Source organism: Orcinus orca, chromosome 9, assembly GCF_937001465.1.
Source record: "Orcinus orca chromosome 9, mOrcOrc1.1, whole genome shotgun sequence".
Lineage (NCBI taxonomy): Eukaryota > Metazoa > Chordata > Mammalia > Artiodactyla > Delphinidae > Orcinus > Orcinus orca.
This window is the reverse complement of record NC_064567.1, coordinates 82,488,593-82,632,771: the sequence shown is the minus strand read 5'-3', so window position 1 is coordinate 82,632,771 and position 144,179 is coordinate 82,488,593. Positions and strand designations below refer to the sequence as shown.

Sequence of the window (144,179 nt, the reverse complement as noted above, 5' to 3'; positions counted from 1 at the left end):
GCAACCTAGCAGGAACTTTGTGTACATTATATCATTTAATTAATATTATTTTACAGCTGAAGAAAAAAAAGAGGCTTTAATAGATTATGTACTTTACCCAGTGTCACATAGCTGGTAAAGCTAGGCTTCAAACACAGGCCTAACTCTAGATCTCATGATCTTTCCAAACACCACCTACCTCATTCCCAGGATCCCACAAATAAAAGTGTTTGAATCCACTGTATAGACTGATATCTCATGCGTTTATGGATCCTAAAAAGAATTGAGACCAAGATGGCTCGAAAGAAGCAATAACAAAGTAGATTGCCTTCCCAGAGTGTCCTTTTCTACTCTTGTATAAGTTTACTTCAGAAGACATTCCCCAAATCTACAAGTGAGGATGGGGTACGAGGAGGTCTATATACAGATAGTAAATATCAGCCAGAAAAATGCTGAAAGAGCACTGCCCTGAAGGAAAAACCTCTTTTTTCTTTTTTTTTTTTTTGCGGTATGTGGGCCTCTCACTGTTGTGGCCTCTCCCATTGCGGAGCACAGGCTCTGGACGCGCAGGCTCAGCGGCCATGGCTCACGGGGCTAGCTGCTCCGCGGCATGGGGGATCTTCCCGGACCGGGGCACGAACCCGTGTCCCCTGCATCGGCAGGCGGACTCTCAACCACTGCGCCACCAGGGAAGCCCTGGGGTTACATTTTTGAAGGCACTGTTTGCCTTTGAGGGATTCTCAGTAAAGAAGAGAAAGGGAAAAGGGAGATCTGGCCTTAATTTAATCATCTGAAGATTTTTTTTTTCCCCTTAAATATCCACATGAGATAGTTTCCTTGGAGTGTATCAGAGAAGGTGTGGGGTTCAGGGTGGCGAGTGGAAGAGAATTTAAAATGTTAGCGACCCCTTTCCCTGTCTCCCCTGTTTTTCAGGGAAATTTCAAACATAATAGTAGTATTGAACTTTCTTGGCATGTTCTTAGTCAAACTACATAGCCTCAGATTTTCTCAGGAAGCGTTAACTTCATTATCAACAGTGTGAAAATATCTGTCATTTTAAAGCCTTTCCCCCAAAAAACACAGGTATATGAGGAATGACAGACATATAAGGAAAGCCTCTGGAGCATTTAGATCTACTTGAGTTTCCAAGGCTCAGGTATAGACTTAGCAAAATCCTGAGAGCAAGGGTGCATTTTATTTGAGTAATACTCCTTCAGATTTGTTCTACTTTGAAGAAGCACATCGTGAGTTAAAACATACTACGAGCTATTTAAGAGGGTAGCATAATCACTCTCTTCCTTTTAAGACTTACTTCCCCATAGCCTAATTTATTTTATAGTTTGTCAGCCGTTCATAAAGCTCTTCTCATTTGATAACCTCTTACTATGTATTCAGCCGTAAGCTCTCTTTGTATTATTCATATTGAATCAAATGGCTGCTTTCCATGTTATGAAAAATTCTTCATTGTGGATTTGGGTATGGTCTGTTTGTCTAGAGGCTTCCAATTGGCTCATGGGTACTGCACATTTATTTGTTCTTCTTAAGAGTAATCCCCTACTCCTCTCTTAGGTTTTCAATTAGAGCTGTTAAAAAAGCTTTGCTTTTTCTTTACCCTTTAATTTCTTTTGCTTTGTTCCAGTAGACAAACCATATGCTTATTTCTCAAGCTGTTAGAATGGTGCATATTCAGTGAATCCCACGTCTCTATACATGACCCTGGCCAGGGTCACTTTGCTTCAAACTGATTTGTCACATTTGCATGCATCCTACATGTCCAGTTTCTGCATTTTTCTTTTCTCCGGTTTTGTAATTGCTCTCATCCTCTCTTGCACAGGAAGACCCCGTCATATTAATTGAAAGCAATCTTCTACTAGTATCAGCTATGCCAGTGTGTATAGGGAAAGTCTCCTAGATAAAAACGGGATCAGAATCTTCATCCAAAGTTAGAGAAGGTGGATGATTCGTAAAGCCTTGGTCGGCCTGCACCTGTCACAAACTGAAAGGCATGTTAGTAACTGTGAAATTTTTACTCAAAGTAAAGGGACGATAGACAGCTTCACAAAATTTCCAATTGTTAGGAATATAATTACATCCTGCATTCTTTTTAATATGGTAAACATTTTTAATCTGATTGAGACTGTTTACTTCTGTTCAAACATACCCTCCCACAAAAATTGTAATTTAGAGTTCAAAACATAATCATTAAGTTTTTAAATATCTGTAATCAAATCAAATGTACTTCAGATTAAAGAATTTAAATATGTTTCACATACAGTTTGTCTTAAACTGAGTTTCTCAGAGAGCAGACCCTCAAAGAAAGGATTCATTGTAGGTGATGAATTCGGGAAGTGGTCCTGGGGAGCAGGAATGAGAGATAGGAGAAGTGAGAACTCTTCTTTTTTTTTGGTGTATATATTCTCAGTCTTTTTATTGTTTTCTATAAATATATTTGTACACTTAGGGATTACAGAAATAGAATTGTAGTGTACTTGCTATTGCATATTCCTGCTTTTTTCACGTAATGAAGTATCGTGTAGTATTCCATCATATTGATGTCCCATAGTTTAATCAATTCTTTGCAATTAGATTTAGACAGTTTGCTTTTCCCTGTTACAAACAGATTTTTGAGGAGCTCTCTCTCCAGAGAGGACAAATGCAGAAAGCATTATCAATAAGCTGCTGATGTCCTTTGATGGTACTTGGCCCTGTGGGTGTGTTAAGTACCCTGACTTCCTGGTTGCACTTGTCTGAATGCCCATTGGGCTCCTGAGGGTGTCCCCACGCCACAGGATCGGAGGAGGCCCTGGTCGGGGAAAGCATGCTGCATGGCCCAGACTAGGCACTGTAGGGAATCACTGGAGTAACGCTGTTGAAACACGGGCTGAAGTAAGAGAGAAGGCCAAGAGATGTGGGGAGGGGTGATGCCTAGCCATTCATGTAAATGTCAGTATTAGTGTTAGCAGATAATAGAGTTTAATAGTTATTTGCCTAAAATGTAAATGCTAGAAGGTAGAATTGCTAGTGATTACAATATAAGCTAGTTTGTAGGAACTCCATAAATTCAGTTAGTCGAATGCCAGCAAACTCAAGGCCACCAGGTTCAGTCTCTGCCATTCTCCTGCTTTTTCTCAAAATGTGAGTCAAATGTCAGGTGGTTCAAAAAATACTGATTCCTTAACATTTAATTTATTATACAAGTAATATTGTAATGACGTTAGTGAGATTTCAGCTGGTGCAGAAATTGAACCACCTTACCAGATCTCCTAAATTGTTAGATATAGCCTTCTAGTCTTTATACTAGCACATTTTACCATACTTGTATTAGTGTTAGTAGTTATTTTTAAATGGTTGTTGAATTAACAGCTGATACTAATTCTTGATATATTATACCTTGTTGCTTTACATTTCACACCTTTGAATATTACTGAAAAAATTTTGACTTTCCTCATTGTATTAGCTCCTTATTCCTGAAGATAACAACAAAATTAGTGACTTGAAACAGTACAATTTTATTATCTTAAAATTTCTCTGGATCAGGAGTCCAAGTATTGGTGAGATGGCTTTTCTACTCAGTGTCTCACCAGGTTGAAATCAAGGTACTGGCCAGGATTCCAATCTCATCTAAGGCTTGGGGTGTTCTCTTGCAAACTCAGATAGTTTTGGGCAGAATTCAGTCCCTAATGGCTGTGTGACTGAGGTCCTTGATTTCTTGCTGGCTGTCAGCTCCTAGAGACCATAGATCCCTGACCCACCCATAGGTCCCCTCACAATGCTGTAATTCACTTCATCTTTGGGGCCCACAGGAGAGCTCACCTGATGAGGACAGGCCCACCCAGTATACTATCCTTTCTGATTAACTCAAAATCTAATCACAGGAGTGCTAGCCCATCATATTCACAGTCTTTCTCACACTTGAAGGGAGGAGATTTTACAAGATGTGTACACCAGTGGGCAGGAATCTTGGGGCCATCTTAGATTTCCACTTACTACACTGAGCTAACTTTGGGGCATAAAATAATGTATTGACTAGGCACAATATCTAGGTCAGTAGATTAATGTTTCACGTAAGGTGGAAGACAAACAGAATTATATTAAAAATAAGCAAAGAAACATTCCAACCTGTTACAGGAATGTTAAGGATAATTGCCTTATGTTTCACATAAACTTGAAATGTCTTACAATGTTGAATAAAAGTTGCCAAAGAACTACCCATTTTCATTCACTGAAAACCATATTCATGTTAGATATGCTTGTCCAGATAATTACTTTAAAGTACAACTTAAAGTGTAAGAGCAATAGCAACATTGTAAAAACTTTAGAAAAATGAGAAAAGAAAAAGAATTCCTCCTAACGTCAACCCGAGGCCTCTCCGCCTTGTCTTCCTGACCTCCCTGACTTGCCTGGGTGACTTGCTCAGGATGTTCATCCTCACCTACTATCCCCATTGCTCCCCCGCCACTGTCCTCTGCCAGCACATTCATTCACTTTTTCTCTAATAGCATCCCTTTGACTCCAGCCTATTATCCATATCAATTCCTGCCACTTCTCATTATGCTGCATGTATATGGAGTCCCTTCTGTCTTCCACCTGTTACCTTGTGTCATTTCAGAGACTTTTCAATGTGTGTTTTTTTTCGATACGCGGGGCTCTCATTGCTGTGGCCTCTCCCGTTGCGGAACACAGGCTCCGGACGCACAGGCTCAGCAGCCATGGCTCACGGGCCCAGCCGCTCCGCAGCATGTGGGATCTTCCCAGACCGGGGCACGAACCCGTGTCCCCTGCATCGACAGGCGGACTCTCAACCACTGTGCCACCAGGGAAGCCCTTCAATGTGGTTTTTATGTATGAATCCTCTAGGTCATGCCCATTGTGATTTTATATTGATATAAGTGAAAAAATCTTATATTACTTTTTCCTTGTGAATTAACTGAAGTAGATATAGGTCTTGGTGGCTTCTGATACAACTTGGATACTTTCTTTTGATTAACAAAGTCATCACTTCTGTGTTTCTTAGAAGGCTACAATCAGAATAGTAACAACCAGCATTTATCTGTTTAATATTCCCTGGGCACTGTGCTATGTGCCTTATATACATTACTTACTTCTTACATCAACTCATTGAATTAGGAAATCATTATCATCACCACCTTTATAGACTAAATGCTTGTGTCTGCCGAAAATCCACATGTTGAAATCCGATCCCCCAATGTGATGGTAGTAGGAGGTGAGGTGGTTGGTAGGTGATTAGGTCATGATCCTCCTCTTGGAGCACTCAAGACTGGTATTAGCGCTGCTTCCTGCTGACGTGTGAGGACTCAGTGAGAAGACAAGCTTCTAGGAACTAGGAAATTTGCTCTCATGGGACACCAGGTTTGCTGGCACCTTGATCCTGGATGTCCCAGCCTCCAGGACTATGAGAATAAATTCTGTTCCTTCTAAGCCACCCCATTTGTGGTATTCTTTTATAGAAGCATGACAGGACTAACACCTTAAGGACAGAATCTGAAGCTCAGAGTTGAAGTCACATAGCAAATAGCAGCACTGGAGTTTGTACTCAGATTCTGAGTCTTTCATTTGAACTTGAGCTCTTACAGTCCTAAGCTGAGTTGGCTACAGTCACTTGGCATGTTGCCTTCAAAAGCTGCGGTCTGGGAGTGTGAGGGAGGGAGTAGGTAACAGGGTTTCTCTCACTCCCAGACCGCAGGTGTCTATGGTTCCCTCTCAGCGTTCCAGTGAATGTAGGTGCCTCTCCTGCAGAAAGTTGTGATTTATTCACTGGAAGCACAATCTCATTAAAGTTTTTCTCCTTTTCTTATTTATGTCATGTTCTATTAATCAATAGTATATTAAAATCCTGTGCCTTTATAGTGCTGCTGTCAATTTTTTTCTTCTGGAATCATTGCTTCCACCTTAGAAACGTTCTAATTTTATATCAGAAAATAAATGAGAGTGTGTAGAGACATTCCTTTTGCTCCTCCGTACTTTGTTAGATCACCTGCTTCTAGTTTAGGTTTGTTTGAGATCTCAAAGATGTATTACTCACACAAAGGAAAGCAAATACATGCATGTTAAATCCATGATTTTCCATCATCCTTTGGTAAATTGGCTCTAAGATGTTTTTCTCCCTTGCCATTCTTCTCCTCCTCCAAATATGTATGCTTATTTTTCCTTTTTGATTTACAAACTCAAGGGTGTGAGTGGAAATTATATCTCCACTCCCACTTGTGGAATGTGTTTGCCCATCCCTCCTATTAAAATGGGAAGTCATGAAAGTAAATTATAAATGTATAGTTTTTTCACATGTATAAATTTATAAGGAGTTATTTAACTTAACTCCTTAAGTTAAAAAGATTATAAGGTACAGTATGAGAAAAATTATTTAAAAACCAACCTTTTACTCTCTCAGTAAATAATGATAGGCATGTGGTTGTACATTACTTGAACTAACCTACCTTCAGTTTGTAGGTTTTTATAAATGCTTGGAATGAAGTAGCACATTAAGTATCTATTTTAAAGTAATGTGATGATAATGATTATGAAGTTTAGAGGAATATGTCTTCATGATTCAACCTAATCTGAATTGCCATTTAAATGTTGATTTTCTCAACAATATTTTGTAAGATTCCTGTTCATTTTTACATGTAGTTTCTGAGTGAAAACTGGTGTTAAAAACAAAATTCAACTGAGTAAATTTTAAAGATCTTATTGGCTTTATTCAGTGATTCATGACTCAGGCAGCATTCAATCTAGCACAGAAAAAGTTGTACAAAATGAAAGACTTTCACAGGCAGAAAGTAGGAGGAACAAGGAAGTTATAGTAGACAAAAAAGCAGGTTGCTTATTGCAAGGTTACTTTCCCTTAGGGTATGGTTGGGTGTACCAGGCAGATGACTTCACTAGTGCTGGCCAGGTGATTTCTGATTGACTAGTTTAAGGTTCCATTTCTGGGGAAGCTGAAACTGTAACTAAGTTAAGTCCCAGTTTGGTGAAATGGGGCTTAACATAAGTGACTCCGTTTTGAGCCTATAGTCTTCTTTTTAACACTGGATAAAAGACATCATGAACATGAGTCAAATTCAGCTGATAATCATTGAGATCTACAGTGATCAGGAAATGTAATAAGCAATTTGGACTCACTATCTCATTCCACTTTCATTGACACCTTGACATAAAGATGCGTCTTCCCTTTCAGTTGAGCAAACTAAGTTTTAAAAAGTTATATTATTTACTGAAGTTTAGATTAGCTAAATAATAGAACTAGGGTGGATCTTCTCCTGAAATTAAGTCACATGCTCATCTGGGCAGAGGGGAAAGAGGTTCAGAGTACTAGAGACCGTTTCAACCTGCTGAAGGATGAGATGGGATCACTGAAGTCTTGGTAGAGGGTGTGTGTTAGAACAATAGTACTAGCTTTGGTGATAGAGAGGTGCATGGTTTATTTAATAGAAAAGAAATGTGAAAGGAAATTAAAAGAGTGAGTAAGAAAGTAAACATGATGTTTTTATTGGGCAATATTGTATTTGAAATCAGCATTGCCTTATCTTTCCTCTTTATGATCAAACATCTAAAAAAAAAAAAAAAGACTCATTACTTACTGTCACCATCTATCCGTGCATTCCCTAACCCATAACTATCTGACTTTGCCAAATGTCACTTTGCCAAAATGTCATCAGTCACACCAGCGTCCCTAAGTGCAATGGATACTTACAACTATTGATTGTTTTTTTCCATTTTTGAAAAATTCTCCCACGTTGTCTTATTCCTGCACACTCCCTGGTCTGAATCCTACTTCTTTTATTTTCCTTTCCTTTTCATTGTCCTTCACAATCTCCTCCTCTTTGCCAAAAAGCTTCTGCAGTTCTTGAAGGCTATATCCCAAGCTCTTTTTTCTGCCTACTCCATATTCTTAATCTCATTCGTACTCACAGTTTCTATTACTGTCTTTTCCTTGATGATTCACAAATGACTATCTCTAGTCCATAGTTCTCCTCTATCCTCTGGATCAGAATTTCTAATTACCTACTCTACAGGGATATCTTCAGGGCCCCTCAAATTCATCATGTTCAAAATCATTTTCATCTATTCCCTCTTCCTTCCTCAAACCTGCTGGTCTTCTACTGTTCCCTACCTCAGTAAGTCACCACCATCCCTGAAATTTCCTCCCCTTTCCTACCCACTAGCCCCTACCATATCTGACGGTGATGAATTAATCACCAAGGTCTGTTGGCTTGGCCTCCAGAATACGTGATAACTCTGTCTGTCCTTTTATTCTCCATCTCTGTTGTCCGAGTTTAGGTTGTTATTATCTCCTTCTGGAACATTTTGAATAGCTGGCCACTCATCTGTACAAATCTAGTCTTCCTTCCTCTAGTCATTTTTCCAGAGCACAGCCAAGGTGATCTTTTCAGATTGCAAATCTTATCATGCCGTTCTATTTCTGAACACTTGTATTTAAAATAAAGACAAAAATCCTTGACATATCTTATCATCCTGTGTAGTCTGATCTTTTTAGCCTTTTCCCCCCTTCCTCTTAGACCTCCAGCCACCACAGTCTTTTACATGCACATGATTTCTCTTACCCCAGGGCCTTTCCAGTGGCCTGGAAGAGTTTTCTTCCTCCCTTCGTCTCATTACTGCTTCCTTATCCTCAGGTCAAGTTTATTTAGTAAGCAAAAACTTCCCGGCCCCTCTGACTAGATCACTGTTTGCGTGCTATGTGCCAATGAGGTCTTATTCACTGCTTTCATAACATATGCTGCATTTTATACTTACAGTGTTATTAGTTTGTGTAGTGGCATTCTCCCTCCTAAACTAGAAGTTCCATGAAGGCAGGACTCGTGCTTGTTTTTGCTCACTATTGTAGCTCCCTAATTTGACACACTGCCTATTCTTTAATAGGTGGATAATATATATTTACTATGAGTAACTGAATGAGTTAATAAATGCAAGATTGGAGATCCTACCTTTGTTATCTGATTCTTCTTGAGATACATAACTTATCTCCCTTACTAGAATAGTCTATTTGAAAGTGGACACTAATCTTATCCACTCACACTTCCCTCATATGTCTAAGTTGGAATATAGTAAGTGCTTCATTACCATTTAAATTGAAAAAATACAAGTGACAATAAAACTAAATTCAAATCAGTGTTGTGTTTTTGATGTTTTAAGCCATGTTTCCCCTACTGCCTATTCATAACTATCACAAATGCTTGGGTGTTTTTCAAAGCAACAGAATCAGAATATGAATCCGTGAATCTATATTTTTAAAGGATCAAGTTTGGTGTTAGCAAGAAAAGTTTGTGAAACATCAATTTATTATATTTATAATAGACAAAGTGTTAAGGAAAAACCAATGACATCATGCAGACATGTCTTAAGGAAAAACTATATTCTTCCTACTTCCCTTTCTTTCTTCCATCTATATGTTAATATTGATGTAGTCCAAAATCAGAGTCAAGTTTATTTACAGGAGACTTAAAAATCTTTCCTTTTTTCTTTTCCTGCCTCATAAGGACACTTTGGATTTCTGACCGGTTTTTTGCTAAGGGCAGGAACATCTTTGTCCTGTGTGATAAAGAAATTGTTACTTGTGTCTTGACGTCAGAGATAGGCTAGTTAAAGTTAGATGCTGAACATGTGGTTGTACCTAATTGTAATTTATCCTAATTTACAATGATGTCTCATACATTTTACTATGTATTGGGAAGTCTCAACCTAACTGTTAACATTTTTCTAGGTTCAACTGTGTGGGCTAAATCATCTGGAAAATAGCTAGGTTGAGAAAGCCATGTTAAGATTATTTCAACGGTGTTTTAGTGAAAAATTAGTGTCAAGGAAGAGTTATATTCAGATGAATGACCTCATATTGATTTTATGCAAAGGAACAAGTGGTTTCCTAGGGAAGAGAGAGAGGATCTTCTCTTTGATTCATCATTTTACAATGATAACAAATAAGATTAATGACATTCTAATGGTTCCAATTTTGGAACAATTAAGATTTCTGCCAGGGTAGGATTTGTGTTTCAGCATTACAATTTCATAACTTAAAAGACGGTGCTCAATTCACTTTGGAGAGTCAGGATGAAAGTCAAGTCCCTGGAGAACTCCCAGGGCTTCTCCTTATCCAGGGCTTTTTGTTTTTTAAAGAAAATTGCTGCACCAAATAGTACCTGAGCTCCATTCAGAAAAAAGCAGTGCTGGCTCCTAGCCTAAAACCATTATCCACAAGATGACCTCACCAGGCACAGGACATTGCTCCCTCTCCTGCAACCTGGACTTTGTCAGTCATCAAAACTGCCTTTTACTGTGCTGAATTCCGTTTTCCATGTGCATGATCTAAAGGCATACAAATAGCACCCTTGTTTCATTGAAACTGAATGTGTACCCTCATCACCGTATGCTGAACAGAACTGAAAACCAGGAAGTAAGGAGAAAAGGCTTTTGTCCCAAAAACCTATCACAAAGTCTGTGCAGTAATGCTATCGCTGTAAATTTATAACCCAATATTTCCCAAAACGCTAGCTGCAGAAATAAGGGTTCCAAAAAGGAGTTCTTATACTGTGTCTCCATCTCAAAGATACACAGCGTTAAAGAAATGGTTAACTTAATTTAACTTTTGTCGACTGAAAGGAAAACACACAATGTCAGAGCTGTGTTTTGAGTGTCAGTTTCATTCAGGGAGCTTACTGAGGACTATAGCTGGGGAAACAAGTCTCTCGGATAGCTCTGATGAACTGCTCAGAAGAGATAAGAGAGGAGCCAATATCTGATTAAATTTTGGGCTAGGAAATACATGCAGTCAAGCATACATCTTGGTTAAATAAATGACTGCCAATAACAAAGAACAGATAGCTCAGCTTAATAATTTTAGTGCTTTTCTGTGATGTATGGGAAGATGGAAGAATCCAGGGTCATTGAAATGCTTCTGGAGATACGCATCTTAACTATCTAGGGGGCCCGTTTATCCAAAGCACACGGTGCTTCCTCCTGTTTTCTTCATCCTGAAGTCTGCAGTGGGTTGCAGCTTAACCCTTGTGTAGCTGGATGATGAGTGACACTCTACGTGCTTTTTGTTTATACCTTGTATGTCAAAAATGTGTTTGACAAAGCTAATCCCTCACTTTTGCTGAAGTTGTCCAATGTGGGAAATTCTGTTCTGTTAATTTGAAGGTATCTTGGTGACAGAGGCCTCATATTGAACTTTAAGGATTCTGCAGTAACTTTCAAATTTCCTATGCATGGTAGCTGTTTGTTGAAAAATTGAATAAATAAATGAATAGGTTAGTGTAGGGATGGACATATAGATGGAAGGATGAACAAGTAAATAAATTAATAAAAATAATTCTTAGGCCTAACACAATGAATGCAATTATTAAAAATAGTTGTTTTTTTTTTTGCGGTACACGGGCCTCTCACTGTTGTGGCCTCTCCCGTTGCAGAGCACAGGCTCCGGACGCGCAGGCTCAGCGGCCATGGCTCATGGGCCCAGCCGCTCCGCAGCGTGTGGGATCTTCCCGGACCGGGGCACAAACCCGTGTCCTCCGCATCGGCAGGTGGACTCTCAACCACTGTGCCACCAGGGAAACCCCCGTGAATACTCTTTATATTTCTCTATACAACTTCACAACTGCGTGTTAACTTTCCTGCTCCCTCTGCTAATAACCAGTCATCTCTAACATCTATCAGGCACTCTTGTGAGCACTCCACACATATTATCTCGTTTATTCCTGGGATCTGGCCTGTAGCTGTTGTTATTTTCCTCACTGTACGGATGTGGATACTGAGGAGTTAACGACCTTACTCCAGCTGTGCAGCTAATCAGTGGCAGAACCAAGATATCAGCCCAGATGACTAAGGATCCTTAGGCAGCGTTGTTCTTCTCTGTTTATATTCTGTCCACACTAGAGAGCAGGCTTCTCTTGCATGTTTTTCTTTAAAGGCAAGCACTCTTTATCCTGGTGACTCATATCATCTTCTCACATATATGAGTCCCTACGATAATGAATAACATGAAACCCACATACCTACATTGTAATTCAGAGTATCATTGCATTACAATATAGTAATTACTGTTCATCATAATGGTTATGGGACATTAAGGAAAGGGTAAAATATGTTGAATATAGTCTACCTCAGAAGACAAATAGTTTATAATACAGTTGAACTATTCATTATGGTTTAAAATACCAGGGTTTGAAAGGAGCAAATCCTTTACTAGTTGGAAAGCATCCTGTTTAGTAAGAAGGCTCCCATGTAGACAGATGATCAAAAATAAATGCCCTTTGAGTTCTAGACTGCAGTTTTATCATATACTGCTTACACAACTTAGATAACAGAACACTTTCCTTCAGAATTCATGCTCAGCTATACTATTCTTCTTGCCACTCCTTGTTGGTATAGTAATAAGATATGACACCACGTGGGTTACTGGATGAAGTGATTGAGAACTGCAACATGTTTTTAATACAGCTCTAACATCCTTAGCTGATGGCTGGAGATTAATGTCACAATTAGTATGTGGATGCTTGATATGCCAACCTCCTGGGTTTAGAATACTTGTAAAATGCTGTGGGCTCAGCTGGGCATTTTGTTGTCAGAGCTCACAAAGGTAATGTAAACAGACATCTGACGGGCCTCTGCTGAGATGGGGTTTGAAGGTAGGCGTCCCATGGAGTAAGACGTGGTTTAATTTAGAAAAGAAAAAAGACTTTCAAAGTGAAAATATTATTTTCAGAACGTACGTATCACAACACATTTTGTACACTGTTACATGATCATCAGAAAGTCAAATTGTGTGTATTCACCATTCACATGGTGTGAGTTTAATAGATTGCAAGCTGGTTGTAATTTCGTCTGGTCATTATGCATGAGGGAAAATTTGCCTCTTCAGATCTTTTTAAAAATTGACACTGTCGCTAGCTATATTTTTAGAATTGAAACACAACTGAGAGATAGCACAGACTAGTCCATGGACGGTAGAAATTCGTTGAATCTTTAAGCTTTTTCAATGTTGTCATCGAAGTGTCATGAATTGTGTAGGAAAAATGTACAGTCCCCATCTGGTGGACTTAAATTTCTGAGTTCAAGAAGGACTGGTAGGTTTCATTAGTTAAAAAAACACTTTAAAACCTGTATTTAGGGCTTCCCTGGTAGAGCAGTGGTTAAGAATATGCCTGCCAACGCAGGGGACACGGGTTCAAGCCCTGGCCCGGGAAGATCCCACATGCCGCGGAGCAACTAAGCCCATGCGCCTAGAGCCCACACTCCACAACAAGAGAAGCCACCACAATGAGAAGCCCACACACTGCAATGAAGAGTAGCCCCCGCTCGCCGCAACTAGACAAAGCCCACGCACAGCAACAAAGACCAATGCAGCCAAAAATAAATAAATTTATAAAAAGAAACAAAAACTATATTTAGCAAATGTATGTTAGGTCTTCATGAAGCATGAGGTGTTGAGGGCAATTGTATTCAGCAACTTGGCTCCATAATTTACAGCCAAAAAAAAAAAAGATTTGAGACTTGCTAGATTTGCTGGGTTTATAAATTTAAGGAAGGTTATTAGAAGAAATCTAAAAACTTTATGATTTTCCCTGTTATACATACACACATATACACCCATGTGATTAATGGAAATTACCTAATACCTAAATCTGTATCAAAGATCACAATTACCTCATCAAGATTGTGTTTATTGCCTTCCCACTGAAATCTATCACCAATATTCTTATACATCTCAGTGAAGGTAGTATTTTTTATATAAACATATTTTAAAATGTGAGAAATTTTAAAGAAAACAATATATTCAGATTATGGAAAACATACAAATAAGAGTTCCACTATTATCTACTTATATTTATAGACATTAAAGGGTCATTAATTTATTGACTAATTCTCCAAGTTACATTGCACGTTTTGAAGTGTAAGCATTTTGAAGAGCTGTAATAGAACTTTGATCAAGTATGTTTTGTAATCTTCTGGAGTGTTCCAGGTAGGGGTTATTTGCAGTACAGAGGGAACTGGCTCTAAAAGGTACTGATACTTTGATGAAAATATGATTTGTTGGTGAAGTGGTAGCGTACAGAGAAAGTTCAGAGTCTGTCCTGTTAAGGGGATAAAATTGCTTTTGAAAGACTTGAAGAGACTTAACAACAAAAAAGAATATCAAAATATCAGCAGTAAATTTAAACCTTCTAATTATTGTAAAAAAATCATAAAAAGTTATGAAGCAAAATGTTTAAAGATTCTGAACCTTAATCCTTTTATTGTTGGGTGTTGCTCTTCTAAGGGTAGTGCTTTGTAGGATGTAATTCTACCTTTACAAACAATTAGATACAAGAAATGCTCACATTTTAAGGCTTATTTTTTTTATACAAATGGACTAATTACTACAGGCCTTTGTGATGTGCTGCTGTTCATTATCCAAAACCTCAAAAAAATCCATATGACTTGTATGTCTGCCCTGGATCAAAAATCTCATTTCAAACCTCTGGGACATTTAAATGTGTCTCTGTTTACAGAGGCATCAGGCTGGCAGCAAAGCCAAGACTGGTGTTGCTTTCTTTCAGACGTCTTTAGGGTTGGACTAGCTATAACTTCTTCGAATAGTGGTGGGTTTGAGTTCTTCTCGAGAAGCTTGTTTATTCCTATTGATACTAATAGGATGTGGTAAATGGCTTTGGGGAAACAGATTGCTGACATACTTATGTAGCCTTATTTGGAATATAATATTAGTGTATAAGATTTACCAATTGGAAATTTTGCCAAATGCATTCAAGATTTTTTGCAAGTCTGAATTGAGTAGAAACAAATGATGTCCTTTTATTCATGTTACATCATTTTCTTTAGACATTTTTATTATTTCTTTCTATCCTACTAGGAACATTTAGAGTTGGAAACTTTAAAACACACACACACACACACACACACAGAGTAATAGAGCATACACACAACTATCCCTATCCTAAAGTAGATTGTCTGCTTTTTGTAGTCTTCCCAGGGGCTGAAATGAATTTACTTGACTTCCTTATCATGATAAGGTTTACAAAGAAGGAGGTGCAGGGTGGTCAATAGGACAGACAGGTAACCAAGACGTGGCAGGTGAGGAGAGAATTTCTGAAAATAATCAAAGTCTAAAGGTTGATTGAATCAGTCAATGAATCAGAAGGAAGAATGTTCTAAGAGGGAGCACATTTGCAAGTGGATTGAGATAGAAGAATGGCAAAAGATGGGCCAGAGAGGTAAAAAGGTACCAGATCATGGAGAACATGTAAACAGGCAGGTGGACTTCATGACACTGGAGAGCCATGGCAGCCTTTGAAGTCATGTAATGTAATCGTTCTGCATTTCAGAAAGGTCATCCTGTCAGTTGGATGGAAAACAGATGGGAAGTGGCAAGAATGGATGGTGGGCAGACAGTTTAAGGAGCTGTGCCAGGAATCTCTGCAAGAGAGAGACTTGAAGTAGACAAGGGGTAGTGATGATGGAAAAAAAGCAAATAGTTAAAGAAATATTTAGGATGCAGCCCCATAGGCCTTGTTGAATAATTTGAGATGGGTAACAGGTGAAAGAAAAGAAGGGTAAAACCTGAGGTCTGGACTAAACAACTGAGAGATCACAGGAGGAGGGATAGATTTTTTGAGATTAATTAAACTTATTAAATCATGAGTTTAATTTTTTAATGTTATTTTATTAGTCTGTATATATCCCCAAAGGCAGTTAAAATGTACATCCAGGGATCAGGAGACTGAAGCTGCCTAAAGAAAAATAAAGATGTGTAAGTACTTTGGATTTCTAATAGAGGATATGTGGAGTGAGAAGACAAGATGGTCTAGATAAGTATCTTCAGTAAAAGTAACATTTACAGGAAAATCAGAGGAGTTTGAGAAGAAGCAAGAGAGAAAGGAGAAGGATCAGGGAAATATGGCATTCTGGAAGCTGAAAGAAAAGCAACTTTCTAGGAGAACCCGGTGAACAATCATTGGTGTATTGGTTTAATTCACAAATATTCTTTAAGTTCCCACTTGGCATCAAACACAACTATGGAAAACCCACGTATGGGCTCCACCCTCAGGGAACTAACGGTAAAGTGCAGAAATAAATACACATTAAACAAGCACACACATAAATATTTCATTGTAAATGTCAGTAAGTTATAAAGAGTAAATTTATTATAAACAGCTATAAAAGGATGTAGCCTGTGATCTTGTGTCTGTAAGGTCTGGGAACCCCTGTCTCAAGACGTGAACACAGACTTAAAATTTGAAGAATAGGGCTTCCCTGGTGGCACAGTGGTTGAGAGTCCGCCTGCCGACGCAGGGGACATGGGTTCGTGCCTCGGTCCGGGAAGATCCCACACGCCACGGAGTGGCTGCGCCCGTGAGCCATGGCCACTGAGCCTGCGCGTCTGGAGCCTGTGCTCCGCAACAGGAGAGGCCACAACAGTGAGAGGCCTGCGTACCACAAAAAAAAAAAAAAAAAAAAAAAAAAAAAAATTTGAAGAATACGTAGGAGCCAGTAGGGCCTGGAGTGGGAGAGGGGCAGTCCTGACAATAAAACAGCAAGAGCAAAGGACGTACTGAGTGAGGGACCAGGGCCATGTGCCCTGAGCACTAGGACTTATCCTGAAACTATATTTTAGCATGAGAATGATCTAAGCTTTTAGGAATTTTAAAAAAGTAAAACGAATTTATTACTCTTAGGCAACCAACCATGCAGGGAGGGCAGACCTAGCTAGACAGCAGTATTGGAGTTTAGAACTTGTCTGTTTCAGGCAGAGAGGTCATTGTGGGGAATGTGACCTTATTGCTTATTAATTTATTAAATACTTATTAATTTCATTACATGTGTGAGATACTATTGGGAAGGATGGGTGCCATATTATTTTTAAAAATTATCATTATTATTGTTTTGATTTGAGGTATAATTTATATGTTCGTCCATTTCAAGTATGTAATTCAATGTGTGGTAACTTTATAAGTTGTTACATTAGTCTTTAATAATTTTTTTACGTTAATCAGTGCAGTTTTCCTCCCTTGGATGGCAAGGGATGATCTACCTGACTGCACTAGGAAATGTTCTTGTGAATCCTTAACTAGGGGCCGTGCTAGGTGCTAGATTCTTCTTCCCAGGAATAAATAACACTTCTGGCCCTCAACTGAACACTGAAAAGAGAAAGAAGTCACAGGTTTTACTAAGTCACATTTTAAGTGTTAATTAAAAATCCTTTACACATCATTCCTCTTCCTGTTTTCATTTTCTTTTAATTCTCAGTTAAGACAGGCTTACTCTGGTATCAGGATTCAAAGATGTGGCTGACTCGGAAGCTCAGGCCGGATTGGCTCGTGGGAATTGTTTACTCTGTTCATCTATAGATAAGAAAAGTAGCCACCTGGAAAAGATTAAGTGTTCGATGTCGCACACAGGGACAATTGGTGATAGAACTGAGATTTAAATGCAAGTTCTCAAGCACAGCCCAGGGTTTCCTACAGTGACCATGTCACCTTTCTTGGGGGAAAATGTAGTTCAGGGGGACTCGTGCCACAGATTCACAGTGAAATACCTGACGAGTAAGTTGCTGTTGGAATCTCTGAGTTTAATGAAGAGAGGCCACAACAGTGAGAGGCCCGTGTACCACAAAAAAACCCCAAAAAAACCCCCCAAAAAACAAACAAAAAACAATTGTACTATTACTAACGAAAAACGTGTTGGCAGTGGCAGTGCTGATAATAGCAAAATGTCACAGAGCACTCCTGTTCCTCTTGATGTGGTGGAGTGGCGGTTACAGAAAAAGGTGCAATAAACAGAATAATGGAATGGCTAATATTATAGCAGAATGGAATTTTACTCTGATTTACTGAAAAGATACACATTAATAGGCATCTAATTGATAACTATTCACAGAACATAAATGTTAGGCATCAAATTATTCTTTCACTGTAAGCTAATCAAGATTTTAGACACAATGCAGATGAATGGAAAACACACACTTTACAAAATTAATGGTTACTTAGATTTCAATAACAGTTTGAAAATGGCAGAAAATAAAAGCACGCAGAGACTAAATATCTGTATAATATCAAACAAATTTGGAGCTGTTTTAGTAGTGGTTTCTCACAAATTTGACTAAGATAGTGCAATTATAATTATCATGTTGTACTGAGCTGGAAGCACAAAATGAGCTATGATTCTTAATAGGATTTTATTATCTGTTTCATTAATGTTATCGATCATCCAAATTCATTATGTTTGCAACATTTGTGTAGGAAAAAACACATGATGTAAGTGTGCCCCCAATGGCTATAGACTAGTTTGTAAAAATATAGAAAAGATCCAAATGTTTCAAATAAGGGCCTTAGCTGGTTATATTCTCCAGTGAATCCTGGCTCTATCTCAGGCAGAGGGTTCTCGCTCCTATTTTTAAAGTTATTCCAAATTAGAGGATTTACAATTTCTCCTATAGTTTTTACAAAGAATTTATTTTTAGCAGATACACGTTAACCAACGCTTATACCTCTGATTCTGATGTAACAGTGAAAACACGTAAATCAACACAAAAGATTTATTTTTTCCTCATATACATGGTGTTTGATTATGTTAAGCCTGACTAATTCTCTGCAAGTACTTGAAAATACGTTTTGTGTTTAAAATAGGATATTGGATGAAGCAAGAAAATGTGTATTAGGACAGGCTCATAGCCTGAAAAAGTAGTTTGCCCGTTTGTGTGATACACATGAAAACTATTTGTTTATAAATGTTGTTAATCAGTAGGATATTAGATATCTATAAGGTATGTTGTAGATTCCTCAGAATTTGAAACCCCCTTTCCATAGAGCATCTTCATAGAGTTGCCAACTTTTTGTATTTTGACACAAAGACATTGCCCAGTTAATACTCTTCTTCATTTAACTCTAGCCACTAGTCCAAAGATGCAAACACTTAACTTGATCAGTTCATGCTTCTGGAAAAACTCTGCAAGAACTAGTTGTTAGTGACCCCATTAGATGTAAGTCTGCACCAGATCTCTGAGGTAGTGCAGTGTGTCTACAATTGGGCAAATCTTAGAAAATAATGAGTTAGGATTAAAAATCTAAGGCAAGCAGGATTGTGAAACATTCTCAGTCAGGAAGAGAAGCTTCAAATAAGAGAAAAGGAAAATATCAGTATCATCACATTTGACCTTTGAATGACAGACTATTTCCTTGAGATACTATGAAAGAACACCACTAACTGTATAGTAAAAAGGTTGAATTTTCAATTGAAACAGATATATATATATATATATATATATATTTTTTTTTTTTTTTGCGGTACTCGGGCCTCTCACTGTTGTGGCCTCTCCCGTTGCAGAGCACAGGCTCCGGACGCGCAGGCTCAGCGGCCATGGCTCACGGGCCCAGCCGCTCCGCGGCATGTGGGATCTTCCCGGACCGGGGCACGAACCCATGTCCCCTGCATAAGCAGACGGACTCTCAACCACTGCACCACCAGGGAAGCCCTGAAACAGATTTTTTTTTTTAACATCTTTATTGGAGTATAATTGCTTTACTACACTTTTGTGTTACTTTCTGGTGTATAACGAAGTGAATCAGTTATACATATACATATATCCCCATATCCCCTCCCTCTTGCGTCTCCCTCCCACCCTCCCTATCCCACTCCTCAAGGTGGTCGCAAAGCACTGAGCTGATCTCCCTGTGCTGTGCGGCTGCTTCCCACTAGGTATTTTACATTTGGTAGTGTAGATATGTCCATGCCATTCTCTCACTTCATCCCAGCTTACCCATCCCCCTCCCCGTGTCCTCAAGTCCATTCACTACGTCTGTGTCTTTATTCCTGTCCTGCCCTGAGGTTCATTAGAACCTTTTTTGTTTTTTTTTAGATTCCATATATATGTGTTAGCATACGGTATTTGTTTCTCTCTTTCTGACTTACTTCACTCTGTAGGACAGGCTCTAGATCCCTCCACCTCACTACAAATAACTCAATTTCGTTTCTTTTTATGGCTAAGTATATTCCATTGTATATATATGCCACATCTTCTTTATCCATTCATCTATGGATGGACGTGTAGGTTGGTTCCATGATCTGGCTATTGTAAATAGTGCTGCAATGAACACTGTGGTACGTAATTCTTTTTGAATTATGGTTTTCTCAGGGTGTATGACCAGTACGGGGATTGCTGGGTCATATGGTAATTCTATTTTTAGTTTCTTAAGGAACCTCCATACTGTTCTGCATAGTGGCTATATCAATTTACATTCCCACCAACAGGGCAAGAGGGTTCCCTTTTCTCCACACGCTCTCCAGCATTTATTGTTTTTGGATTTTTTGATGATGGCCATTCTGACCGATGTGAGGTGCTACCTCATTGTAGTTTTGATTTGCATTTCTCTAATGATTAGTGATGTTGAGTGTCCTTCCTGTGTTTGTTGGCAATCTGTATATCTGCTTTGGAGAAATGTCTATTTAGGTCTTCTGCCCATTTTTGGATTGGGTTGTTTGTTTTTTTGTTATTGAGCTGGATGAGCTGCTTGTATATTTTGGAGATTAATACTTTGTCAGTTGCTTCGTTGGCAAATATTTTCTCCCATTCTGAGCGTTGTCTTTTCATCTTTTTTATGGTCTCCTTTGCTGTGCAAAAGCTATTAAGTTTCATTAGGTCCCATTTGTTTATTTTTGTTTTTATTTCCATTTCTCTAGGAGGTGGGTCAAAAAGGATCTTGCTGTGATTTATGTCACAGAGTGTTCTACCTATGTTTTCCTCTAAGAGTTTTATAGTGTCTGGCCTAACATTTAGGTCTTTAATCCATTTTTGTGTATGGTGTTAGGTAGTGTTTTAATTTCATTCTTTTACACGTAGCTGTCCAGTTGTCCCAGCACCACTTATTGAAGAGGCTGTTTTTTCTCCATTGTATACTCTTGCCTCCTTTGTCAAAGATAAATTGACCATAGGTGCGTGGGTTTATCTCTGGGCTTTCTATCCTGTTCCATTGATCTATATTTCTGGTTTTGTGCCAGTACCATACTGTCTGGATTACTGTAGTTTTGTAGTATAGTCTGAAGTCTAGGAGCCTGATTCCTCCAGCTCCATTTTTTTTTCCCAAGATTGCTTTGGCTATTTGGGGTCTTTTGTTTTTCCATACAAATTGTGAAATTTTTTGTTCTAATTCTGTGAAAAATGTCATTAGTAATTTGATAGGGACTGCATTGAATCTGTAGATTGCTTTGTGTGCTATAGTCATTTTCACAGTGTTGATTCTTCCAATCCAAGAACATGGTATATCTCTCCATCTGCTTGTATCATGTTTAATTTCTTTCATCAGTGTCTTATAATTTTCTGCATACAGGTCTTTTGTCTCCTTGGGTAGGATTATTCCTAGGTATTTTATTATTTTAGTTGCAGTGGTAAATGGGAGTGTTTCCTTAATTTCTCTTTCAGGTTTTCATCATTAGTGGATAGGAATGCAAGAGATTTCTGTGCATTTTGTATCCTGCTGTCTACCAAATTTGTTTTATCTAGTAGTTTTCTAGTGGCATCTTTAGTATTCTCTATGTATAGTATTATGTCATCTGCAAACAGTGAAAGTTTTAATTCTTTTCTGATTTGGATTCATTTCTTTTTCTTTTGTGATTGCTGTGGCTAAAACTTCCAAAACTATGTTGAATAAAAGGGGTGAGAGTGGGCAACCATGTCTTTTTCCTGATCTTAGAGGAAATGGTTTCAGTTTTTCACCATTGAGAACGATGTTGGCTGTGGTTTTGTCATATATGGACTTTATTACGTTGAGGTAGATTCCCTCTATGCCTATTTTATGGAGAGTTTTTATCATAAATGCATGTTGAATTTGGTCAAAAGCTTTTTCTGCATCTATTGAGATTATCATATGGTTTTTCTCCTTCAGTTTGTTAATATGGTTTATCACATTTACTGATTTACGTATATTGAAGAATTCTTGCATTCCTGGGATAAACCCCACTTGATCACAGTGTATGATCCTTTTAATGTGCTGTTGGATTCTGTTTGCTAGTATTTTGTTGAGGATTTTTGCATCTGTATTCATCAGTGATACTGGTCTCTAATTTTCTTTTTTAGTAGTATAGTTGTTTGGTTTTGGTATCAGGGTGAAGGTGACCTCGTAGAATGAGTTTGGGAGTGTTCTTTCCTCTGAAATTTCTTGGAAGAGTTTGAGAGGGATGGGTGTTAGCTCTTCTCTAAATGTTTGACGGAATTCACCTGTGAAGCCATCTGGTCCTGGACTTTTGTTTTTTGGAAAGATTTTTAATCACACTTTCAATTTCATTATTTGTGATTGGTCTGTTCATATTTTCTATTTCTTCCTGGTTCAATCTTGGAAGGTTATATCTTTCTAAGAATTTGTCCATTTCTTCCAGGTTGTCCATTTTATTGGCATATAGTTGCTTGTAATAATCTCTCATGATGCTTTGTATTTCTGCAGTGTCAGTTACTTCTCCTTTTTCATTTCTAATTCTGTTGTTTTGAGTCTTCTCCCTTTTTTTCTTGATGAGTCTGACTAATGGTTTATCAATTTGGTTTGTCTTCTCAAAGAACCAGTTTTTAGTTTTATATTGATCTTTGCTACTGTTTCTTTCATTTCTTTTTCATTTATTTCTTATCTGATCTTTATGGTTTATTTCCTTCTGCAAACTTTGGGGTTATTTTGTTCTTTCTCTAATTGCTTTAGGTGTAAGGTTAGCTTGTTTATTTGAGATGTTTCTTGTTTCTTGAGGTAGGATTGTATTGCTATAAACTTCCCTTTTAGAACTGCTCTTGCTGCATCCCATAGGTTTTGGGTCGTCATGTTTTCATTGTCATTGGTTTCTAGGTTATTTTTGATTTCCTCTTTGATTTATTCAGTGATCTCTTGGTTATTAAGTAATGTATTGTTTAGCCTCCATGTGTTTGTATTTTGTACAGTTTTTTTCCTGTAATTGATACCTAGTCTCACAGTGTTGTGGTCGGAGAAGATACTTGATATGATTTAAATTTTGTTAAACTTACCAAGGCTTGATTTGTGACCAAAGATATGGTCAATCCTGTAGAATGTTCCATGAGCACTTGAGAGGAAAGTGTATTCTGTCCTATAAATATCAATTAAGTCCATCTTGTTTAATGTGTCATTTAAAGCTTGTGTTTTCTTATTTGTTTTCATTTTGGATGATCTGTCCATTGGTGAAAGTGGGGTGTTAAAGTTCCCTACTATGATTGTGTTACTGTCGATTCCCCCTTTTGTCGCTGTTAGCATTTGCCTTATGTATTGAGGTGCTCCTTTGTTGGGTGCATATTTACAATTGTCCTGTCTTCTTCTTGGATTGATCCCTTCGTCATTATATAGTGTCCTTCTTTGTCTCTTGTAATAGTCTCTATTTTAAAGTCTATTTTGTCTGATATGAGAATTGCTACTCCAGCTTTCTTTTGATTTCCATTTTCATGGAATATCTTTTTCCATCCCCTCGCTTTCAGTCTGTATGTGTCCCTAGGTCTGAAGTGGTTCTCTTGTAGACAGCATATGTATGGGTCTTGTTTTTGTAGGCATTCAGCCAGTCTGTGTCTTTTGGTTGGAGCATTTAATCCATTTACATTTAAGGTAGTTATTGATATGTATGTTCCTATTACCATTTTCTTAATTGTTTTGGTTTTGTTATTGTAGGTCATTTCCTTCCCTTGTGTTTCCTGCCTAGAGAAGTTCCTTTAGCGTTTGTTGTAAAGCTGGTTTGGTGGTGCTGAATTCTCTTAGCTTTTGCTTGTCTGTAAAGGTTTTAATTTCTCTGTTGAATCTGAATAAGATCCTTGCTGGGTAGAGTAATCTTGGTTTTAAGTTTTTCCCTTTCATCACTTTAAATATGTCCTGCCACTACCTTCTAGCTTGCAGAGTTTCTGCTGAAAAATCAGCTGTTAACCTTATGGGGATTCCCTTGTATGTTATTTGTTGCTTTTCTCTTGCTGCTTTTAATATTTTTTCTTTGTATTTAATTTTTGACAGTTTGACTAATATGTGGCTCGGCGTGTTTCTCTTTGGGTTTATCCTGTATGGTACTCTCTGTCCTTCCTGGACTTGATTGACTATTTCCTTTCCCATGTTAGGGAAGTTCAACTATAATCTCTTCAAATATTTTCTCAGAGCCTTTCTTTTTCTCTCCTTCTTCTTGGACCCCTATAATTTGAATATCTTGGTGCATTTAGTGTTGTCCCAGAGGTCTCTGAGACTGTCTTTAATTCTTTTCATTCTTTTTTCTTTATTCTGCTCCCTGGCAGTTATTTCCACCATTTTATCTTCCAGGTCACTTATCTGTTCTTCTGCCTCAGTTATTCTGTTATTGATTCCTTCCAGAGTATTTTTAATTTCAGTAATTGTGTTGTTCATCACTGTTTGTTTGCTCTTTAGTTCTTGTAGATCCTTGTTAAATGTTTCTTGTATTTTCTGCATTCTCTTTCTAAGATTTTGGATCATCTTTACTGTCATTACTCTGAATTCTTTTTCAGGTAGGTTGCCTATTTCATCTTCATTTATTTGGTCTTGTAGGTTTTTACCTTGCTCCTTCATCTGTAACAAATTTTTTTTCGTTTTATTTATTTATTTTGATGTGTGGTGCTGTATTTCTGTCTTACTGGTTGTTTGGCCTGAGATATGCAGCACTGGAGTTTGCAGGCAGTTGGATAGAGCTGGGTCCTTGGTGCTGCAATGAGGACCTCTGGGAGGCCTCACTCTGATTGATATTCCCTGGGGTCTGAGTTTTTGTTAGTCCAGTGGTTTGGACTCAGAGTTCCCACCACAGGAGCTTGGGCCTGACCTACAGCCTGGGAACCAAGATCCTTCAAACTTTGTGGCACAGTAAAAAACAAAACAAAACAAAAAAACGAAAAGCAGTACAGTATCAAAGAATAAAAAACAAAAAATAAAATTAGAAAGATAAAGAATATATTAGGAAAAATAAAACTATAATTGAAACAACTGCAACAAGGTCTGCAACTACGACAGAAAAAAGAAAAGAAAAAAAGGGTGGGAAGAGAGCAAGCCAAAGGGAGAGATCACTAACAAAGTATAAAGAATAAAATAAAATTAGAAAAATATTTGTTAGGAAAAATAAAAATATAAAAGAATCAGCAACAATGAATCAGCAAAGTAAAACAGACTGCCAATCTAAAAGAGGAAAAAAGAAAAAAAAAAGCCTTGGCTGTGGGGGGGGGCAGTGTAACTTAGGCAGGAGTGGGGTTTGATGTGGTGTGGGACCTAGGTGAGTTGGGGGGGTGATGTTTGAGCATAGTGCGGGGCCTAGGCGGGGCCACGTGCAAGCATGGGGTGGGGCCTCTGCTTAGGACCTGCGCAGAAGGGGAAAGGAGGGCCTCTGGAGTGTGGGGTTCCAGAGTTTGGAGGTAGGGCCCTGAGTGAGGGTGTGTCGGCGGGGTTTAGGCCCGCTTGTTGGAGGGGGTCTCAGAGGGGGTCTCTGAGTGTAGAGGTAGGGCTCTGGGTGGGGGTGTAGTGGCGGGGCTTGGGGTCTGCGCAGCAGGAGGGAGGCTCCAGGGCAGAGGATTAGGCCTGGGAGCCCAAGAGGCTCCCTGATGCCTATGTGGACAGGGAAAGCGCTGGCCCCGTTCCCTTCCATTCCTTCATGCATCTCCCCCAGGGTCTCCCCTGTCACTGCTGCCACTGGACTCCTAACCGTGGATTGGTCCCGCTGGGTGTAGAAACTCCTTCCCTTCCCCAGCCACCCCTCAGCGGTGCTGGTCCCAGAGGTCCGGCCTTTACTTTTGCTCCCCCTTCCCTCCCTCCCACTCCCTCTGGACCTGCCAGCTGGAGGGGGCCTAGGTGGGCAGAGGCTCAGGCCTGGGATCTCAACAAGTTCCTGGGGGTCCAAGTGGGCAGGGGAAGCCTGGCCATGCTCCCGTTTGAGCCTCTGCCCTCCCAATGGTCCCCCCACCATCCCCCTTTGGGGGTGGGATCCCTTCCCCTCCCCCTCCCCCAGCTGCCCCTCAGGGGCGCCAGTCCCGTCCCACCTCCACTTCTCCTCCCCCTCACTCCCCATGCCCCACATCCTATCTGGTCACTGGGGGTTCCTCCCATCCCCTTAGGTGCCCTAGTTGTGAGGAGACGCACATTTTGCGTCTTCCTAGTACGCCATCTTGACTCCACCCCCAGAAACAGATGCTTTGATTCTAACCAAATTTAACGTTTCTGGTCTCAGGGTGAGTTTCTTCCAGCTGAAGTGTGTCTTCCCATATTTCCCATTTTGCTGCTTTCTTTAATTAACCCAAAATGCTGTGTATCCACTCCAACCCCTTTTTTATTAAAACATTTAAAAAGTAAAATCAGAAATAGACTCAATTTTTAAGGAGTGCAACCATTAAAGAAATAATGGAAACATTTATTTTATATTTGCCAACTAAAAATTTCTCTTAAAGTTGTTGTTTAGCATAGCAACTATTTTTGATTGTGAAGAAAAGTTTTTTAAAGTTCAATTTTAGGATTGGAAGGAATTGAACAGGTTTTTTTAAAATAAATAATCCAAACTGATCTCTAAATTTAGTTTGGTAATTTAACATTGTCTAAAGTTCTCAGAGAACAATATTCATAAATACATACTGATGCCTGTTAATTTTTGCAAAGATTGAAATGAGTTATATTTTTTTAAAAGCCCATTTCTGACCTCACCCTTTCTACCTATGTTATCTAAAAGAGGAACCCTAAAGGTAAGTCAGAGTCAAAATCTAAGTTATAATAGTAGTATTTCAAAAAATATTCTTTTCTGGAACATTCTTTTCACACTGTTAGAGAAAACAGATTAAAGTAAAGCAGGAGAACAAAAACAAAGCAATGGATGAAAGGACAGAATTTCTAATTTTAATTTAAGGTCTCAAAGCATTGACTAGCTCCTAGCAAAATGTTGGGTTGTTGTCCTATAGATAATGGATCTTAGCCAGAAAAATTTACTGAATACCTGAACTAAATATTTTCTCGTACACTTTTTGTCTTTGGTATCTTAGGCTCCTTAATAACTTATATTTTGCAAAGAAATTTCAAATTAATTGTTCTTACTATAGTAACGTTTTTATTTGACTGTATTTGTTAATAACTCCTCGTGTTTTTGAAAATAAAGCCAGAAACACTCTAGTCAAGGTTACTGATCGAATAATGATCATTCTTGCATGATTAGAATGGAAATGTGTTACAGAACAGTGAAGTAGTGACACTGAGACAGGGCTACCTAAATCCGCCTGAGCTACAGATTCGCAAATTGCTTAATTTATGTTCCTTTCTTCTCATCTAGTTACACTAACCTAATTAGCTCTCTTTTCAAAGAAGTTACAGATCTTAAGCACTGATCTCCTATTCTGATCTATATATCACCTTCTGCAGGTGGAGAGAGTAAATGATATCACACATGCTTAACAAGTATATGTTGTAAATAGTGCACACTTTAAAAAAGAAAAAGTCATCTTTTCTGTTTATAAATAATGATTTTGTTTGTAAAGCACCAAATTAGCTTTTAAAGAGTAGGCTTTGAGCACTAGCATCTGGTGTAACGTTTAGACAGCACAATACACTACTAACAAGAGGTTCAATGTTTCTCTTTTAAAAAAGTCTCCTAATGACTCACTCTTACTTCCTACTTCTTATTCACAAAGCTAAAACACACTAGTGCTAAGACACTGAATTATTTTTTTCTCTTGAGGTCTCGATTTATTGTCCCCAAACCATCAATTACAATAATGTTCCATGCTGCTCTGGAACAAAATGTAGGAAACAAGTACTCCATTGAGGACTTTGTTCAGCCTGAGCAGCCTTACCCTGTGTTCTTGACCACACGTGGTCCCGTTTTCAGTCAGATTGGTACAAAAATATATCATTGGAATCCTCAATTCTAAAGGTAAATTCAGCATTAATGAGTTTTTTCTAAGGAAAAGTAGCAAATAAAAATTGGATGCATATGAAATTTCCATCAACAGGTACATGTATAGTGAACATTGCATTTGCAGGTGGCTGAATAGGAGTAGTCAAGAAAATAAACACCAGTTAAACACCACATGTATCATCTTTGAATAGTTTCTACAGTTACAGGCATGGTTACATTATCAGCAAAAATGAAGGCCTCTCAATGTCTGGCCAGTGGAAGTAATATGGAACACCTTGCTTTTTTTCCATTGCTCTGTCATTAAAAATAGGCCACAGTGCAGAATTTACTTCCAAGCAAATTCAGTGTCACTGATACGTACAGTTATAGTGTTACCAAAATGTATCAGTTTTCAGAACTGAGGACATTAAAGACACCCCAATCCTCAATATTTCAGAGAAATCAAAACTCATCCACACGCAGGTGACAATACATTAAAATTTTTGTGTGAAAAATGTTGCCTTACAACACTAGTTATACAAGTTAATATCTATTAAAACTAAACACACAGCACCTTTATATGTTGAAGAGTATACATCAGCAAGAGTGGAAGAAAAAAGGATTGATTAGAAGAGCACACAGTCTTTCAGATTCTCTTTATTATATCTGTAACAGCGTCAAACACGAACTTGACATTTTGAGTATCTGTAGCACAGGTCATGTGGGAATAAATTTCCTTATCTTTTTTTAAATTCAGGTCTAGAAACTGGTTCTTGATGTAGTTCCTTGCCTCTTCAAAGGTATTTGGACCTTGTTAAAAAAAAATTAAAGAAGTAAACTTTAACTGCATTTAAAAAGCATCAAATTATAAGTAATATCAATAAGTTTTAGGATTTTCCTTTGCTATTTGATGTTCTCAGGATTGAAAAATCAAAATGGCAGTGGTTAATTATCAGAGGTTTACACAACAAGTTCCTGGGAACTGTGTGCTGGGAACTATGCTTACCTCCCTGGGGGCTTCAGGTGGCTAAAATGTAACCTCTGCGTCAGAAAGCTCACAGTAGAGTAGAAACACTAATATATTTATATAACAAAGTGAGTGAGTAAAAAAGCCCATATGTATGTCAAAGATTATGCATGTAAATGTGTGCATGGGTTGGGTGCATGGGTATTAATATGAACTAAAAGAAGAAAAGAATGGAAATTATAGATGCGTGGACTACATAATGAGGTGTTATTTGAGCTGGACCTTGAGGGATAGCTAGGAGAGACGAAAAACTGTGTGAATGAAAGCCAAAAAGTGAGAGGCACTTATTGTATGATTTCAGCTCTTTGACATTCTCGGAAGGGCAAAACTACAGAAACAGTAAAAAGATAATGGTTTCAAGGGTTGAGGGCAGCGAAGACGTGGACCACAGGCATTTTTTAGGGCAGTGAAACTATTTTGTATAATGCTGTAATGGTGGGTACATTGACATGACTTTGGCATAACCCATTGAATTGTGGAACACAAAGAGTTAACCCTAACCTGAAATACAGACTTCAGTTAATAATGTATCAATATCTGTTCATCAGTTGTAGCAAATGTACCACACCCCTTCCAGATGTTTATAATAGGGGAAATTGTGGGAGCTGGCCAGAGAGGGAGTATGTAGAAACTTTTTTCTGTTTATTATTTTCATAAACTAAAAATTGCTCTGAGAAATAAAGATGATTACTTAAAAGAAAACATACAGCCCTGAATTATGATTCTATATTTAATCGGTAACTTTCAGTACAGAAGCATGATTATATTCAATCATATAATAAATATGTAAACATAATGTTTACAAATAAGAAAAATATAAGTACTCATTATAGATGAGCACAAACAGCTACTTTGACACAATTCAACACCCCTGGCACATCTGGGCTAGCCACATATCTAAGTGGTGAAATTGTGTTTGTGATATTTGTGTTTGTGATATTTGTGTTTAAATCATAAATATTTCCATCTTACACAATTTCATTAACAACAGGGCATATAACTATTTACCAAAAAAAAAAAAAAGTCTCCAAAAGAAACACAACCCTTTTAGAGAAACTGACATTTATATTCATTGGCTAAGAGGTTCAGTACTAAAACTCTAGGAGTTAGGAAAATTGGAAAAATAGATGTCACTCTTCTCATTCATTCAAGCTATTCCTCCGGAAACTTAATTCTGACTTTGAAGAGCCACTGAGGTCTAGTACAACATTACAAGGTTTCATTAGGAAATATATTTAAAAACGCCAATTTGGAATATAATTTACACTCCTATTATAATGTTTAAGATAATATAGTTTGCAATGTCATTATACATTACACAGAGTAACAACCCTGGTCTATCTAACGACCTCCCCTTTATTCATTAGAGCTTTGCTTTAATGCAGGCAGTGTAGAGAGGGTTTCCTCTTTATTTGTAAGATTCTTCCCAGGTTGGATCATATACATGACTCAGAAAAGTATCATAAGCCTCAACCTCCTAAATATTACACATCAAAATCCAGATAGAAAAAAATGTATCTCTATACACAATTTTACTACTATGGAATTAAAAGGAAAGTATCTTACCAGTGTACTCTGGAAAGCAGATACCAAGATGCCCTTTGGTTACTTTTTCTTGAAAGAGATCTTTTTTATTGAGAAACAGGACAATGGAGGTGGTTGCAAAGTACTTGGGATTACAGATACTGTTGAACAGGTGAAGGCTTTCATGCATTCTGTTCTGTTAGGTATAAAAGATGAAAATGTGTAGGACTGTTATTTGCAAGATATTAATGGTGGGCATTATGAACAAGGATGTAGAAGTAACATCTGTCTTTGGAAGGTCTTAACTGAGTTGGGAAATGGGGTATTCATATTGGAAAGCACAACTGCTTATTTTTTACCTTGACCGTGTTTTCCTTTTAGACTTACCACTTCTTCATCTTCCACCAAGAGCATATCATAGGCACTGAGTGCAGCACAAAATATAATTCATATAACTCCTTCAAGGAGTGAATCCATTTCTTTCTCTCAGATCTCTGTCCACCTACATTAAGCATTCTTTAAAAAAACAAAAATAACAGAAAAAAGAATCATACAAATATCTTCCAAAATTTACATTAAGATGAACATTTGGACTTATAACTGAATGCTCCCATCTGTTTAAAAGGTAGTCTTTCAGTTTTGACTGTTCATAAAGTAAGACTTGTTTGACCAATTTGCAGCTCAAGGACTAAAGAAAAAGAGAACATTTATTTACTGTTTTTGGTATTCATGCAGCCTGGAGCAAAATAATTCACATACTGACTTTGAGCAACTGGAAAATTTACAGCAGTTTAGAGTTTTAGTAAGACATCTATTGGTCTTAGGGATTTTGATCAAAGTCTATGCATATTCTTAAATATCCAGAGCCCACAAGAAGATTGGAAGCTACCATACTTCTGATACTATGATTCTTCCCTCTTCTCTTAGCTCCTCTTACCTCCATTCATTCATTCAGTTATCATTTGTGTTCTATGTACTAGACACTGTGCTAGGCCTACCAACACAAGGATAAAAGGACATGGTCACTCTGTCCCCTATAAGCTGGGTAACCTTGGGCAAGTTACTTAACCTCTCTGTACCTTAGGTTCCTGATGAATAAATGATAATTGCAGTACCTATATTGTGAGGTTGCTTTAATGATTGAGTAAATACAGCATTTGTCTCAAGTGTTAAAAGCTTACAACATCATTTGAACTCCTGTCTGTAAGGTTCTTGGACTTTTCCTAACATAAAATAAGGGAATTAACTTTTTGTCCATGTTTTCACAATTTATCTATGTATTCCCTGTGTGTTGTCACTTGCTATTGTGTATGGTGGGTTTTTTTCCATATACTTTTATTTTTCTATAATTTTATTTATAAATGTTCTTTTCTCCTTTATGGCTTCTGAATTTTGAATTGTTACTAAAATTGCCTTTCCCACTTAAAGAAAAAAAAGGACTGGTCACTATCTTCAAAGAGCTTGCTGTCTTGTAAAGAGAAAAATACATTATTATAATATTATGTAATATTCTAATATATAAGGTAAAACGTGAGCCCAGAGGAAGATTTACATCAGCCTGAGGGACCATGTAACAGTTCCTTTAATATAAATCTACCTTTTTGCTATCTCAGGACTTTTGCGTAATCCATCTCCTTTCCACGTGACACAGTTCCTTTCTTCCTTCCATAAGGCTGCTTCTTTCCCAACTTTCAGGTCTTAATGTCAATATCTCCTTCACAAGTAACCACCTTGAATGTCGATGTAAATTCTTAACTCTTTTTATTGCCCATTTCTTTTCTATTTTATCACTCTCTTTATTTCTTTTATAGTAACTGCCACAATCAATAAATAAGTGGTTTATTTTTTCACATGTTTAATAGCTATCATTGCCCTAATAGAATAGTAGCCTCATGAGGGCAGGGACCTTATCTATATTAGTGATGCCTATATTCCCAGTACCAGGCACCGTGCCTGACACATAATAGACATTCAATAAATACTTGCAAATAAATGAATAGAATCCATGTTAATGGAATGGAGGGAGGAGTTTTACATAAAGTGCATGTACAAGTCATCAAGGAACATGGCATGCTTGGGGCAAATAATTATATTTTTGGAAATGTGAAGATTAAGGTAAAAACACTGAGGTATATGGCCTGATACTTATTCATTTATTCAGCAAATATTTGTTTATTGAGCATTTATTATATTTCAGGTACCAGAGATGATTCAGTCTTGAGAACCTTGTAAGTGGATGATGGTGGTGTTTATGTGTGTGTGTGTTTGCGTGTGGGTGTGTGAATACACTTAGGATATCAGTATCTGATAGGAAGTGTAGAGGGTGGGTTGTAATTTGAAATGGAGTGATCAGAAACTGCAGAAGATGATAGTTGTGTAAAAAGAATAGAGGCAGCAAGGGCAAAAGTTTTGAGCAGGCAGGAGTAAGCCTGAGGTGTTAGGCCAGAAATAGATTTACTATGTCTTTTACATTACATGAGAAGATTAGTTTTTATTTTGTAGTCAATGAGGATCTATAGGAGATTTGTGGGTAGGGAATTAACATTTGTTTGTTTTTGTTTGCTTATTGTTATGGTAAGTCACTTTGATCTGAGTTCAGAAGATAGATTTGATGAGGAAGAGACCAGAGGCAAAGGAAAAATTATGGGGCTTTCATAATAGCTTAATCCTAAGATATTAAGTACCAGGGAACATCCTAGCTGTACAGAGATTTCAAAGGTAATAACTATATTGGGATATTAAATGTCAACCAGCTGATTTACTGAAGATAATGAAAAGTACAACACATTGTAGTGTTAGTACTTTACCTTTCACATAACCAAATGGAGAACAGATACATAGAACTAAAATTCCTCAAATATATATGTGTACCAATGCAAAATCACTCCATTTAATAGTAGATTGAAAGAGCAGTTGCTCACAATATTGAAAACAACCTTTAGGAATTCAATCGTTGTGTGGTTTGGAAATTTAAATTCAGTGACACTAAAGCCTATTTTAAGTGCTGCTAATTACCAAATCCTCTGCAGTTTCAGACTTGTGATAAAAGTGGAGGAAGAGGACGGTACTGACTTTAGGTTATATTATGTAAAAATTAGCCAACAAATTTAATTTTTAAAATTCAGTAAGCATTCTTATGGAAGCAAGGATAATAAATATGCATTCAGACTTTTAAACTTTTAGCCAACAATTATTTAAACTTCACCCTAAACTTATAAGATAGGTACAATTATTATTCCTGTTTTTTCATGAGCCCTTTAAGCAACTTGCCCGAGGTTTATTAATTCAACTGATATTTGAGGCTGCTGTGTACCAGGTGCCGTGATAGGTTCTTTGTGTATGATAGTGACTCTGTGAATGTTGTTAAGCTTTGTTGTGAAGCTCGTTAAGTCTACTTAATTAGATTAGAGGTGTCTAACTAGTACTACATAGTGTCTACTGTTAGCTCTCAAACCCTCACCAAGTAGATTGGAATTATCTTTGTTGGGGAGTCTTCTTTCCCCAGGTCAGATAGTAACTCTTTGTGTTATCGAACAGGTGACTGGGCAAAAGTTGAGAACTTTCCCCTTCCCAGTGGTTTTGTTGCATTCTTTATTTATTTTTTTGGAGTTTTTAAACTTTTTATTTATTTTATTTTATTTTTATTTTTTTAATTTTTTTAAACATCTTTATTGGGATATAATTGCTTTACAATGGTGCGTTAGTTTCTGCTTTATAACAAAGTGAATCATTGTTGCATTCCTTAAGTGGACCATCTAGCTATCTCCTGAGTTTGATAATTCAGCTTCTCTGTAGCCTGCTGTTGATATTAACACCTATGTGTAAGAGATAGCTATTCTCCTCTTCAGTCAAATATACACAGTTGGTAAGGGGTATAAGTTATGTAATATGACCTTTAGCCTACTGTTCTCTCAACACATCTTACAGCCTCTAATAAACATGTTTAAATATGCTTAGCTCTCTCCCAAGGAAGGGAGGACAAAGTTTACTCAGTCTTTGGGTTTTATTCATGTTGGTAAAACGGCTTCTGAAAGTCTGTCTTAGATTGCATGCTAATAATCCTCTCATTTTATGACTCACTTGATAAATAGTTGTTTTTTTTTTTTATTTTCTGTGCAGATTGACGTTAGGACATAGGTCCAGGGAGCATTGACCAGGTTTCTCTAATGCCATCTGCTATTATTGAACTGAAATGCTCATTAGCAAATCAGACCAGTGGCTGGAGTTTTGCTTTTATATTGATTCTCCTGGATATTACGTTAGGTCTAAGAAAGGTTACATTTTGTCTTGCTGCTGTTGTAGTAATTTGTTTTTTATACTTCTCTTTTCATGTTTAGCTCTTCATCTAAATTTTAAGTTGGGGCTTATTTTAGAGGTGTAAGGCATTGTAACGACTGAAAAAATTTGGAGATTCCCAAAGTGGAGCATGGAAGAAATGCAAATATACACTCCACCATAACTATTCTGAGAAAAACAGTAATAGAAATCAGAGGAAAGCCTGTATACTTGCTGACTGAATATCTGGATTGGTCAAATCTACTGGGATAATTAATGAGGTGAATGGATATGTGATATAGCTTGAATAACCTTAATTCCCTGAGTAGTTAAGATAACTAGAGCTTTAGAGACTTTAAATGGAACTTGGAATTCTCATTTTGGAAAGGTTTTATTTATTTATTTACTTATGTATGTATGTATGTAATACATGTTTCCTTAAGTCTGATATTTAAGTAAGGATTCTTAAATAGTAAAGAAAACGGGTTTAAATGCCTGAAATGTATGATGTAACTAAAAATTCACAGGCTAGGCTTTTAAGCGACAAGTGAACATCAATTATTTGTTAAACTGCCCATGATATTTATATATTGCAAGCCATCAGTTTTATGGATTTATATTAAAGAGTTGAGATTTATAGTCCATTTTAAACAGTTGGGAAAGTTACTGAGTTTTATTAGTTTATGTTAAACAGTTGGCTAAATATTTGGCCACACAAGATTATTTACATTTCATATCAGAAGAGACTATTATGGAATAATATGCCCTTTATAGTGTTTGCAAACTCATTGAATAGTCTAGGATACCTAAAAATTAATAATGTTACTGCAGCTAATTTATTTGTGAGATGTCTTTGCTCATCCTGTAAGCATGTGACTCTCTTGGAAAAATAACAATTTCTGACATCATTTATATATTTGAGCACAGAAAAATAGGATCTAATCTGAGTAGAAATTTATTTTAAACTATTCTGTTGAATGGGATTTATTCAACGTATTTGACTATATCAGTGATGGTATAACTTTTTAATTTTTTTATTGAAGTATAGTTGACATATAAAATTATATTATTTCAGGTGTACAGCACAGTGATTCGACTTTTATATGCATTATAAATTGATCAGCACAATAAGTCTAGGTATAAAATCCTAAGATGGCTACGTATGTCAGGGCCAACGGGTAGATCTGTGTCACCACTACACAGCCACAGCAAAATGGCTTAACCAAGTCTTTCCCTGGTACCCAGTTCTGAAAATAGATTAGGGCAGATGCTTGCAGATAAAAAGTATATGCACAGAGGTCATTCTAAATCCCTTACTTGCTTTTTATTAAAAACAGAATCAAAAGGATTTACAACCACAAGGGAAGCTGGGTCTCTAGACTCCCGTAATTGTTAATACCATCATATATTTCCTACTAAATGTGTGTGTGTAACTTAAAATACCCACTAGATAATTCTCTGATTATTGAATAATATAATTTTTAAAGTCATCAAAGTAAATTCTATCATGAGAATAAATTAGACATCATCTTATATAGCTTATAATTTTGGTAACATTAACCATGAACATACCTGAAACAAAGGTGTAGTTATACATGAGTTACTGCTCTGTGAGATCTAATAGAGAACAACAAAGCTAAGTTGGGATATAGCTGCTGGGTAGACAACCAGACTCACTGCTAAGCTGTCTCATACTCCCACAGGAATGAACATAGTGCACATGATTCAACTTGAAATTCAAAACAATTATGATTCATTTCATATCATGGATCCACTAAACACTGTTGCAAATAGTTATATAACAGGTACAAAACCTAAAGCTCTATGTTGTAATGGTTGCTGACCTCTTTTCCCTAGCTTCCGTATAGTTTTATGTCCTTTCAGTTCTATTTTTTAATCATAAAGCAATTAGGAAGAAAGGACTTCTTTATAACTGATAAATCCTTGTAAATATGTAAGTTCTTTGCCCTGCAGAATTATTTTATAGCAATAAAAGGGCTCACGTTTGCTTTGCATTTTCTGTTTACTTAGTAACTTCTGTAAGGAGAATTAATTTTACCAGTTTGACAGTTGGAGTTCTGGTTTGATAAGAGCTCTAAGGAAATTTGCATTAAATTAGGTGATACATGAGGATGATACAGTACTTGGACAGAGAGCATTTTTTCATTTCGATGTTCCTGTTTGAAATTCTATAGTTCTTGAATTTAATATGTAAATTAAGTCTTTAGTTTTAAATAGTCTTAGGATGATTTATGCTATGTGAATACAAATCAGTGCTAATGTGAGTACCTGGGCACTTACTGAAACGAAGTTGGAAGGTACCTTATTTTTTTACAATTCCTATTTTGAAATACTATGAAATGTTACACTGCAAAAGCCTGTGTGCTTTAGGATAAACCTATTTAACACTTGAAAAAAAGTGATTTAGCTGTGAGAATTTATTAAGGGATTAATATATCTCAATTGCTGTGACTGAACTTAAAAATGTATTTAAATGATTAAAATAGTTCCTTAAAAGTACGTATAGCTGTGTTTTTTGTTTTATAGTAAAATTTAAGTATTTTCAAAATTTTATTGTTTAAATATTTGTTTTTAGAGAAATTCTCCACATTCTCTTCCTCATAGACAGTGCCTTTAATAACACACCCTCTTAAGCCAGAGAGAAAGCAAAACCTATTAAGAAAACAAAAGAGCTCAAAACCTGTTTTAGTGGGTGCGAAAGAGGTAATAGTTGCATAGTATAGAAAATGTTATGTCAAAATAAGTCTTAACTGAGCTTCACAATCCAATTCACAAGCATCTTACATTTTAGCATCAATACTGTAATAGAGAATTAGCAAGACCTTTCTCATTCCTTCATAAGGGCCGGTGATACATGAAAGTAGAATAGATCACTTATACAACTTAAAATGCTTTACAAAATTAACCAAAGACTTATAAAAGGACAGGAAAATGATGATACACCAATGAAAGTCTAGCATCCTAATGCAAATGCTGTATAATATTCAAAAAATTGTTTTAAAAAATGTATGAATATGATATTGGTACTGAGTGAACTTGATGTTTCAGGAAATGAACATGATTTTCTGAGGTTTTGTGTGTTCATTGGCAATCGTCGCATCTAGCCTCGTTTTAGAAGCACAGAGTGGTGAAGTACCACAGAGCCCTGCCAACTGAGAGATACCTCCCCAATAGACTGTCCTTTTATTCCCCCTTCCCTCTTCTCTTTGAAAGGAATTGTGAATGACCAACAACACTGGAGGAAGCACTTACTGTACAGAAAAGGAATGGTTTCCAGCCCAATTTACCTTACAGCCCATCAGTGATAAGCAGTGTAAGAAGTGTGATATTTGAAGTTAGGAAGATATGCATTTTAATCACATTTCTAGCACTTCTGTGTATGATCTTGGGGAAACCTTTTACTTCGTTTTAGCCTCCATTTCTTGACCGTTTATCCTACGTAAGGATAGCAATGCCCATTCATCGTGTTACAGTAAGGGTGTGAAGGTAGTGTTCATAGGTGCCTGGCATAGTACATTTATTCCTCCAGCCAGGATTGACTGTGTGCCTGCTCTGGGTTGGTCAGTGTGATAATCACAGGAGTTGTAAGCAAATACGGCCCCTGGCCTTCTGGAGCTCAGAGCACATGACGCAGAAACAGAATCAAAAAGAACAAACTGATAAAGAAACAAGGCAATTTCATATATTGGTATGTTTAAAAAGAGAAAAATAGTGTGATATTATCAATTGTGTAATGAATGGTACTGGCTCACATTGGCGAGGCTAGAAAGTACTGCTTGTTCGTATTTCTTCCCAACTCTACATTTAGTGACATAATGTTGGTAGGTTGAAATTGGCTATTGTCAGGGTGTTTGCACCTGGGGACTCATCAAGGGCCAAAAATCAGGCTGCCCTCCCTCCCCCCACTCCTGAGAGCTTGTTCTTATGTGCTTACCCACACTCCACAGGGTATAGTAGTGACAGGGATATTAAGGGATGGTTAGTAGATAGGATGGTCAAGGCTCCATGAGGAGACAGCCTTTGATTTGGAAGCTTAATGGTAAGAAGAGGCCAGTCTTTGCAGAGATCCAGGGTCAGAGCATTTTAGGCAAGGAGAGCAGTAGGTGTGAAGACTCTAAGGCTTGGAATGTTCAAGGAATAGATGGATTAAAAAGATAATTCATGCTAGTGACTATTTCTGACAAGATACTAAGTTGGTTGATGTTGTAGAGAATGACCAGGACTGGGTCATTCTAGGTGTTCAATGTACGGCATTAAGTGTTAAAATTGGCTTATTATGATCCAGACAGTCTAGGATCCAGAAAATTCCATTAACTTATGTAAGGTAAGCGAACACCAAGTTATAACTCTGTGCTGGTACTTCATTTCAAATAATCTTCACAACAACCGCATGAGGCAAGTAAAGAAAAAGTAGCTTTATTCCTCAAAAACTGCTGCTAATTAATGGAGAACCTGGGACTGGGACCTTGGTAGGATTAGCCCCAAGGCCTACACTCAGCTTCTAGTCTGTGTTTCAGTGAGAAATTTGGAGAGGAGAAAGGAGAGTAAGAGAGAAAAGTGAGTGTGCCACAAATGCATGGACAGGCTTAGGAGGGGCAGAGAGGAGGAATTGGACTTGGGTTCTCAAAGGAAAACTCTGAAAACTGGACCAAAGATCACGAGTCTGGAGAAAGTAGTTGCTAAAGAGGAACTGTACCACAGTGATGACAAGCCCGAAGACAAACAGCTTACATTTGCCAAGAGAGATGTCCATCCCGGTCTTTGCAGTTCCTTTATCCTGGTTTGATCTTTGGTTCATCTTTCAGAAAATTAACTATTTGTGGGCCTGAAAATGAGGGGTAAATTTTGAAGGGCTTTCTTCCATATTAACTTGAAAATATCCTGGCCATCCATGTAATAACTATTCTAATGATATATTATGTGTCAGTAGTTTTAATACTTAAAAAATATTAAACTTTGATCCCAGTGAAACAAATTTCCCTCATAAATGGATACAAATAATTCATGTCACATTTTCTTCATTTTTTATACTTTAAAAAAATATTCCCATTATCTCATACATGAATGACTGGACTATGTTTTTACTGACTTTTTTCATTACCAAGGGGTACATCTAAAACATGGTTTTAATGTTGAATATTCCATCACATCCGAAATCATAGGGAGAAGTACTTAAGTGTCAAGGGACATTTTCTAACACTATGGTATGGATTTCGACTTCTCGGTATAGTAAATGAGTCATTTTACAATAGAATTTCTAGGAGTGTCTTGATAATGCAACAGCAATGAAAATAATGGACTCATCTTTATACCCAAACCATGCTTATAAAATAGGCTTTGTTATTCCAATAAATAGCGTCACATTCAAATAATTCTCAATTATTTTCATTTTTTTTAAACTAAGAAAACAAATTAAGAATATTTCAAGCAAATGGGAGAGTAGGAAGGCACAGGAAATAGGATCCCTGGCACCTCTTGGTTAAATGTTATTTTAAATATATTTCCTTTTTTTTTTTTCAAAGTAGGATATCAGTTTCAACTATGAGGAAAATAAAATCTAGCTCCCACCTACTCAAGACAGAGTCTTTTTTTTGCGGTACACGGGCCTCTGACTGCTGTGGCCTCTCCCGTTGCGGAGCACAGGCTGCGGACACGCAGGCCCAGTGGCCATGGCTCACGGGCCCAGCCGCTCTGCGGCATGTGGGATCTTCCCGGACCGGGGCGCGAACCCCTGTCCCCTGCATCGGCAGGCGGACTCCCAACTGCTGCGCCACCAGGGAAGCCTGACAGGCATTTTTACTGGAGGGAAAGGATGAGGCTCAGGGTGAGGGTTGGCATGTAGAGCTACAGGAGGGCAATGAAAGACAGTGGTACTGAAAGTACCTGAGGCCTAGTGAGCACGCCCAAGGACTCACTGCACTTGACCATGGGTTAGAGCTCTTCTCCATGAAGAAATAATGTGTCTGGTGCATGTTTCTGTTGAGAGTTCAAAGAGACATTGGATCATACCTGAAATGCAAGTCTTTAACAGGAGAATTGAGTTCCAGTGATTCTAGTTGTTTTCACTTGAGAATGTGGAACATCTTGCTCATTTGGGACGTAGCCAGGAGCTGCTCTTCTGTCCAAATCGTTCAGGTAGCTAATAAGAAAAACAAACAAAATAGCATATATAATTTTAACTTTGTACTAGAAGATATCAGTATTGAGTACAAATGAATTTTTAGTTTAGAGCCCATTAAAATTATGAAACTCCAGACTGGTACTTTTCCAACGCTGCTCCTCAGAATTACAAGAACATGGTGGCTGGGGTGTTGCAGAGCACTGGGTGTGACACACAGCTGACCTGTGGGACCTTTTTTTTTAAAAGGCAACTGGATGAATGTTGCCTTAGCTTGTATTTTATAAGGACGATGTGATGGATTCACTAGCGTCTGAATAGACATTTGAGAAGAAAGCTCTCCTTATAGGACTTAGATCATCCCCCAAAATGCTACCTTGTAATGATAGTCACTAGACTAGTCTCAAAAGGCTATTGTTTGTATGTAGACACTTCAAATTTTAAGAGAGAGACTGGTTTTAATATCATAATTTGATGGTGGTTGTGTTGGTTCTCCTGGATTGTTTCGTTTAAGAATCGGAATGGTTTTCATTAAGAGCCATGACTATATCTGGTTAGCTCAGTAACAGAAGAAACTTTTGACTTTCTTGCTGGTTCATGCTGGAACTAGTTCATGAAATTGCTGACCCACTCCCAAATCACACTCCTGGGGATAGAAAGCTGAATTTCCACACTGTATCCTCTCCAACCTCTTCTTCGCTTCCATCAGTGCCTCAGTGTGTCCTTCACTCTTCACTGGAGGCCATATTTAAAAACCCTACTGTTACCAGGAGAAATACTGTCCTCCTCCTGCCCACAGGATCTCTCACAGGTGGTGAGAGGCAGGAGTGAATCTGATTAAGCTGTGTGGTCTAGAAGAGTCTGTTAGATTAGAGGAAACAAACTGTTCTTAGCTTCATCCTTCAAACCAGATCATGTCTTTGGACTAAAACAAACTGTATCACTGCTTTAAAAACAGTTGAAAATCACTTATTATACACTTTTGATACTAAGGCTTTAGGAGCTGAGCAATATGGCTATTTCTATAAAATTGTTAAATAGAGATAGCAATAGCCTGGTAAGGTTTTTATGACAAAATTGCCCATTATATTGAACCAAGTTTATACATATAGCCTAAATAGGAAGATCATAATGGGCATGTATCCATCTAGACAGAATTTGAGAGGTATAATCTAACTGAATATTAGTTATTACTCAACAGTTGACGTTTTCAGGGAATAAGCTGAAGGGCTGTTATGCGTGAGCGCCTAGCACAATGCCTTGAAAGCCAATGCTACTTTATTTTATTTTTTTAATAAATTCAACAGCAATATAGATAATTTATTCTTGGAGGAACTTTCTGATTTTAAGCTGAAATAAACTAAGAATTGCCAAGTACCTCAAAGGGATTTTGGCCAAGGACCAATAGACAGTCACACTTCAGAAACACATACATGTATAATGTGAAAATTTATCACCATGTTTTATTCTAATAAAGTTTAATTTTATTAAAAAAGACAAAGATAGAAATATCAGAAGAAGGTATTGGAAAAATGTTCTAGTTTATCGATTTTTGAAGCCAGGTCCTTGGTGAATTTCCTGTTAACTCAGGGCTGCATATGTGGTAGTATACTACTGGTCAGCTCATGCAGGAACAAAAACCAAACCAAACCGAACCAAACAAAAACATACCTGCCATGACAGAGATTAAATTCATTTTAATGATAGCTGAATGAATGCTTTGGTAAAGACACATTTTAATGTACTTTTATTTGCATGCATAAATGATCTCAAGCAAAGCAGAAGCAGTAGCAGAGTGACAAATTTGCATTTAAGATGTTCATTTTAATAAACAGATATAGAATTTGGGTGCTCAAGCCTGTGGTCTAAAACAAACCAGAGGCCCTGAATACATCCAGCTCAAATCACTTAAAAAATATGATTCTTTTTCTAATCATATAAAAATACTATTCTCCTAGTAAAGTCCATGTTGAATCTTAAAACGTGGAGTTTAAGTCACACACTGGACAGCCCAGTCAGCAAACCATGAAGTATTAATTAAAATGTTTCCCACTCTCATGACCCTTTTCTTTCAGTTTGCTAGTACTGATTAGGGGAGAGGTGTTACGTAGCCAACAAACAACATTCTCTGATTAGGACTCACCTCTTTGCTGGCCTCAACTTAAAGGGTTGCTAGGTTTGAGAGAATAACATATCTCACTTTCACACAAAAGAATGGATGGATGGATGGACGGGTGGATGAATAAATAGACAGAAGGAAGGAAAGAAAGGAAAAGAAGGAGGGGAGGTAGAAAGGAAGAGAGGAGAAGGAAAAGAAAGACCCCTGCCCTATATAATGCATATGAAATAAAGTGGATGTGTTATCAATCTGATAGTATATTTAGTTTTAAAACGTGAATGTAAGTATTTGAAAGAAAAAAATCGGCTGTTAATTTTTGGAAGAAAGCAATGGCTATTTAACTATTTTTCTTAGCAGGCTTTCACTTAATCTTCCCTTTAAGAATCCCTAAGGGAAAAGAAAGTTAACATTTAAATTTTTAAATTTTAAATGAAAACTTTCTTTTTCCTGTCGTTATTCTACGGCTCTTTGCAAATCGATGTGGGTGGTTAAAAATCATTACATTGGGCTTCCCTGGTGGCGCAGTGGTTGAGAGTCTGCCTGCCAATGCAGGGGACACGGGTTCGAGCCCTGGTCTGGGAAGATCCCACATGCCGTGGAGCAACTGGGCCCGTGAGCCACAAGTACTGAGCCTGTGCATCTGGAGCCTGTGCTCCGCAACAAGAGAGGCCGCGACAGTGAGAGGCCTGCGCACCGCAATGAAGAGTGGCCCCCGCTCGCCCCAACTAGAGAGAGCCCTCGCACAGAAACGAAGACCCAACACAGCCAAAAAAACCCCAAAAAAAAACAAAACAAAAAAAATCATTACATTACTGGCGAGGTTCACAAAAATGGATGCAAATAGATATTGCGTAGATTTGTTAAACTTGAAGAACAGACAGATGCTTTTAATATGAATCTGAAATGTGATAGTCCCAGTGTAAAATATATTTTATGTGTCAAAACAAAGAAAAAAGCTAAAATTAAAGATTAGAAAGTCTAGGAAAAACAATAAAATGTCGTTCTATTTGCCCATTTTGGGTATACAATGTGTAAAATTTTTTGTTATCAAAGAGCAAAGAATTTGGTAAACATAATGATAATATAATTGCAAATACAAGTTACATTATTTTAAGGGAAAATGTTTAACCAGTAATGTGTATCTGAAACTAAATGTATGAATTACAAGTGTTGAACTATCCTTCTCTTCTTCTCTCCCCAGAACATTGCTAAGCAACATTTTATGAGAATATTCCATAATTCAGTTTCTGATTGTGACTGCCTTTATCAATGATTCATATCAAAAAGCAATGTTTTATACTATAGCTTAGTATTAAAACATTGTTGATGTAATCAGAGGATGATATCCATTCTCTAGGTCATCAGAGAGATAAGAGCAGGACTTTCCTCCAAGGGCAATATGTCCATTGGATTTTGGAATTTAAAATGAAAACGAATGAGCAATCACAGAAGACTGTTGTTATGTTTTCCTAGAATTTATATGGTTTGTTTTCTCTCCATAATCCTCCTACTCGTTATGCTTAAAAATCTGAAGCATCATGCACGTCTTACTGTTCTGTCCTCAAATAATCTTTCATTTGTTTAACTTTTACTTAACTGCTTTTTAAAGTACTGCTAGCATGTTCTGTTGGGAGCCTCAGAAGAACTGCTATTTTTACCCTTTTACACATTCATATGCATGGACAGAAATATAGAATAAGTATTTACATTATATTTACATGCATGTGCACACGTGCTTATAAGCATGTAACCAGGGGACAGGTCAAGGACCACTTACTAAAATGGAAATTTAAAATCATTTTGATAATGAAATTATAAACATTGTTACAACATCCTAATTTCCTTATGGCTAAAAGTTGTGAAAATTATATAATCTTGCTTGAGACTCAAAAAGAATCCCACAATATACAAATGTTTTTCAAATCAATACATAACTTTCTTCTAAAATGCTATATCATGCCCATCGAACCAATGGAGCCAAAGCATGTATCATTAATAAGGTTATTTTAGAAGATGATTTTAGTAACTTGAATAGAGATGAAGTGAATAGCCCAAGACCTCAGTGTGCATGTTACCAGTCTGTGTTCATGCTGAACTTAGTGTGTAAGGATTAAATCTTTTTATTTGGGAGAAAATATTTACAACATATATATCTTCTCAGACATATAGGTTCAAAATTAGTTATTTAAAATGCTCCTGTGGTTATGTTTTTTACATCTTATTTACATCATCTTGATCTTTTTTTCTTTCTCTTCACTTGCTTTTTAGTATGATAAAATGTAAAGCCATTTACTTTCATCATTTGTGATTACAAATGTAGAGCATACAGAGTTACAATTCTTAAATGTAAATGTTTCAGCTACAGTTCCTGTCAAACCGCATTCACTTGCTAAGCTGCTGAGTCATTGACCTGATATTCAGATGCCCTTTCAAAGCAGGCCTGAATTCCTGGATCTCTCCACAGTCGTTTTATTACCTCAGCCAATTCAGGCATCATGCTGCCATCTTCCAGGGTATTTGTTATCGCATAAAGTTGTGTTTGGTCTTTCTATAGCATTGTTTTTGTGAGAAGGATAAAAATACGTTGTTATTTGGGATCACATATTCATTTTTTTCCAATAGAGCGTTTCAATTTGTTGATTCTTATTTCATTCAGTAATAATTTTACTGAGCATCTAGTCACTATATTTTCAGGTTAATACATTAGAACTCAAGTTCCGTATAAGGATTGGCTCATGTCCAGAAAAGTTTTTCATTGCAAAAACTGTGAACTATTACATGGAGAAATCAGGATATTTTGGTATATATCACTGACTTCTAAATGTGATGTAAAAAGGGATAACAATATTTTGGTGTGAGTCCACTGAGCTTCTAGACAACCAAATGCTAGTGTCAAAGGGTAATGAACCTGATCTCGTCAGACACATTGTCTTCCTTTGATTATGGCCATATATTTTCCAGGAAACAAAAATACCAAGTAAGAATTAGAGTAAAAAAGGAAATTAAAACTCAGTACTCTAAAATTATAGTTTAAAAAACTGTATTGATATATATAGTATTATTTGTGATCACGTACCTCTTTGTAATCATAAAAATTAGCAATGGTAAACTTTTTTAAAAAATTAACTTTATTTTTGGCTGCGTTGAGTCTTCGTTGCTGCAAGCGGGCTTTCTCTAGTTTCAGCGAGTGGGGGCTACTCTTCGTTGTGATGCGCGGGCTTCTCATTGCGGTGGCTTCTTCTGTTGCAGAGCGCAGCCTCTAGGCGAGCAGGCTTCAGTAGCTGCAGCGCACGGGCTCAGAAGTTGTGGTGCGTGGGCTTAGTTGCTCTGTGACATGTGGGATCTTCCCGGACCAGGGCTCAAAGCTGTGTCCCCTGCACCTGCATTAGCAGGCGGATTCTCAACCACTGTGCCACCAGGGAAGCCCAGCAATGGTAAACATTTTGATCCACCCAGTTTTTGAACATCCTTGTAGGTGTTGTCACTTGCGTGCCTTTGGGGCAAATCGATAGGGCAGAGTTGAGACTTCATTAGGAAAAGAGATGGGATGGAAGTAAAGTAAAAAGAGGAAAAGGAGAAAAGAAAAAGCAAGCATTGTGTTACTCCTGATGGGATATTTGGAAGTGACAAGGGCAGAAGGAAATAAAAGTTTGAGTAAATAATGTAGTCCACAGTTTACTTAAACTAATAATCAAAAACTGGTTTATGACAAAAATTTTTGATTAAGAATCTGGATTTCAGACTAATTCAGTTATTGACCATGATGCTAGACCAAGCAAATGAAGAAATCTGGCCTCAAATCTTGGTTGTCAGACTCCAAAGCTCATGCTCTTTCTTGCTCAAACTCTTTTGAGTGCATATTATTATAACGACTCACATGACATTTAGCACTTGTAGTATTTTAAATAATCCTGACAACAGTAGTCACATAGACACAATATTTCTCCGTCTTACAAATGACGAATCTAAAACTTGGAGGTAAATTTGCCAAATCAATGAAGACAATAAGCATTGAAGAGTCAAACCCAAACGTATTTTCTGCAAAATCAGGTGGATACCAGTGAAGTATGTCCAATAAGAACCTGATGACTTTCTGATATAATTCAATTTATTATTATTTGAAATCTATGACAGGCTTCTGTCACCATTTTACTAAAAATCTGCTCTTTGCATGAAGAACTAAGGGTATAGCTCTCATTGTTAAAGAGAGGCCCTGTTGAGACTAAAAACCTTACTTCATCTTTCTTCAATCGGATTTTATTGCCAAACCAAACTGATCAGATGACCAGTAGGCCACAAACTTTAACTGGCCCAAATCAAGGGCTTTGATCCTATTTTATTGCATCAACAAAAGGTGAACTTTAAAATCCTTCTTCCCGATTAGTTTGATGTGATAGGAAAGTGCAAATTAGTGAAATATGATCCGATCACTTTGCTGGCATCATCCTATTTGCTTCCTTCCACACTAAAGTGTGATTTAGGACAAATGATGCAGCGCAACAGCTGCTCAAGCAGTATTGTCCCTAAAGGGAAAAAAATCACATGCCTTGTAAGCTTTACAAAAGAAGCTATTATATACTCTTTTATTCTTTTAAATAGTCACCATTTTTAATTTACATATACTTTATTCGTCGAGGTATCAAGAATATAGTCTCACCATGAGCATTTAAATGTCCTGAAGTCCTCTTTGATCATCATTTATTATTAGCTTCCCCAAGGGCAAGCCATCCTGTCAGTTTGGTTTTGTCTTTCAGGACCTTTTATATTTTAGTGTACTGCGTGCACAGGTAAAGTTGATGGCAGTGATTTTCAAACCAGGCTGCACATTGTAAACATGTGGGGTACTTTTAAAAAAATGTCAATACCAGGACCCCAACCCAAACAAAATGAGTCTGAATCTCCAGGTGTCACGGTCTGCAAAGGTAGCTTTAAAAATCTCCCAGGTGTCTCAAATGTGCAGCCTGAGTTGAGAATACCTGGCAACGTATTTTTTTTTAACCATAAATAATATCGTATTAGACATACTGCAATTCAATTCTTGAAGTTCTCCTACAGTTATCAAAGGGTTGATGATAATTAAAGAGTCCAAATTGATATTGTTTAAGGGATTGGGCCCACCAATGAAATTTGAATTTTTGAAATACATCACACCAAAATTAACAGCTATTATGAACAGTCTTCTATATAACAGCCAAGTTGATTGAACATCAAACTCCTACCTGTTATCTTCCAGATTTAAAAAAAAAAAAAAAAACTCCAGTAATTTCCCGTCAAACTCAGAATAAAATTCCAAATTCCTTACTGTGGCTCACAAGGCTCTACATTTTTAGCCACGTCTTCCTTTCTAATTTTATTTCCTGCCTCCCCCTTACCCCTGCACTTCTGTCCCTCTTTCCTCAAGACACACTGGACTCCTTACTATTCCTTGAACTCTCCAAGCCCCCATTTCAGAGCTTTTGAGAATGGCTGATCTCTTCGTGTGTTTGCTGTGGCTCACTTCCTACTTCATTGAAATCTTCCCAAATCTTCATCTCTTCCCAAATACCACCTCCTCAAGAATGCCTTCCCTACCACCCTTTCTTTCATTCTTTTATCACTTTCTAGCCCCTTAACCTCCTTGATTTTTCTTCATAGCACTTATTGCTACCTATATAGTACACAGGTCTTTATATCTTTTATATTATACTATAAGCATGTGAAGGCAGAGATTTTATTGTTTTGTTCATTTCTATATCCTTAAAACCAAGAACAGAACCTAACACATAGTACATGTCCCTGAAATATTGTTGAATGGATGAATCAGTAAAATGAATACACTAATTAGCTCAGACCTTATGTTCTAGAGAAATTTTAAGGGATATCTAATAATTTTCCAAAAGTTTCAAATAATTCACAGTGGGTATGAGTGGCATCCTAAAGAAATTTTTTTTCCCTATCGTGTATTTGGAAAAGCTTGGGGATTATGGTGGTTCTAGAATAGCTCATTCTCTTAATGTTGGATAGTTCTAGAATTATGTTGCATAGAAAGTGAAATACATGTTTCCTCAACAAGTTACTCAGACTTTCTTCATCAACATTAGTGACCTCAGATGATCCTAGAACCTTGTGGAACTCATTCTGAACCCTAGAATCATATTGCAAAATGTTGCAGAAAAAAATATTGATATATCAATGGAAGGAAAGGATATCATAGCCTAATAATTTTCAGAACTGTCAGGTTCAGAATACCAAGTTTTAACTATAGGATTTTCAGAGCCTTTGCTTACAAATACTGTTGGTAAATTTCCAGTAAGTTGTTATAGTACATATGTATCCCAAACTTATTTGATTACAGAACTTTTATTATAGAACATCTTGAGGAATCAGTGTTCTTTAGTTGAAATTATAGGATTCACTTCATAGCGTGCTATGTCAAAGATGGTCACAACACCCAAAATGTGTAATTAAAGTGGTGTTAATTTTCAGCATCCTTTTATGTTGGTCTAGTGATTGCTTTAGATGCTCTAAAATAGAATATAGGAATATTCAGAGAGAGTAAATGCCTTTATTATTTCCCCCTCTTGTTTCTTCAACTTTACCCTCTTTAAAGTTATATACTCATGAAATTAGTTTATCAAACATTAAACCAAAAGAAACAAGAATGACCCCCCTTTAGCTGTATTCCCCTTCAACTACAGATTCTCTCTCTCTCATACTCTTCAGCGATAGTTCTTTAAACTCTGTTCTCATATCTACTCATTTCTGAACACACTTCATTGGATTCTGCATTCACAACTTTTCTGAAACCTCTCCCATAATCTCTACATTATCAAACCCATTAGATTCTTCTAAATATACTACCTTCTTGACCTCTTCAGACCTTTCAATTTAGATCACCTTCCTTTGGAGCACTTCACTCAGATTCCATGATTCCATATTCTCCTGGTTTTCTTCTTACTGTTCCATCATTTTCTCCAAAGTTCCCTATTCCTCTCAAATGACCGGAAACTGTTGGAGTTTTTCAACATTGTTACCTAAGTCTCCATTCTCCTTAGTGCCCTTCTCTTCTCAATCTGAGCACTTGATCTCTTCCATCCCATCCCCTTCCTTAATGTAAATTATATGCCTTAGTGTAAGCGTATGGCAGTAACACTGAGACTTAAGTCTCTAACCAAATATCCCCTTTGAACTTCAAATGCACATTTTCAACTGTTCATACATGTGGATAGCTCGCAGAATTACAAACTCAATATTTCCAAAGGGAAATGTATTAGTTCCGCCCCATCCTCATTAGTACAGTCTTCCATTTCTCAGTCATTCTCTCTGCACATGACGAGGATTTAGCTCCATAGCCAGCTGTGCTGCTCTTTTGAAATAGCTCATGCTTTGTAATTACTTGTTCAACACCAGACTTTCTTCTGTAGAGGGCAAATACTATTTCCATCTCATTTACTGCCGATTCCTCAGTATATTCCTAGTCAGATGTCTGCCATATCAATAATAGTTTAATGAAAAAAAACTTTTTCAGATGGTATTGGATGTGTAGACTTCAATACGTAAGTGTTAACGAGCCTCCATTCAATGCGATTATTGGAAAGTAAAAATACCTAATATTTACTGGGAGCTTAACGTTCTTCAATACTTTGTGTTTATGTGGGTTTCTTATGGTTTTGCTTCCTCCTGTAATAGTCATTGTAATTTAATGATGAAAGCACTAACACTGTGTGGATGAAAAATCTGAAACCTAAGTAACGTGTCCAGACTTACAGAACCAGTGACTAATAAAGCTCATGTATATTTTCGGTTAGGATACTTTCTGTCTTTGAATGGCAATCTGTGTGATGATGTACAAACTGTATAAAATAAATTGAAATATATAAGCTGTATAAGTAAATTGAAAGCTAAATTGAAAGCCATAGGACACCAGATCTCTGAAAGCCACACATGAGCAAAGTGCTTAGCAATTATCTGTTGAATAAACAGTTTAAGCCAGGTAGAGAGTGTGTTAATCTTAAAATCAGATACTGAAGAATGCGATTGAAACTGCTATCATCTACATTAATTGAAATCAAAATATGAGCTATATAGTACCTGACAACTGTGATGCTTGAGGACATAAGTACTCCTAAGGAGTTATGTCAATTGCTTAGTGCTGCTTAAGTTACTGTTTACACCATTTAATGTAGGGTTTGAATAAATGACATTTATTCTATTTTGTAGTTAGCATAATGGCAGCCATGTACAGAGTCTATTTTCACTCCACCTGCATGCCAGATCATTAAGACTCTTAACCAACACATTTCAGGTATTTAGTGATGACTGGCATCACTGATTGGCAAACATTGGGCTGCATGAAACAAAAAATATATTTAAGTAGCAGTGGGCAAGGTAGTGATGCAAATAAATGCAATATTACACATGCAAATTCAAACATTGCTAAATCATCCTCAAAGGATTGCAGAAGGAAAACCTGTTTGAGGAACTATTATTGCTTAGAAGGGAGAAAATAAAAGAAATAATCCTAATTGTTAAAAATCCTTGTATAGGGAAAAGCACTATAGTGGAAGCCAGGAGAAGCGGGTTTTGCCCTAAACTCTGCCTATTTAATGCAGGTCAACTTGCTAATCCTCTCTGGCCCTTCGTTTTTGTTTACATCTTTAAATAAGGGGATTATACTTGGTTGTCTCTTAAGGGTCAGTCATTAGCTTTTTACTTAGCAAGGTTATTTCTTTTCAAGAGAAAGATTTCAATATTCCGAGGACAAAGATATACACAGAGTTCTGAAACTTTTTGTGGTGTTTATAACATGACGTCTAGAGGAAATGAAGTAATTTAACATAACATTCACATCTTGTCCTATCACTTAAGACGCACTGGAAAATAGGAGTGCCTACTTTCTATTTATAACAGTAACGAAGGCATCCTCTTTAATGGCGGTAATTACCCTCTGTTAAATCCATTGTCGCTGTTCCATGGTGTGTACCTGCCGCTGAGTTCTCAAAGTTGAAATGCCTAGACGTTTAATTTGGCTGAACTCTTCTTTCCCTTCCACTCATTCAAACAGAGCTCAAAGTTTTACCACTAGTTTTGGAATACACACCTATTGAAAGTTAAGGTCTTTGTGTATGCTAATCACTTTTTTGCATAATATGTTCTTGTTGCTTTCTGGTTTTTTTTTTTTATTGCTTTTAAAAGTGCTTGTGTGTTCATTAGGCATCATTTGAATGACATATTACTAAGGATTTGCGTTGCATCCATACACATAGAGGCTTTAGCATAGGGGGAAAAAACAACACAAATGCCTCCCAAGATATTAGAACCTTCAAATACAAGAACTCTTAGTGAAAGGAGTAAAGGCAGTACCTATACCTATTATTTATTGTTTTTAATATTTGATTGCCAGTAATGGCTGTATTTCTACTTCAAAAATGGCCATGTTTGTCCTGCTGTAGCAAGCAATTAAATAACTTAAATAAGTGAATAAAATAGTCAATTAAAGGCTGTAGAAAAAAAACAGTAAAATGTCTTTATGGATAGATCAGGAGTAAGTTCATTAAAGAAATCCCAGTTCTCTGTCAGAAATTGAAATTAGAATATTACTTTAATTAGTAAATTTAAATGGCAATTATAAATAAACCTGGCATCTAGGTTTTCTTCCTGGAACAGATTCTGATCGCTATACTTTTCTCATAGGATGAGGAAATACCTTTCACCAGGCAAATTGACAAAAGCACAGTTAACAAAATCCAGTTGCAGTGGGACTTAAGCAATATTGCTTTTTAAGGGCTGCAATTGATGTGAGACAGAGCTCTCTACCTGGAAGTTCATTCCTAGATCTGTTCAAATTAATAAGTATTTACTGGGCATTTTCAGTAACATATTTCATGCACTGAAGAGAATGAATGAATTATAAAAGTCCCTCCTCCCTAAAAACAGACTAGTGCACCATTGTCCCATACAGTAGCCACCAGACACGTCAATTAAAATTAAGTAAAATTAAAAGTTTAGTTCCTCAATCACACTAGCCACATATGGAGAGCACAGGTGTAACATTCCTGTCACCGCAGAAAGTTCTACTGGAGAGTAGTAGATTACAGGAAGATAGGGCATGAAATTCTATTTTTGTACAGTGTGATAATGTTTAGCAAAAATACTGGCAGGTGGTATGATGAACTAGAAAAAGTGATCAACTCTGTTGGGAGTGGTTGTAAGCGATCAGGGAGACTGCCTGGCAGCAGTGATGATCAGCTGATTTTTCAAGGATAAATAGTTACTTCCAGAGAGTCAAAAGGAAAACGAACATTTTAGGCAGAGGGATCTGTGTGACCAAATAGATGCTGACAATCGTCAAGCTTTCAGTATGTGCCAAACATTGTTTTAAGTGCTTTCTATGTCTTATTTCTTACAGTAAGCCTTCATTTAAAGTAGGTAAAATTATCACCTACATTTTACAGGTAAGAAACATAGGCATAGATACATTAAGACACTATCCCTGACTTAAAATGTTAGTGTGTAGGACAGCTGTTCAACAAACACAGTCTGCTTTTAGAGCCTGTGATCTTAGCCACTAAGCTGTATTGCCACCCATAGCATGCTAGTGCACAGGACTGTTTTAGTCCAGCATTTCGGAAGCAGGAAGTAGGAAGGGGGAAATTGTGGGATGTTAGGATGAAGAGATAGGCAAGAGCTGGATTCTGAACTGTTGATTTACCACATCTAGGAGCTTCATCTTGATAGTATAGGCGAAGCATTGAATTTATGAAGGAGATACAATCATTTTTTCAGGGATCGGTTGGTGGCAGTGTGGATAATGCAGTGGAAGGAAGAGAGGGGGAAGTAGAAGCAGCACAGCAAGATGCCGTTATTAATCCAGGTCAGAAATGCTGAGGTTTTGAACTAAGGCAGTGACAGTAGAGTTAAGTGACATGTTGGGAAACATACCTTATGCAGATGTAGCATAACTTGGTAAGAGAGTGAGGGGTCAGTATAACTACACCTAGATTTATTTCTTTAGAGGCTGTGATTTCTTTAGTTGCTGTGATTCATTGTAGGGGACTACAGGCCAGATGGGCAGATAAGTTTAATGTTGTTTATTCTGATTTAGACCTATCCACAGAATATAGAGGTAGATATTATCTGCTTCCCTAGTTCAGACAAAGTTGTCTGAGTTTGGAAGAAATATTCTGGTACAGTCCCCTTGAAGATGATTGTGAAAATCAGTGGACTTCAGCGATTTTCATGTGATGAAGCCGTAGAGTAAGCAGACAAGAGGGCCTGATACAGTAGAGACACCAACAATGAAGATGTAGTCAAAGAATCGCGGAGGATAGTAGAGTTTGGAGGTGAACTGGGAAAGGGAGTGAACCTAGAAGCCAGGGTAAAGTTTTAGGAGGGAAAACCTCAATGAAGTCAAGTGGAATTAAAATAAGGACTCATCACTTCCTGAAAAATGGCAATTAGGAAATCATAACTGACATTTATAAGGGCAATTTCTGTGACGTGCCAGAGGCAAGAGCAATGGAAATGGTTGCAGGACAGATGGAAAGTGGAAGAAGAGAGCTAGTGTTCACTGTGCTTTTGTTTTAAACATCTTTATTGGAGTATAATTGCTTTAAAATGGTGTGTTAGTTTCTGCTTTATAACAAAGTGAATCAGTTATACATATACATATGTTCCCATATCTCTTCCCTCTTGCATCTCCCTCCTTCCGACCCTCCCTATCCCACCCCTCTGGGTGGTCACAAAGCACTGAGCTGATTTCCCTGTGCTATGCTGCTGCTTCCCACTAGCTATCTATTTTACGTTGGGTAGTGTATATATGTCCATGCCACTCTCTTACTTTGTCACAGCTTACCCTTGCCCCTCCCCATATCCTCAAGTCCATTCTCTAGTAGGTCTGTGTCTTTATTCCTGTCTTACCCCTAGGTTCTTCATGACATTTTTTTTTCTTAAATTCCATATATATGTGTTAGCATACGGTATTTGTCTTTCTCTTTCTGACTTACTTCACTCTGTATGACAGACTCTAGGTCCATCCACCTCATTACAAATAGCTCAATTTCATTTCATTTTATGGCTGAGTAATATTCCATTGTATATATGTGCCACATCTTCTTTATCCATTCATCCGATGATGGACGCTTAGGTTGTTTCCATCTCCGGGCTATTGTAAATAGAGCTGCAATGAACATTTTGGTACATGACTCTTTTTGAATTATGGTTTTCTCAGGGTATATGCCCAGTAGGATTGCTGGGTCATATGGTAGTTCTATTTGTAGTTTTTTAAGGAGCCTCCATACTGTTCTCCATAGTGGCTGTACCAATTCACATTCCCACCAGCAGTGCAAGAGTGTTCCCTTTTCTCCACACCCTCTCCAGCATTTATTGTTTCTAGATTTTTTGATGATGGCCATTCTGACTGGTGTGAGATATTATCTCATTGTAGTTTTGATTTGCATTTCTCTAATGATTAATGATGTTGAGCATTCTTTCATGTGTTTGTTGGCAGTCTGTATATCTTCTTTGGAGAAATGTCTATTTAGGTCTTCTGCCCGTTTTTGGATTGGGTTGTTTGTTTTTTTGTTATTGAGCTGCATGAGCTGCTTATAAATTTTGGAGATTAATCCTTTGTCAGTTGCTTCATTTGCAAATATTTTCTCCCATTCTAAGGGTTGTCTTTTGGTCTTCTTTATGGTTTCCTTTGCTGTGCAAAAGCTTTGGAGTTTCATTAGGTCCCATTTGTTTATTTTTGTTTTTATTTTCATTTCTCTAGGAGGTGGGTCAAAAAGGATCTTGCTGTGATTTATGTCATAGAGTGTTCTGCCTATGTTTTCCTCTAAGAGTTTGATACTTTCTGGCCTTACACTTAGGTCTTTAATCCATTTTGAGCTTATTTTTGTGTATGGTGTTAGGGAGTGATCTAATCTCATACTTTTACATGTAGCTGTCCAGTTTTCCTAGCACCACTTATTTAAGAGGCTGTCCTTTCTGCACTATACATTCCTGCCTCCTTTAACAAAGATAAGGTGACGATAGGTGTGTGGGTTTATCTCTGGGCTTTCTATCCTGTTTCATTGATCTATCTGTTTTTGTGCCAGTACTATACTGTGTTGATTACTGTAGCTTTGTAGTATAGTCTGAGGTCAGGGAGCCTGATTCCTCCAGCTCCGTTTTTCATTCTCAAGATTGCTTTGGCTATTCGGGGTCTTTTGTGTTTCCATACAAATTGTGAACATTTTTGTTCTAGTTCTGTGAAAAATGCCATTGGTAGTTTGATAGGAATTGCATTGAATCTGTAGATTGCTTTGGGTAGTAGAGTCATTGTCACAATGTTGATTCTTCCAATCCAAGAACATGGTATATCTCTCCATCCATTTGTATCATCTTTAATTTCTTTCATCAGTGTCTTATAATTTTCTGCATACAGGTCTTTCATCTCCTTAGGTAGGTTTATTCCTAGATATTTTATTCTTTCTGTTGCAATGGTAAATGGGAGTGTTTTCTTGATTTCACTTTCAGATTTTTCATCATTAGTGTATAAGAATGCAAGAGATTTCTGTGCATTAATTTTTTATCCTGCTACTTTACCAAATTCATTGATTAGCTCTAGTAGTTTTCTGGTAGCATCCTTAGGATTCTCTCTGTATAGTGTCATGTCATCTGCATACAGTGACAGCTTTACTTCTTCTTTTCCGATTTGGATTCCTTTTATTTCCTTTTCTTCTCTGATTGCTGTGGCTAAAACTTCCAAAACTATGTTGAATAAGAGTGGTGAGAATGGGCAACCTTATCTTGTTCCTGATCTTAGTGGAAATGCTTTCAGTTTTTCACCATTGAGGATGATGTTGGCTGTGGGTTTGTCATATATGGCCTTTGTTATGTTGAGGAAAGTTCCCTCTATGCCTACTTTCTGCAGGGTTTTTATCATAAATGGGTGTTGAATTTTGTCAGATGCTTTCTCTGCATCTATTGAGATGATCATATGGTTTTTCTCCTTTAATTTGTTAATATGGTGTATCACGTTGATTGATTTGAGTATATTGAAGAATCCTTGCATTCCTGGAATAAATCCCACTTGATGATGGTGCATGATCCTTTTAATGTGCTGTTGGATTCTGTTTGCTAGTATTTTGTTGAGGATTTTTCATCTATGTTCATCAGTGATATTGGCCTGTAGTTTACTTTCTTGTGACATCTTTGTCTGCTTTTGGTATCAGGGTGATGCTGGCCTCGTAGAATGGGTTTCGGAGTGTTCCTCCCTCTGCTACATTTTCGAAGAGTTTGAGGATAGGTGTTAGGTCTTCTCTAAATGTTTGATAGAATTCGCCTGTGAAGCCATCTGGTCCTGGGCTTTTGTTTGTTGGAAGGTTTTTAATCACAGTTTCAATTTCAGTACTTGTGATTGGTCTGTTCGTATTTTCTTTTTCTTCCTGATTCAGTCTTGGCACGTTGTGCATTTCTAAGAATTTGTCCATTTCTTCCAGGTTGTCCATTTTATTGGCATAGATTTCCTTGTAGTAATCTCTTATAATCTTTTGTATTTCTGCAGTGTCAGTTGTTACTTCTTTTTCATTTCTGATTCTATTGATTTGAGTCTTCTCCCTTTTTTTCTTGATGAGTCTGGCTAATGGTTTATCAATTTTGTTTATCTTCTCAAAGAACCAGCTTTTAGTTTTATTGATCTTTGCTATCGTTTCCTTCTTTTCTTTTTCATTTATTTCTGATCTGATTTTTATGATTTCTTTCCTTCTAACTTTGGGGGTTTTTTGTTCTTCTTTCTCTAATTGCTTTAGGTGCAAGGTTAGGTTGTTTATTCGAGATGTTTCCTGTTTCTTAAGGTAGGATTGTATTGCTATAAACTTCCCTCTTAGAAGTGCTTTTTCTGCATCCCATAGGTTTTGGGTTGTCGTGTCTCCATTGTCATTTGTTTCTAGGTATTTTTTGATTTCCTCTTTGATTTCTTCGGTGATCACTTCGTTATTAAGTAGTGTCTTGTTTAGCCTCCATGTTTTTGTATTATGTACAGATCTTTTCCTGTAATTGATATCTAGTCTCATAGTATTGTGGTCAGAAAAGATAGTTGATAGAATTTAAATTTTCTTAAATTTACCAAGGCTTGATTTGTGACCCAAGATATGATCTATCCTGGAGAATATTCCCTGAACACTTGAGAAAAATATTTATTCTGTTGTTTTTGGATGGAATGTCCTATAAATATCAATTAAGTCCATCTTGTTTAATGTATCATTTAAAGCTTGTGTTTCCTTATTTATTTCCATTTTGGATGATCTGTCCATTGGTGAAAGTGGGGTGTTAAAGTCCCCTACTATGAATGCGTTACTGTCAATTTCCCCTTTTATGGCTGTTAGTATTTGCCTTATGTATTGAGGTTCTCCTATGTTGGGTGCATAAATATTTACAATTGTTATATCTTCTTTTGGGATCGATCCCTTGATCATTATGTAGTGTCCTTCTTTGTCTCTTCTAATAGTCTTTATTTTAAAGTCTCTTTTGTGTGATATGATAATTGCTACTCCAGCTTTCTTTTGATTTCCATTTGCATGGAATAACTTTTTCCATCCCCTCACTTTCAGTCTGTATGTGTCTCTAGGTCTGAAGTGGGTCTCTTGTAGACAACATATATATAGGTCTTGTTTTTTTATCCAATCAGCCAAGCTGTGTCTTTTGGCGGAAGCATTTAGTCCATTTACATTTAAGGTAATTATCGATATGTATGTTCCTATTACCATTTTCTTAATTGTTTTGGGTTCGTTATTGTAGGTCTTTTCCTTCTCTTGTGTTTCTTGCCTAGAGAATTTCCTTTAGCATTTGTTGTAAAGCTGGTTTGGTGGTGCTGAACTCTCTCAGCTTTTGCTTGTCTGTAAAGGTTTTAATTTCTCCATCAAATCTGAATGAGATCCTTGCTGTGTAGAGTAATCTTGGTTGCAGCTTTTTCTGCTTCATCACTTTAAATATGTCCTGCCAGTCCCTTCTGGCTTGCAGAGTTTCTGCTGAAAGATCAGATGTTAACCTTATGGGGATTCCCTTGTGTGTTATTTGTTGTTTTTCCCTTGCTGCTTTTAATATGTTTTCTTTGTATTTAATTTTTGACAGTTTGATTAGTATGTGTCTTGGTGTATTTCTCCTTGGATTTATCCTGTATGGGGCTCTCTGTGCTTCCTGGACTTGATTAACTATTTCCTTTCCCATATTAGGGAAGTTTTCAACTATAATCTCTTCAAATATTTTCTCAGTCCCTTTCTTTTTCTCTTCTGGGACTCCTATAATTCGAATGTTGGTGTGTTTAATGTTGTCCCAGAGGTCTCTGAGACTGTCCTCAGTTCTTTTCATTCTTTTTTCTTTATTGTGCTCTGCAGTAGTTATTTCAACTATTTTATCTTCCAGGTCACTTATCCGTTTTTCTGCCTCAGTTATTCTGCTTTTGATCCCATCTAGAGTATTTTTCATTTCATTTATTGTGTTGTTCATCATTGTTTGTTTCATCTTTAGTTCTTCTAGGTCCCTCTTAAATGTTTCTTGCATTTTCTCTATTTCCAAGATTTTGGATCATCTTTACTAGCATTATTCTGAATTCTTTTTCAGGTAGACTGCCTATTTCCTCTTCCTTTGTTAGGTCTGGTGGCTTTTTACCTTGCTTCTTCATCTGCTGTGTACTTTTCTGTCTTCTCATTTTGCTTATCTTACTGTGTTTGGGGTCTCCTTTTTGCACGCTGCAGGTTCGTAGTTCCCGTTGTTTTTGGTGTCTGTCCCCAGTGGGTAAAGTTGGTTCAGTGGGTTGTGTAGGCTTCCTGGTCGAGGGGACTAGTGCCTGTGTTCTGGTGGATGAAGGTGGATTTTGTCTTTCTGGTGGGCAGGTCCAGGTCTGGTGGTGTGTTTTGGAGTGTCTGTGGCCTTATGATTTTAGGCAGCCTCTCTGCTAATGGGTGGGATTGTGTTCCTGTCTTGCTAGTTGTTTGGCATAGGGTGTCCAGCACTGTAGCTTGCTGGTCGTTGAGTGAAGCTGGGTGCTGGTGTTACGATGGAGATCTCTGGGAGATTTTCGCTGTTTGATATTATGTGGAGCTGGGAGGTCTCTTGTGGAGCAGTGACCTAAAGTTGGCTCTCCCACCTCAGAGGCACAGCACTGACTCCTGGCTGCAGCACCAAGAGCCTTTCATCCACACGGCTCAGAATAAAGGAGAGAAAAAGTAGAAAGGAAAGAAAGCAAGAGAAAGAAAGAAAGAAAAGAAGGAAGGAAGGAGGGAGGGACGCAGGAAGGAAAGAAAGAAAGAAGGTAAAATAAAGTAAGATAAAATAAAATAAAGTTATTAAAATAAAAAATAATTAAGAAGAAAAAAATTTTTTAAAGAAAAAAACCCAAAAAGTGGATGGATACAACCCTAGGACAAATGGTGGAAGCAAAGCTATACAGACAAAATCTCCCAAGCATACACATACACACTCACAAAAAGAGGAAAAGGGGAAAAAATCATAAATCTTGCTCTCAAAGTCCACCTCCTCAATTTGGGATGATTTGTTGTCTATTCATGTATTCCACAGATGCAGGGTACATCAAGTTGATTGCGGAGATTTAATCCGCTGTTCCTGAGGCTGCTGGGAGAGATTTCCCTTTCTCTTCTTTGCACAGCTCCAGGGGCTCAGCTTTGGATTTGGCCCTGCCTCTGCGTGTAGGTCGCTGGAGGGTGTCTGTTCGCTCAGACAGGACGGGGTTAAAGGAGCAGCTGCTTCGGGGCCTCTGGCTCACTCAGGCCGTGGGGAGGGAGGGGCACAGAGTGCGTGCGGGGCAGGTCTGCGGCGGCGGAGGCCAGCGTGACGTTGCACCAGGCTGAGGCGCGCCGAGCGTTCTCCCGGGGAAGTTGTCCGTGGATCCCGGGACCCTGGCGGTGGTGGGCTGCACAGGCTCCCCGGAAGCGGGGTGTGGAGAGTGACCTGTGCTCGCACACAGGCTTCTTGGTGGCGGCAGCCGCAACCTTAGCGTCTCATGCCCGTCTCTGGGGCCCGCGCTTTTAGCCGCGGCTCGCGCCCGTCTCTGGAGCTCCTTTAAGCAGCGCTCTTAATCCCTTCTCCTCGCGCACCAGGAAACAAAGAGGTAAGAAAAAGTCTCTTGCCTCTTCGCAGGTCCAGACTTTCCCCCAGACTCCCTCCCGGCTAGCCGCGGTGCACTAACCCCTTCAGGCTGTGTTCACGCCGCCAACCCCAGTCCTCTCCCGGCGCTCCGACCGAAGCCGGAGCCTCAGCTCCCAGCCCCCGCCCGTCCCGGCGGGTGAGTAGACAAGCCTCTCGTCCTGGTGAGTGCCGGTCGGCACCGATCCTCTGTGCGGGAATCTCTCTGCTTTGCCTTCCGCACCCCTGTTGCTGTGCTCTCTGCCGCGGCTCCGAAGCTTCCCCCTCCGCCACCCTCAGTCTCCGCCCGCGAAGGGGCTTCCTAGTGTGTGGAAACTTTTCCTCCTTCACAGCTCCCTCCTAGAGGTGCAGGTTCCGTCCCTATTCTTTTGTCTCTGTTTATTCTTTTTTCTTTTGCCCTACCCAGGTATGTGGGGACTTTCTTACCTTTTGGGAGGTCTGAGGTCTTCTGCCAGCGTTCAGTAGGTGTTCTGTAGGAGTTGTTCCACATGTAGATGTATTTCTGGTGTATCTGTGGGGAGAAAGGTGATCTCCGTGTCTTACTCTTCCGCCAGCTTCCCCGGTGATCCCTAGACCTACTTTAAAACAAAGAGATTAAGTCTCCTGACTCGCATATTAATGCTATAATGTTGCTTTCTTTTTTTAAAAAAATTATTTTATTTATTTATTTTTGGCTGTGTTGGGTCTTCACTGCTGCACGTGGGCTTTCTCTTGTTGCGGCAAGCGGGGACTAGTCTTCGTTGCGGTGCGCGGGCTTCTCATTACAGTGGCTTCTCTTGTTGCGGACCATGGGCTCTAGGCATGTGGGCTTCAGTAATTGTGACACACGAGCTCAGTAGTTGTGGCTCATGGGCTCTAGAATGCAGGCTCAGTAGTTGTGGTGCATGGGCTTAGTTGCTCCACAGCATGTGGGATCTTCCTGGACCAGGGCTCGAACCCTTGTCCCCTGCATTGGCAGGTGGATTCTTAACCACTGCTCCACCAGGAAAGCCCTGTTGCTTTCTTTTTAGGTATGCACTGGTAATGTCAATATCAAAATGATATCAAGACATAAGTTATTTTAAAATCACTTACTTTAAATTAATATGGAAGAAGTGAACTTTCATAGACATATGGGTTTGCAGTGTCTGCTTGTCATCTGTTGGTGGACTGTTGGCATAAAAGATTTTTAGCGTAACCCTTTTTGAAGCAACTTGATTTTATTACATTCACTATTCCTCTTTCTCATTGAGCAACAACAAACTTACCTGTCTCTTCCACATTACAACCCTTCAAATAGGCTAGACAGAGAGTAGAAGAATGTAATAAGCAAACTCATGCTTTGGAATTAAATAAAAGTGAGCGTGTACTCATTGCTGACTTTGCATGTCTTGATCAAAATTAATTTCTGAGAGTATCCTCTTTCATAAAATTGGCTTATTAATATCTACCTCTTAGGGTTTGGGTAGATTATCATATAAAGTACCTGGTGCATACTCTAACTTACAGTGAGCTCTCAACATTCTCTATTATTTGAAGCATGCCGCACCTTTTTTCCAAGAGACTTTTCAAGTATAATATGTTCCACTCCTTTAACCCTTTCTGGTGGAACATGAGTTTTAGATTCCTTACCCTCTGAACCACACTCCATGCAAGAGCCTATGTCCTTTTGAAACACTGTCCTACTGAAAATGGTGCCATAGTATCAGGTGATTTTATTGAGAGCACTGATATTCTGATGTAGAAAGATAGGGGTGCAACATAGGACTGCCTCAATCCTGGTACTTATTTCTAAATAGAACACTTTTCTTAATAGAGACCATGATTAGTTTGCCTCTTTTCTTCTTCTTTTCTTTTTTGTTTGTTGGGGGTTTTTTGTAGCTTTATTACTTTTTTTTTTTAACCTATATTGAGCTTGTAGCAGTTAATTTGTTGCTACGTTTTTCACATCACATCTTAGTAAACAGATTCTCCCACATGTATACTACATGTGTATACTGCATGAGTATAGTTGATTTTGAGCCTCAGTTGAAGATATCTGTTAAATTCCATTTTGCTCATTTGGGCCAAGCATTTCTGCTAGTTGAGATCACTTGGAATATTGACTTTCCTGTCACTATATCCTTCCAAATCCTGAATCTTACTCAAGTGTGAAATGTTGCCTTATCTATCTTTACCCAAATCCCTGATAAGAGCATTGAAGAGGAGAAGGTCAAGGGCAGGAAACTGTCAGACCCATTCATCATCATAAGTCCTTGTTCACTATCTGTAGTTAATGATGCTAAATGTTCCCCATTAAATATGACAGTTACTGCAGGTTTTTGTACATACTATTTATCCTGTTTAAGGAATTGCCTTCTATTCCTAGTGTGATAAAAGTTTTTATCTGGAATGGATAAAAAGAAGTTTATTTAGTGTGTGTGTGCGTGTGTGTGTGTGTGTGTGTGCGCGTGTATCTCCTGTCATAATCGTCATCTTTCTACTTTGGTAATATGAATATATTAATCTTCTAATAGTATTTCAACAAGGCATTCTTGAGATAACATCCTTCCCACCTCTGGCTCTTTTTTTTTTTTTTTTTTAGTACATCTTATACATTGTTGGAATCAGTTTGCTAATATTTTGGTTTGGTTTTTGGATCTCTGTCAAGGAGATTGGCCAAATTTTGTTGTCAAGGTTATCAAATAATGCGTTGAGAAGAATTTCCTAAAAAAGTTTATGTGATTTTAAAGTGATATGCTCATGAGATATCTCATAGAATTCATTTGTAAGGAAATGTACATGAATTTACAGATACATTTGTATATTTCTTTTGCCAAAAAAATGCACTTATTTTTCCCAAATTTTAATTTTAATAATCTTATAAACCTATGGAAGTTTGAGAAAATATTAGAAACATATTTTATACCTTTTATACCCTTCACCTTACCAAACACTTTGTCATTTGTCTTGTTTCATATATATATAAAAATTTACACATGTGTATGTGTGTATATAGCTATATATATACACATATTTATGCTTTGATTTGCTGAACCTCTTGAAAGCAGTCAGACACTTCACCCATAATACTTCAGAATGTGTCTCATAAGAATAGGCCATTTTCCCAGAAAACCAGAATACTATTTTCACGATTGAGATGTATAAATCCAAAATGTTATCTAATATATACTCCATATTCAAATTTATCTGTTCCAAATATTCCACGCATTTCATATGTCTTGGGCCCAAGATCCAATCAAGGCTTACACATTTCCTTTGGATATTATGCTGTAATATCTAAACTCTTAATTTAGAATATTTCCCTTGTTATATTGTTGTTGTTATTTTGTTTTCATGACATTGGCATTTTTCTAAAGCCTAGGACAATTTATTATAAAATGTTCAATATTCTACATTTGATGGTTAGATCTAGTGTAAATATTTTAGCATAAATATGATATAAGCAATATTGTCTTTTTTCAGTGAATCACATCAGTAGTCATATGGTGTCAGATATATTTCTATTACTATTAGTATGTCCAAGTACCTGTTTCTGTGATACAGTAATGATAAGCATTATGAAACTGTAAAATATGTCATCACCCAAACAAGCATATTTCATTTGTGAGAAAGAATGTTGTGGCTATGTAATCTTTTCTTTCTAATGAAATTTTATTTAAATACTTTCAATTTTATACTTGCTCTAAAAATATCTGATAATATTATATTTAAAACATTATTTACATAAGCCTTCTTAGATTTTGAAGTATTTTAACAGATATGTGATCTTTCTTATCTTTTTAATATACTTTTTAGACTAAAAAAGGGGGAGAAAACCCTGAAATATAGAATTCTGTGATTTTTTTCCCACACAGGCCTGCTTTAAATAGAAACATAGATGATAGATAGATAGAAAGATGGATTGATAGATAGAATTTATCTAAGTGTTCCTTAATTGTGGGAGTGCTTATGCACACACATTTTGTATAAATTAATGCTTCAAAAAAAAGGCCTTGGTTAATTATACAGTGTGTAAAGGTTGGCCTTTACACACTGTATATCTGGGAAAGGGAGAACAGAGGATTGAATATATCAAATTGACAGCTCTCACTTGAGTTTATCCCTCCTGCTTTCCAGACCCATATATTCATCTATTTAATAGATATCTCAACTTGATTGTTCTAGAAACATCACAAATTTGAATGTCTCAAATTAGTACTCCTTTCATTTCTTCCCTAACCTAAACTTTGTCCTCTCTTTCACATACCGATGAATAAAATAATCACTATTCCCAATTCTGCTCTTAATCATTCCTCTTATTTAACAATCACAGGCAGTCAAGTCACCAAGTTCTATTGATTTTTGTCTTTTAATGTCCTTCAAATCTCACTTTCAAACTTATAATTTCTGCCTTAATTTACAATCTCATCAAGTGTTTGCAAGGAAGTGACAATTTCCTAAATGGTCCACCTACCTTAACCACCCTCATGAAATCTTTGTTTTATAATAGAGCCAGGATAGTCTTTGACAAAAAATCCAAGTATTATTATTCTCATTTACATTATTAAAACCTATCAAAATCTTGATTGACTTAAAAAACAAACTCCTGTCATCCACCAGAGGACAGACAGCAGAAACAAGAAGAACTACAGTCCTGCAGCCTGTGTAACAAAAACCACATTCACAGAAAGATAGACAAGATGAAAAGGCAGAGGGCTATATACCAGATGAAGGAACAAGATAAAACCCTAGAAAAACAACTAAATGAAGTGGAGATAGGCAACGTTCCAGAAAAAGAATTCAGAATAATGATAGTGAAGATGATCCAGGACCTTGGAAAAAGAATGGAGGCAAAGATTGAGAAGATGCAAGAAATGTTTAAAAAAGATCTAGAAGAATTAAAGAACAAAAATAGATGAACAATACAATAACTGAAATGAAAAATACACTAGAAGGAATCAATAGTGGTATAACTGAAGCAGAAGAACAGATAAGTGACCTGGAAGAAACAATGGTGGAATTCACTGCTGTGGAACAGAATAAAGAAAAAAGAATGAAAAGAAATGAAAACAGCCTAAGAGACCTCTGGGACAACATTAAATGCAACAACATTCGCAATATAGGGGCCCCAGAATGAGAAGAGAGAGAGAAAGGACCTGAGAAAATATTTGAAGAGACTGTAGTCGAAAAACTTCCCTAACATGGGAAAGGAAATAGCCACCCAAGTCCAGGAAGCACAGCGAGTCCCCTACAGGATAAACCCGAGGAGAAACATGCCAAGACACATAGTAATCAAATTGGCAAAAATTGAAGACAAAGAAAAATTATTGAAAGCAGCAAGGGAAAAACGACAAATAACACTCAAGGGAACTCCCATTAGGTTAACAGCAGATTTCTCAGCAGTAACTCTACAAACCAGGAGTGGCATGATAAACTTAAAATGATGAAAGGGAAGAACCTACAGCCAAGATTACTCTACCCAGCAAGGATCTAATTCAGATTTGATGGAGAAATCAGAAGCTTTACAGACAAGCAAAAGCTAAGAGAGTTCAGCACTACCACCAAACCAGCTCTACAACAAAAACTAAAGGAACTTCTCTAAGTGGGAAACACAAGAGAAGAAAAGGACCTACAAAAACAAACTGAAAACAATTAAGAAAATGGTAATAGGAACATACATATCAATAATTACCTTAAATGTGAATGGATTAAATGCTCCAATGAAAAGACAGAGGCTTGCTAAATGTATACAAAAACAAGACCCATATATATGCTGTCCACAAGAGACCCACTTCAGACCTAGGGACACATACAGACTGAAAGTGAGGGGATAGAAAAAGATATTCCATGCAAATGGAATTCAAAAGAAAGCTGGAGTAGCAATACTCAGATAAAATAGACTTTAAAATAAAAAATGTTACAAGAGACAAGGAAGGACACTACATAATGATCAAGGGATCAATCCAAGAAGAAGATATAACAATTATAGATATATATGCACCCAACATAGGAGCACCTCAATACATAAGGCAACTGATAACAGCTATAAAAGAGGAAATCAACAGTAACACAATGATAGTGGGAGACTTTAGCACCTCACTAACACCAATAGACAGATCATCCAAACAAGGAAACACAAGCTTTAAAAGGTACAGTAGATCAGATAGATTTAACTGATATTTATAGGACATTCCATCAAAAACAGCAGATTACACTTTCTTCTCCAGTGTACACAGAACATTCTCCATGAAGATCACATTTTGGGTCACAAATCAAGCCTTAGTAAATTTAAGAAAATTGAAATCATATCAAGCATCTTATCTGACCACAACACTATGAGATTAGAAATGAATTACAGGGGAAAAAACGTAAAAAACACAAACACATGGTGGCTAAACAATACATTACTAAATAACCAAGAGATCACTGAAGAAATCAAAGAGGAAACCAAAAAATAGCTAGAGACAAATGACAATGAAAACACGACGATCCAAAACCTATGGGATGCAGCAAAAGCAGTTCTAAGAGGGAAGTTTATAGCTATACAAGCCTACCTCAGGAGCAAGAAAAATTTCAAATAAACAATGTAACATTACACATAAAGGAACTAGAGAAAGAAGAACAAACAAAACCCAAAGTTAGCAGAAGGCAAGAAATCATAAAGATCAGAGCAGAAATAAATGAAATAGAAACAAAGATAACAATAGCAAAGATCAATAAAGCTAAAAGCTAGTTCTTTGAGAAGATAAACAAAATTGATAAAGCATTAGCCAGACTCGTCAAGAAAAAGAGGGAGAGGACTCAAATCAATAAAATTAGAAATGAAAAAGGAGAAGTTATAACAGACGCCACAGAAATACAAAGTATCCTAAGAGACTACTAAAAGCATCTCTATGCCAATAAAATGGATAACCTGGAAGAAATGGACAAATTCTTAGAAAGATATAACCTTCTAAGACTGAACCAGGAAGAAATAGAAAATATGAACAGAACAATCACAAGTAATGAAATTGAAACTGTGATTAAAAATCTTTCAACAAACAAAAGTCCAGGACCTGATGGCTTCACAGGTGAATACTATCAAACATTTAGAGAAGAGCTAACACCCATCCTTCTCAAACTCTTCCAGTAAATTGCAGGCGAACGAACACTCCCAACCTCATTCTATGAGGCCATCATTACCCTGATACCAAAACCAGAGAAAGATACTACAAAATAAGAAAATTACAGACCAATATCACTGACGAATATAGATGCAAAAAATCCTCAACAAGATACTAGCAAACAGAATGCAACAACACATTAAAATGATCATCCACCATGATCAAGTGGGATTTATCCCAGGGATGCAAGGATTCTTCAATATATGCAAATCAATCAATGTGATACACCATATTAACAAATTGAAGAATAAAAACCATATGATCATCTCAACAGATGCAGAAAAAGCTTTTGACAAAATTCAACACCCATTTATGATAAAAAGTCTCTAGAAAGTGGGCATAGAGGAAACCTACCTCAAAATAATAAAGGCCAGATGTGACAAACCCACAGCAAACATCATTCTCCATGGTGAAAACTGAAAGCATTTGCTCTAAGATGAGGAACAAGACAAGAATGGCAACTCTCACCACTATTATTCAGCAGTTTTGGAAGTCCTAGCTGTGGCAATCAGAGAAGAAAAAGAAATAAAAGGAAGCCAAATTGGAAAAGAAGAAGTAAAACTGTCACTGTTTGCAGATGACATGATACTATACATACAGAATCCTAAAGTGGCCACCAGAAAACTACAAGAGCTAATCAATGAATATGGTAAAGTTGCAGGATACAAAATTAATGCACAGAAATCTCTTGCATTCCTATACACTAATGATGAAAAATCTGAAAGAGAAATTAAGGAAACGCTCCCATTTACCACTGCAACAAAAAGAATAAAATGCCTAGGAATAAACCTATCAGGGAGACAAAAGGCCTGTATGCAGAAAACTATAAGATACTGATGAAGAAATCAAAGAAGATACCAACAGATGGAGAGATATACCATGTTCTTGGATTGCAAGAATCAATATTGTGAAAATGACTATACTACCCAAAGCAATCTACAGATTCAATGCAATCCCTATCAAATTACCAATGGCATTTTTTACAGAACTAGGACAAAAAAATCTTAAAATTTGTATGAAGACACAAAAGACCCTGAATAGCCAAAGCAGTCTTGCAGGGAAAAAATGGAGCTGTTGGAATCAGACTCCCTGACTACAGACTATACTATAAAGCAACAGTAATCAAGATAATATGGTACTGGCACAAAAACAGAAATATAGAGCAATGGAACAGGATAGAAATCCCAGAGATAAACCCACACACCTATGGTCAACTAACCTATGACAAAGGAGGCAAGGATATACAGTGGAGAAAGATAGCTTCTTCAATAAGTGTTGCTGGGAAAACTGGACAGCTATATGTAAAAGAATTAAATTAAAACACCCCTTAACACCATACACAGAAGTAAATTCAAAATGGATTAGAGACCTAAATATAAGACCAGGAACTGTAAAACTCTTAGAGGAAAACATAGGAAGAACACTCTTTGATAGCAAGGTATTTTTTGATCCACCTCCTAGAGTAATGGAAATAAAAATAAAAATAAACAAATGGGAGCTAATGAAACTTAAAAGCTTTTGCACAGCAAAGGAAACCATAAACAAGATGAAAAAGGCAACCTTCAGAATGGGGGAAAATATTTGCAAATCAATCATCGAACAAAGGATTAATCTCCAAAATATATAAACAGCTCAGGCAGCTCAATATTAAAAAAACAACCCAATCCAAAAATGGGCAGAGGACCTAAATAGATATTTCTCCAAAGAAGACATACAAATGGCCAAGAAGCCCATGAAAAGCTGCTCAACATCACTAATTATTAGAGAAATGCAAATCAAAACTACAATGAGGTATCACCTCACACCAGTTAGAATGGGCTTCATCAGAAAATCTACAAACAACAAATGCTGAAGAGGGTGTGGAGAAAAGGGAACCCTCTTGCCCTGTTCTTGGGAATGTAAACTGATACAGCCACTATGGAGAACAGTATGGAGGTTCCTTAAAAAACTAAAAATAGAATTACCATATGATCCAGCAGTCCCACTACTGGGCATATACCCAGAGAAAACCATAATTCAAAAATACGCATGCACCCCAATGTTCATTGCAGCACTATTTACAGTAGCAGATCATGGAAGCAACCTAAATGCCCATCGACGAATGAATAAAGAAGATGTGGTATATATATACAATGGAATATTACTCAGCCATAAAAAGTAACTAACTTGAGTCATTTGTGGAGACGTGGATGCACCTAGAGACTGTCATACAGAGTGGAGTAAGTCAAAAAGCAAATATCGTATATTAATGCATATATGTGGAACCTAGAAAATGGTACATATGAACTGGTTTGCAGAGCAGGAATTGAGACACAGATGTAGAAAACAAACGTATGGACACCAAGGGAGGAAAGAGGCGGGGTTAGAGGTGGTGGTGTGATGAACTGGGAGTTTGGTATTGACATGTATACACTGATGTGTATAAAATGGATGACTAATAAGAAAAAATAAATTAATGAAAAATAAATATTAAAAAAAAAGAGGACTTCCGTGGTGGTGCAGTGGTTGAGAGTCAGCCTGCCGATGCAGGGGACATGAGTTCGTGCCCCGGTCTGGGAAGATCCCATATGCCGCGGAGTGGCTGGGCCCGTGAGCCATGGCTGCTGAGCCTGTGTGTCTGAAGCCTGTGCTCTGCAATGGGAGAGGCCACAACAGTGAGAGACCCGTGTACCGCAAAGAAAAAAGAAGAAAGGAAAGTGTAGATTTCCATGTTCAATGATCTAATATTATCCTTAGCTCTGGTTATATGTGAACATATATATGAATTAAAAAAAAAGACAACTCAAAAAAAACCCAAACTCCTTATGAGATGGCTCTTTTTCAGCTCTATTTTCAAATACCAAATGTATGTCTGTGGTTTAGTCACCATGACCAACATACAGAGATATTTTAGGTTCTGACTCTGTCATTCTTCCATGCATTATGCATGCATGCTTTCCCGTGCTAAGCTGTTGGAATTCAAGAAGAGCAAAAGCATACATGCTCTCTGTTTTCATAGAACTTAGAATGCAGAGAGTAATTTAAAACTGACAAAGATAAAAAGAAAAGGGTGGAAAGAGTGTGGAGAAAAGGGAACCCTCTTGCACTGTTGCTGGGAATGTAAATTGATACAGCCACTCTGGAGAACAGTATGGAGTTTCCTTTAAAAACTAAAAATAGGACTACCATATGACCCAGCAATCCCACTACTGGGCATATACCCTGAGAAATCCATAATTCAAAAAGAGTCATGTACCAAAATGTTCATTGCAGCTCTATTTACAATAGCCTGGAGATGGAAACAACCTAAGTGTCAATCATCGGATGAATGGATAAAGAAGATGTGGCACATATATACAATGGGATATTACTCAGCCATAAAAAGAAACAAAATTGAGTTATTTGCAGTGAAGTGAATGGACCTAGGGACTGTCATACAGAGTGAAGTAAGTCAGAAAGAGAAAAACAAATACTGTATGCTAATGCATATGTATATGGAATCTAAAAAAACAAAAAGGTTCTTAAGAACCTATGGGAAGGACAGGAATAAAGACACAGACGTAGAGAATGGACTTGAGGACACGGGTAGGGGGAAGGGTAAGCTGGGACGAAGTGAGAGAGTGGCATGGACATATATATACTACCAAATGTAAAATAGGTAGCTAATGGAAAGCAGCCGCATTGCACAGGGAGATCAGCTCAGTGCTTTGTGTTCACCTAGAGGGGTGGGATAGGGCGGGTGGGAGGGAGATGCAAGAGGGAGGAGAAATGGGGATAAATGTATATGTATAGCTGATTTACTTTGTTATAAAGCGGAAACTAACACACCATTGTAAAGCAATTATACTCCAATAAAGATGTTTATAAAAAGAAAGGAAAGGTTCTGTTCTCCTGTAAACTCATTTGTCATCTTATAAATTGAATTACCTTAATTAGTTCTCATTTTCTTCTCTATATAATGAAAATACTATTTCATAGGGGTTCCTCATAGATTGAAAACAATAACAGAAGTAGTGGAGAAAAGAGAAATGTGAGACCCATTCTATCAGAGAAGAGCTAAAACTAAACTTTGTAACAGGCTTTGGACAATGGATAGAGAATGATTACAAAGAAAGGAGCTAAAGAAGATTGAAATATCATGTTGATCTAATGGGAAAGAATATAATGAGGGATCTCATTTAAAACATAAAAGTTTGAAGATGATTGGAAACAAGATAAACTTGGAAAATAATTTTGAGGTCTCCCAAAGTATACAATCAGGTTATTGATAAATAATGGAAATTTGCAAATATGGATCAAGAAATTGGACAAATTGTAGTCCTTCTTGTAGAAGTGATAGTTAAGTCCTGATATGAGGTCCCTGAGAGAGTACAGATTGAAAAACACAAAGGCCCAAGGACAAATTTTGGTGAGTGAAACCACTCACAAATGGAGAGAAAGGAAGCAAGCTTCGGTGAAGTGGGGAGTAAAGGGATATAAAAAATGAGAAGGTATTTCAGTGTTACAGGAGTTAAAAAAGAAGAGAGATTCAGGTATTGAGGTCTCAGTTTTGTGAATTTGCAGGTTATCAGGAATCTGTGAGAGATCATTTTTTAGTAGAGAAAAGGATATACAAGTTGCTTTGCAATTAACTGAAGGGAATGTAGAGAGTATAGAAGTAGAAGCAGTGACCATAGACTATTTCTATAAGCATTTCAATATAATAACATTTTAAAAGATAACTCTATAAGGTGAATTCAAAGGGAGTCAAAGAAAAGAGTAAAAGCTTTTTAGGCAAATGGAGAGAAATATTATATGCCAAGGGGAAGGAGCTAGCAGAGAAGAATTTTGAAAATGGCAAAGAGATAAAATAATTCATAAAGCAAAATTCTTAATACAGAAGGGGATAGAATTTTTAGCATAAAGGCTGAAGTTAGCTTTAAATTAAAAATGGAATACCACCAATTCCTTAAAATTAGTTGAAGCAGAAGAGAATAAATGAAAGTTAATGAGTTTGGAGATGATGAGTTTGGAGAGATGAGTGATGTAAATTCTTACACACGGGTGGTCATCTAGGGTGAGGTGGGAAGAGAGGAAGTTCTAGAAGAAAATGATGTTGGAAATGTAGAAAGAGCTGCCTTTTGGAATATTTTAGTAGAAAAGTAGGAATAAGTAAAACAATTATTAGCCCAGCTAAAGCTAAAAACAGGAGGTTGTCAGCCAGGAAGCTGACAATGATAAATCGTTTTATTCTAAAACATCTGGGAATGAAGGAAATTAGGAGTTTACACTGGAACCAGGATGAGCACTGAGGGCTGAAAAGATGTTAAATAACATCACTTTGGAGGAAATCGGTTGGGAACAGTGTATTAAAACAATAATAAATGGAGAACATTGAGGAATTATCCAGGTTTGGGGTTGTGAATGCCAGTTAAGGTAGAAGATTAAGGGGACAGAATATTTCAGAGTTTTAGGAGGCGCACAGGTATAATGGCTGACTTTGAAGGAAAATATATGAAATTAAAGAACAAATTCAGTAACTGTGAACAAGTATGAGATAGTCAAGAATCCCATGCTGGTCAGAGAGTGAAATTTCCAGATACCTTAAAAGAGGAGCAATTCTAAATAGCAAATTTGTTCTATTTGAATATAAAATATTGAGGCAGGAATTAAACCTTCGAGTTCTACCTTATTAGCATCAGAATCTAGTAGAGAGAATGGAGATTTTCATATCTTGATTAATTTCACGCTCAGTTTCTCCTTGAATTCTGCTTCCTTAGGTGCAAATTCTACATTGATGTATTTGGAGGAAACTTAAATAAGGAGATGGATTCTGAATTTGAATCTAAATCTTAACTGTAAGTATATTTTATTTTATGTAAAATATATCATGGAGCCTTTACACCATCAAATGTTTCACTACCCTCTTTCCTTTCTAACACAATGGAGGGGTAAACGATTTTCGTTAACTGCTCATGTTGCTTATATGAATGTTTTTATAGGTACAGTATTGCTCTTGAGTCAATAATTCAGGTTTGAATAAAACGAATATGAAAATGTTCTGTGATATAACTAGAGAGGTTCTGTTAAATTATAGTTAATGAGAGCTATTCTCAGCAAGACAGGATGTTTAATCTCATTAACAAATACCATCATTTGGCTAAATATGAAGTGCCTTAATGAATGGTTTGCATCTTTTATGTGAGAGACTTATGAGCCTATGGTTAATGTGTCCTGATTATTTGAGATAAATTAATCTAAAACAAACAACCAAATATATGCAAAACATTCGTCTAGGTGCTTTTTTCCTATTAGAAAAAAGAGACGTTGTAAAAAGCTATTTGATGCTGCCAGCTGCCTTCTTTATAAATAAATACAACTGCAACTATTTGGCTTTTCCTCTGGAACTTTCAAATTGTTATGGTGCAAATAGTTCATTGCTTTGAGACGATTTGAAATTCTCCAAGTAGACCTTTTCTTCCTGTTTTCTCTCCATTTACTCTAAAGCAATTTTAAACATTTGTATTAAAAATATTTGTGCACCTACAAGATTGATATCTTTAGAAACAAAATAAAATATTGTAAAATATTTTAAAACAAAAATGTATTGATATTACAGAAAGGAAAGAATGACTTTAATTTAAAAAAATGGAAACCTTATTCAGAAATAAGTTCTACATGTTGTTCACAAGGTTCTTATCACTAGTGATGAGAAAGAATTTTTTTTTCTTTCTAATTCTGCTAATTCTTCTTTGCAAGTTTTAAGTGTAACGTAATTATTCCAGGGGGTCTGTGTATATGATCACATCCACAGACAGGCATTGACTCTACTGGTGTAATAGAAATTCAAAACAGAGCTTCTTACACTTGTTGAATTTATACTCTAGCCAGTGACTCAGGAACACCTCCAGTTTTCTGCATCCACTCCCACTCATATATAGAAATACTTCTTAAAAATAAAGACCTATTTAAACAAATACAATATAAATAACAACTTTGATATGAATCTTATGTCCTCTTTCTTCCTGATGTACATAAGAGGAAGAAAACCTGTATACATTTACTGACATTCAATTTATTTCAGATCTAGGAATCTGTTATACAGTAAGAGTAAACCACGTTTGTCTAGATTTTTACAATTCAGCAAATGCTTTGACACCCATCATTTCTCTAAGTTATGTGTCTAGCTGAGGTCATTCAGAGAAGTGAAAAAAGCATAACACTTGATGAAAATATTAACAAATCAATTTTACCTCAAATGGCTTAAAAACATATTCTACTCTATCAGAATTGTAAATTGTATTCTCTCCACTCTGCCAGGTGGATAAACCTATTTAGCAAATTCTGCTTTGCAAGTTTTATTTTATCAGTTATTTTCTAACAGGCTTTTACATAGTGTCAGAATTATTATAATTCTCCTACTGTCATACTAAAACAACGGAACATCTTCTAAAACATCCACTTGTTGAATAAGTGGGCCAATTTGGAAAATTTGATGTTGATTAGTAAGTAAATATAAACATATTTAAAGTAGATTGAGAAATTTTAGACTCTGTCCAGGTTCATGTTTCTAAGAGCCAGATGACTAGAATAATATTTTTAAATGATAAAACTCAGCTGGCACCATTAAAAAAATGATAGTGTGATGCTTACAAGATAGCACATAAAAAATAAAAAATAAATGGTTTTAGAACTAAAGGAATAGAACAGCAGTGATGAACAGTCCATGACAATGTTGGGGATCACTGGCTAAAAGCTCATTACAATATCATAACTAAAAATTGTAGAGTGAATGAGGCAAGGTTTCAGATATGAAGAAAGAACGAAACTAATTTTTTCTCTATACTTCACAGCTTTGAATCTAACTAGCTCATGTGATAGAAATTTGTAAAAGTAAAAAAAAAAAGTAATGTAAATAAATAAATTTGAACTGAAATTTTTTCTTTTCTTTTTTTTTTTTTTGCGGTACGCGGGCCTCTCACTGTTGTGGCCTCTCCCGTTGCGGAGCACAGGCTCAGCAGCCATGGCTCACGGGCCCAGCCGCTCCGCAGCATGTGGGATCTTCCCAGACCGGGGCACGAACCCGTGTCCCCTGCATTGGCAGGCGGACTCTCAACCACTGCGCCACCAGGGAAGCCCTGAACTGAAATTTGAAATAATAAATATAAGGAAAGGGGACAGGAAAAACAGAAACATGATCCACATTGATTTCACAATGAAATGCCATGTATTTCTTTTGAATAGAATGCAAGTTTAATCAAACATTTGTAAATTAAGATTTTAAAAAAAGTAACATAGGAAGCTTACAAAAGAGAACAGCTTATTCATTAACATTTGTTTTTCTTATTAAAATGCACTCTTCCTGGGGCACCTTTACAGGCTAATTTTTTTTTTTTTTAAGTATGTGACATTATTGTCTTGATAGCAGTTATCAAATGAGCCAGGAATGTATGTCATCTCCAGTGTTTCCTAGAAGCCTGCTTCTAGGAACAGATTTTGCATCTCTTCTATAATTTTACTGAATGTCTGAAAGGTACAATAAAAGGGAATCTGTCTGCAAAGTGATCCTTTAGTTGTAAAGTGCACTTTGATGTAGATAGCTCTTCAGATTAAGTGAAACCTTGTATTCAGTAATACCAAATGGTACATCTACTTTACAGCACATGTTAAATTTGGAAAGTTGTGTTAAAGCACCTAGAAATCTGTTGGTTAACAAGAGGATCAACATAAAGAATGAATTCTGTTGAAACTGTTTTTCAGATTTTTAATTTTTATAAAAATAGAGCTAGACTCAGGGACTGATTACTACCAACGCTTACCTGGTTAGTCCCACATGACGTCCGCTCACTGATAAACTTAAAAACAGTTGTTCAGACCAGACTGATGAGTGAGAATCATTGTCTCAATGATGGGAGAAGTTAGACAGATTTCATTAGTGAGGGGATTTGAGGGTAGGAAGGTTTTGTTTAGTTCCACTGAATGCTTTTATGATATCTTAATGACGCCAAATTGAATATAAAGATTATAGGTTAGAGAATTTGCTTTCAATTCAAAACATGAGAATTGAAGCAGAGTTGTTACAAAGCTTTATGGTTTTGAACTTGGACAACTTAATCATTAGATATAGAACTCATATAGAGTCCAGAAGGGAAAATTTAGTCAAGTGTTTGGACATCGAAATGTGAACAGCTAAAGAGAATTTGATTCATTTTCTGTAAATAAGATGTGACAGAAAAGTTCAGGGACATATTGTTGGAACCAGATGAATCCAAGCTTATTGTATGGTAACATTGGGAACGAATTTGTGCAATTGTCATTGTTTTAGGAAAGTTAAAGGTGTAATAATACCATTAAGATTCTTTGATATCTTTTTTATTTTTTATTTATTTTTGGCTGTGTTGGGTCTTCATTGCTGCGCGCGGGCTCTCTCTAGTTGCGGTGAGCCGGGGGCTACTCTTATATTTCTTATAAAATGTTACCCTTTCCTCTTTATCTAGCCCACCACTTTAATCTAAAAATAATTGGTATATTGAAAATGTCTATTCTTTTGAAATTTTCTTCAAACATAGGGATTCTTAATGTAGTGTATCATTATTCCTGTGCCATTGTTCTTAGTACAAGAAGGACACAGAATGCATTTGCAGGAATGCTTGGTTTTCCCTCTCATCTTTTGTTTTCTCTATGCCCCCTTATTACTTTGACTCTTGATCAAAGCCTCGGAGAATACTCTGGAGTGTTAGGGGAGGTCTGTTTTCTGGTTTCGTAAGGGCTGACCCCTACATCTTTCCAAATTATCAACCTTTCTTGGTGGTTACTTGCAAGTGCTGTGGGCAAGTGTGAGGCTTCAGGACTTGGGCATAAAGGGAGAAAACGTTTCCTTTCCTTGGAGGAGCAAGTGCTGGGAATGCTATAGTTCGTTTCTGAGATACTCTTGCTACTGGGAGCAAATTAGACACAGTAAAGGGACACACAGACACACACACATACACACAAATGAGAGCATTTTGTTGTGTGAAAGATTCACAATTCTGAAATAAAATGAAGTCCTTTTGTGTATAACTAAGAGTAGGAGAAACATACAGCTATGATTAAAGCTGTTTTGTGTTCTTTTCATAGGTCTTTATGTTATTTCAAAAATATATTTATCTTCTAGTGACTATAACATGTTAAAAATTTTTAGAAAAATGTGTGGCATCTAGATTATTTTCGTTCTTTCAATTCATTAAACATTTATTAAGTTTATAGTTGTGGTAAAATATTGTGCTGAATTTTGAGGGAATAAAAGAGAGAAGAGATGTAACTCCTGACCTGAATGAATATTTAAATATCCCAAAAGGATTTAAATGGAGTATTTTTCAATCATACAGACAATATTACAGGCAGTATTCAGAAGCCTAAATAATATTATTAGTATAATTTAAAGTACTTTATCATTACTCTCCAAATAACTTGAGACTAATTGGTTTTAACAGTACAAGTAATTAAATAACATATTAGTGTAGATATCAAACAACTCAACATATTTTCAAACAAAATGACATAAATCTTTATAACTTGTAATTAAAGGGTTGTTTTCCATATAAAAAGTTGGTATTCACGAAATGACTAGGGTACAATAAAATAATAAATGTGCATGAGATTTTTAAAAAAATAATAAAAGATTATTGACATAGAGAAATTGAAACATCTAGTAAATATTTGTCTCTGTGCTTAACAAAAGACATGTAATAAAATGCTAAACAAACAAGTAAATATTTATAGAGCACACAGAGTCACGTTCCAAACACATTTTGATAATAAATCTCCCGTATGGTAATACCCTTGAAATTAAAGTTTGAGAAAAGTAAATAAATCACAATTGAAAAAAAATCAGCGTTTTAAAGGCAAAAGAAAAAAAAAGCTATTACCTAATAACAGCAACTTTACAGTTCTTGCATCTCGCTCAGCATCTTCCTGAAGCTTTTTCTCCAGTTCTTTTGATCTTTTGCCTGACTCCTTGCTCTCTGAACTAATTCCACTTCCCATCTTGTAGTGTTTGATACTTGTCAGTTTATTTGCTCAAAGTTTTTGAAACGTAGAGCACAGCTCTGGTTTGGACATAGGATGTAAAAGCAATGCTCTGCTGAAATACCCAATAGCCCATTCCCTCATTTTCTAAGACTCTGCTTTGACTAAGGAGATGCTTTCTAGCTGTCACCTGATCAAAGGGTAAAAACCATACAACGCTATGGCAGCTAAAGAGAAAATTCTTTATGCTTTCAGATTAAATGATTACTTCTGACGCATCTTCAAACCTACTCTTCTTCCTTACAGAATAGCATACAATAATGTAGAAAGTTGTCAAAATCTGTACACTAAAGATAATCTGAAATGAACAGTTCAAATAGAATGTTTCTCACTAATAAGCAATCTTTATTACATGATTTAAAGTTATAATTACTAATGAACAAGCTTGTGTCTTGTTTTTAGATATATGAGTCTTGAAATTCTTCATAATCACTCTAATATCACTATCAGAATATTTATATTGAATCACGCAAATTTATAGCCTTGCTACGCTTAGATTATGACTCAAAATGACTGAGACTTAGTATCTGTCAGCCAACTAGAAAACAGCTTTTTATTTAAAAAACGGAAATAAATACATGCAGTTCTTACATCTGTACACATTGCTGTGTTGCCAAACATAGAATTCAACACACAGTGCCCTTAAATTACTTATTTTCGTCTCTTAGGATCGATTTCTATAAATTGAGCTTTTACTGCTTGTGAGAAAGTCAATCCATCAACATTAATTGAGGATCCGCTTGGTGTAGACACTGAAATGTGTTTGATTCAAGCAATACATTAACTCTTTGGGGCCATTAAGCAACAGCTGCTGTGCTGGAAGGACTTTGATTGATTTGGTACTGAGGGAATAAAAAGCAATATTCTTTGTAACCGTAGGTCATTTGGTTTCTCCTGAAAAGTAAGAACAGTAAATACACCTAAATATGTTCCATGCCTTTTGACTACCCCAATAGATGCCATGTCCTTCTTGATGAGCTGCAAGCTTGGGGACAGAGATTCTGTTGTATAATTTTTTGTTCATATGAAGCATAAAGTGCTTAGGTAGCCAAGTGATGTTTTCCTTATAAACAGAGTTGGCTACCTGTGGCAGCAGGCAAATCTCTCAGTGCACATTTTGGGACTTGTGAACACGCCTAACTGGGAAATGTTAGAATATAGTCAGTCCATCAGCATGTTGGTGCTGTTCTTGTGGTACCATGGGCAAAGTCTGAACAGGTGGATTTTTGCATATTCATAGAACAAGGAACTAGGCTGTCCAATTCAATACATAGTCCTGCTTTGTTTACTTTTTCACATACAATGTTAGGCTGTCAATACATAAGTGTAGTCAAAACTTTCTGGATTTCATCCATCCAAAGCCATTTTATGATAGTGTAAGGATGTGGAAAGGTAGGTATGTGAGGGTCCATGCAAATCATGTGGTGTTGCTTTTAGAATGCAAAGGGCCTGCCCCAAGGGAACAAGATTTGCAATGACTGCTTTATTTATACTCATCCACGAACACAGAGTCTATGCTAACTGCAACACAAGATCACAAACGTTAGAATCTTTTATTTATTTTTCTTATAAATTTATTTTATTTATTTATTTTTGGCTGCATTGGGTCTTCCTTGCTGCGCGCAGGCTTTCTCTAGTTGCGGCAGGCGGGGGCTACTCCTAGTTGCAGTGCGCAGGCTTCTCACTGCAGTGTCTTCTCTTGTTGCGGAGCACGGGTTCTAGGTACACGGGCTTCAGTAGTTGGAGCACACGGGCTCAGTAGTTGTGGCTCGCGGGCTCTAGAGTGCAGGCTCAGTAGTTGTGGCGCACGAGCTTAGTTGCTCTGCGGCGTGTGGGGTCTTCTTGGACCAGGGCTTGAACCCGTGTCCCTGGCATTGGCAGGCGGATTCTCAACCACTGCGCCACCAGGGAAGCCCCCGTTAAAATCTTTTTGCCTTTTGTTTTTACGTAAAAATTGAATGTAAAGTACCTTGAATATAAAAGACTCTTGTATGTTCCAAAGCAATTATGAACGGATAAGGTACTTCGTATAATTGCATTCAGGTAAATATACCCCATAGCTTTTTGGTGGGGACATACCCTGGCTTTGAAAGGGTATGTGTTTTAGTAGGACTTCCTAAGTGGGTTACTGACGAAAACAGACCAGCTCTTTCAGGAGTAGAGTTGTGCATTTTCTGCACTGTATAAAATTATGAATTTCCACTTTTCTGTGTAACCCAGAATGTTTAGTCATCAACTTTATGAGATTATTATGTGATTTTTTTCATCAGTGACTAAAATAATCTTGACATAAAATTCAAGATGTGTCTATATTTAAGGGAGGGAGGCTGGAGAAAGCCAGAGAAAAGAGAAAGGCTTCTTTCCCATCCCTTTCTCCTGGGTGCCTGGGACACAACTTCAATAATGACTTGAGGTTAATACAGCTATTAATCCATGATGCTTCACTTGGGATTATGGCTTTCTGGACCCAAGAAAATGATGACAATAAAACAGTAAATTCTGCTAGAGTGAGCACAACATCTTATTAGCTTGGATGTCCTCCACAGTATTTGGCACAGTGCTAACCAGAGGAAATGTTCAAAAATTATTTCTTTTTAAAAAATTGATAGAGACCTGGGGCCTTTTTGGTATGTGCTCTGCTGAGGTGACAGTATGGTTAGCATTTCTTTCCAAGGTTCAACGTCATAGTGGGTCTATCTCAACAGCCTAGAAATTTTAGAGTGACTCAAAAAATCAACAAAAAAGCCCAGTTTTAGTCAGAAGTTATGTCAATATCTATTGATACAATGACAACTGTTAGCCCAATATTTACCCCCTTTTTTTTTTTCTCAGCCTTAAAAATAACACCAGCACACTCCCTTTCTATTGTTCAACCTTGCTCCATAGTGAGGGAAAGTTGATAGACAATGTCAATAGGAAAAGGTAACTAAATTCGATGTTTTTGTTCAAGGAAAAATGTGACCATAAATTTTGTTCTTTAAAACAGAAACATAAAGCTATTCAAGACCATAGCATGTTAGAGTTTCATATATTGACCAGCTAAAAAAGGCAGATTACTTTGTGTACACTATACACACACACACACAGATACACACGTATGTGCATGCCCAACCCAAACACACACACAAAGCAAAACACACTGTTGGAGCATCATGGTCTTTTAAAATAGTCATTCAAAAATGACTTCTAAGAACATTGTTGCCTTTAAAAAAAAAATCACAAACCTGATTGTCAACATCTTCTTTGGGCAACAGGCTGTGCTAGAAAGAAAATTGAGGAGGTGAAATACAAAGAGTGAGTCCTCAATGCTAAAGGTCACTGAAATACTGCAAGTTTATATGGTGTCATAATTTTTCCTCTGTTTTGGATCAGGTTCTCTGAATCTTCAGACTGGGACATTAGCCTTTAAACAGTTTGAATAATCACCATTTTACATTTATATTTCAACATCTAGCTTGAGATAACGTGTGATTATTTACCATTTGCTTTTAGTATTGAGATGTCAACCTACGTTTTTAGAGATGTCTCTTTTGCCGGTATTACCGGATCTAAAATAGTCATCAAGCTGGATTTCCCCTGAGATTGTGACATGTGGCTGACATCAATAAGTGGCTTCAGTAGCTCAGCTCCTTCTGAAAATTGTCAAATCAGGTTGCCATCTGTATTATTTATTTATTTTCCATATCTAATAGGAGGTGTTGACTTCAGGCATTGGGTCCCTGGGTGGTTTGAGTCCTGGCTCCCTTAGCGATGACCTTTATCCTTGTGTATTCCCATGACATTTGAGGCAAACTATCCCTTCTTTGCTAATTGTACTCAGATGTGCACTTCCGGGAGCTCTGTGCATGGTATTTCCTCCAGAGAGCTCATGTCTTTGGGGACTTCCTGAGAGCAGTCTTTCCATCTTGAGGGAATAGGGCAAAACTTGGTGTTTCAAGTTAGCACATTCAGATGGTGCAATAAGTTTACAGTACCAGCCTTAAGCAGCTCTTATATCTTAAGAGGTAGTGCAAATACATATTTTTATTCATTGCAGTTGATTTCTACCTGTATTTTGCTACATACTCCTCTTTATGGATTAGGATGTAATTATGTACCATGATTATTGGAAATAAAAAATGTTACAAGCCTAACGGACAAAGTAGATAATTATTTCCTGTGGGACCTCTTCCTGTCCCAAATTCTGTCTCTTAAAAAAAAAAAAACCTTTTATATTTCTTTAATGCAACATTTCCACTACATACTCGCTTAATCTTACTCCTCAGTAACTTCAGTCCTGATGATTTGCAACCACCTCTTATTTAGCTTTCCTGATTCTAGTCTCTACCCTATCCCAGTCTAACCTGTCTGCTTGTGCCATGTTAAATTACCTCAAACTCAAGTTTCATCATACTACTTTTCGTGTTGAAAAAGAACTTCTTATTTGTCACTGTCTCCTATATTAATCCTACCACCATGCACTCAATGAGATAGTCAGCACCACCCAACTCTCCAAATGTACTTCCCATGACTTCTCATAACACATTCTCTGTTAGAGCTGGGCTTTTACCTGCTTCCTAATTAGGTGTCCCAACTTAGCTTTCACTCATGCTTTTTTTTTCTCACTAGGAATATCTTGATCTTCCATGGCTGACTTTTTCTCATATAATCATCCTTTAAGAGAGAACCTAATCTGTATATTCTCCAATATGCTTCACATCTACTGTCCCCCATTAGGTGATTGTTTACTTTTCAAATCCCTAAGAGGAATCTGTTGCCGATCAGTTTGTCCATCCTCATTAACTAGGCAGAGTATTTTGCAGTGACCATGCCCTCTGGTACCTCTCTTCTGTTTGTAAGCTCCAAACTGAGAGTACATAGAAGAAAATCTTGTTTATTGAAATAATTAGTAAATAGTGAGTGATCAGTAGATAGATGCTGTTTGACAGCTCTTTGCTCCATCTTGGAAATGCACGATTCTCCTTCCCAAATGATTGCAAATGTGAAATATTACCTCTAGAATGGCAGGGATTCATTTATTCAACAACTGATATATTTAACATTGTTAAGTACCAGGCATGGGAGATTCAGCAGTAAACAAATTAGATGCCTCCTCTCACAGAGCTCAAATTCTAGTGTGTGAGTGCATAGGGGGGTTCACACAGACAATAAACACACTAAATATTTCAAGGATATAGAATTATAGATGGTGACAACTGTTTAAAAAAGAAAACAGAGAATGGACATAAGGAGTATGGGGGTGGTGGTAAGGATGAGCGATTCGAATTTCATGTAATACATCCAAGAAAGACCAAACTGAAAAGGTAATTGTTTTAGGTCAAGTTCCATAAAAACTGACTTTTATATGAAAAAGGCATGCAGAAAGTTGACTGGAAAGTGTTCTTTGGAGTACTCCATGTAAGTGAGTGAAGGAAGCAATATTGGCAAAAGGAGAAATTGGAGTGCAGTGGAGTTGCAACAGGGAACTTAGCCAACCCTCTGGGGAACTTCAAAGCTGAGATGGTCCTTCATATTTATACTGAAATGGAGCACAAAGACTGGGGCACTCCACTCCATTTAAGGACCATGACAGCTGGGGACTGGGTGGGGCAGTAAAAGAGGCTCCCATCTGACGTTCCTCACTATGCTAACTCTTACTGTACAAGCCAGAGAAAGCAAAATGGGGAGTCTGCCATGTATGTTCATTGCAACTGTGATATACACTCATTACAATTATACATTCAGGGAATTGAGAAATAATTACTGGCTGGGTCTGTGAATCCACTGGGCCCACTGTGACATTTATGTGGTCCAGGATACACTTATTACCTGGTTCCCATATGTCTCCACTCTAACATGAGGGCCGGAATGCTACTGCTGGTCCCCACGTATCAAAGTCCAATCAGACCTCCTAGGATTTGTTTAGTGAATATTCATTCTATACATTTGTCATGGTGTTGAAGATTTCTCCTTCATGAGGATCTTTCAGTATCTGGGATCTAGCTCTGAGAAATAGCTCAGTTCTGGAAACAGAATAAGAGAGCAAGACATTTTTTGACATTATCCCTCTAATAATTATCCTTGACTCTTGGGGTTGTTTAAATTCAGCAGTACTCATATGGCCCGTTCACTTATTTTGGTCTTAAGAACACTCTGTTCTATTAACTATTTCCATAGGTCTCTGCATATCAGGCTCTGCTGGCTGCCACTCTGACCTTTACTCTCTTTATAATATTATACCTGCTTTAGTGCTCATAATTAAATGCTGGTACCTGGCTTCTATTATTTTGGGGTCTTATAATGCCCATTGCTTTGAGGAAACCTAGGTCTGTAATTGCATTTTCTTTCATCAGTCCCTGCCTATAGAGAACCATCTCAATAATGCTGAAATTCCTCCTCCCACTAGTGCATTCCTTACTATTTTAATACATGGAAATCTGTTTGATCATTTCCTAAAGTCTGATTATTTTTCCAATCTAGGAAGCCAACTTCTCTGAGCCTTTTGTTGCCTTCCTCTACCATTTTCCCTGGGACAACACTATATCTAGGCTTCTAAGAGCCATCTTAGAAAATATGTTGGTACTGTTTCCTAGGGTGTCGGCATCCTGTATCATAGGAAAGTGCTTCTGTATGATACTTCTCCTTTATCCAACTTTATGTTCCACCTTCCTTTGATCTAGCACCCTTAACATCCAAATATATATAGGTATGTATATAAATATATACTCACCTAGCTCCTGCAAGTACATGTTGGATAGTTTCTGGAGCTCTTTTGGCTTGTGGGCTCTTTCTTCTGGTAGCAGGTCCAGAACTTCCCTGGTCAGATTATGTCATAAGTAGATTATAGTCATTAACCTGGTCTCCTGAAGCAGTGGGTATAGATCCTCATTAGATTGAATATTACCTTATAAGACAAAGGACTCTGCATTGTCTTCATGCGAGAGGGGGTGTTATTTTTAAAAGGGAATTGTGTGACACTTTCGCCAGCTCAGAAGGTCCAAGTAGAATCTAAGGATTCAAGACTTTTTGATGCATCAACTCAGGCATCGCTATTCTAATTATCTAGGTCCCATTCCTTTCCATGAAGACCTTGACTTTGGTGTTACAGTCTCGCCAAGGTTGAAAATTCAATCTTCTGTTGGACTCTCCTGTCTTTATAATTAAGTCCTATGCCTGATCATTACTTTTTCCACCTTCATCTCTACAGGAGATCCTCTGACTTTTGGACTTTGCATTAAGTTTCTGATTAATCACCCTTGGCCTTCCATTGTCATTTTTCAGTGAATTAATAGCTCCCAGCAACAGCCATGATGCTACCATCCTTATAATTTCTACTTGCCCTAACTCTTTCAAACACTGAGATTTTTCTTACTTATATATCGTCTCTCACTGATCTCCAATCTCAGATTACTACCAGTGAAATTTTTTAAAAACTTAACTGCTGTTGCAAGCCGGGGGCTATCAGTCATAAACCTACCACCAGTAATGGGGCCCTAATTGCCCAGCTGGCTGAAGGTTGAGAGTGGGTGGTGGGTAATCTAGTTCCAATATCCATTTACAGTCTGCTTCTAAGGGACCACTCCTGGTACCAACTCTCTCAGATTACGTTTCCTGGAAACAGAATCTGAGGCAGATTTGCATGAAGAAGAGGGGTGGAGAACACCTTTGGCAGATACACCTGTATGGAAGGAGGGAGGCAGAGCTTGGCAGTAGGAAAGGGTGAACTATATACAGTTGTAACAAGGGCTTCAACTGATCCTTTGGGGAGTCTGTAACTGGAATGATTCTTCAAAGTTGTACTTGAGAAGGGAGATTAACGTTTATACTCCCAAGTTGCCAGTCATTGGATGAGGGTTGCTTTCAGGTGAGAGTTATAGCCTTGGGCAAGTCAGCTCCTTTTGGTCAAGGACCCCTCCCTGGAGAGGTACTCAGCTGCCAACACTGCCGGTAGCTGGAAGAACAAGTGTCTCAGTCGTGAAAGGAGCTCTTAGTGGTGCAGCAGAATGTTCACTTCAGTAACATTTGGGCAAAGACATCAAAGAGATGAGGAATGAAAAACACAGACATCTAGAGAAAGACAAATGTGAGCGAAGGGAATAGTAATTGTGAAGGCTTTGAGGCAGGCATTGGCCTAGTGTGATTGAAGAATCACAGGGAACCAGGGTGGCTGGAGTAGAGTGAGTGCAGGGACAGTAGTAGAAGAAGAAAAGAGTGAGTGAGCATAGGGTCGGTCCTTCAGATTATTGAGGGACTCCTAAATTAGCTCAGGACTTAACCCTGTGAGAGTTTGGAAAACACTGCAGGGATTTGAGCAGGGGAATAAATTGATAGAACCAACATGTTCACGGGAGAATTATGGATGACATGTTGAAAATTAGGAAAATTTCGCAGTAGTCCGGGTAAAAGGCAATGTGATTTAGGCTGGATTGTTGCCATGGTAACAAATTTCAGACACATGTTACAGGTAGAACTGGCAGGGTTTGAGATGCAGTGTTTAAGAGAAAGAAAGGGGCTTGAGTAATTTTAAGAATGGAGTTTCTGCATATTGAGATGAGGAATACTATGGAACAAGCAGATTCGGAGGAGGAAGATCAGGAGCTCAATTTTGAATATCATATTTGAAAAATTATTAGCCGCATTAAGTGTTCAAGCAGGCTACCCATACATGCATTTCAATGTCAGAATTTTGGCTAGAATATAACTTTTTAAATTGAGGTATAGTTAATTTACAATGTTGTGTTTGTTTCAAGTGTACAGCAAAGTGATACAATTATACATACATACATATATGCATGTATTCTTTTTCAGATAATTTTCCATGATAAGTTATTACAAGATATTGAGTGTAGTTCCCTCTGCTATACAGTAGGTCTTTGCTGTTTACCTATTTTATATATAGTAGTGTGTATATGTTAATCCCATACTCCTAATTTATCCCTCCCCCTATCCCCCTATAGCTTTCCCCATTGATAACCATAAGTTTGTTTTCTTTGTCTGGGAATCTGTTTCTGTTTTGAAAATAAGTTGGTTTGTATCATTTTTTTCAGATTCCACATATAAGTAATATCATATGAGGGCTAGAATGTAATTTGAAAGTCATCAGCAGATAATGACATTTAAAGCTACAAAAGTAGATGAAATAATCAAGGGAACATGTAAAGAGAGAAAAGAGGTTCAGGGACTGTGTCCAAGGTCATTTAAAGAAGTCTGAGAAGTTGCTGCTAATGTGGAAGGAGAAGAGTCTGGAGAATAGATTGTCCTCCTAGAAGCCACGGGAAGAAAGGGTCTTAAGAAAATGGAGTGACTAACTCTGTCAAAAGCTACTGACTGGTCAAGTAAAAAATATACTGAGAATTAATCATTGAGTCTGATAAGGCCTACATCTAACATTTCCAGGGCCAGAGTATCATTCAAAGCATGTGTACTAGACATCTAAATATTTATGTTATAAATCAAGCTTACAAACTTAAAAATTCCTTCCTCTTACTTAAAAAAGTAACTTGATAATGCTGTGAAAAGACACGTTCAAATTTAACACAGTTTGCCTCCTTTTCATTAGTGAAATATGAAAGTGTAAGGATCCTACCCCCCTTCTCTACCCACTATCCACTCAGTGCTCTGCCACGAGAATTCTTGCACAGGCAAGCCCTGGCCAAGCTCTGTTAACAGTCGACAGACAGGCTGCCTTTTGGCAATCCCTTTTGTCAAGCCCTCTGGCGTAGGGATAAGTATGTCAGTGGTGTGATCTACTCCCGAGTGGTCAGACTCACAGAAGAGGCCCATGCAGAACCTGAAGTGGGTTTAAGTGATCTTAGCAAGAAATTATGGGGTTCTGGTTGCCTGGAGTGTGGGCTACAAGAGGAGTGTAGGCTCCTGGTGGGCATTTCCCCTTGGCCCCTGAACTCCTTGCTCCACTGGGGAGAAGCTCAGCCTGTGAAGGGCCAGAGCAGGAATTTCCAAGTTGCAGGGCCCAGGGAAGTGTCCCCTGTTGACTGATTCTAGAGGTGATACAGAATTTAGAAACATTGTCCTGGATAATAGTGGTTTCAAGGCATTGTCAAGAGTGGAAAAATAACCCAAAAGAACAAAAAAAGGGGGGGAGGGGAGAAAGATTAGAGACTGCAATGGACATTGCTTTCAAGGTGCTTTCCTGTACAGGAAATGAGAGGACTAGCATGGTAACTGGTAGGGGAAGTTGATCAAAAAAGGCTGCTTTAATCTTGAGAGAGAAAAATGGAGCTGGTGGAATCAGGCGCCCTGACTTCAGACTATACTACAAAGCTACAGTAATCAAGACAGTATGGTACTGACACAAAAAAAGAAATATAGATCAATGGAACAGGATAGAAAGCCCAGAGATAAACCCACGCACATATGGTCACCTTATCTTTGATAAAGGAGGCAAGAATATACAGTGGAGAAAAGACAGCCTCTTCAATAAGTGGAGCTGGGAAAACGGGACAGCCACATGTAAAAGAATGAAATTAGAACACTTCCTAACACCATACACAAAAAAAACTCAAAATGGATTAAAGACCTAAATGTAAGGCCAGATACTATAAAACTTTTAGAGGAAAACATAGGAAGAACTCTCTTTGACATAAATCACAGCAAGATCCTTTTTGACCCACCTCCTAGAGAAATGGGAATAAAAACAAAACTACAGTGGGACCTAATGAAACTTCAAAGCTTTTGCACAGCAAAGGAAACCATAAACACGATGAAAAGACAACCCTCAGAATGGGAGAAAATATTTGCCAATGAAGCAACTGACAAAGGGTTAATCCCTCAAATATACAAGGGACTCATGCAGCTCAATATCAAAAAAACAAAAAACAAAAAAATCCCAATCGAAAAATGGGCAGAAGACCTAAATAGACATTTCTCCAAAGAAGATATACAGATTGCCCACAAACACATGAAAGGATGCTCAACATCACTAATCACTAATCATTAGAGAAATGCAAATCGAAAGTACAATGAGGTATCACCTCACACCAGTCAGAATGGCCATCATCAAAAAATCTACAAACAATAAATGCTGGAGAGGGTGTGGAGAAAAGGGAAGCGTCCTGTACTGTTGGTGGGAATGCAAATTGTTACAACCACTATGGAGAACAGTATGGAGGTTCATTAAAAACTAAAAATAGAATTACCATATGACCCAGCAATCCCACTACTGGGCATATACCATGAGAAAACCATAACTCAAAAAGAGTCATGTACCACAATGTTCATTGCAGCTCTATTTACAATAGCCAGAACATGGAAGCAACCTAAGTGTCCATCAAGAGATGAATGGATAAAGAAGATGTGGCACATATATACAATTGGAATATTAGCCATAAAAAGAAATGAAATTGAGTTATTTGTAATGAGGTGGATGAACCTAGAGTCTGTCATACAGAGTGAAGTAAGTCAAAGAGAAAAACATACCATATGCTAACACATATATATATGGAATCTAAAAAAAAAAAAAGGTTCTGAAGAACCTAGGGGCAGGACAGGGATAAAGACACAGACGTAGAGAATGGACTTCAGGACGTGGGGAGGGGGAAGGATAAGCTGGGATGAAGTGAGAGAGTAGCATTGACATATATACACTACCAAATTTAAAATAGATAGCTAGTGGGAAGCAGCCGCATAGCACAGGGAGATCAGCTCAGTGCTTTGTGACCACCTAGAGGGGTAGGATAGAGAGGGTGCGAGGGAGACACAAGAGGAAGGGGATATGGGGATATATGTATATGTATAGCTGATTCACTTTGTCATACAGCAGAAACTAATACACCATTGTAAAGCAATCATACGCCAATAAAGATGTTTAAAAAAAAGAGGCTGGGGCTTCCCTGGTGGCGCAGTGGTTGAGAGTCCCCCTGCTGCTGCAGGGGACACGGGTTTGTGCCCCGGTCCGGGAAGATCCCACATGCTGCGGAGCGGCTGGGCCCGTGAGCCATGGCCGCTGAGCCTGCGCTCCGCAACGGGAGAGGCCACAGCAGTGAGAGGCCCGCGTACTGCAAAAAAAAAAAAAAAAAAAAAAAAAAAAAAAGGCTGCTTTTGGTCCATCTGTGTCGTACAGAGTGAAGTAAGTCAGAAAGAGAAAAATATCGTATATTAACACATATATGTTGAATTTAGAAAAATGGTACAGATGAACCTATTCGCAGGGCAGGAATAGAGATGCAGATGTAGAGAAATGATGTGCGGACACAGGGCAGGGGGAAGGGAGGGATGAATTGGGACATTGGGATTGACGTATATACACTACCATGTGTAAAACGGATAGCTTAGCTAGTGGGAACCTGCTGTATAGTGCAGGGAGCTCAGCTCGGTGCTCTTTGGTGACCTAGGTGGGAGGATTGGGGCAGAGGGGGTGGGAGGGAGGTCCAAGAGGGAGGGGATATAGGTATACATATAGCTGATTCACTTTGTTGTACAGTAGAAAATAACACAACATTATAAAGCAACTATACCCCAATTTTAAAAAAAAAGGATGGTTTTGTATATGCTGATGAGAAAGACACAGTGGAGAGGAAAAATGTTAAAATTTGATAGTACATAATAGAGAAGGGATGGTATTGTTAAAGTGATATCCTTGAGTAGGTGATGAGGGGTGGGATGTAGTGCACCGTGGATCGTTGTTTTCTATTAGAACACCAGACAGTTCATTCACAGTAACAAGAGAGAAGGAAAAGTAAAGAAATACAGAAGCAGATAGAGGTTAGGTGTGACGGTGGAACGGTTTAAATGTCTCCTCTGGTTGCTTCTATTTTCTCAGTGAAATAGCAAGAGAGGGAACATGTGTTGGAGATATAAGAAAAAAAGAAAAAGAATAAAATAGTGACCTACTTCCTTATCAGCTCTTATTTAAATAACTCCTTGTATCAGTCATGCAACCCCACCCATCCGCCTCTACCAACAGATGTCTCAACAGCCATTCACGTTCGCCAAAATCATCCAATCTTTTTTCTCTTAGGAGTTGTCCTTGAATTCTTTGCAGATTGGGAGATTGCTAATCACTCATTCCTCTGGAGCCTCTCTCTCTAGGGCTTTCATGCTAGGGCTATTCTCCTTTTCTACCATTGTCTTCGCTAAAGTCTTCCTCTCTTACTAATTTCTAAAGCCAGTTTTTTTTTTCATGTTTCTGTCTTTTAAATCCCCTGTTCCTTCTCCAGGCAATCTCGTTTCCTCTTTAGGGTTCCACGATCACGAGATGAAGCTGTTTACCCCAAATGTTTACCTCCACATAGACCACCCCCACTTCAGTTTGTGGCTAGTCCTACAGCACTTCAAAGTGAAAGTGTTTGAAAGTGAACTCACCGTAGTTCCTGATGAGCCCTCCCCCACTCCCCTGGGCAACAGCATAATTCTCTTCATCCCTCACACTTGAAATCTGAGCCATTTCTGATTCTTCCTTTCTTCCTATGTTTAATATAGTTCGATGGCACTCAAAAGTGCTTTCAAATCCTTTTCTCCCTTTCCACTTCCTTTGCCAACTCCCTTATCCAGACACATAGTTCCCTCTCTCTCCCTGATTATTGGAGCAGTCCCTTAAAGAATCTTACTTCCTCTTTTCTTTTAATGACACGCTTATTCAATCTGGCATCATGGGGCTGGAAGATTTATATTCCCAAGGAGCAAATGGCAACGTCTCTTATGACACATCCATTGTTTAAATTTAAGACAAACTTTTAAGCCTACACTAGTTGATCTCAATCCACCGTTCTCCTAAATTTTACATTTCTTTCCTATGTTTATTCTAAATCCAAATCAAAAGGAATCACGTCCTATTTCCCATACATTTTGTGAAACTTCATGCCTTTCATCATTAACCTTGGGCTGTTCTTGTTGCCACATAGCCCTTTCTCAACTTAAAAAATATGTTAATGCCGAATTCAAACACAACTGCATCGAATACTTTCAACTCCATCCTAACTTGCAAGTAATATTCTGTGAAAAATACAAAAGTTTACTGGCACCACTTTTATAGTACTAATTGAACTTACTGCAATTTATTTAAATTAGCCAACTTCTTACTCATACTAATTGACACGCTGTAGGCTTTGGAAACAGAAATCTGAAATACTATATGTTATTGGTACTTTAGTCAGAACTCCTCTGCAGTGAAAGGAAATGTTCTGTATCTGCACAGCCCAGTTCAGCGTCCGCTAGCTGCGTGTGGCTAGTGAACACTTGAAGTGTGGCTAGTACAACTAAGGAACTAAGTTTTATATTTTATTTAATTTTAATCATTTTTATTTAAATAACTGCAAGTGGCTTTTCGATATTACATGTTTGGCCTGCATACGGACTCTAAGATTTCCTGGGGTACCTCCCTCTGCAAAATCCATTCATCTCACCCCGTGCAAACTCTTGCTGTGAACGCTGCTTTAAGATTCAGACGTCACCCAGCCATTGCAGAACTTCACTGTATGTACCAACTTTGGCCCCCTTTCTATGACTCACGCTACGTGAATCCTAATCTGGTTATTTCCTCCTTTTCCCGTACCACGTGAAGCACGTGAAAGCCTGAAAGCAGTCACAAAAACGCTAACCCCGTTCCTGTATTTTCACTCTTGTTGTCATTTCTATATTCTACCCCCATATGGGTTAGAGAGACATTACTGGCTGCTCGATGCGAGCAGGAAGAGGAATGAACCTGTTCCAATGACTGTGCATTTATCTCGCCCTTCATTGTGCTAGCTAAAGAATAATTTCACGTCTTCATTGAATTATCCTTCCCCTGGCAAATTGTCAAGTGATTTCTCTGCCTATTCAACCCTACTTACATTTCTACCGAAGTTCTGAACTGTAGTCACAATGAAAAATGATACTCTCTAAGAATATAAAATATAGTTAGGGCAATACTACAGCTATTCATGAAAAGAGAACTATGGTACATGAGGTTTATAGTTAATGTCAAAAGAATTGTACACACACACACACACACGATTTAAGGAGTTCAGAGGAGAGACCTATGGTTTTTACATGCTTTTATATATAAGAAATGTGATATGAAGAAGTTATGATTTTAGCTATACTTTTAATTATAGATAAAATTTAAAAGAAAAGGCATTCAGAACACAGTGTAGAATACTGAAAGGACATGTAATTTGTAGGCAGACATGCCATTTTCTTAGTAATTGTGTTATCTTGTATAAATTCCTTAGTATTTAAGGACTGAGAGGCTTAGTGTTGTTTTTTTTCAGTTTTAATTTTTTTATTGAAGTATAGTTGATTTACAATGTTGTGTTAATTTCTGCTGTGAGGTGAAGTGATTCAGTTATACATATATATACATTCTTTTTAAAAATATTCTTTCCATTATGGTTTATCATAGGATACTGAATATAGTTCTCTGTGCTATACAGTAGGATCTTGTTGTTTATCCATTCTATATGTAAAAGCTTACGTGTGCTAACCCCAAATTCCCACTCCATTCCTCTCCCAACCCCCTCCCCCTTGGCAACCGCCAGTCTGTTCTCTAGGTCCGTGAGTCTGTTTCTGTTTCATGGGTGGGTTCATTTGTGTCAATTTTAGATTCCACATGTAAGTGATATACCATATGGTATTTGTCTTTCTCCTTCTGACTTACTTCACTTAGTATGATCATCTCTATTTGCATCCTTGTTGCTGCAAATGGCATTCTTTCATTCTTTTTATGGCTGAGTAGTATTCCATTGTATACACATATACCACATCTTCTTTACCCATTCATATGTCAGTGGACATTTAGGTTGTTTCCATGTTTGGGCTATTGTGAATAGTGCTGCTATGAACGTAGGAGTGCGTGCATCTTTTTAAATTATAGTTTTGTCTGGATGTATGTCCAAGAGTAGGATTGCTGGATAATGTGATAATTCTATTTTTACTTTTCTGAGGAACCTCCACACTGTTTTCCACAGTGGCTGCATTCCCACCAACAGTGTAGGAGATTTGCGTTTTCTCCACACCCTCTCCAGCATTTGTTATTTGTAGAATTTTTCATGATGGCCATTCTGACCAGTGTGAGGTGGTACCTCATTGTAGTTTTGATTTGCATTTCTCTAATAATTAATGATGTTGAACATCTTTTTCATGTGCCTATTGGCCATCTGTATTTCTTCTTTGGAGAAATGTCTGTTTAGATCTTCTGCCCATTTTTCATTTGGGTTGTTTTTTGTTTACAATGTTCTTTTGAAGATTAGAAATAATGTCTGTAAAACTCCAAGCATGGTTCCTGGAGGATCATAGGAATTCAGTACAGAGTAGCATTTATGGCTTTTCCAGATGAAGCAAATTGCATGTCCTGAGAACCAGAGGCAGGAATCCCTACAGACACAGGTAAGTTTAAGAGACAGCGTGGTGAGTTGCCATGAACAGATCAGTTTGGCTCAAGGGCTGTGTGTATTTGGGAAAAATGGGAGATATACTTAGAAAAATAGATTGAAACAAGATGGTGAAGGGAATTGTATTCCAAGGTAGAAAGTTTACTATAAAGCTTGGAAGGAGCCAATAAATATTTTTGAGTAAGGGAGTAGCCAAGTAGAAGTGATGTCTTAAGAATGTAAACCCACCAGTACCATGTCAGCTGGCTTGGAAGAAAGAGAATAGAAATAGATTATCAAGTCAGGAGTCTATTACAGTAATTAAAACATTAGAAAATAAGGATGAGAATTAGGGTATTAAATGTGGAAAAGTAATTTTAAAATAATATGCAAACATAAGAACTTCTATCTAGAAAAAGCTAATAGATGCTTGATGAAAAGAGGAGCATAAAATGAAAACTCGATGCAGTGAAAGGAATACCTTTTCTTGGAGTCAGAGAGTTGGGCTCAAAAACCTGCCTTCCGCAGAGTGTCTTGGGCCCGTGAGCCGTGGCTGCTGAGCCTGTGTGTCCAGAGGCTGTGCTCCGCAACAGGAGAGGCCGCAACAGTGAGAGGCCTGCATACCACAAAAATAATATTATTATTATTATTATATAATAAATAATAATCATTTCTCTAATGATTAGTGATGTTGAGCATCCTTTCATGTCTTTGTTGGCAATCTGTATATCTTCTTTGGAGAAATGTCTATTGAGGTCTTCTGCCCATTTTTGGATTGAGTTGTTTGTTCTTCTAATATTGAGCTGCTTGTAAATTTTGGAGATTAATCCTTTGTAATTTGCTTTGTCTGCAAATATTTTCTCCCATTCTGAGGGTTGTCTTTTCATCTTGTTTATGGTTTCCTTTGCTGTGCAAAAGCGTTGAAGTTTCATTAGGTCCCATTTGTTTATTTTTGTTTTTATTTCCATTTCTCTAGGAGGTGGGTCAAAAAGGATCTTGCTGTGATTTATGTCATAGAGTGTTCTGTCTATGTTATCCTCTAAGATGATAGTGTAGTGTCTGGCGTTACATTTATGTCTTTAACCCATTTTGAGTTTATTTTTGTGTATGGTGTTAGGGAGTGTTCTAATTTCATTCTTCTACATGTAGCTGTCCAGTTTTCCCAGCACCACTTATGAAGAGGTTGTCTTTTCTCCATTGTATGTTCTTGACTTCTTTATCAAAGATAAGGTGACCATATGTGTGTGGGTTTATCTCTGGACTTTCTATCCTTTTCCATTGATCTATATTTCTGTTTTTGTGTCAGTACCATAGTGTCTTGATTACTGTAGCTTTGTAGTATAGTCTGAAGTCCAGGAGCCTGATTCCTCCAGCTCTGTTTTTCTTTCTCAAGATTGCTTTTGCTATTTGGGGTCATTTGTGTTTCCATACAAATTGTGAATTTTTTTGTTCTAGTTCTGTGAAAAATGCCATAGGTGGTTTGATAGGTGTTGGACTGAATCTGTAGATTGCTTTGGGTATTGCAGTCATTTTCACAATGTTGATTCTTCCAATCCCAGAACACGGTATATCTCCCCATCTGTTTGTATCGTCTTTAATTTCATCAGTGTCTTATACTTTTCTGCATACAGGTCTTTTGTCTCCTGAGGTAGTTTTATTCCTAGGTATTTTATTCTTTTTGTTGCAATGGGAGTGTTTCCTTAATTTCTCTTTCAGATATTTCATCATTAGTGTATAGGAATGCAAGAGACTTCTGTGCATTAATTTTGTATCCTCCTACTTTACCAAATTCATTGATTAGCTCTGGTAATTTTCTGGTAGCATCTTTAGGATTCTCTATGTATAGTATCAGGTCATCTGCAAACAGTGGCAGCTTTACTTCTTCTTTTCCCATTTGGATTCCTTTTATTTCTTTTACTTCTCTGACTTCTGTGGCTAAATCTTTCAAAATTATGTTGAATAATAGTGGCAAGAGTAGACAGCCTTTTCTTGTTCCTGATCTTAGAGGAAATGGTTCCAATTTTTCACCATTGAGAACGATGTTGGCTGTGGGTTTGTCATATATGGCCTTTATTTAGTTGAGGTAGGTTCCCTTTATGCCTATTTTCTGGAGAGTTTTTGCCATAAATGGGTGTTAAATTTTGTCAGAAGCTTTTTCTGCATCTATTGGGATTATCATATGGTTTTTCTCCTTCAGTTTGTTAATATGGTTTATCACATTGATTGATTTGCATGTATTGAAGAATCCTTGCATCTCTGGGATAAATCCCACTTGATCATGGTGTATGATCCTTTTAATGTGCTGCTGGATTCTGTTTGCTAGTATTTCGTTGAGGATTTTTGCATCTATGTTCATCACTGATATTGGCCTGTAGTTTTCTTTTTTCATGACACCTTTGTCTGGTTTTGGTATCAGGGTGATGGTGGCCTCATAGAATGAGTTTGGGTGTGTTCCTCCCTCTGCTATATTTTGGAAGAGTTTGAGAAAGATAAGTGTAAACTCTTCTCTAAATGTTTGATAGAATTCGCCTGTGAAGCCATCTGGTCCTGGGCTTTTGTTTGTTGGAAGTTTTCTAATCACAGTCTCAGTTTCTTGTGATTGGTACTTGTGATTGGTCTATTTATATTTTCTATTTCTTCCTGGTTCAGTCTTGGAAGGTTGTGCTTTTCTAAGAATTTGTCCATTTCTTCCAGGTTGTCCATTTTGTTGGCATATAGTTGCTTGTAGTAATCTCTCATGATCCTTTGTATTTCTGCAGTGTCAGTTGTTACTTCACCTTTTTCATTTCTAATTCTATGATTTGAGTCTTCTCCCTTTTTTTCTTGATGAGTCTGGCTAATGGTTTATCAATTATGTTTATCTTCTCAGAGAACCAGCTTTTAGTTTTATTGATCTTTGCTATCATTTCCTTCATTTCTTTTTCATTTATTTCTGATCTGATTGTTATGATTTCTTTCCTTCTGCTAACTTTGGGGTGTTTTTTTCTTCCTTCTCTAATTAGTTTAAGGTTAGGTTGTTTATTTCTGATGTTTGTTGTTTCTTGAGGTAGGACTGTATTGCTATAAACTTCCCTCTTAGAACTGCTTTTGCCGCATCCCATAGGTTTTGGGTCCTCTTGTTTTCATTGTCTTTGTTTCTAGGTGTTTTTTGATTTCCTATTTGATTTCTTCAGTGATCTTTTGGTTATTTAGTAGTTATTGTTTAGCCTCCATGTGTTTGTATTTTTTACAGATTTTTTTCCTGTAATTGATATCTAGTCTCATAGCATTGTGGTCGGAAAAGATACTTGATATGATTTCAATTTTCTTAAATTTACTATGGCTTGATTTGTGACCCAAGATGTGATCTACCCTGGAGAATGTTCCATGAGCACTTGAGAAGAAAGTGTATTCTGTTGTTTCTGGATGGAATGTCCTATAAATATCAGTTAAGTCCATCTTGTTTAATATATCATTTAAAGCTTTGTTTCCTTATTTATTTTCATTTTGGGTGATCTGTCCATTGGTGAAAGTCTGTTAAAGTCCCCTACTATGATTGCGTTACTGTTTCCCCTTTTATGGCTGTTAGCATTTGCCTGTAATTCGAATATTGATGCATTTAATGTTGTCCCAGAGGTCTTTGAGACTGTCCTCAATTCGTTTCATTCTTTTTTCTTTATTTTGCTCTGTGATAGTTATTTCTACTATTTTATCTTCCAGTTGACTTATCCGTTCTTCTGCCTCAATTATTCTGCTATTGACTCCTAGAGAATTTTAAATTTCATTTATTGTAGTGTTCATCATTGTTTGTTCACTCTTTAGTTGTTCTACGTCCTTGTTAAACATTTCTTGTATTTTCTCCATTCTGTTTCCAAGATTTTGGATCATCTTTATTATCATTTCTCTAAATTCTTTTTCAGGTAGACTGCCTATTTCCTTTTCATTTGTTTGGTCTGGTGGGTTTTTACCTTGCTCCTTCATCTGCTGTGTGTTTCTCTGTCTTCTCATTTTGCTTAACTTACTGTGTTTGGGGTCTCCTTTTTGCAGTCTACAGGTTTGTAGTTCCCATTGTTTTTGGTGTCTGCCCCCGGTGGGTGAGGTTGGTTCAGTGGGTTGTGTAGGCTTCCTGGTGGAGGGGACTGGTGCCTGTGTTTTGGTGGATGAGGCTGGATCTTGTCTTTCTGGTGGACAGGACCATGTCGGGCAGTGTGTTTTGGGGTGTCTGTGACATTATGATTTTAGGCAGCCACTCTGCTAATGGGTGGGGTTGTGTTCCTTTGTTGCTAGTTGTTTGGCTTAGGGTGTCCAGCACTGTAGCTTGCTGGTCATTGAGTGGAACCGGGCCTTAGTGTTGAGATGGAGATCTCAAGGAGAGCTTTCGCTGTTTGATATTATGTGGAGCCGGGAGGTCTCTGGTGGACCAATGTCCTGATCTCAGCTCTCCCCTTTCAGAGGCACAGGCCTGACATGTGGCCAGAGCACTAAGACACTCTCAGCCATACAGCTCAGAAGAAAAGGGAGAAAAAAAGAAAGAAAAAAATAAAATAAAATAAAGTTATTAAAATTTAAAAAATGATTAAAAATAAAAGATTAAAAAGTAATAATAAAAAAAGGACAGACAGAACCCTAGGACAAATGGTAAAAGCAAAGCTCTACAGACAAAATCACACAAAGAACCATACACTTAAACATTCACAAAAAGCGAGAAAGTAATATATACCTATATATAAAAAAAGAAAACAAAAAAGCGAGAGAGCAACCAAATCAATAAAAAAATCTACCAATGATAATAAACTCTGAATACTAAACTAAGATAAACATAAAACCAGAAACAAATTAGATGTATAAAGCAAACCCCAATTCTACCGTTGCTCCCAAAGTCTACCGCCTCAATTTTGGGATGATTCGTTGTCTATTTTTGTATTCCACAGATGCAGGGTACATCATCTTGACTGTGGAGTTTGAATCCGCTGCTCCTGAGGCTGCTGGGAGAAATTTCCCTTTCTTTTCTTTGTTCGCACAGCTCTGGGGGTTCAGCTTTGGATTTGGTCCCGCCTCTGCGTGTAGGTTGCCTGAGGGCGTGTGTTCTTCGCTCAGGCAGGCTGGGGTTAAAATAGCACCTTATTAGGGGGCTCTGACTCATCAGGCTTGGGGGGAGGGAGGGGTATGGAATGGGGGGAAAGCCTGTGGCGGTAGAGGCCAGCATGACGTTGCAACAGCCTGAGGATCATGGGACCCTGGCAGTGGCGGGCTGCACAGGCCCCTGGGAGGGGAGGTGTGGATAGTGACCTGTGCTCGCACACAGGCTTCTTGGTGGTCGCAGCAGCAGCCTTAGCATTTCACGCCCATCTCTGGTGTCCGCGCGGATAGCCACATCTCGCGCCCATCTCTGGCACTCATTTAGGCGGTATTCTGAATTCCCTCTCCTCGTGCACCCCAAAACAATGGTCTCTTGCCCCTTAGGCAGTTTCAGACTCTTTCCCAGACTCCCTCCCAGCTAGCTGTGGCACACTAGCCCTCTTCAGGCTGTATTCACGCAGCCAACCCCAGTCCTCTCCCTGGGGTCTGACCTCCGAAGCCCGAGCCTCAGCTCCCAGCCCCCGCCCGACCCGGCGGGTAAGTAGACAAGCCTCTCGGGCTGGTGAGCGCTGGTCAGCACCGATCCTCTGTGCAGGAATCTCTCCGCTTCACCCTCTGCACCCCTGTTGCTGCACTCTCCTCTGTGGCTCCAAAGCTTCCCCCCCCCCGCCCCGCCCATCTCCATCAGTGAAGGGGCTTCCTAGTGTGTGGAAACTTTTCCTCCTTCACAGCTCCCTCCCAGTGATACAGGTCCCGTCCCTATTCTTTTGTCTCTGTTTTTTCTTTTTTCTTTTGCCCTACCCTGGTACATGGGAGAGTTTCTTGCCTTTTGGGAAGTCTGAGGTTTTCTGCCAGCGTTCAGTAGGTATTCTGTAGGAGTTGTTCCACATGTAGATGTATTTGTGGGGAGGAAAGTGATCTCCACATCTTACTCCTCTGCCATCTTGAAGGTTTCCCCCTTGTGAGGTTTTTGAATGTACACTCCTCCTTCCCTGAGTTCAGACCATGAAGAAATCTTACTTAGACCTTGGTAATAGGTTTCCTAGCCTGCTGCTCTTACCCCTCCCATTCAGTTTCCACAACATGGCTAAATATATTCTCCTAAGCCCAGTTTGAAAATCTCCACTGATTTGGGGGCTTGACATTCTCATGTTTCTGCTGTATGGATCCAGTGAACCAGTTTAGTCTCATAACTCACCACATTGCCATAAGTTCATTGTTGTTCTAGGTAAAGTCTCCCAGGACTTTGCAACGTTCCTCACAACAAAGTCTTTGCTTTATCTCTCTGTGTGCTGAAGTTATTTCTATGTGAAATGTTACCATGAATCCCATACACATCCAGGATATCAGGGTTGCACTCATTTTAAAATTGAAAATATGTTCTATGTAAATTAGAAAATTTCTTTTAGGTAAGCTTAGATCTAGCAGTCAGGGTATTGGATTTATATTGTTAGGTGTTGACTCAAATAACTTGGGTCACATGCAAAATAAATGAGAATCAGTTGTCCTTCCTCTTTCTTAGCTTTAAAAATACTGCAAACCCAAAGATTTCTCATTAAGGGCAGTCATGGACCATTGACAGAATATAGAAAGGGCTTTATTACTCACCATAGTGTTTGCCACATGAGCCGCTGACATAACTGAATAATCATTGACTTATTTTTATTTGACCTGAGGCCAGTCCTGTTAAAGAGAATTGCCCTAGTTTGAAGTGAATGAAGTATTATTTGCACCATCCTACCTCCCCTCTGAGAGTTACCTCTTCTGTCTTTTGGTACATTCTTCCTTAAAAGCTCAGAGGCCTCCCAAGACTTCCCATTTTCCAAATGTCACATTTCCTTCAGAGCCACCCACTAAACAGAATGTCATAATTCAGGCCTCTTCTACCCTCCGAAGATCAAGTTGTCAAAGGTGTCTTAGTAAGCAGTGTAGGGAAACAGAAAGTCAAGCAACTCAGGGAGCTTAAATCTTCTTATCTAAAAATGAAGACATTAAAATCTATTGTCACAAGTAAATGAACTAACGACACCCTGGCAATTTGTCAGTTACAGTTCAGGTTTTCCTACCCTGGCACTGGTTTCCAAGAGGTTTCTGTTCTGGTAAGTTGTGATTCTGGTAAGTTGTATTCGCCTTTATATCTCTACAATTTGGGGGCGAGGTAGCAATTTTCCCTGTGACCTCACTTCTCTTAGGGATCTAAACACAGTTGTTGATTTTACAGTTCGTTCAGCATTTTACTTGTTCGGATACAGTGGTGACTTCCAAGCTCCTTACATTCGAACCAGAAATTTGAAGTTTAGTCTGTGTTCTTAACTCTGAAATCTCTCAAGCTTATGACTCTTTTTTATTCTTATTTCCACTGCTTTTGTTCACCTGTTTCTTCCTGATTTATTGTAATAGCGTACTAGTTGGTGCCATGTTTTTCTCATGGGGCCTCTTCAATACATTTAAAATGTATTAGTACAGATTCATGTACAGAGTTTTAATATTCAGTGATTTCCCTAGGTCCCCCAAGGACACACTTGTGGTTTATAATAATTTTGAAGACAGAAGTTTCTTAGATTGTTCAAATGGTCACTCCTTCCTCCACAAAAAATAAAGTTATCCAGAAATACAAAACTTTTAAATAACTTTAGATAGATTTTTTTGAAGGAAGATTGTAGTACCATAAACCAAAGTTATTTAAGTTATTATTCTTTCTGCTTTGCAGTGAATGAGCTGAAGATTGTTCTTTAAATCAGATCTTGCTAGGAATTAGGGTGAGGTCATGAGGACTTAGAAGTGTGGGAAGGGTGTGGAAAGGATGACAGCAAATAGGACAAATTGGACAGAATAAATAAACTGGAAGCTCAAATGACAACAGTAACTTTCCAGTTGACTGAGGAGTGGACTTTCTGTAGTTTATCTGTTCCTGAACATAACTGACTTTATTAATATCATCACTCTTCTCATCACCTTCCTTCACCTGTAACACTCTGAGTGTTCTTTGAGAGCAATAAATACATGGTTTTGCCTAGGGTAACAGCTATTCCAAGAAAATCATAGGTGCGAAATAAATTACCTATAACATGTTCCTCATATATTACTACAGGGAAGAAGAACACACACACATGCACACAGACATACTCACACTCACTCACTCGCTCAGGCTGCTGGATAGAGAGCTTGACTTGCCTTGGCTACTCAATTCAACAAGAAGCAGTCAGTCTTCTACAGTGTACAGGGCTCTTCATGATGCAGCCCCCACAGACGTGACATTCTTTCTCTGGACTCCAAAGATTATGCACAAATTGCTTCCTCTGTCTCGAATTTCCTAACTACTTTAAACTCCTCCAATTTGGATAGCTCCTCTAACCTTTCAAATTTATCAAATTTAATGTCTTATCCTCTTAAAATTGAAAACCAAACCAAACACTTTCTATTACCCTACATGAGGCCGGGTATTCTTCCTACCACTCTTGGCTTATCTAGCTAATAGTATTCGCCAATACATGAAACAGAATCATTTCATTTTTGATTCATCAAATGTGGTTCCAAAATAACTAGGAAAGATGCTAAGTATTATTTACTGTTGTAGTCTTAAATCTTGACATAGTGCCTGACGTATGGTAGGCACTCAAAATTTGTTGACAGAATGAGTGGTTTCTGTGTAGAATGAGTATTCTTTTTGCTAACTTGATAGAATCAAACTGTTGTTTTGAATGTGGTTAGGCATAGTTCTAAGCTGTGGACATTTTGGGGGAAATTTTTTTCTCTTAAAGTGTTGATATAATTTTAGGGCTCTGCATCAATCAGAATGGAGCAAGACATATTGCATGAACAGACAATGCCAAGATCTCAGGGACTTGAAACAACAGTGATTTCATATAGTGTTTATACTACATGTGGATAAAATTGCATGGAGATGGTATTTATGGAATGAGGAGACCAGAATTCTAAGGACAGAGTACTCGGGAATATTTATTTAACAAGTAAAATATAGAGGAAATTTTTCTATATTTAAGTATAATTACATGGAGATAATTACTTCTATCAGTTTTTACTGCACGGAAATGCATATATGTGTACCTATGTGAGCAAAAATAAAGTTTATAGTTGTGTGTTTAAGAATATTTAAATATCCAAGCTAGCCTATTCATTACATTTTCTTATAAGTGAGGCGTTTGTATTTTGAATTATATGACTGTTTTTCTCTAAAACAGTAATTATTAATTTCTTAAAATTTTTCCAATATTCCAGAATAAACACACATGAAAAGACATTTCCTTTTTAGATACATGAATTAGCAAGAATGAAAAACTTTCTCACAGAAGACTTTAATGACAATTTGTGAATTGTTGGCGTGTTACTATATTTTTTCGGGTTTTATGACTTATATTAGTTCTAACCAAATTCCAAAACCTTATTATTTTTATGATTTGTTTGACGTATTTGATTATTAGCAGTGATTCCAGTTCTTTGGGAAATTGTTGTTTTCCAGTTGATGTGCTGGCATTCTCTAGCTTATTTCCCACAAGTGGAGAGAATGTCTGACTTTAAGAATTTTATATTTTATGTCTTTTACTACTGAGAGTACAGATTATGCCACTTTGTTAGATGGTAATAGATATCACCTCCTACTATTGCCCAGCTTCTTCTAGCTTATTGCTTCCCTCTGTAGGCAATATTTTCAAGAAAGGACCAACTCTGCCCATGCATGGAATAGGTAGATTGATAAATGTATGATATAATTTGAGTGGTTTCAAATTCTCCCACCAATCAGTTCCAGTGTCTCACATTCCCACATTGGCCAGCCTTCTTAAGAGTCGCTATTTTGGCACATTTATAATGTTAACTCAAACTAACTCAAATGTTAACTCTTTTCTCTATGTCATTTCCTGTTTTCACATTTTTATTTCTCAGAGTTTTAAAGAGCAATCGTAAATTAGTGAGCTATTTTAGAAATGTAAATAAAAAGGAAAGGAAGCGAGAGAGGCTTCAGCCACAGGCCAGATGCGATTAGCCCAGCTCAAATCAATTATTTCCTTTCTTGTCCCATAAGAATTTTTTTTGTCAGATTTATTTCTAAATATTTATACACTATTGTAAATGAACAATTAAAATATTCTTTTGGGATTTTTAGTATATAGTAGAAATACAATTGACTCTTTGTATATCAAATTGTATCTTTTAGAAATATACTACCTTGCTAAAATCAAGTCCTTTTCCCTTTTTGCCTTACTGCATTACCTAAGATTTCTAGTAAATCATTGAATCGAAATGGTCCACATGTATACCTTTGTTCTGTAGCAGCTCTAAATTTGTTTTGTTCTTCTAAATGCTGTTGGTTTTAGTAAGCAATAACCTTGCCTTAATTTCAAATGTGAAATATCTTACCCCACAATATACAACACTGAATGGTTCAGTAAGTTTACAGATTTCTTCAGGCTTCAAATTTTCTCTAGGTTATCTGGGGCATCCAACATGCACTGGTTAGTAGTCAGCAGGGATGCATAGAGGGTTTATAAACTCAATGTATCTATGGCCCTATCACTCCCCAAATAGACTTTTATCTGCTCTGTCAGCCACACTGAAGTGAGTCTATCCTGTCCATCCAGAAAGAGGGCAGGTGTCTGTAGCCTGAGCTGAGAGTGAGGGCTGAAGTAGCAAAACAGGACAGCATCCAGGCAAGAAAGCCACAAACTTTCCACTAGCAGTTTTCATGTAAATGCACCTCTAAACTTATTGTCCCCTTTAGTAAATTTCTAGTGCAGTGAAATTTTTAAAAATAATTTTTTCCAGTTGTATACTTGCTTTGAGGGATTTGCTTGACTTTCCCACACGTCCATTACCAGGACTTCAAAACATTTTTAATAAAATGTAGACAAAAATATTCATGAATCCAATATGGGTAAAGATTTATTAAATAGAAAAAAGAACTAATTATAAATGAAAAAATAATAAATTGGACTACTTTAAATTTAAGAATTTTTGTTCATTTATAGATATCACTAAGAGAATGAAAAGGAGAAAATATGTGCAACATATTTAACAAAGAACTTACTCAAATATAGTTCTGTCTAGTATGGCACCAGCAGGAAGGGAAGAGTTGTAACATCACAGCCCCATCAGCATGTCCCTGAAAGACAATGAAGAAGGAAATCCTCTCTGTGTGCAGCACTTTGAGAATCATACCTGGGTGTTAAGTTTTGCCTTTAAGGTGAAATGGCGAGAGGTCCCAATCTACACTGATTCATTGTCTTGATAGTAACTGTATTAGTCAGGGTTACCCAGGGAAACAGAACAGAGAGAGAGGAGTGCGGAGAGAGAGGAGATATTAATTGATTTTAAGGAATTGGCTCATGCAGTTATGGAGCAGACACGTCCAAAATCTGCAGAGTGGATGTATAGGAAGAATCAATTTTGCAGTTCAGTTCGAAAGGCTGTTTGCTGTCAGAATTCCTTCTTATTTGGGAGGAGTCAGTCTTTGTTCTATTAAGGGCTTCAACTGATTGAGTGAGGCCCACCCACGTTATGGAGGATAATCCACTTTACTCAAAGTCCACTGATTTTTTTGAATTCTATTTTATTTATACAGTAGGTTCTTATTAGTTATCTATTTTATACATATTAGTGCATATATCTCAATCCCAACCTCCCAGTTCATCCCACCACCACCACCCGCCTTTCGCCTTTTGTGTCCATATGTTTGTCCTCTACATCTGTGTCTCTATTTCTGCCTTGCAAACGGATTCATCTGTACCATTTCTCTACATTCCACATATATGTGTTAATATACAATATTTGTTTTTCTCTTTCTGACTTACTTCACTCTGTATGACAATCTCTAGGTCCATCCACGTCTCTACAAATGACCCAATTTCTTTCCATTTTACGGTTGAGTAATATTCCATTGTATATATGTACCGCATCTTCTTTATCCATTCCTCTGTCGATGAGCATTTAGGTTGCTTCCATGACCAGGCAAAAGGGGCTGCAATGAACATTGGGGTGCATGTGTCTTTTTGAATTACGGTTTTCTCTGGGTTATATGCCCAGTAGTGGGATTGCTGGGTCACAAGGTAATTCTATTTGTAGTTTTTTAAGGAACCTCCATACTGTTCTCTATAGTGGCTGTATCAATTTACATTCCCACCAACAGTGCAAGAGGCTTCCGTTTTCTCCACACCTCTCCAGCATTTGTTGTTTGTAGATTTTCTGATGATGCCCATTCTAAGTGGTGTGAGGTGATACCTCACTGTAGTTTTGATTTGCATTTCTCTAATGATTAGTGATGTTGAGCATCCTTTCATGTGTTTGTTGGCCATCTGTATGTCTTCTTTGGAGAAATGTCTGTTTAGGTCTCTGCCCATTTTTGGATGGGGTTGTTTGTTTTTTTGATATTGAGCTGCATGAGCTGTTTATATATTTTGGAGATTAATCCTTTGTCCGTTGATTCATTTGCAAATATTTTCTCCCATTCTGAGGGTTGTCTTTTCATCTTGTTTATAGTTTCCTTTGCTGTGCAAAAGCTTTGAAGTTTCATTAGGTCCTATTTGTTTATTTTTGATTTTATTTCCATTACTCTAGGAGGTGGGTCAAAAAAGACCTTACTGTGATTTATGTCAAAGGTTGTTCTTCCTTCATTTTCCTCTAAGAGTTTTATAGTGTTTGAAAGCCTTACATTTACGTCTTTAACCCATTTTGAGTTTATTTTTGTGTACCGTGTTAGGGAGTGTTCTAATCTCATTCTTTTACATGTAGCTGTCCAGTTTTCCCAGCACCACTTATTGAAGAGACTCTCTTTTCTGCATTGTATATCCTTGCCCCCTTTGTCATAGATTAGTTGACCATAGGTGCGTGGGTTTATCTTTGGGCTTTCTATCCTGTTCCATTGATCTGTATTTCTGTTTTTGTGCCAGTACAATATTGTCTTGATTACTGTAAGTTTGTAGTATAGTCTGAAGTCAGCGAGCCTGATTCCTCCAGCTCCATTTTTTTCCCCTCGAGATTGCTTTGGGTATTCTGAGTCTTTGGTGTCTCCATAGAAATTTTAAGATTTTTTGTTCTAGTTCTGTGAAAAATGCCATTGGTAATTTGATAGGGATTGCACTGAATCTGTAGATTGCTTTGGGTAGTATAGTCATTTCCACAACATTGATTCTTCCAATCCAAGAACATGGTATATCTCTCCATCTGTTTGTGTCATTTTTGATTTCTTTCATCAGTGTCTTATAGTTTTCTGCATACAGGTCTTTTACCTCCCTAGATTGGTTTATTCCTAGGTATTTTATTCTTTTTGTTGCAGTGGTGAATGGGAGTGTTTCATTAATTTCTCTTTCTGATCTTTCCTTGATAGTGTATAGGAATGCAAGAGATTTCTGTTTATTAATTTTGTATCCTGAAACTTTACCAAATTCATTGATTAGGTCTAGTAGTTTTCTGGTGGCATCTTTAGGATTATCTACGTGTGGTATCATGTAATCTGCAAACAGTGACAGTTTTACTTCTTCTTTTCCAATTTGGATTCCTTTTATTTCTTTTTCCTCTCTGATTGCCATGGCTGGGACTTCCAAAACTATGTTGAACAATAGTGGTGAGAGTGGACATCCCTGTCTTGTTCCTGACCTTAGAGGAAATGCTTTCAGTTTTTCGCCACTGAGAATGATGTTTGCTGTGGGTTTGTCATATATGGCCTTTATTATGTTGAGGTAGGTTCCCTCTATATCCACATTCTGGAGAGTTTTTTTCATAAATGGGTGTTGAATTTTGTCGAAAGCTTTTTCTGCATCTGTTGAGATGATCATATGGTTTTTATACTTCAGTTTGTTAATATGGTGTATCACATTGATTGATTTGTGCATATTGAAGAATCCTTGAATCCCTGGGATGAATCCCACTTGATCATGGTGTATGATCCTTTTAATGTGCTGTTGTCTTCTGTTTGCTAGTATTTTGTTGAGGATTTTTGCATCTATATTCATCAGTGATATTGGCCTGTAATTTTCTTTTTTTGTAATATCTTTTTCTGGTTTTGGTATCAGGGTGATGGTGGCCTCATAGAATGAGGTTGGGAGTGTTCCTTCCTCTGCAATTTTTGGGAAGAGTTTCAGAAGGATGGGTGTTAGCTCTTCTCTAAATGTTTGATGGAATTAACCTGTGAAGCCATCTGGTCCTGGACTTTTGTTTGTTGGAAGATTTTTAATCACAGTTTCAATTTCATTACTTGTGATTGGTCTGTTCAGATTTTCTGTTTCTTCCTCGTTTAGTCTTGCAAGGTTATATCTTTCTAAGGATTTGTCCATTTCTTCCATGTTGTCCATTTTATTGGCAAAGAGTTGTTTATAGTAGTCTCTTAGGATGATTTGTATTTCTTTGGTGTCCATTGTCACTTCTCCTTTTTCATTTCTATCTTTAATGATTTGAGTCCTCTCCTTCTTTTTCTTGATGAGTCTGGCTAAAGGTTCATCAATTTGGTTTATCTTCTCAGAGAACCAGCTTTTAGTTAAATTCATCTTTGTTTTCTTTATTTCTGTATCATTTATTTCTGGTCTTATCTTTATGATTTCTTTCCTTCTACTAACTTTGGGTTTTGTTTGTTCATCTTTCTCTAGTTCCTTTAGGTTTAAGGTGAGATTGTTTATTCTAGATTTTTCTTGTTTCTTGGGGTAGGATTGTATTGGTATAAACTTCCCTGTTAGAACTGCTTTTGTTGCATCCCGTACGTTTTGGATTGTCGTGTTTTCATTGTCATTTGTCTCTAGTATTTTTTTGTTTCCTCTTTGATTTCTTCAGTGATCTGTTGGTTATTTAGTAATGTATTGTTTAGCCTCCGTGTGTTTGTGGTTTTTACGTTTTTTCCCCTGTAATTGATTTCCAATCTCATAACGTTGTGGTCAGAAAAGATGCTTGATATGATTTCAACTTTCTTAAATTCACTGAGGCTTGATTTGTGATCCAAGATGTGATCTATCCTGGACAATGTTCCATGTGCACTTGAGAAGAAAGTGTAATCTGCTGTGTTCAGATGGAATGTCCTCTAAATAACAATTAAATCTATCTGGTCTGTTGTGTCATTTAAAGCTTGTGTTTCCCTATTAATTTTCTGTCTGGATGATCTGTCCATTGGTGTAATTGAGGTGTTAAAGTCCCCCACTATTATTGTGTTACTGTCGATTTCCTCTTTTATAGGTGTTAGCAGTTGCCTTATGTATTGAGGTGCTGCTATGTTGGATGCATATATATTTATAATTGTTATATCTTCTTCTTGGATTGATCCCTTGATCATTATGTAGTGTCCTTCCTTGTCTCTTGTAACATTCTTTATTTTAAAGTCTATTTTATCAGATATGAATATTGTTACTCCAGGTTTCTTTTGATTTCCATTTGCATGGAGTATCTTTTTCCATCCCCTCACTTTCACTCTGTATGTGTCCCTAGGTCTGAAGTGGGTCTCTTGTAGACAGCATATGTACCGGTCTTGTTTTTGTAACAATTCATCGAGCCTGTGTCTTTTGGTTTGGAGCATTTAATCCATTCACGTTTGAGGTAATTATTGATATGTATGTTCCTTTTACCAGTTTCTTATTTGTTTTGGGTTTGTTTCTGTTGGTCGTTTTCTTCTCTTGTATTTCCCACTTAAAGAAGTTCCTTTAGCATTTGTTGTAGAGCTGGTTTGGTGGTGCTGAATTCTCTTCACTTTTGCTTGTCTGTAAAGCTTTTGATTTCTCCATCAAATCTGAATGAGATCCTTGCCGGGTTCTTCCCTTTCATCACTTCAGATATACTGTGCCACTCCCTTCTGGCTTGTAGAGTTTCTGCTGAGAAATCAGCTGTTAACCTTATGGGAATTCCTTTGTATCTTATTTGTCATTTCTCCCTTGCTGCTTTCAGTAACTTTTCTTTGTGCTTAATTTTTGCCAATTTGATTACTGTGTGTCTCAGCATGTTTCTCCTTGGGTTTATCTTGTATGGGACTCTCTGTGCTTCCTGGACTTGGGTGGCTATTTCCTTTCCCATGTTAGGGAAGTTTTTGACTATTATCACTTCAAATATTTTCTCGGGTCCTTTCTGTCTCTCTTCTCATTCTGGAACCCTTATAATGTGAATGTTGTTGTGTTTAATGTTGTCCCAGAGGTCTCTTAGCTGTCTTCATTTCTTGTCATTCCTTTTTCTTTATTCTGTTCCATGGCAGTGAATTCCATCATTCTGTCTTCCAGGTCAGTTATCCATTCTTCTGCCTCAGTTATTCTGCTGTTGATTCTTTCTAGTCTGTTTTTCATTTCAGTTATTACATTGTTCATCTGTTTGTTTGTTCTTTAATTCTTCTAGGTCTTTGTTAAACATTTCTTGCATCTTCTCAACCTTTGCCTCCATTCTTTTTCTGAGGTCCTGGATCATCTTCACTATCATTATTCTGAAATCTTTTTTTGTAAGGTTTTCTATCTCCACTTCATTTCATTGTTTTTCTGGGGTTTTATCTTGTTTCTTCATCTGATACAAAGTCCTCTGCCTTTTCGTCTTGTCTGTCATTCTGTGAATGTGGTTTTCATTCCACAGGCTGCAGGATTGTAGTTCTTGCTTCTGCATTCTGCCCTCTGGTAGATGAGGCTATCTAAGAGGCTTGTGCAAGTTTCCTGATGGGAGGGACTGGTGGTGCGTAGAGCTGGCTGTTGCTCTGGTGGACAGAGCTCAGTAAAACTTTAATCTGCTTGTCTGCTGATGGGTGGGGCTGAGTTCCCTCCCTGTTGGTTGTTTGGCCTGAGGTCACCCAGCACTTGTAGCTACAGGTTCTTTGGTGGGACTAATGGTGGACTCTGGGAGGGCTCACACCAAGGAGTATTTCTCAGAACTTCTGCTGCCAGTGTCCTTGTCCCACAGCAACCCTCTGTCTCTGCAGGAGACCCTCCAACACTAGCATATAGGTCTGGTTCAGTCTCCTATGCAGTCACTGCTCCTTCCCCTGGGTCCCGATGTGCACACTGCTTTGTGTGTGTCCTCCAAGCGTGGAGTCTCTGTTTCACCAAGTCCTGCAATCAAATCCCAGTAGCCTTCAAAGTCTGATTCTCTAGGAATTCCTCCTCCCGTTGCCAGGCCCCCAGGTTGGGAAGCCTGACGTGGGGCTCAGAACCTTCCCTCCAGTGGGTGGACTTCTGTGGTGTAAGTGTTCTCCAGTTTGTGAGTCACCCACCCAGCAGTTATGGCATTTGATTTTATTTTGATTGTGCCCCTCCTACCATCTCATTGTGGCTTCTGCTTTGTCTTTGTATATGGGGCATCTCTTTTGGTGAGTTCCAGTGTCTTCCTGTCAATGATTGTTCAGGAGTTCATTGTGATTATGCTGCTCTCGCAAGAGGGAGTGTGAGCACATGTCCTCGTACTCCACCATCTTCCATAAGAATTATTAATCAAGGCAACATCAGAAAGGGTCAAGGAAAACTATCCTTCTGTGACTTACGAATACATCTTTTCTTCTGTTAAAGAGGATGCATATATTTCTTTTTTTTTTTTAAGAAGATGTTGGGGGTAGGAGTTTATTAATTAGTTTATTTATTTTTGCTGTGTTGGGTCTTCATTTCTGTGCAAGGGCTTTCTCTAGTTGTGGCAAGTGGGGGCCACTCTTCATCGCGGTGCACAGGCCTCTCACTATCGCGGCCTCTCTTGTTGCGGAGCACAGGTTCCAGACGCGCAGGCTCAGTACTTGTGGCTCACGGGCCTAGTTGCTCCGCGGCATGTGGGATCCTCCCAGACCAGGGCTCGAACCCATGTCCCCTGCATTAGCAGACAGATTCTCAACCACTGCGCCACCAGGGAAGCCCCAGATGCATATATTTCTTAATCCTCATTTTATTCACTTATTTCAAAATCCTCCAGAGATTTTTTTTTCTCTAATTAAGTTGAAGGGTAAGTGGTAGTGGAAGCCACCCAGTTCCATTATAATTATTCCCACAGTCTTGCTTAGGAAAGGTTTACTCTCTTGGAGGCAGTGTAAGTATAGAGGAGGATACGGGGCATCAATGGATTGATAAGAATCTCTAAAAGAATTTACTTCCTTGATTACATCTGCACTTTGCCTAGAGCCGGATTTTGAGGCTTTCTACCTACTGACTCATCTTGACAACCAGCCAAAAGGAATTTCAAGGCACACACAGGATGTGTGGCGGCTCATTCAGCCTTTTCTGCACTCAGGAGAAACCATTTCCATGCACAAAGTTATTCGGGTTAAAGTCCCACCTAGAAAAGTGCATGGAGTAGAAAATTTGGGGATTTAAAATTTTTGAAAACTTATTATGTTGTCCTGAGGCTCTCTAATCCTTATTTGAACCTCCCCTGCCCCACCTCCTCCTGTCTCCCCATAGACCCCGAAAATTTACTGCTTCCTCCTCAGTTTCCTGGAGGACAAACTATGGAAATCGGGAACTTACCTAGAAGATCTTTCTGAGCCGGGGACATGTTTTATTTATCCTTTTATTTTTGTCTCCCTTAGAGTACCTGAGGCATAGAAGACCCTTAAAACTTATGTATTGATTTTCTGACTGCTGTACTGACTAAATGTCTGTGTAAATGAAAGAAAAGCAGTGAATAATCATATTTATCAATACAGATACTTTACTACCTTCCTTGCCCTTCCTCTATTCTTTCAAGTTATTTTAAGAGGACGGTCATTGTAATTAGCTTATTCTTCATTATATTTTGCCTTTTTAAAAATACTTCTTAACACTGTTTTGGTTTATAGCCTGCTAGACTTGTTATTTTAAAGGCCTCAAATTTAAGATGAAAACAAAACAACATGTAAAACTAGTGTGCCTTTGTAAATATTTGAAACCAATATATTTGTTTTTTTCTTGTTTTCTCTCCTTTTGTTTGTGTTTTGGAAACACTAAGGCCAAAGAAAGCACAATTTCTTCAGGTCAAGGAGGTATTCCTCAGAGGGAATATAGTCTGCTTTCTTGTGGTTCTTTATCTTTTCCTATAAGGCTTTCAAAAAGGTAACGTCAAGAACCTGTTATCCTTAACGACAATTGGGCAAATGCTTTATTTTGCCTGCTGTCTCATACCAGTTCTATGACTCTGTGATAATAAGAAGAAATTAAAGGAGTAAAAATATACCTGTCAGAGGTACAAAAAATAAAAAAGAAAGTGAAAAGGAAGTAGTAAGCAAAATGGAACTCAGAGAGTAAGCAAAATGCAAATACAGAGTATTGTAAAGTAGGATATTAATATATTATTGACATAAAAATCGGAGAAAAGTATGGGAGTTTATGAAATCTGGGTGAAAATAGAATCTGGGAATTTCATGGTGGGTGATATGTAGAGATTATATAATAAAAAGTTTTTATGTCATGAAATAGAGCCCTGGATATTTTTCTCAAAGTAATTCCGCCAGTTCAGGGCCAAGACAAAGTTACAGTACAGTTTTTTCTGCTTGAAGCCATTAAAAAAGTTATTCATGTTATTAATATAAACTCTTTGAGAACAGAGATTTTTATCTGCTTCATTGTGGTGTCTCTACGGTCAAAAACAATGCCTGTCGATATTAGGCACTCAACTAGTATTTGTGGGACACATGAATGTGTACTGAATACATTGATTCATTAAGACAATTTTTGAAGGGTTTGTGAGATAGCTTCTATGTTAATAAGGTCCAAGATATGTAAGCCCTGAAATATTTGATATTATTTTCTTAAATACTCTTGAAATTTTAGTAAATAGGTGGAATTATATGTAACTACTGATATTTGAACATTTTTCACCTATAGAGATAGCAATTTCGTGTTTCAATTGAAAAATCACTGACATAAATTCAATAATGTATCATTCTAAGACTATGAAAAAATAATAATTGTATATAGTGTTGGAAAAATAATATATCAGCTATGTTAATGATCTCTGATAATGGCAGAAAGGTTATTTATCTGATTAGGCTGGTTGATTTAGGAAGAATCGTCCTGGAAGCTTGTTAAAATGTACATTTCTGAGTCCCTACCAATTGAGATTCTGGACTAGAAAATCAAGCCTAAACTCCTCAGCCTGGCATTCAAGGCCCTCTGAATCAGATCGTAGCTCTGGTGTGGTGACCATCACCAACTCTTCAGCAGCTCTGTGCTACCCTCTTCACTCTCAGTCACACGTCTTTGCCGTCTGCTCTCTCTATGTAGAATGCTGCACTAGTTTGTCAAATTAATACATTTCCTGACCATTTCTTCACAGATTTACTTAACTGTTTGTTTATTGTCTGTTTCCCTCAGTAGCCAGTAAAATCCCCAGTGGCAGGACCATTCACCAGCATTTACCAAGACCTTGGGAAATTTCTCTGGTAACTAGAATGTGATCAATGAATATTTGTGATATCTATAGTTGAGCGGCATGTGTACACTTTCCTTTAGTACAAGGCATAATGACATAAATATGAAATACAGCTATGCCAGCCATGCAGTAGGACTGCCGTGGGTGGGTTTATTAGTTCTCCTGGGATTGGGGAGTAGTTTTTGGAATGGCTTCATCAAATTGATGGCAAGTCAGAGTTGCATTTATGATCGAAGGCTAGGGATTTTCTCCATAGGCAAGGACCGACTGGGGGTCTTAGTTCTCTCTGTCTCTCTCTCTTTCTCTAGCTCTCGCTCTTTTTCTTGCTCTCCCTCAAAATGGCACATGTAGTAAGTATTTTTTCATTAATTTCTCATCTGTTGTTTTTTACTATCTACTCCTTATCATAGTTTGAGTATCTTAATTAGTGGCTTTGTCTTTTGTTTAACTGGTTTATTGTTATACTATGAGTGTTTTTCTCTTTCATAGTGAATTCCTATTATTTTTGTATAATTCTGTTGGTATTTGTGCTCAGTGTAAAAGGGAGTTGGCTTTTGGAAGCATTCCAGAAACTTTGACCTATGATTTACAACATTTACTTAATGAGACAAAAGAAAACAAACAAAAGAACATTTTTGAACATCCCCAGAGGCTTTCCCCATTAACATATAATTTTAGATTGTTTCAGTTCCTGCTATTGGCAGTCTTAGGAACTGCCAGTTCACACAGTGCCTTCAAATTTACATGAGAAGGCAATGAGAACATATGGGAACAAAGTTCTGTTTTTCATATTCTCCACTTTAACCTTTCCCTTTAAAATTAAGTCAGCATGAGAGGAAATAAACACTTTTTATCTCCATTGTATAATGGGAGTGATATCCTCCTCCATTTCCCCAATTATAATCAGGTTCCAGATGGCTGCCTTAACATGCGAATTTTCAATCAGGTTGACTCCAAAGAGCAGTTTAGCAAGTATTTTTACCAGGTGGAGGCCAACTGTTTCTACGATTGGAGCCAAAGGGCCAAATAGTAATCCAAAACTGTTCACAGACTTACAACTCAAATTTGGAGCAAGATATCTTGTGTTAAAGAACTATTTGACATTTCACCTGAGAAACGAAAAACAATTATGAGAAGACAACTTAGAATTGATGCAGCACTATGTAGCTGTCAAAAAAACTGGGACTTGTTTTGCAAAATATTTTATGAACAATTATCAAGATGTACAAGTTAAAGGGGAAGTAGAAAGAATGATTAAAAACCACTGCTTTTTCTGAGCTATTTCTCCTGCTTCATGGAAAAAGAAAAGAAAGAAACAAGTGCTTGTGAAAATCCATAGATCTAAGAATTTTACCCATTTTTGTTTTTATAAAAGGGAAACCAAAAAGCATTAAATATCAACTGCTTCAGCCTGGTCATATGTGAAATGGAATTGCGTAGATAGATATTTATTCCCTGTAGTGTTCACACTTAATGATTTGACATTTTATTGACTTCAGAATTAAAAACCAAAATTCTCAGTCTTAAACCTTAGAGGGGAAAAATATTCTAAATCTGAAGTTTTACCTTTCCACAATGGTTATACTATTTTATTGAATAACTGAGTCTCTCTCTCTCTCTCTTTTAAGGAAGACTTGACAAATTTATATCAACTTCTAATTCATTAACTCCTCAGGTAGATATCATTATAGTTTTCCTTAATTATTTGTTGAGATATTTCCTTTCTATCAAATATTTTTGTTACGGGTTACATTCTCTTTCTAGATAGTTTCAGCAATTACAAAACTTCGTCATTTAAGAAACTGTTTTTTTTCCCCCACAATATAAAATACGTTGGTGATATTTTAAGTAGCAATGATTTTTGTTTATTGAGCTCCATTTGTGTATGAAACATTGGGGCAAGAAATGTGCACATGTTATCTCTAATTTATTAGCATTTTCTCATGTATAACAGCGGGTAGTAATGGTGTTTACCTCTTTGTGCTGTTGTGAAGAGCTGGTAAATGAAAGCACTTAGAATAATGCTGGCCACATGGTAATATCTGTATGTGTTAAGTATTATTTAATATAATACCTATAAAATATAATGTTTATATTTACATGTTACCTAATAGAATTGTCCCATAAGGTTAATATTTAAATGTTGAGAAAATTGAAGCTTAGGAGTTTAAGTAACTGGCCCAATTTTAAGAAGTATAGAAGACAAAATTTCGAACTCCAAAGCCCAAGTTTGTAAGCTCCCTCTCCTGAAGTTGCTTCAGTATTTCCCACACCACATGGAGTTCCCAGTGTATGGAATATAAATGTGAGGGAGAACTGAGCCTTAGCACACGTGCCAAGTTATAGAGGTGCCTACCATGTTTATGGGAGAAGCACTTGCCTGAATTCTGCTCTACACATGGGGTCTTTCATTCCATTTTGTGTTTACTGGATGCTACTCCTTTTTTCAAGTCCTACTTTTGTCTTAGGTTTGTTACCTTCTGGCTCTCCCTCTGATTCCATCTTTCATCTCCATGCTAAGAGGAGGAAGGTTACTCTAGTTTAAAGTAAAACCATCCAATCTTTCCTAGTGAAAACCAGAAAGTTTTTCCCCAGCAGCTTCTCAGTAATCAGTAGGCATGGCACATTTGTCTCAATTAGTCCCAAAGACTTTCTTAATTTTAGTTTGCAGTTTTTAATGGTGGCTAGGAATATCTCAAATGACTCTGAAAGGATTAAGGTAGGCTCTCTTAAGTGACTGTGTGGATTTGTATTGAAGAAATGCATTTTTTGGTGAATATGATGCTAGAACCAAACAACGTGATTGCTGTGAGGAAGGAAAGCTTATCTCTCCATAAAAAAAAAAGTCTGACAGAAAATAATTTCATTTCCTTTTTTGATGTATCACATGATCTTTGTAAAAGCAAAACCAGATGGAAATAAAGATGTTTTAGGCAAGAATCCATAAGTCAGGAAGAAATTGAGAGGGGGAACTACTTTGAGATTTCATTTTCATCTTTGCTAGTATACATATACATGCTTATCTAGGTCAAGAGACCCCTGTGCCTCTTTAATTTATGAATTATAAACATGTAATTACTGGGGTAAAAGTCAAGAAGAAAAGTCATCCTGCAACTTCCTGCCTTTCAGTCAGTAGTATAGGCAGAGCTTCCGTCACTGTTCCTGTCTCTCAGTGTTAGCCTTCATCCTAATGACCCAGAGGTAACCTTTCCTGATGATAAGATTTTCCAGCAAGAATAAATCAATTAGAATTTCTCCTGCAGAGTTGCTGTGGAAATTGGGACTACTTACAATGATATTTCTCAAGATACTACTCTAAAATGGTTACTTTGAATAGTTGCATGCTTTAAATCTGGCTAAGTAATTTATCAGGACATAGAACTTACATTTATAATTTATGAGACATCCAGAAAATATAGTAAGGTTTCTGTTTTTCTTGCTTTTACTATCTCTGGGCTGCAAATCCTTGAATGAAGGTAGCTGTCACGGCATGTCTAACTTGAGAATAACTGAAGGAGTCAAAATTATCTGTTGAGAATGACTAAACACTTAGTGTGAAGTAAGATATTTGAGAACTAACTTAGGAATACTTATCATGCATACTGAGAAACTGGAAAGTTCTAACAACTTCCAGGTGCTCATCTCTCAATGATAACATTTATTTATGAGACTAAATATATTCTTATATACTTAGTAATTCATTCCTTTTTTGATGAATCAGTATCTCTTCTGTTTAGCCAATTTCTACATCTCTAAAAAACATTTTCTGTTTTGCTTAATTTACCAAATGTTATGACCTTTAATTTTCCTCTTATGACTCAGAATCCTATGACATGCACAAGTTTGAACATGTAATATGTGTGTCTATGGAGGGTGGGGATAAATAAATGTTGATTTCACTTGACTGAAACTCAGGTTCAAGTCTCAATAGATACTTTTTGGATGTAAAAAATGATCTGGTAGGGAATGATCCTAATCATCAGAATTTTTTTGATCATCTAAAAAATTGTCAGTAATTTATGGGGAATTTTAATTTTCTTTTCCAAATTTTTCACTAGTTTATAATGTTGAAAATATTTATTTATAGTGTTTTATTGTTGCTTTTGCTGTTTATTTGTTTTATTTTTCTTCACTAATTTTTTATGAAGCCAGTTCTACTCACCAAATACATGTACTAGATACATATCTCTCTTTTTAATTCAATTAAAGCATGCGAGACATTAGGTGCTATGGACTGAATGTGTCCTACCAAAATTCAATATGTAGAAGCATTAATTCCCAGTGTGTTGGTATTTAGTGATGGGACGTTGGGGAGGTAATTAGGTTTAGAGATCATGAGGGCAGAGCCCCTGTGATGGGATTAATACCCTTAAAAGAAGATGGAGGGACCAGGGCTTGTTTTCCTTGCAAGAAGGGAGCTGTCTATAAACCAGGAAGAGAGGCCTCACCAAGAACCTGACCATGCTGATCTTGACTTCCAGCATCCAAAACTGTGAGAAATAACTGTTGTTTAAACCACCCAGTCTGTGATATTTTTATAGCATTATGAACTGACTAAGATATTAGGGTTTATCTCCTGAGTGTTCTTTTTTTGAGTTGTTTATATTGTATGCATAGATGAGTGAGGTGTGCACTAAGCCCACATGGAACTTACAACCTAGAGCAGAAATCAGAATACATATACCAGCTGCTACAATACAAACTGAAAATTAAGTGATAGTATGAGAGCCACATCCCATCTGCCATATAAAGAAGAAAAGAAAAGAAAAGAGAAAGAATATTTCCAGCTTGAGGAGTTGTTTTACCCTTGAGGAACAAATTAGATTAAAAAAATTTTTTTAACATTTATTATCAAAATTTCAAAATTATGGAAATGAGAAAGGACAGTATAGTGAAACCTATATACCCAATCCCTTCGATTCAACTGTTATTAACATTTTGCCATATTTGCTTCAAAAAATTAGATTTTGATGGTGGAAAAGCCAGGGTAGACATTTTAGTTAAAAGAAACTTTATAAAGAAAGGCACTGGAGTAAAGTCACTCAGGGATTGCTTAAGAAGAAGACATAAGAGGATAAGGGACAAAAGAGAAACCAAGGTTATCATATAATTTGCATTTGGATCATATGAACATCAAGCTCAAGAACATGTGTAATGGGATGCTGGGGAGAGAAGGGATCTAACTTCTTTTGTGTAAAGCCCTATGCTGCATGTTCTCATCTGTATTATTTTATATAAGATGTTCTGAACTTTTTCTGTAGATAACGGAGATTTTTTTTTCTTCAGAGGTACTATTTGGAAAGAATTTCTAACATGTTGAGTTGAATGGCTTTCAGGGAAGAAAGAATGGAAGCATGGAGGTCAGTTTAGAGGGCTAGGTATGTGAGTACTAATGAAAGAAAACTGAGTACAGGACACGGCGAAGGACAAGGAGCACATTTGCTAATACAATTTTAGTTAACTTTCAAGGATGTGGCAACTGACTTGGTGTGGATCGTGAAGGGAAAGAAGAGGCAAAATTAAGAAGGGAATAATAATAAGCTGATATTTAATGAAAACTTACTCTGTGTCAAGCACAATGCTAAATATCTTAAATTATATGTTTGTGATTCTCAAAGTCACATGCCATTGGCTTTCCTAGTTTTGAAAAGAAGAAATTGAGGCAGAAAGAAGTTAGAACACTTTTATGGATAAAAAGAACTTGCAAGTAGAGGACTATCTTGCAAGTCCAGTCCTATAGTTTGATTCTACAAGCTCTCACTTTTCTACTTTACCTCCCTAAAATGCAGTTACAAGGAGATTTTGAGTCTTAATGGAGGAAAAAGGGATGATGCTATTAATAATGACAATAGGAAAAACTAGCCACGGAGAATGATAATGAGTTTGGTTTGGATACTGAAGCAGAAACTCGGGCGGTCATGTCCATTTTCCTCTCCTTCCACAATCAATTTCCTTCCAATTTTTAACTATTACCTGGTTGTCTAGAGTAAAGAATACATTTTCCAGCTTCTCTTGCAAACAGGTGTTGAAATGTGACAAAATTCAGGCCAGTAGGAAGTAGATGAAATGCTACGTTTAGTTTCCAAGAAATGTCATTAAGGAACAAATTTATGCTTCTCTTCCACCCCTTCACCCTGATAGATGGAAGGCAGGGGCCATGGCTGAAGCTTCAGCAGGAATTCTGAAAGATTTATTGTTTGGGTCATGAGACCGGAAGCCACAACCAAACATTAATAAGATAGAAGTCTCCTGGATCCCTGCTACTGTGACATTAGAGGGAGAATAAACTTGTTTAAATTATGATTACTCTAGTATTTTTCCCATGTGAAAAGCATAATCTTGTCCTACCAGATACAAACATACTGATTTTGATTTATGTTGCTTCCTCATTCTTTTTTCCTATTGTGTAAAAGTAATAAGTACCTTCAGTGTCTAAATGCCTGTATTTTTATTTACATGTTGTTCTTATTTACTGTCTTAGACACACTGAATTGTTATTTTTAGCAATGTGGTTTTGGTTAATATTCCTTTCTTCTGTGAAAACATTTTGTGTAGCTGGAAAGAACTTAGAAGTCAGATATGATTTAGGGCTAAATCTCACCTATGCCATATATTAGCTATATATTCATGAAAAATTCCTCAATCTTGCCGAAAATTATTTTTCTCAGCTGTAAAAACAAAGATAAGAATATCTGCCACAAAATTTGCTGTATAGATTAAATAAACTAATATATAGAAAATGTTAAGTAAAAACTTAGTTGTCCTCTAGTTCATGAACAGTGCCTGGCACACAATGAGTGATATTTGTTGAGTGAATTCTAGTTTTACAGATGGAAACCCCCAAATAAATGTAGTCCAAGTATTGAACTGAAAACCATATTGTGAAAACTCTGGTCAAGAAAGGCTGAGGAGCTATTACCTTTTTTTTTTTTTCTCTTAGAGTTGACTATTAACAGAATGCCTTATGTAACTTTTTTTTTTAACATCTTTATTGGAGTATAATTGCTTTACAATGGTCTCATGTAACTTTTGATTTAAATTTTTATGAAAGAAAAGAGTTCACAGAGAAGTAAGTTCCTGGATGAAAAAGGGCTTAAATTTGCATGTCAGTTTCTCAAAATTTACAGAGTACTTAGGTAATACAAAAGTAATGCGAACATTTGATTTTCATAACATATAGTATCCCTTAATTCTGATTCTTAGTTGAACTCTGGTGACCTAGTCATATAAATTTACGAACTATTCATATGAATTTATCACATTTAAAAGGCAGTAGATGCTAATATTAGAATTGTTTATATAATTATTACCATCATCAAATAAATACTACTACTAATAAATGCATAAATATGGTAATAGTTGGAAAACCTTCAGTGAAAAATGTTTCTAGAATCAGTCAGGAGTTTTATATGGAGCATCTTCTTTGGTTATCAAATGAATGTTTGATTTCCAAGAAAATTGTGGGAACCTTAAGAAAATATGTGTCTCTTTAGAATGAACTGTTAAGCATCTATCTAGTCCTTATGGGGCTTTGGCTTGTTCCAAGTTACTTCCCTAAATAACTGATAAATGTATAATATAAGATAAATAATTGAAGAAGGGTCTATGTAGTCTGGAATTCAAGGAGAATTTTGGTGTGGGAAAGAAGGGTTTAAGCACAAAAACAGGAAGGGGAATGACTTACTAAGGAATGGCACCTCAGTGCTGGGAATTATGGATTGGATCTACCTTTGATGTTTTGGGAGATGCAGTTATAGATACGCATATCTTTAAATGACTTGAGTTTTTGGAGTGCGTTCCGTTGAATGTGGCACTTGGTGGACTTGGAGATAGTGCTTGGCCTGTTATTTATGTTACCTGGTGGTTGTAATATGAAAAGGTTTTCAATTTTTATTTCCTAATAAGTGTCGTTCTAACTGGATATAAAGAGATAATGGAGATATTGAGACGATTCGACTCTTTGGCTCAGATATGCATCTGAAACTGTGTGGAGCAGTCATTCCAGGTGACACAATGTTGGTGTATTAGATGCAGGAACTCTGGAGCTAAGCATAAAGTAGTGATTGATTCTTAGTAACTAATCTCAAACTGGGGCATGTATGTTTTGTATGCATTCCGAGTATCCTTTGGAAGAGGAAAAGTAAAAGTACAATAAAAGATGAAATCATGAGGATGCTTATAGGTATAGTTATGCTTCTTCCTTGTTCTGAGATAGAAGGTAGGCTCATTTAGATGGAGACCAGGTCTGGTTTATTCCTAGCCTTAGGACAGCAGTTATTTATTAAATGAATACAAGTGGAGAATTTAAATGACCATCCCACATTATGCTAAAACAATCTCTCCTTTTGAGTGTGTGTGTTTGTATGCATATATTATAGACTACAAGTGAGAGTTCATATATATGTATATATGTCATATATATACAAATATAAGTCATAAAATGTGTATATGTGTATATATATGCAAGATAATAATAGTAATGATAATTATAGTTAACATGTGTTAAACTTTTATTATGTTCTAGACACAGTGCTAGTCACTGAAGTGTTCTGTTTAAGAATAACATAATTCCATTAACTATAAAATTTCTATAAACATTGATTGTACTGTTAGGAAAATGAATATGAATAAAATATCGAATGGTTAGTGGTAGTGCAAAATATAAACCCACATCTATTTGACTTCAGAGACAATGCTCTTAAGCAGTGTGTGTACATTTATAAAGATGTCTAAAAGATCAGATGGACAACAAGTATGCTTTTACTGACTTTTTTACTGAATTAAGTATAATTCACTTCTAACAAAATGTTTAAAAATGTTTTCACTTCTATATGCAGTCTCATATACATGCACGGAATAAAGAAAATGCTATTCCAGTTATATCATTCTCTTATTTTTAAGATGATAGTCTAAAGTGGTAAAGTGAACCAGTGAAGCTAGTTAATTGTGAATGTATTCACAGTAAACTATATTATTACTTGCTCTTTTTGAATAAAGCAGGAATCTGATTCATAGTGGTATTCATTACCTACATCTATATAAGCACAAAACAGAATACTATTGATATATAGAACATAATTGTATTATATAAATTATGAAATCAGAATTATTTTTATCTCTACTCTTTTTATTGGTTTGGAATCATAGGTTTGACCTCTGGATAAGTCTTTAGTCTGTGAACCTCTTTGCAGGTTCCTCAGCTCTTAGCCTGGACATTCTCCAGAGCTCTCTCATGTCCTGGACTCTACTCAACGTTGGCAGCCTTCTAAGTCACCTGATAAATTCGTTGGAGCAGTATTCTCAAATGTCATATATGCTGCTTCCGAAATCCAAATAGACTAACCAAACTATGTACTTCTTTCTTAGAGGTAGCATATACAAGGTATAATAACCTGCTCTTTTCCTTTGAGGGGATATCCTAAAAATCACCAGGCTCCTAAGACCCTTTCTGATGATCTGGCCCATGAATCTTGGTAGGTTTATCTTCCACCCTCTAGTTCAAAAGTGTGTAACAAGGCCATCCAGAGTACTTGGGCTTTATATTCACCAGTTCCAATTTGTATGTCATTTTCTCTATATATATAGAACCAGAGTGACATTGTGCAGAATATGAAGCATCCTGTGTGCTGTATTACAACAGAGAGCAAGCACTTTAACAAAGCCTAGGACCATGACTGTAAATGTTTATTGATGCCATTCCCATGTAAAGGCAGACTAATTTTTAAAATTCTCTTTATTGATGGGGATGGAAAAAATATATTTGTGAGATCAATGGATACATACTAAGTGCTGTAGGTAGCGTTGATGTGTTCCAGTAAAAATAACACATCCACATTGCAGCTGTAAACGGAGCCACTTTAGTAAGTCCAAGGTATTCCATTGTCATCCATATGGTTTTTGCAAAATACGGCTGTAATGTATGACAGTAGAGAAGGACCAGGTTAATAACCACATATTTTTGTTTTGTTTGAGGAAATATTCTGAAGACACTCGTTAATGCATATTCCGTTTGTCCTCTTTGGTGCTTTATTTCCCTTGGAATTGATGGGAATAACAAAAATAAAGAGAATTCCTGGCCCCAATTATCCTTAACTATTTTTGGCTGGATAATCCATTTTTTCTATGTTTAGGATAGATTGTTTCCAGCTGAGTCACAAGATTATTTCAAATGGAAGTAATCTATCCTAAACATAGATATTCTATTAACTAGCTCAGAGCTTTTAGCATCTGGCTGTGGACATGTTGTGTTTTTTTGTTTGTTTTTTTCCAGTATCTCTGCTGCACATTTACCCAAGTAAACAGAATTTGCAAGCACTGGTCCAGCCATCTGAACTTTTAGTAAACTCCACAGCTGATTTTTACACTATTGGGTTGAAAACTTGTTAAAGTCAATTAAGTTTCTCTTTGTCTTAAACCATCTCTTTCAAAGCTCTATTTTGATTATATTTTTCTGCTTTACTCATGCTCACGAGATATATATTGAGATGATGGCCTAGGACCTAAGAAAATACTATACATCTCAATTAACTAATTATTCTTATTTTTAAATAATTATGGGGCTTCTCTGGTGGCGCTGTGGTTGAGAGTCCGCCTGCCGATGCAGGGGACACGGGTTCGTGCCCTGGTCCGGGAAGATCCCACATGCCGCGGAGCGGCTGGGCCCGTGAGCCATGGCCGCTGAGCCTGCGTGTCCGGAGCCTGTGCTCTGCAACGAGAGAGGCAAATAGTGAGAGGCCCGCGTACCGCAAAAAAAAAAAAAAAAAAAGGAAAAAAAAATTCATAAATAATTATGGTCTCTCTTTCTAGGACTCTGTGGGCTTCAGTTCCTGCTGTTGGTTAACTCTTATGGAGGGTTTGGATTATATCGAGTCTGTATTAGTAAGTTATGGCTCTTTAGGCTTAGGCTTTTTCTTCCTTGTACATTTTTATTCATTTATTTAAAAAAATTTATTGGTATTATAGTTGATTTAAAATGTGTTAGTTTCAGGTGTACAGCAAAGTGAATCTGTTATACATATACATATATCCACTCTTTTTTAGATTCTTCTCCCATATAGGCTCTTATATAGTACTGAGTAGACTTCCCTGTGCTATACAGTAGGTCCTTGTACACTTTTAAATATTACAGGGGTGGCCATAGAACTATTTGAAGTTTGAAAATATGAGTCTCTTGATATATGAAGTTGTTGTTGTTGTTGTTGATCCTTAGGATCCTAGCATGAAAACTGAAAAACAGAGAAAACTCTTCATGTGCTCTATGTTAGGGCAATCTGAATATATTCACATTACTCAATACGACCTAATGCTTTTAGAAGCCTTGGTTTTAGTTCTTTTTTAAAAATTTTGTTTCTTTACTTTTAAGTAATACTTGCAAATGTTTAAAGATATAGAACCTCTACAAAGAAAGAGTGCAATCTATGTCCCATTTCTGCCTGGCCCCAGTCCCATTTTTCTGAAATAACCTCTTTAAGCTATTTCTAGTTTTAGTTTTCATTGCAGTTCCTCTACAATTGTACGTGCAGTGAGCATAATGTTGTGGCTAAAAGTGTAGAGTCTGGGTTCAAATCCTTGCTTCACCACTTATTAGCTGGATGAGCTTTGGCTTATTAACCTTCAGTGCCTCTGTAAAATAGAGATGGAAGTATCAACTTTATAAGTTGTAATACATTGAAGTATTTTAGAATAGTGTATGGCATGTAATATCATCTATTCTTTTTTTTAATTTTATTTATTTTTTTATACAGCAGGTTTTTAATAGTTACCCATTTCATACATATTAGTGTGTATATGTCAATCCCAATCTCCCAGTTCATCACACCACCCCCCTGCCGCTTTCCCCCCTTGGGGTCCATACGTTTGTTCTCTACATCTGTGTCTCAATTTCTGCCCTGCAAACCAGTTCATCTGTACTATTTTTCTAGGTTCCATATATATGCGTTAATACACAATATTTGTTTTTCTCTTTCTGACTTACTTCACTCTGTATGACAGTCTCTAGATTCATCCATGTCTCTACAAATGATCCAATTTCGTTCCTTCTCATGGCTGAGTAATATTTCATTGTATATACATACCACATCATCTTTATCCATTCATGTGTCGATGGGCATTTAGGTTGCTTCCATGACCTGGCTATTGTAAATAGGGCTTCAATGAACATTGGGGTGCATGTGGTTTTTTGAATTATGGTTTTCTCTGGGTATATGTCCAGTAGTGGAATTGCTAAATCATATGGTAATTCTAATTTTAGTTTTTTTAAGGAACCTCCATACTGTTCTCCATAGTGGCTGTATCAATTTACATTCCAACCAACAGTGCAAGAGGGTTCCCGTTTCTCCGCACCCTCTACACATTTGTTGTTTGTAGATTTTCTAATGATGCCAATTCTAACTGGTGTGAGGTAATACCTCATTGTAGTTTTGATTTCCATTTCTCTAATAATTAGTGATGTTGAGCAGCTTTCCATGTGCCTCTTGGCCATCTGTATGTCTTCTTCGGAGAAATGTCTATTTAGGTCTTGTGCTCATTTTTGGATGGGGTTGTTTGTTTTTTTAATATTGAGCCGCATGAGCTGCTTGTAAATTTTGGAGATTAATCCTTTGTCAGTTGTTTCATTTGCAACTATTTTCTGCCATTCTGAGCGTTGTCTTTTCGTCTTGTTTTGGTTTCATTTGCTGTGCAAAAGCTTTGAAGTTTCATTAGGTCCCATTTGTTTATTTTTGTTTTTATTTCCATTACTCTAGGAGGTGGATCAAAAAAGATCTTGCTGTGATTTATGTCAAAGAGTGTTCTTCCTATGTTTTCCTCTAACAGTTTTATAGTGTCCAGTATTACATTTAGGTCTCGAATCCATTTTGAGTTTATTTTTGTGTATGGTGTTAGGGAGTGTTCTAATCTCATTCTTTTACATGTAGCTGTCCAGTTTTCCCAGCACCACTTATTGAAGAGACTCTCTTTTCTGCATTGTATATCCTTGCCCCCTTTGTCATAGATTAGTTGACCATAGGTGCGTGGGTTTATCTCTGGGCTTTCTATCCTAGTCCATTGATCTATATTTCTCTTTTTGTGCCAGTACCATATTGTCTTGGTTACTGTAGCTTTGTAGTATAGTCTGAAGTCACAGAGCCTGCTTCCTCCAACTCCATATTTTTCCCCCAAGACTGCTTTGGCCATTTGGGGTCTTTTGTGTTTCCATACAGATTGTGAATTTTTTTGTTCTAGTTCTGTGAAAAATGCCAGTGGTAGTTTGATAGGGATTGCATTGAATCTGTAGATTGCTTTGGGTAGTAGACTCATTTTCACAATGTTGATTCTTCCAATCCAAGGACATGGTATATTTCTCAATCTGTTTGTATCATTTTTAATTTCTTTCATCAGTGTCTTATGGTTTTCTGCATTCAGGTCTTTTGTGTCCCTAGATAGGTTTATTCCTAGGTATTTTATTCTGTTTGTTGCAATGGTAAATGGGAGTGTTTGCTTAATTTCTCTTTAAGATTTTTCATCATTAGTGTATAGGAATGCAAGAGATTTCTGTGCATTAATATTGGATCCTGCAACTTTACGAAATTCATTGATTAGGTCTAGTAGTTTTCTGGAGACCTCTTTAGCATTGTCTATATATAGTATCATGTCATCTGCAAACAGTGACAGTTTTACTTCTTCTTTTCCAATTTGGATTCCTTTTATTTCTTTTTCTTCTCTGATTGCCATGGCTAGGACTTCCAAAACTATGTTGAATAATAGTGGTGAGAGTGGCCATCCTTGTCTTCTTCCTGATCTTAGAGGAAATGCTTTCAGTTTTTCACCATTGAGAGTGACGTTTGCTGTGGGTTTTGTCATATATGGTCTTTATTATGTTGAGGTAGGTTCCCTCTATTCCTACTTTCTGGAGAGTTTTTGTAATAAATGGGTGTTGAATTTTGTCAAAAGCTTTTTCTGCATCTATTGAGATGATCATATGGTTTTTATTCTTCAATTTGTTAATATGGTGTATCACGTTGATTGATTTGCATATATTGAAGAATCCTTGCATCCTTGGGATAAACCCCACTTGATCATGGTGTATAATCCTTTTAATGTGTTGTTGGATTCTGTTTGCTAGTATTTTGTTGAGGATATTTGTATCTATATTCATCAGGGATATTGGTCTGTAATTTTCTTTTTTTGTAATATCTTTGTCTAGTTTTGGTATCAGGGTGATGGTGGCCTCATAGAATGAGGTTGGGAGTGTTCCTTCCCCTGCATTTTTTGGAAGAGCTTGAGAAGGATGGGTGTTAGCTCTTCTCTAATGTTGGAGAGAATTCACCTGTGAAGTGAGCTGGTCCTGGACTTTTGTTTGTTGGAAGTTTTTAAATCACAGTATCAATTTCATTACTTGTGATTGGTCTGTTCAGATTTTCTATTTCTTCATGGTTCAGTCTTGGAAGGGTATACTTTTCTAAGAATTTGTCCATTTCTTCCAGGTTGTCCATTTTATTGTCATAGAGTCACTTGTTTTAGTCTCTCAGGATACTTTGTATTTCTGTGGTGTCTGTTGTAACTTCTCCTTTTTCATTTCTAATTTTATTGATTTGAGTCCTCTCCCTCTTTTTCTTGAGTCTGGCTAATGGTTTATCAATTTTGTTTATCTTCTGAAAGAACCAACTTTTAGTTTTATTGACCTTTGCTCTTGTTTGCTTTGTTTCTATTTCTTTTATTTCTGCTCCGATCTTTACATAATTTCTTTCCCTCTGCTAACTTTGGGTTTTGTTTTTTCTTCTTTCTCTAGTTCCTTTAGGTGTAAGGTGAGATCGTTTATTTGAGATTTTTCTTCTTTCTTGGGGTAGGATCATATTGCTATAAAATTCCCTCTTAGAACTGCTTTTGCTGCATCACATAGGTTTGGGATCGTCATGTTTTCATTGTCATTTGTCTCTAGGTATTTTTAGATTTCCTCTCTGATTTCTTCAGTTATCTCTTGGTTATTTAGTAACATATTGTTTAGCCTCCATGTGTTTGTGTGTTTTACGTTTTCTTCCCTGTATTTGATTTCTAATCTCATAGCGTTGTGGTCAGAAAAGATGCTTGTTATGATTTCAGTTTTCTTAAATTCACCGAGCCTTGATTTGTGACCCAAGATGTGATCTATCCTGGAGAATGTTCCATGCACACTTGAGAAGAAAGTGTAATCTGCTGTTTTTGGATGGAATGTCCTATAAATATCAATTAAACCTGTGAGGACTGTTGTGTCATTTAAAGCTTGTGTTTCCTTATGAATTTTCTCTTTGGATGATCTGTCCATTGGTGTAAGTGAGGTGTTAAAGTCCCCCACTATTTTTGTGTTACTGTCGATTTCCTCGTTTATAGCCGTTACTTTATGTATTGAGGTGCTTCTATGTTGCATGCATATATATTTATAATTGTTATGTCTTCTTCTTGGATTGATGCCTTGATCATTATGTAGTGTCCTTCCTTGTCTCTTATAACATTTTTTGTTTTTAAGTCTCTTTCATCTCATATGAGTACTGCTACTCCAGCTTTCTTTTGATTTCCATTTGCATGGAATATCTTTTTTCCATCCCCTTACTTTCAGTCTGTATGTATCCCTAGGTATGAAGTGGGTCTCTTGTAGACAGCATATATATGGGTCTTGTTTTTGTATCCATTCAGCAAGCCTCTGTCTTTTCATTAGAGCATTTAATCCATTCTAGTTTAAGGTAATTATCGATATGTTTATTCCTATTACCATTTTCCTAATTGTTCTGGGTTTGTTTTTGTGGTCCTTTTCTTCTCTTGTGTTTCCCACTTAGAGAATTCCTTTAGCATTTGTCGTAGAGCTGGTTTGGCGGTACTGAATTCTCTTAGCTTTTGCTTGTCTGTAAAGCTTTTGGTTTCTCCAACGAATATGAATGAGATCCTTGCTGGGTAGAGTAATCTTGGTTGTAGGTTCTTCCTTTTCATTACTTTAACTATATCGTGCCACTCCCTTCTGGCTTGTAGAGTTTCTGCTGAGAAATCAGCTGTTATCCCTATGGGAGTTCCCTTGTATGTTATTTGTCATTTTTCCCTGGCTGCTTTAAATAATTTTGTTTTTAATTTTTGCCAATTTGATTACTATGTGTCTTGGCATGTTCCTCCTTGGGTTTATCCTGTATGGGACTCTCTGTGCTTCCTGGACTTGGGTGACTATTTCGTTTCCCATGTTAGGGAAATTTTCGACTATAACCTCTTCAAATATTTTCTTGGGTCCTTTCTCTATCCTCCTTTTGGGACCCCTGTAATGCACATGTTGTAGAGTTTAATGTTGTCCAAGTGATCTCCTAGGCTGTCTTCATTTATTTTCATTCTTTTTTCTTTATTCTGTTCCACAGCAGTGAATTCCACCATTCTGTCTTCCAGGTCACTTATCCGTTCTTCTGCCTCAGTTATTCTGCCATTGATTCCTTCTAGTGTATTTTTCATTTCAGTTATTGTATTGCTCATCTCTGTTTGTTTGTTCTTTAATTCTTCTAGGTCTTTGTTAAACACTTTTTGCATCTTCTTGATCTTTCCTCCATTCTTTTTCTGAAGTCCTGAATCATCTTCACTATCATTATTCTGAATTCTTTTTCTGGAAGGTTGCCTATCTCCACTTCATTTAGTTGTTTTTCCTGGGTTTTATTTTGTTCTTTCATCTGGTACATAGCCCTCTGCCTTTTCATATTGTCTGTCTTTCTGTGAATGTGTTTTTTTCCCCACAAACTGCAGGATTGTAGTTCTCCTTGCTTCTGCTGTCTGCCCTCTGGTGGATGAGGCTATCTAAGAGGCTTGTGTAAGTTGCCTGCTGGGAGGGACTGGTGGTGGGTAGAGCTGACTCTTGCTCTGGTGGGCAGAGCTCAGTAAACTTTAATCTGTTTCTCTGCTCATGGGTGGGACTGGGTTCCCTCCCTGTTGGTTGTTTGGCCTGAGGCAACCCAACACTGTAGCCTACTGGGCTCTTTGGTGAGGCTAATGACAGTCTCCAGGAGGGCTCACACCAAGGAGTACCTCCCAGAACCTCCGCTGCCAGTGTCCCTGTCCCTGTGGTGAGCTATAGCCACCTCCACCTCCGCAGGAGACCCTCCAGCACTAGTAGGTAGGTCTGGTTCAGTCTCTTATGCGGTCACTGCTCCTTCTCCTGAGTCCCAGTGCGCACACTACTTTGTGTGTGCCCTCCAAGAGTGGAGTCTTTGTTTCCCCCAGTCCTGTTGAAGTCCTGCAATCAAATCCCAGTAGCCTTCAAAGTCTGATATTCTAGGAATTCCTCCTCCTGTTGCCAGACTCCCAGGTTGCGAAGCCTGAGTGGGATTCAGAACCTTCACTCCAGTGGGTGGGCTTCTGTGGTATAAGTGTTCTGCAGTTTGTGAGTCACCCACCTAGCAGTTATAGGATTTGATTTTTTTGTGATTTCACCCCTCTTACCATCTCATTGTGACTTCTCCTTTGTCTTTGGATATGGGATATCTTTTTTGGTGAGTTCCAGAGTCTTCATGTCAATGATTGTTCAACAGTTAATTGTGATTCCAGTGCTCTCGCAAGAGGGAGTGACAGCATGTCCTTCTACTCCGCCATTTTGAACCAATTCAGTTCTGTAGGTCAGAAGTCCAGCACCGCCTGGCTAGGTTCTTTCCTCAGAGTATCACAAGGCTAAAATCAAGGTATAAGCCAAGCTGAGTTCTTGCGTGTGAGATCTGGGAAAAGCCAATTCATTCTTGGAGGAGACAAAATTCACCTTCTTGCTGTGGTAGGCCAAAGCCCTATTTCCTTGATTGCTATCAGCCAGAACCACTCTTAGCTCTTAGAGGCTGCCCACATTCCTTGCCATCCCATCTATTCTTAATACCTCCAAATTTCTAAATACTTTAGTTATATAACTAATATATATATAACTATATATTTAGTTATAAATATCTTAAATATTTTCTGTTGATGAGACAAAGATCTAACTCACAAAAACCAGTTTGTCTGGCTGCTCCTCTGCAACCATTTCTGTTTGTATTTTAGGGCATGACTTCCTTGTTTTTATTTCACCTTTCAGTGATTTTTTTTTATCCCCTTAGCCTTTTTCAGATATGTGTTGGAATCTCCTGTACTCAAAGTTCTCCTTGCATTCATTTTATTAGTTTATACATTTATTATGTGTTTACTATTATTTGAGTGGAGTTTTGGAGGAAAGGAGGTAAACAGCATGAGCTTAGTTTGTCATATTGTAAGATTAGACAGCTTCTTGAGTTTAAAAATCATATGTATTAAGAAATCAAGAGGGATATAGAAGAAGGCTAAATGATAGGTACTTTCATGTAAATAGGAAAGACAGAAACTTGTGCAAAATTACTTTGAGTTACCTAATATTTCTGATACTTGATTTCCCATCTGGAAAATAAAGTGGATGAATAAGATGATTTCTGAGTTCCTTCCAACTTGAACATTTTATCCTTATATTGATTTTCTCTTATGCTGGCTTAATCTGTTTCAATAAAACATAATCTACACATACTGCCTTTCTGCTTGTATCCCCAATATGTTCATGATTGGACATGAGCAGTGAAATTTGATAGATATCATAGAACATTCTGCCACCCTTCATTAATGATCACCTTCTTTCAAGGTTAGCAATTAAAAGGAAAGAACTTATAAACCTTTTATCTTAATTCTTATTGAAATTTACACTCAGTAATGCCCATTTTAGTTAATGTAGTTGGGTAATACTTATTTGTGTATTTGGGGAACATATGCATAATTTGACCAAATAAATCTGGCAGACTATTATGGTCTTCAGGAATGCTTACTTGTTCTCCAATGCTGAGTTTGTTAGCCCTTCAAAGGGAAACATCCAGGATTCATCATGATTTTTCCTGTTCCTCCATATTCAACATCTAATCAATTCATTAGCAAGTATGCTTTACTTCTAATACATATTTATCTAGTCTTTTCTTATCAACTACACCAATACCACCCTCTCTTGGGTCACCCCTATAATTCTAGCCTCCTGTCCCAGTCTCCTAACTGGTTCCCTTGCTTCCACTCTTTCCCCTACATTCCACTATTTTGAAAGGGTTTCCCAACACATATAGAATCAAATCAAAACTCCTACCATGACCTATAAACCTTTCCTAATCTGACGTGACTTCCTCCCATCTCTTCTTTTAATCTCTCTCACTCCTTTACTCCATTTCCACAATACTGGCTCTGGTGCTTCTCTAAGTGTCAAACCCTTTCCATCTTTTGGCCATTGCACTTGTGGTATCCTCTGCTTAGAATGGTCTCCCAGAAATTTCTATGGCTGATCTACTTCCCATTTACTTCTTTGCTCCAATGCATCACCTCAGAGAGGACTTTGAAAAGAGCCATGCTTGTTGTTCAGACCCAGGCACTCTGTTCCCTTTGCCCTAACTTATTTTCTTCATAGCTTATCATTTTGTGGTATCACATGAATTATTTATGAATATATATTTATTTATATTTTACTTCTCTTTATCTCCACCCCTCTGTCTCTCCATCTCTCTCTCTTTCTCTTTTTCTTTCTCTTCGTCTTCTTTCCTTCCATAGAAGGGTAGAGGAGAGGTTTTGCCTGCCTCCTTTGCTGATGTACAGCTTTTTCTAGCAGCTTTTTCAGGATAGTGCCTGACAACTAATAGGGACTTACAATATTTTTATTTTGAGAGGGGGCAGAGTCAAGATGGTAGACTAGGAAGACTCTGAGCTCACATCCTCCTGTGAACGTATCAAAACTACAACTAAATACTAAGCAACTCTCACTGAGAATAACCTGAACTAGCAGAATCACTCTTCTGTAAACAAGACTGTAAAGAATGAATCAAATGGAGTCTAGTAGGAGGTGAGAAGATATTTAGTAATGTACAATATATAGCAAATATATAGTAAAGGCAGTGGATCAATCACTTAAATAAGCTAGTATGGGGGATAAAAGACAAAAATTATAAAGTCAACTCTAACTACAATAAATGGTTCAGGGACAGACATGAAAATGTAAAAATATGGCATCAAACACATAAAACGTGGGGGAGAGGTGAGTAAAAAATGTAGATCTTTTAGAATGTGTTTGAACTTACATGACTATCAGTTTAAAACACATAGGTACAATTATAGGTAAGCATATATGAACTTCATGGTACTACAAATCCAAAACCTACAAGAGATACACAAAAATTAAAAAGAAAGGAACCCAAACATAACACTAAAGAAAATCATCAAACCATAATGAGAGACTAAATGAGCCTAAAAGAAGAAGGAAAGAAAAGAACAGAGAAGAACTACAAAAACACCTACAAAACAAGTAACAAAATGACAGTAAGTACCTGACTATCAATAATCAATTTAAATGTCAATGGACTAAATGCCCCAATCAAGAGACATAGTGTAGCTGACTGGATAAGAAAAGAAGACCGGTCTATATGCTGCTCACAAGAGACTCACTTAGGAGCTAAAGACAAAGACTGAAAGAGAGAGAATGGAAAAAATTATTCCATGGAAGTGAAAACTAAAAGAAATTGGCTGTAGCAATACTCATATCAAAAAAGTAGAATTTAGGGGCTTCCCTGGTGGCGCAGTGGTTAAGAATCTGCCTGCCAATGCAGGAGACACGGGTTCGAGCCCTGGTCTGGGAAGATCCCACATGCCACGGAGCAACTAAGCCTGTGAGCCACAACTACTGAGCCTGCGTGTCTGGAGTCTGTGCTCCACAACGGTAGAGGCCATGACAGTGAGAGGCCCGCGCACCGTGATGAAGAGTGGCCTCTGCTCGCCGCAACTGGAGAAAGCCCTCGCACAGAAATGAAGACCCAACACAGCCAAAAATAAATTTATTAAAAAAAAGAGTAGAATTTAAACCAAAGTCTATAATAAAAGACAAAGAAGGGCATTATTTAATAATAAAGGAGGTCACTCCATGTAGAGGATATAACATTCATAAACACATATGCACCTGATATAAGAGCACCTAAATATATAAAGTAAATATTAACAGACATAAAGTGAGAAATTGACAGTAATACAATAGTAATAGGTGACTTTAAAACCCACTTCCGTCAATAGATAGATCATTCGGACGGAAAATCAGTAAGGAAAATGTGAACTTATATGTTAAACCAGATGAACTTAAAATATTTCTACAGGACATTCCATCCAGAATCAGAATGTACATTCTCTTCAAGTGCATATTGAATATTCTCCCAGATAGATCTCATGCTAGGCCACAAAACAGGTTTCAGTAAATTTAAGAAGACTGAAATTATATCAGGCATCTTTTTTTGACCACAACAGTATGAAAGTAGAAATCAATTACAGGAAGAAAATTGGGAAAAATACAAACATGTGGAGACTAAATATTTGCTACTAAAATACAAATGGGTCAATGTAGAAATCAAAGAGCAAATGAGAAAATACCTTGAGACAAATGAAAATAATAACACAAACTTCCAAAATCTATGGGATGCAGAAAAAGCAGTTCTAAGAGAGATACCAGCCTACCTCAAAAAATAAGAAAAATCTCAACCTACTTTTCCTTGTAAAGGAATTAAAAATATAAGAACAAACCAACCCCAAAGTCAGTAAAAGGAAGATCAGAGCAGAAATAAATAAAAGAGACGAAAAAAAAATTAATGAAACTAAGAGCTGGTTTTCGGAAAAGATAAACAAAATTGTTAAACCTCTAGCAAAACTAATTTAAAAAAAGAAGTTACAAACAATATCACAGAAATATAAACAATCATAAGACTATACCACTAACACTTATATGCCGACAAATTAGACAACCTGAAAGAAATGGATAAATTCCTAGAAACATACAGTCTTCCAAGACTGAGTCCAGAAGAAATAGATCATCTGAAGACTAATTATTAGTACTGAAATGGAATCAGGAATCAAAATTCTCCAAACTTTTTGTTGGGAGTCCAGGGCTAGATGCTTTCACAGGGGAATTCTACCAAACATATAAAGAAGAACTAATAATTATCCTTCTAAAACTACTCCAAAAAATTGAAGAGGAAGGAACACTTAAAAAGTCAGTTTACCAGGTCAGCATTAAATGATACCAAAACCTGACAAAGACGTTACAAAAAAAGAAAGTTACAGGCTAATATCACTGATGAACATAGATACAAAAATCGTCAACAAAATATTAGCAAACCAAGTTCAACAAACACAAAAAGGATCTCACATTGTGAGATCAGGAACAAGACAAGGATGCCCACTATCATAATTTCTATTTAACATAGAATTGGAAGTCCTAGCCACAGCAATATGACAAGATAGAGAAATAAAACACATCCAAATTGGAAAGGAAGAAATAAAATTGCCACTATTTGCAGCTGACATGATACTGCATAGAAAACCCTGAAGACTCCCCTTAAAAATCTATTAGAATAAACGAATTTAGTAAAGTTGCAGAATACAAGATTAATATACAGAAATCTGTTGCATTTCTACACACTAAAACCAAACTATCATAAAGATAAAACAATCCTATTTACAACCACATAAAAAAAATAAAATGTCTAAGAATAAATTTAGGAGATGAAAAGAGGAGATGAAAGACCTATACTCTGAAAACTATAAGATATTGATAAAGAAAACTGAAGATTGTTGAAGGAAATTGAACAAACAAATGGAAAGATATCCATGTTCATGGATTGGAAGAATTAATATTGATAAAATCCGTACTACCCAAAACAGATTTAACGCAATCCCTGTCAAAATACCTATGACATTTTTCACAGAACTAGAACAGATAATCCTAAAATTTGTATGGAACCACAAAAGACCTTGAATAGCCAAAACAATCCTGAGAAAAATGAACAAAGCTGGAGGTATCACACTCCCTTACTTCAGACTATACTACCAAGTCATAGTAATCAAAACAGCATGAGACTGGCACAAAAACAGACATGTAGATCAATGAACAGAATAGAGAGCCCAAAAATAAACCCATGCACTTATGGTCACTTAATCTACAACAAACAAGGCAAGAATTTACAATGGGGAAAAGACAGTCTCTTCAATAAGTGGTGATGGGAAAACTGGACAGCTACACATGAAAAATCAAAGTTAGAACAGTTTCTCATACCATATAAAAAAATCAACTTAAAATGGATAAAAGACGTAAATGTAAGACCAGAAACCATAAAACTCCTGGAAGAAAACAGGGAGTATTCTCCTTGACAAAGGTCTTAGCAATATTTCTTTGGATCAAAACACAAAAATAAACAAATGGGACCTAATTAAATGTAAAAGCTTTGCACAGAGAAGGAAACTATCAACCAAACAAAAAGGCAACCTACTGAATGGGAGGAGATATTTGCAAGTGATATGTCTAATAAGGGGTTAATACCCAAAATATATAAAGAGCTCATACAATTCAATATCAAAAAAGGAAAAAAAACAACTTGATTAAAAATTGGATAGAGAACACGAATAGGCGTTTTTCCAAAGAAGACATACAGATGGTCAACAGGTACATGAAAAGATGCTCAATATCACTTATCATCAGGGTAATGCAAATCGAAACCACAATGAGATATTACCTCATGCCTGTCAGAATAGCTATTGTCAAAAAGACAAGAAATAGCAAGTGTTGGCAAGGATGTGGAGCAAAGGGAACTCTAGTACTTTGCTGATGGGAATGTAAATTGGTACAGCCACTATCAAAGTCAGTTTGGAGGTTCCTCAAAAAATTAAAAATAGAACTACCATATGATCCAGCAATTCCACTCCTGGGTTATATTTGAAGAAAATGAAAACACTAATTGAAAAAGATATATGCACTGGAGTGTTCATAGTGGAATTATTTATAATAGCCAAGATATAGAAGCTACCTAAGTGTCCATTAACAGATGAGTGGATAAAGAAGATGTGGTATATATACACAATGGAATATTACTCAGCCATAAAAAGAATGAAATTTTGCCATTTGTAACAACATGGATGGACCTGGGGGATATTATGTTCAGTGAAATAAGTCAGACAGAAAAAGACAAATACTGAATACTTTAACATATATGTGGAATCTAAAATATAAAACAAAAAATGAATATAATAAAACCAAACAGACTCTCAGATACAGAGAACAAACTAGTGGTTACCAGTGGGGAGGCAGGGGAGGGGTAAGATAGGTGAAGAGGATTAAGAGTTACAAACTACTAGGTTTAAAATAAATAAAATATAAGCATGTAATGTACAACCCAGAGAGTATAGCCAACATTTTATACTAATTTATATGGAGTATAACCTATAATAATATTGAATCTCTATGTTATATACCTGAAACTAATATTATACTGTAAGTTAACTATATTTCAAATAAAACAAAAAGGTTTTTACTTTGATTCTAATTGCTTGTTTAATTGCTTCAAATCCCCACTAGTCTTCAAGCAATTACAGAGCAGGAAACATGTCTGCCTTGCCATTTTATCCCCAGTGCTGACTAGAGTGCTTGCAAAAATAACGGTGTTAAAAAAAAAAAAGAAAAAGAATAATATTTTCTGAACTCAATGGCAAATCTTATTTGGAAGCTACACCCTATGACATTTTTATGCAACAGTCTAAAAATTATAATAAATTATTGGCTTCAAGACATTTCTAGGCTGATGAGCTCTTTGAATAATTTAAAAAATGACAGTAAATTTAAAAACCTTTAAATGCATTCAAATTTTATTTATGATGGTCACCTTGCTAGTGTTTGTGGTTTTCTATCTATTCCACATAGGCTCCTTGAATCTATCAGTGTCCTACGTAGCAACTGGACGCTATATTAGAAATGAGGACACCTCCAACTCTATTAAATAACAATATGTATTTATGCAAGTCACTGAATCCTAGGGTATTCCATTTGCTTTGTTTGTAAGCTGAAAAGAATGGTGTATGTGATCTCCAAAATGCTGTTGTTCTTGTCATGCCATATATTTTATGTCATATCAATAATACTGGCTTTCCATAAAACAGTAGATGAGTCATCACTAAACATACAGTCACATTTTAGTATTACTGGAAGATGGGTTTAGTTCTGAATAACTGTTTCAAGAACATTGTTTTAGTGTGCAGGCAATAGTTAACTAGTAGAACGTCCTTTCTTGCTGACCTTTGAGTTTATTTGCCTATTGGATTGTGATGATTTATTAAGGTAGATGATTTTCTTTGAAATGAAAAAAAAAAACTAAAAAAATTTTAAAAACCATGTTCAATGTTTCATAGTGTTGCTTACCAATGTTTAAAGGTAAAACAAATCTATTTTTTTTAGATTAACAAATCATATGTTCATTGATGGTTTCCACTCAACTATGTGGCCTTATGTACTATATTCATATTACTTCTTTATTCCAACTTTTTTTTTTTTTGCTTCTCTTTATACCACTAGTCTTCTAGTCATTTTTAGGTCTTTCTCTTGAACTACTTTATGTTCTTCAAATTTCACTTAATGTAGAAGCCAAACTGCAAAGGTGGGACAATGAATATGGTTAATAGGGGCCATAAAGGAATTCCTTTACAATTCATTAATTTTCTGTTCACTAACATTTTAATGTCATTTAAATTTTTTTTAGAAATAACAAAACATTGGTGATTTAAATCAATTTGATCTCTATCAGGAGCTTATTAGTAGGCAGAAATAGATGTGATTGGCTACACATGATTAGGGGCATGCACTTTGCTTTAAAACAAATAAAACAAACAAAACAAGAAAAAAGGGGGAAAATCAATAAAAACAAATACCACCATTATTTTTATATTTTTAAAGTGTTTTGGTTTTATAGAGTCACCTATTAAGTTGAAAACATCCTCATGTCACACTGAGTAATAGGCAGTATGAGGATGTTGGGAAGAGTTGGTGTTTAGTTGTAGTTTCCAAGTTTAGAAAAGAAGACAGTATATGCTGTAGGTCAGTATCAAGGAGATCAGACCGAGTCAAGAGCAAAACACTAGAAAAGACTGGAGAAATTGTAGATTAGACTGACAGTGTTCTCTGTAGGTATAAATCAAGATATGTAAATGAAAATCCTGGCAGCAGAGTAGATTAGGCTCTCAAAAATTGTATAAAGAACAGAACAAGGTGGAGACGGAAGAAAATAGTAAAATTCAGGAAAGGGTAGAGAAGAGGAGTTTTTCTTAGAAACATGAAGTTGAGGAGCTGGGACCCCATCATCAAGAGGCAGAGCCAATGACTAATGTGAGCGGGAGCCTTTATTTCTCTAAGGAAAGGAACTGAGTTCAAAGGGGTAAGAAAGCAGAAGTATTTAAGTTATGAGTGACTGGTGAATGTTCTATCACTCCCTGGCAAGTTCACTTAGTGAATTCTTATCACCAAACCACACGGTGGGAGTTAGCAGAAATAGGGCTCGGGGAAACCACCTTCAATATTTGTAGGCATGGTTTGTAGTGGATATGGCTTTAATAGCCACAAGCTGAAGAGTGAGAAATATGTCATATACCTATGCCTTCTTCTTATAAACTCTGAGAACCCAATCAACTGGGAGAATTGAGTCTTTGTTGACTTTGGAGATTCTCTTTCTTCCTGTCAAGGTCATGGATAAATTCGAGAAGGTTAATCTGCATGAAAGCCTCAGAGGCGGTTCATGTACTTTGTTCTCACTGATTATTACTAAAATGTCCAATGACCAAGTCTTCATGGTACCCTGAGTTTCTGGGACTCTGTTGTTTCTGTGTTATGTTTTGGGTACAAAAAACCTTTATGGAAAGTGGGAGATCTGGAGATGCTAGATGCTTCCTCAGGCTCTGCTTACAGCCACTGAAATCCTACCACTCCCCCTGGGGTAATGAAAATGGAGAAAAATCCTCTTTTTTTTTTTTTTTTTTTTTTTTTTGCCTTTTAGAGTCCTGCCTATCCACCCTCTACCAAAGTCAATTCTTCTCCATGATATCAAGCATAATCTCTTCAAATGTGTTTGAACACTTAAAAAGCTGTAACATGGAGTTAACTTCAAGTGAGTTCTATTTTCTGCTCTACAAAAATCTTTATGGTAAGAACATTCAAATGGCGCAACAACATGCTTAGAAATAAGGGAAGGAAAAAATGGAGGTCAGTCACATATACATAACTCAATAATTTATCTAGTCACTTTGTACCACTAGAAAACCTTTGTGTCCTCTCAAAGAACACTTGTTTCCCATTCCTGTGTGACCACATACCATTATCACAGTCACCATCTCTACCACCACCAGAAAGCTGAAACATGTACACGTCATCCTGTATGGAGATGTTACCCCAGAGTGTGACATGTACACAAAACAGTGCCTGTCGACATCTCAAGAACTAGGAAGGTGAGCTTGGGTGCCAGGATAATGTTTGACGACCCCTTTCAGGAGCTCACTTTTCTTAATCTTCCTTTTCCCACCATCAGTTCCATCCCACCCAGGGTTTCAGTCTTAGAAGGGTTCTAGGGCCCCACTTATTCTCACTGGTGTTTGTCCTAAACATAAGCACATCTGACCTAAATGCAGTTATGTAAAGCTTATATTTATTACTGGCAATTATAGCATTGAATCTTATCTCCACCAATACAATGTCATCTTCCTAATCATCCCTTTTCTTCCGCCATACCTGTATCAAGATCTCCTGCTGATGTTTTCCTAGATTAAGTTAGTTTGGCCTCTTTATCTCACCCATTTGAGGATCAGACTTTAAAGGGTGAGAGAAGAATGAAAAGTTATGGTGCATAATTGCTTAGGAGCAGAGTGGTCTCGCTCTAGCTTACCTGAAAATGTCAGTTGCTCAAAACAGTATTATGGCTTTATTCCATCAGTATCCGCTGAGTGTTGTTTTCTTGGGTGGGTGTGGTTCACCCTGACGTTCTTCTTTCCCACAAAGAGTTGTGTATGCTTGCAAAAACTCCTTGCGGTTGCTCTTGGGGGTGTTTCCTCTTTGAGAAGGGCAGGAAAAGAGAGACTATCTTGTTTCCTGACCAAGTGGGAAGGCTGATCACGCAAGGACCCAGCTTCTCAGGTCTGAAGGGAGAGTGCAGAGAGTTTTAAGAGTGTCTTTCACACCACTGTGCTTGGTGCCAGAGGGCAAATATCAAAAAATCAGCCAAGGTGATTTACAAGGACAAGGTATTTGCGTGTGTCTGACTCTAAAGATTAAGGCTAGTGCTCTTAAGAAAAGAATTTGGAGTTGAGGAACCAAGTCAAACGAGGTTAGAATATGGACAGAATAGTGTGATTGGGTGGATCAGAACAATTCTAGAGATGTTGGTTAATGGTCAAGTCTAGATACTTAGATATTTCCCAATTTCCACAGTAATGCTGATGAAGGCACCAATCCCCATTTAAAAAATTTTTATCATAAAAAAGAAAATGAAGCCCAAGAATAAGAATACTCTAGATACACTCAGTGCTGATG

General features: G+C 37.2%; 1 protein-coding gene and 1 long non-coding RNA gene across 2 annotated transcripts; both read right to left on the bottom strand.

Moving 5' to 3' along the window:
- Window positions 1-28,457: 28,457 nt before the first annotated feature.
- On the bottom strand, window positions 28,458-79,145 carry GNAT3 (G protein subunit alpha transducin 3). Its single transcript, XM_012534655.1, is given in 10 exon segments — window positions 28,458-28,492; window positions 28,495-28,641; window positions 30,425-30,578; window positions 30,770-30,849; window positions 30,852-30,898; window positions 40,688-40,707; window positions 40,709-40,817; window positions 45,306-45,463; window positions 63,195-63,298; window positions 79,028-79,145. Coding segments are annotated over 10 exon segments (972 nt in total).
- Window positions 79,146-125,819: 46,674 nt separating this feature from the next.
- Window positions 125,820-143,895, bottom strand: LOC125965431 (uncharacterized). The gene is made up of 2 exons (XR_007479306.1): window positions 143,536-143,895; window positions 125,820-126,521 (listed from the first exon to the last, which is right to left on the bottom strand). It is a non-coding gene; the product is annotated as an uncharacterized LOC125965431 (long non-coding RNA).
- Window positions 143,896-144,179: the final 284 nt, after the last annotated feature.